This window comes from Mus musculus, chromosome 14, assembly GCF_000001635.26.
Source record: "Mus musculus strain C57BL/6J chromosome 14, GRCm38.p6 C57BL/6J".
Classification (NCBI taxonomy): Eukaryota; Metazoa; Chordata; class Mammalia; order Rodentia; family Muridae; genus Mus; species Mus musculus.
In genome coordinates, this window is record NC_000080.6 from 43037543 (window position 1) to 43181721 (window position 144179).

Sequence of the window (144179 nt, forward strand, 5' to 3'; positions counted from 1 at the left end):
GAATAATGGAGAGTTCATGAATGCAGCTCACTGTGGCCTCTCAGAACCTTTAGTGACTGAGTCGTCTCCTCCTTTCCTGTATGAATGCACTGACTGTGAAAAATTGATTTTTTACTCATTTTTAGCAAAGGCTAACTTCAAGACCTGTCCAAGTACCTCTCCTCCTGCTCCTATCCTACTTGGAAGGAAAGGAGCAGGGAGGCCATTGTTCAGAGCCAATGTTCTCTGAATTGTTAATTGACTCCCCAGCATCAGTTGGACTCAATATATTTTGTCCTATCTGTCTTCTAAGCTTTTTCAACATTTGATTTCTGTGCCTATACACGTTGTACTAAGTCTCACTTCATACTCCAATTCCTAGGGATTTCCACAGTCTTTCACTATCATAGAAGTTTGCAAAGAATTCATTCACTGGTTTTTAAGCTTTTCCCATGTTATTTTATTTCTGGATTATCAAATTGACTCCTTTTCTTTGTTTTCTGGAGATCATGTGTAGATTTTGAAATGATAATCCCACTCAATCTTATATAAAAGCACTAAGATTAGTGGTCCTGAAAATACTTAAGCAGTTACTCAACATCCTGTAGGAAGACAAAACACAAAATTAAGTACATATAATGGGGGACAATTTACTCCAAAAGAGAGAGCAGGGTTTGTAGAGAAGAGCAAATAGCCAATAAGGCTCAGAAACCAGTGGGGCTCTGCAGCCTGGAAATGGGACAACAATGTATGGTTCAGTGCCATTCCTGACAGACAAGGTCAGAATTCATCCTCATCGTTAGGGAATAAGCCACCTCTAGATGAAAATTAAAATTGTTTCCTTCAACTACCCTCCCCAGCACACAAAGAAACCTGTCTTAATTATACAAGGACACACAGGTTAGGAAGATTAGCCAAGATCTTCTCAAGTCTCATAATCTCTGTATAATTTAGAAGTTCGGTTTATTTATTACTTTAAAAATATTTTTAATTAATTATTTTCTTTATTTATATTTCAAATGTTTTCCCATTTCCTGGTTTCTCATATGAAAAACCCCTATCCCCTACCCACTCCCACTGCTCACTGACCAACCTACTCCAGCTACCTGGTCCTGACATTCCCCTACATTAGGACATTGAGCCTTCACAAGACTAAGGACATCTTCTCTCATTGATAACCAACAAAGCCATCCTCTGCTAAATATGCAGCTAGAGAAATGGTTCCCTCCATGTGTACTCTTGGGCTAGTGCTTTAGTCCCTAAGATCACTGGGGTACTGGTTGGTTCATATTGTTCCTCCTATGGGGCTGCAAAACCTTCCAGTACCTTGGGTCCTTTCTCTATCTCCTCCATTGTGGTCCCTGTGATCAGTCCAATGGTTGGTTGAGAGCATCCTCCTCAGTATTTGCAAGCACTGACAGAGCCTCTCAGGAGATAGCTATACCAGGCTCTGGTCAGCAAGCCCTTGTTGGCATCCACAATAGCACCTGGGTGTAGTGACACTATAGGGAATGATTAGTCAGATAGGACATCCTCTAAATGACCTTTCATTCAGTCTCTGCTCCATACTTTGTCTCTCTGTCTCCACCCATGGGTATTTTGTTCCCCCTTCTAAGAAGGACCAATGTATCCCCACTTTGGTTTTTCCTGGTTGTTTGTTAATCCATTGTTTTTAATAGCTGAACAGTACTCCATTGTGTAATTACATCACATTTTTTGCATCCATTCCTCGGTTGAGGGACATCTGGGTTCTTTCCAGCTACTGGCTATTATAATAAGGCTGCTATGAACATAGTGGAGCATGTGTCATGATTACATGTTGGAGCATCTTCTCAGTACATGCCCAGGAGTGGTATTGCTGGGTCGTCAAGTAGTACTATGTCCACTCTTCTGAGGAACCACCCAACTGATTTCCAGAGTGTTTTTCAATCATCAGTGGACTCAGTTCCCAAATAAAATGACATAGAGTAAAAGAGTGGAAAAGTAAACAGGACCCAGATACTACCTCAGAATTAAAATCTGGAAAACAATTTTCCAAACAAATGTTCCCAAGAAATAAGCTGAAGTAGGCATTCTAATATCAAATAAAATCGAATTTCAGCCTAAAGTTTTCAAAAAAAAATAAGGAAGGACACTTCATATTCATCAAAGGAAACATCTACCAAGATAAACTCTCAATTCTGAACATCTATGCTCCAATTGCAAAAGAAATCAAAGCCATAAAAGAAATTTTACTGAAGTTCAAAGCACATATTGTAACTCACACAATACTGGAGGGAGACTTCAGTAAGCCACTCTCATCAATGGTCAGATCATGGATAAAGAATCTAAACAGAGACACAGTGAAACTAACAGAAGTTATGATCAAAATCGATTTAACAGATATCTATAGAACATTTCATCCTAAATGCAAAGAATATACTGTCTTCTCAGCACCTCATGGCACCTTTTACAAAATTGACCATATAATCGTTCACAAAACAGGCCACAACAGATACAAACAATGAAGTAATCCCATGCAACCTGTCAGATCACCACAGACTAAGGCTGGTCTTCAATAGCAACAAAAACAACAGAAAGCCCACATACACATGGAAGCTGAACAATGCTCTCCTCAATTATGACTAGGCCAAGGAAGAATTAAAGAAAGAAATTAAAGACTTTTTAAAATTCAGTGAAAACAATGTTACAACACACCCAAACTTATGGGACACAAAGAAAACTATGTTAAATGGAAAACTCATAGCTCTGAGTACCTCCTAAAAGAAACTGGAGAGAGTATACACTAGCAGCTTGACAGAACATCTGAAAATTCTAGAAAAAAAAGAAGCAAATATACCCAAGAAGAGTAGATGGCAGGAAGTAATCAAACTCGGGGCTGAAATCAACCAAAGAAACAAAAAGAACTATACAATGAATCAACAAACCAGATGATTCTTTGAGAAAATCTACAAGATAGAAAATCCCTTAGCCAGACTAACCTAATGGCACAGAGACAGTATCCAAATTAACAAAATCAGAAATGAAAAGGGAGACATAATGACAGAAACCAAGCTAATAAAAAGAAAGAAAGAAAGAAAGAAAGAAAGAAAGAAAAGAAAGAAAGAAAGAAAGAAAGAAAGAAAGAAAGAAAGAAAGAAAGAAAGAAAGAAAGAAAGAAAGAGAGGGAGAGAGAAAGAAAGAAAGAACGAAAGAAAGAAGGAAAGACCCTCAAATCCTACTACAAAACTGTACACAAAACTGGAAAATCCGGATGCAATGGACAATTTTTTTGACAGATACCAGGTACCATAATTAAATCAGGATCAGATAAACCATGTGAACTGTCTCATAACCCCTAAAGAAATAGAAGCAATGGGTAAAATCTCCCAACCAACAAAAGCTCGGGACCAGATGGGTTTAGTGCAGAATTCTTTCAAACCTTCAAAGAAGACCTAATACCTATTCCCTTTAATCTATTCCACAAAATAGAAACAAAAGGAATAATACCCAATGTGCTCTATGGAGCCACAGTTACACTGATACCAAAGCCACACAAAGACCCAACGAGGAAAGAACTTCTGAATTTCACTTATGGATACCAGTGCAAAATTATGCAATTCACTTCTCATGATGAGTTGGTTACATGAGACCAAACAAGGTAACTAATGTCTCTGTGAGTGTTTTCCTTATTTGAAAGTGAGTAATGAGATCAATCATCTGAGGAGTAACCACTCCTGACTAACATGAATGATAGGACTGTACAGAGCATGGGCTTAACGTTCTAGGTACAGTGCAAATAACTGGGGGAGTTAACAACAAAAACCAAAGGAAATAATAGGAATACTAACAACATTTTTTAAAATACCTTCTGAGTGCGGGGATTAAAGGCATGTACCAACTCTGGCTAGATTTATATGTATTTATAATAAAAAAAAAACAACAAAATACCCTATTACAGTTCTAGCAGTTGCAGTAGAGGGAGCTGTGAGATTCTGTGTGTTGCTTCCTTTCCCCAGGTACATCAGGTCTTCAGTCCTGTACCAGCTGAGCTGGACCTAAGAGCAGCGTAGTTGACCTTCCTGCTGCCTGGCATGATTCTGCAACAATCCTTTTCTTGATAAAAAAGAACATGTATGGAGTAGGCCCCTTCTTGGTGGGTCCAAAATCCTTTAGGCCAGGAAACAACCAAGCCACCGTTAGTGAAAAATCAAAGGAAAAATCACATTGGCACAATATGGGACCCATTTTGGAAGACAACGCCCTCAAATTCTAAAGCGTCAACAATCCCCCCGCCCCCAATTTTGAGCTCTGCATATTGGTATTGTGTGGCTCCAGATGGTAGTCAAAGGCAGATGTCTTCCCGCAAAAGACATATATGGTTTTTCATCTTACATCTGTGAGGACAGGATGCATTATAGCACAGATTCAGCACACCCAGCTAAGAACGCAGAAGCCTCAGATGACAGAGCCAAAGGGACTCCATCCTGAACTTATGGACCCATTAAAATTGAGATTTAACCTGAACCCAGGCCATTCCATTCCCTGCCCTACCTCCTGAGTAGGGAGTAACTCCTGTTTGCTATGAGTAAAGTATTATGGTACAACCCCCAGCATCCTCATGCCTGAACTTGGGATTTCAGGAAGACAGATATTAGAGAAGTGATGGCTAGGAGGGTACAATGCAGTAATTTGTACAGTCCAGGTTGACCTTTGCTCACTGATGCCCACTTTAATTGTCTGGTTGTATTTGAGAAAGGGAGGGAGTGCAAGTTAATATTTTGAAGATAGGGCAGAAAGATTACCATTTTATATTTGTCCTGATGTTGAGCCCATATATTCCAAAGAAAGGGGAGTTTTCCTTGCAAAAGATGGGATTGTAAACAGGAGATTTTGTGAATCACATGGACATGTATGTGGGAACAATGCCCACTATCAAGATATGCACAGTAAGAAAATATTATTCAGGTTTTATACAATTAAAGGTATAGGAGAAAGATATTGACCTTTGTGAAACAGTGAAAACCTGGGGAAGTAGACTGTATGTCACATGAATTAACTCAGAGAGTATATTTATTAATGAGAAATATCTCTTACATTCACCATCTCTAGAGATTTGGATGCTAACAAAAATCTCTTATGCATGTCAGGGTCCTAATCAATGCTTCCCATCGAAAGCACTTGTCTTCTAATGAAGCAGATGAGAAATTTGGAAGGAGAGGTTGCTAAGGGTATTTTCCAAGTCACAGGAGAGGCTCCAGGAAATGCACAACAGAAACTGGTCAATTTGGGGAGAACTAGTTATCAAATAGGCCTTAGCCTTTCCCAGTGACATCATAAGAAATGCCTTCCTTGGACCATCTGTTGTATCTATGAGAGAACTAGAATCTTCTGTGACATAAACTGTGTTGTGGTTACAAAAGCTGCTTGTGGGATATTCCTTCAGTGCCTTTTTTATTCTCTATCAGGCATGTTTTCCCGGCTGCTCAGGTTATTTCACAGGAGAATGTCAATCAAGGAGAGACCAGACCAAGGCAGAAGGAATTTGGCATCCTTTCTTATGAAAAAGGAAGAATGAAATCATTCTGGGGAAGACACGGTGAGTCCTTGGCAGAGTTGGGGAAATTTCTGGAACAGGTAGGCTTGTGCTAGCCTTCCCTGAGTAGATCTTACAAGCTGGAGCCTTGGACTTTCTTAATGACAGACCAAGAGTCTAGAATTTCTGATAATTCATTTGACAGAGCCAGGAATTGACAAGCCTGCAGCTATTTTTCTGGGAGCTATTTAATTTCATTTAGTGTCAAAGACTGCCCTGAGAAGGCACTATGAGAATAACAATGTGTCCCTTATTGGTAGGGAGTTGAAGCACTTCATCTTCTAGATTATTGTAGGATACATGAGTCTCTGATGCAGAGAACAGAGGAGGATTCTAACCTGGTCATGTGTTGAGGTCTTAGACACTTTGAGTTTGAACACACATGATTAGGTATTGATGGTGCTAAGCACTATGAACTTCAGGTTTTCTTGGCATAACATATGACATGAGCTGGAAATGTTCCCCAAACCTTTATGTCTGAGGCAGCTTTTGGATTTCAGGGCAAGGGGGAATGCTATAAGGACTGTGGTGGTAGTTGGGACTAACAGTGGTGGTTGGGAAGAGGAATATAGCTTAGCAGACCAGCTCAAATATAGCCTTTCTGCTTTTTCAGTGATTAATCCTGTCTCTAGCTTTTCTCTTCCTCAACCTTTTCTTTGGGACTCAGAATGGTCTCCCCTGCCCTGGGCCATCAACTATGCAAATGCATTTGTGTTTATCTATCTTCAGTGTCTGCTGGGAGAACATCATCCCAAAGTTGCAACATCACTAATCATATGAAGAATATGAATAAACTAGACGATATGAAATTTTATATCAGGAAGATAAATGCTGAGCGGGAAGAACTTTTTCAAATCTTGGACATGGACATGAATACTGATATGAACTACAGGTAAAATTATGCCCAGTATCTTGTTGACTGTATTGTGCCCTCTCTGTTGACCCACATTTTCTACCATGAATGGAGTGTATCATCTCTCACATTCATTATAAGAAGTCTTGAGAGTTGTTTAATTGTTGGATGAGATAAGTACTGTGTGTTCTATGGTCATCCTCTTTTGTACTTGCCCTTGATGTGCTTGGAGTCTGATTGGTTCTGTCAACAGCTGGAAGGACCTGGTCACAATAGCTGCCTTACTGTGTAAGAATGCAATGTCTGCAGGCCATTACTGCTTTACTCTTGTTTTATTCATTGTACTCTGAGACTATGGAACCTACCTGGATTTATTTGGCATTTTAATTTTTTTTCTGTGTGTGGTTAGTTGTGTGTGTATTGTTCAGGATCTGGGGTTGTGGGTCCTTCGATGGGGTCTGAGGATTTGTGTGATGGACAGTTTGTAGGGCATGATAATGTTGAGCCCTTAGAGGCCCAAATTGATCATCAGGGTTCTTTATTCCCTGTGTTTAACTTGGTGTCACATAGGATTCTCCTGGAGTAGGAAGTGTTATAAAGCCTTTTCCTTTGTAAATACTAGTTATGCCCTCTGAGAATTCATGTAGCAATATGAACAAAGGATTATCCCTGCCTTAAAACTAAGAGGAAAAAAAAAAGCCTTAAAACTGAGGACCAAAGCCTGTGGGACAGTCTAGTAGAAACATTTCACAGAACTAGTGTATTCCTTTAGGCTCAACTAAGAGTTCTTGAGAGTCAACTATCTACATTTGGTCCCCTGGCTCTGCTGTCCTCTGCCCAAGATAATAAGTTTAATCAGTACCAATAGGACCCAGTTGGAAGGAGCAAGGATGTGGCATACAATTTCCTTGGGAATTCCAGATACAGCCTTTTTGCACATGATACTTGATTGCTTAGTTCAGAGGATGATTTACTCTTTGGGCCATGCTCTACCACAGGATGAACACTGAATTCACCATCATTAAATCACAACATGAGAAGACAATGTTGGATATGGAAAACATTACTCAGTCAATAAGTGATTCTATTGACAAGTACAAGGAATTCATAGAAGATAAGGATTCCTACAGGTGAGTCCCAGACACAGCTGAGACCCAGCACTAGGCTGGGAATGGTTGTGGCCTTCTAGGACTTTGTATAAAAGTAAGAGCTCTAGTTCTATACTCTCTGTTTCTTAATAGGAGCCCTCCCTTGAGACATGGGTCTTGGATTTGTACCTCTTGGACTAGGTTTTCCTAAGTGTGAATATTGTCCAAGACCCTCCAGTCTTTATTCTTCCAAATTCAGGATCTTCTGCATAGAAATCATTTCCACCATGCTGGGAAACTCAAGCAACCCTGAACTTCTAGGGTTATGACAACAGCAGATTACAAGATCTGGGATCCATGACAAAAAATGGAAAGAGTTTATACCTTTTGGGTCTTCTCTCCTCCCTAAGAGGGCATTGGCCTCTCCCTACTGATGGTTTTCTGGTACTACACACATATGAGCAACCATGAGGAAGTTTTCCTCTTCTGTGATGTATATGGAACACTCTTGGTGTAGGGTTATCAGAAATATTTTGAGTCTTGTTACATGTGGCTGGTCTCTGGATTTGACCTGCCTCTATTTGGTACTGATGGATATACAGTGGACTCTAGTCTCGGGCTGTCTGGGGATCAGAACCCTTGCAGTGATCATAATATTTGAAAGAGTGGCAGGCAAATCGAAGATAGCTGGGAATCAACATTTATGTTTTATTTGTTTGTGGTTCAGCATCAGGCACACCCACCTCCTGAAAGAATGCAATCAATTGAAGAAAAAAGTAAGGATGTTGCTGAATGAGAACAGAAAGCTGCTGGTAGAGCAGGCTGACCAGGAGGCATCCTTTGGTGAAGAAAAGAGTTCTGTGATGAGACCAGCAAGAACATACATCCCAAGTGCAAAGCAGCAGCAGGTAGGATGATGTGTATCAGAGGCAGATTTCCCTCATGGCTAACCATACATATAGACAATCCAATGTAACAGTCCACCAACTTATCCAGGCACTCACCTCTGTCTCCTCCAAGTGTTTATTTAGGTGATCATCTACAAGGCTTTCTTTGGTGGTAGCCTTTTTCAAGAAACTGCATGTTTAGCAAGCAAAATTTTCTGCCCTGCTATAATCTGCAGTTCACTAGGGGAGATTAGTTGATTACACATCACAACTCTACATGCTATTAAGTTTGAACGGTGCTGGGCTGGAGCCTTTCTTTAGAATAGTAGAGAGCTTTGAAGGAAGATGTAAAGACTTGTAGCCCATTTGCTTTATGGGGATCATGTGAGATTCCAGGTAGGAAGTAATTTGCAGGGATGATAGCTTAGTGGAATTGACAAATAAGTGGATTTCATTGTTGCCTTTTGGAAGTTTTTGTCCCCCACCCCCACCGTTTCCCCTGTAGATTTTGATTCACACTGACTGACTAGCAGCTTGCCAGTCCTATTTACTTTGAGTGCTGTTGGAGTTGGAGTTCCTGGGTCTTGTGGTCTGGAGCTGGCTGAATGAGCAGGGATGTAGGAAAGGCTTCTCACAATCTCAGGTTTGGTGTGAGAGTTTTGAGGCTTCATGAAAAAATTTCTCCATATATACCACTCATTCTGACCAAGAAGAATGTTCTCTAGAGGTTTCTATTTCTCTACTAAGAATACTAGAGTTGAATTTCTCAGTCGAAACATCTACACTGCATATTCTAAATTATTTGGTCTTCTAGCATGACAGATTCTTCATTGTTTTTTGCTCCTAGCCTTGCACAGACATGCTGTCCACCATGGGCATGTGGCCTCTATTTCAGGATCTATTCATACAGGAGAGTTTGAAGTTTCATCCCAACACTGGTGAGCTGCCCTTAAATGGTTATTCCTTCCTCTACCTCTACCCACTGAGGAACTTCTCAATTCTGCATTTCATCAATTAGGCATTTCATGCCTAGTCTGCCTGGTTATCCTACATGAGAGGTGACAGATCTGATCCAACCTTGACAATTCTATGGCCTTACCTTGAACCCACAAGAGCTCTGGATGGGTGCCAGGTAACCTAGGAAAATTAGCATTTCATCTTCAAGCACCTGAACCTATAGGGCTCCATAAACTTCTATCTTTGATTGTGGATGATCTTGTTCAATTAAAAAACCACACAATCTGGAAGGACAAAGAAGAAATATAGAGTAGGGACAAGAAAGAAGGTTCTTCCATTAAGAACATTTTTCTTTTTTTTTTAATTTTTTTATTTTAAATATTTTTTATTATTACGTATTTTCCTCAATTACATTTAGAATGCTATCCCAAAAGTCCCCCATACCCTCCCCCCCACTCCCCTACCCACCCATTCCTATTTTTTGGCCCTGGCATTCCCCTGTACTGGGGCATATAAAGTTTGCGTGTCCAATGGGCCTCTCTTTCCAGTGATGTCCGACTAGGCCATCTTTTGATACATATGCAGCTAGAGTCAAGAGCTCCGGGGTACTGGTTAGTTCATAACGTTGTTGCACCTACAGGGTTGCAGAGGACCCAGAGTGCATCTAACAATCCTATTAATGAGTCTCTGGTTGAATACCATGCCCTCTTCTGGCCTCTGGAGGAATTGCATGCATTTGGTGCACAGATGTGGTCCTGTGGGGATTTCTAGAGCCCCCTCTGGGCACCCCTAGGGTCCTGCCCTGCAAGCCTGGCTTGCTTGCTTTTTGCTGGTTTTGCTGGTACCAGGTGCGGGTTGTGGCAGGCAAAACATACATATAAATAATAATAATAATAATAATAATAATAATAATAATAATAATAAAAACAGTGCTCCAAATTCAAACAAATAAACAAAACCCAAAAAGGCTCCAAATGTGTAGTCACACTAATATTACCTAAAAAGAAAGCCATGTCCCAACATGTCTGGGAAATCTCAACATGGGTAGATGGAGGTACTTTTCTGGAAATTCAGTATTTCTGCTTTACAGTTATCACCAATGCTGTATATCAAGGAAATGAGAGGCAGATAGCTCTGGGTTTCCTGATTTCTTATGAACCCCAAATGAATATTCATTTCATAACAAGCTTTAGAGCAATACAGTTGTGACTCTCATAATTTGGTCAGCATGCCTATTACAGGAACACGTGCATGCCATATACCATATTTTAGGGGTACCTAAATCTATGACCTAAAGGATACAGTATATATCCATTTTCTATCATGAAGTGCTTATACACAGAGTAGGCCATGACATCCACGCCCCCCAAAATGTACCTTTGTGAAGCACTGGCTGTCTGGTAATTCTCGATTTAGACCATGATGCCTGGAGGTTACAGAAAACCATCTTGGCCTGTGAATTCTGGAGCTCCAGGAGTGTGACACCATACCCGGCTAAAAACGCTGGGCTTGAGACTGTAGGCTTTGAACTTGTTTTCTTTTTGTTTGTTTGTTTTTTAATTCATAAAAGTGCAGACTTTTCATTCAGTATGGGTTTAAAAAGAACCTCTCTGTACTCAGTTGGATCAGTATATGCAGTGTATATAGCTTCAGCAAAATATCAAAATAGTGACCAGAAAAAAGAAAGAGAAAATAAAAATCAAATCTGCACACTAATGTAACCAAAAACGCTAATCCCCTAAGCAATCAAAACCCAAAACAACAGGGGCAGTTTAGTGGCACTGAATTACAACATGTGGTCAACCGTGAAGACAAGGTAGAAAGGCAGTTTCAGATGTAATAGCCTATCAAGGCAAGCGTTGCCATGTTTCTTTGGGGGCTTTGTAAATTAAGTCTTTGTAAGACTAAGGATGACACATGTTACAGGATTTTGCTCAAAGTTTTTTAACTTTACTTAACAACCCTCCATTAAATATTCTTGGTGGCAGGTGAGGACAAGTTTTAATTTACAGTCTTAGACATTTTCTGCTCTATGCTGAGCAGCTCTGGATGTGCTTCTGCCTTCTCTGAAGCCCTGCCTGGTGCAACCTCAGCAAGAGGGGAAGCCCATACACCTCTGTGTGGAAATACACTGCCCCTGCATACCCGGAACATCATCTAATCTCTGCTCATGTCTTTCAACTCCTAAGAAGATGAATGTCTTCTTGATGTACAACAATAATTTTGTAGCATAAATATAATATAATATACCATAAACAATATAGTATAGAATACAAATTCTAGCAACCTAAGTGTTCTTGATGCTTTGTCCTGGAAGCACATAGCTCCCCTCCCCCTTTTTCTGACAAGTACTACACACAGCAGCACAGACCTGAGTATGGTACTGCTCCCTTCTCTCTGAAATGGCTGTTAAGCCTAATGAACTTAAAGCTTTGTTCATCCCCAAGTCTACACATTTTACATTACCTGCAAATAGTGATGTTTCTTAGCTTCTCAGCTTGGAGCATGATAGAAGCTCTTATTGTCCATAAACAATTGTTTCTTATAGTGACCTTGTCCAACCCTACAACTTGGAGAAATGAATGACTGCAGTTATACACTACAACCAGTAGAATTCTCTGGAAAGCTCTTTTGCAACATGATTTACAGTTACACCTTTTCAGATAATCCGTCTGAATCTCTAAAAGGTATTCTATTGCTGCTACTCTGAGGATGAAATTTCCAGGGTTTGGACATGCCTCAATTGCCTCTTGCCCCAGGCATGCTTCCCTCAGCCCCTAGTTCTCTGGCCTCACAAAAATCAATAGTCTATAATTAATTAAAAGACTCTTGGAGTCTCCTGACAAACACAGCCAAAGGATGTCTCCCATGCCTTATATTGGGACTTTTTATTCGATAGCCTATGGCTCTTGGGGAAGACTTTTTTCCCAGTAGCATCTCTGTCTCTGTCTCTCTCTCTCTTTCTCTCTCTCTCATCCTTCTCAAATGAAACCTCTCTCTGTTTTATCCATTTTCCTTTTCATATCACCTCATCACCTGTATCCTGCTAGCCTATTCTACTCCCACGGTCTCCATTTACATTTTTGTTTTCTATGGTTACTGCAGATTAATACCAATTGAATAGTAGTGAGCTTTTTTGCAGTATTCTACGCTCCAGAACACAGACAAAAGATAGAGAAACATGAGAATTAAATGATACTACACATCAAAGGGAAAGATATGTGCAGAATACTCTACCCAAGTACCAAAGAATAAACATTCTACTCAACAATCCAGGGACTCGTCTCTAAAATAGACAAGTTTGTGGGCTATAAAACAAATTTGAGCAAAACCGAAATAAGTCCATATACCCTATTGTAACACAGTACAGTAACATTTAAAACCAACAGCAAACAAATCTCTAATAGGTACAAAACTCATTGTGATCAAAGAACTCAGTGCTGGATAATGATATATAAAAGAAGAAATCAAAAAAGAAAAAAAAAGTAGAAAATTTCCAGGAAAGAACATAATAACAGTATCTCCAGCCCATGTCAAAATCTGTTCTACAAGGGAAATTAATATCTCTAAGTTCTTCCATTTTTATAATATTTCTTCAATTATATGTCTGGGATTTAAGGCCATAAAACTGTACCACCAAACTGCAGGGTGGGTCTTTTGTACCTGGTTTATCCTATTTGGAAATGTCCCCATACATATATGTGTAGGTTTTAACTCATTCAGATACTAGGTAGATCTTGTTTGTTTGTTTGTTTTTTGAGACAGGGTTTTTCTGTATAGCCCTGGCTGTCCTGGAACTCACTTTGTAGACCAGGCTGGCTTCAAACTCAGAGCTCTGCCTCCCGAGTGCTGGGATTAAAGGCATATGCCACCACGCCTGGCCCACTAGGAAGTTCTTAATCCAGTAAATTTGCGAAAGAAATTAACCATTAAATGTATATTTGGAACCTAAAATTTCAGAAAATGTGTCTGTGGCCATCATGGCTGGAGAGTATGGCATCAGGCAGTCAGGCAGTCAGTCGTTGTGCTGGAGCAGTAGCTGAGAGATTATAACTTCATCCTCAACCTGAGAATGAGAGGGACACTAGGAATGCCATGAGCCCAGTGAACACACACACGCACGCATGCACGCATGCACACACACACACACACACACACACACTAATGCCACATCTCTCAATCTTCCCCAGTTACACCACAGAAGAGCTGGTCCTGCCACTCATCTGCAGTGAGGTAGCCAGAATGCAGGGGAGATACCCTTTCTGCCCTTATCCTTTGCTACCTTAGGTAGACAAGAATAAAGCCCAGGGGACAAGAGAGAGTGACAGCTTACCCACCCCTCACAAACTGTAGCTGTTAGAGCAGTACACCCACCATATCACCTGGGCTGCACACTAGAGTTGAGCCAGGTTGCAGGAGCAACAGTGACCCAGCCCCAAGAACGTGAGTACAGCAGAGATGACTCTGCCACTTGTCAGCTGAGCTGTGGCATGGGCATGGGAGAGAGGTTGTTCCCAATTTCTCAACCCTGTGCCAGGTAGGGGAGCAGGACTTAGGGCCATACAAGTGTTACACCTGGCCCTGCTTCTCACCAGCTGAAACACTCAGGAGGGCAGGCCCTGCAAATTGCCTGGGTAGCACAGAAAGCTGGCCCTTGTCTAAGGATATTATATCACAGCAACAGGAAAAGAAATGAAGTCACCATAGTTTTGAACTCCTGAATTTCAGAATTGAGAATAAAAATCCTGTATTGATTAAGGCATCCACTTTGCGGTACTTTGTAATGATAACTCCAGAAAACCAACATGGGACTTTTCAAATGGCTATTCTTCAAACATTTGCTGAAGTTTATTTCAGGGGAAATGATGTCAGCCTCCACTCACATGGGATCTGTTTGTTTCCTGTAGAATGTACCAGACTTGCATTTTTGGTGTTTGTGCAAGGGCTTTTTAAAAACATGAACACCTCCTGAAGGGGCCTCAGATGCAAAATTTCTAATCTTGCCCTTTCCTCCCTGCCGCAGACCCTCTGGGCCCCTGTGTCTGTGTAGAACGGGTCTCTAGAGTAGGTGGGCAAAGCTTAGGATTAAATTGACAAACAGACACACACAGGAGAGGTGTTGAATCTGAATGTAATGTCAGGTCGAGCATTAGACTAGTTTATAATACAGCAAATTATCAGGAGCTACAAATCACAATAAGACAAGGTACACTGAAATTTACCAGATACAAGCAAAAAAGGAATTTGCAGGAACTGGATAAACGTTTACAATAGAGATCAACAGCCCTGCCTAGGATCAGCCTAATGCCAGGCAAGAATTTCACACTTTAGTGTTAATAGCACCAGGGGTTTTTAACTCTTGACAGGCCTCAAGATTATTGTAGTGTCACAGACCCCTAAATTCCTAGGCCTTGTAAAATCTTATCTTGTCTGGAAAATTCCCCATTTATCCGGATAGTATATCAACTTGCTCTTGGCATGGAATGTAGCCTGTAGTAAAGATTTCTATCTCAGTGAGATACCCAGGCTCTTTCTGCAGATCAACTGGGCTAATGGCCATTTTATTGTAATGATTAATTAGTTACTGAATAGGTTAAACTCCTGGCTGTATTCTGGAATCTTGGAACACTGGGAGAGGCTTTAGCTATGTCAGAATTCAATCTTAAATGGCACTTATAATAGGATAATGCTTAGAAGAGGGCACGTGGATCCATACACTAGACTAACGCGGGAGTGGAAAATTAATTTTATGGGTTAGGGGGATCGCTAGACTCCAGGAGGGAGTTTCCTTGAAACTCTTTTCCTCACGGCCAGCTTCCAAGCTTCCACTTGTCAAACTGACCTAACTGGAGAACATGGCTTTCGCCAGACTCCAGGAGGGAGCTTTCGTGAAACTCTTTTCCTAATGAGATAGCTTCCAAACTTTCGCCTGTCAAGCTGACTCCACCAGAGTACGTAGCAGCTCCCCAGACCAATTGTCTCAAAGTCCTGATGACTTCTTATTAGTTTGCTCCAAATCTCTCTTTCTTGGGATTACAGAATACTGCTCTAATGAGGGAGAAGGTAACATTGTGGCTTAGAGCAGTGCCTGAGTATTAGAATAGTCATTAGAGCTTCCTGGAAGACACCTGTGCCTGATCCCATCCCTGCTGTTTAGAGTCAAAGACTGTAGAGACTGTAGGGGTGAGCCTTTAGTAGAAAGACACCTCCAGAGGTCAGCATGCATCACCAGGGTTGACATTCACTGAAGCTCAAGGGCATTGCCCCTGGCTTTTCCCAGCAGGAATAATAGAGAAGAAACTGGAGATATTCCCATCACAAATTTGTTGTGGAAAGCCCTGGGGCTAATTATATAAGTTGTTAATTCTTTTCTCCTGTGAGTGGTTGTGAACAAGGAATGAGTCAGCACTCAGGTGATTTCCTGTAAACCTGATTCCTATTTTAATTTGTAGAGCTGATGATTGGGCAGGTAAAAGGGAGGGTGGAGCAGAAGGAGGGGGGAGGAGAAGGAGAAAATGGAAGACAGAGAGGACACAGAGGAGGAGGAAGAAGGAGAAAAGTGGAGCAGAAGCACATGGTCTGGAGAAACTGCAAGTTTGAAGGTGTCTCATAAGCTCTGAAAGATGGTATTGTAGCAGTAGATCTGCCCTTCTAGGTGCATTGCATGTAATCATATTGTATTGTTCCTTGCTGGGATATATTTGGGTTGGAGAGATTTACAGCAACACAGGTTTTATTCTAGTCTACTTTCCTTTGATTATTAACACAAAAAAAGAAACTTTCAACAAATCTCAGTAGGTCTTTCAAGTATGCAGAGACGACAGTACTATAGCTGTACAGAGTAGAAGAAAGTCACCATGATAGTGAGGAGTAGATGACATGCAATGAAAACAGTAGGGGCAGCCTAGGGGGTTACCCAGAACCAAAGCCTTTCACTAAGTACTGAATGCCTTATGCATTTATTTCTGTAAGTACTGAATGCCTTATGCATTTCTAACTTTTGGCTCTGCTTACAGATCATCGTTCTCTGAAGAATGGAAAGTCAGGGACAGGGCATGACATTCTTCAGTGGTTGTTAGATAAAAAATTTTTATAAAAATGTGTGTGTGTGTGTGTGTTTGATATATGTAGTAAACATGAACATTTTAACATGGAGGGATACACACATTTGTGCCATGTCTAGGTCAGATAAGAACATGAAGTGTCCTGTTCTATTATTTTCTGTCCTATTACTTGCAGAGAGTACTTACTGTCTGGGTCATCTTTCCAGGTCGTCCTTTATTTAAACGTATTTTTCTCTCCTCCATGTATCACCCCACTGTATATCCTCTTAGGATATAATTTGGCCAAAAGACATAAGCTATGGTTATGGTGTGGTAGTGCATAGGTTGTGTGGGGAGTAGAGCAAGGATGTATGATGTGTGGTGTGATTTCAGAGTTGATGAGATGGTTGTTGCCGAGATTTGTTTAGAAGGAAGGAGATGGATACTGTTAGGTAAGAGATTTCAAACTACAATATACTCTAGAAATATACTCTTGTACTTAACACTGTAGAGGGAAAGTTCACTCCCAAGAAACTTACTCAATATTTTATGGAGAACTTAAGTAAATAGTTCAAAGTCTCCAAATGAAAAGATGTGACAGGGTGGACAAATGAAAAGGCGGTGGTAGTTTCATTTCTCTTGCTGTGATGAAATATCCAAGACAAAAAGTGTCTTAGGGAATAAACAGTTCATTTAGCTTACAGTTTCATGGGACTGTCTATCATTGCAGGAAGTCATAACAGCTGGTGGTTCACATTATAGGTCTCATCACACTGACAGTCCAAAACAGAGAGAAATGAACACATATATGCTCACTAGCTCACTTGAGTGCTTGCTTGTGTTCAGCTCAGTTCTCCACAGGAAGACTGGGGTTGGCTAGTGTAGAGTAGTGAAGTGTAGTATAATGTAATGCTTAATGTTTACTGTGCCTGAGACCCTGGACTCCCTCTCTAGTAATGCCCACTTAGAAAAGCTGAAATCAGAAGAGCAGGTGACAGATCTTGGGACAGATGTTGAGAGGGAGACCGAAGGCAATGAGTTGCAAACTCAACTACCAATGGATTACCTCTTCTGTAGAAGTACTGTGGTGGGCAGCAATTGGCCAAATATCTCCAAGCAACTGCTAAAGAGAAATTGGTATGTTCTCCACACACACAACACACACACACACACACACACACACACACACACACACAGACACACACAGACACACTAATGTGACAGACGTCTGACCTGATGGATGTGCCAATTACCATCTTCAGCAATGTGATCTTACTATTGACTTCTGGAAAGTATCCAAGAGCAATCCCAATGGCCTTTAATGTTTCCTGAGTGGGTATTAGACTTCCATGATGAACAACCCAAAACAAAATAACCTAAAACTGCCCCTGGGTTTTTCATTTGATAGTTTATGGGATTTAGGGGAGGCATTGTCAGCATAAGAGATTAATTCAATTTAAAGTCCTTTATATGGATTTGTGTATTATAATGGTTCTACAATTGTTGGTTTCCATGTACCCTTTCAAAAGTCTTCAGTCAGTTATCCCACCCCCATACTACCTCCTTCTCTTAGTTTGGTTTTGCTTTTTTGCCCTGCAGTAAAGGTGTGGAAAAGCCACTGGGCAGACCAAATGCAGAGATGTTAGACTATATTTGCCATAAGCCCACTGTCTGGTATTGACCTGGATGGAAATGCAGCTACACTACTTAGAGGGTAGGAAAATGTAGCATTGGATGTGGGAGGTTGAAACTGGGCTTATATTTTTAAAAATTTAGTACATTTTTGTCTTGGCAAAAGCATGGCATCATATGGGCAGACATGGTGCTGGGAATTCTGTGTCTGGAACTCCTGGAAGCAAGAATACCTGTCCTGAGCTGGTGAAATTTTAAAGCTGTTTTTAATAACAGGAATTACAGAGGGCTACAGACAGAACAGACTGTTTGCTCTTCTGACTATCATGAGCCTAAGGGGCTGTCTGAGGCAGCCCTGTTCTTACACTTCACCATACTTATGGCCCTTTGGCTTGGGACAGTCTCAAATCCAAACAACTCAATCTTTCAAATCATAACACCCTGAACAAACTCCAAAGAAGAGAGACAAAGAGACAAAGAAGCATAGACAAAGTTGGAAAGAAAATGGTTGCAGGCAAGGAAGAAAATAAACTAGGATGCCAAGAAGATGCAAGAAGACCCCTGGTCCTCCACTGTGCAGTCACTATTCATGATGTGCAGAGAGGGAACACAAAGGCTTAGCCCGCCTTTTTCACTCTCAGCCAAATGGGTTTAACACAGCAGGCTCATTGCTAATTCCAGGTTTCACCTTCCTTTCTTTTATTAAAAATGATTTCATACAGATAAGCACTTTTCCCTCTACAAACCCTTCAAAATCTGACTTTACACCATGTTTGTCTCCATTTGTTCTAGTGAGCTAGGTGGAGAGGCATGATGACCAGCTGTTTCCCCAATGCAAAATGAACTGACAGAGTACTTTTCTCTTTTAAGTTGTCCTCTATTATATCATTTAAGGTGTTTGCTCACAGAGTGACTATGTGAATATATACAATTAAATACATACATATGTGTACAGAGACACATGAATACGTGCCTTCACATATACATACACACACATATAAAAGAAAAGAATACATGAATGAACAGTACTATATACTTGCACCTACAACAAGCAGCTACCATTACATAAATATGACACATAAACATGCTCACAAACACCTGGGCAAAAACACATACACACACAAAGATACACACACACACACACACACACACACACACCAATGAAAACACTGCTATATTACAGCACATTTCCTGACAACTGAGGAAGTATTAGGACCTGAGCTGTGTAATCGATTCTTAAATTAACCCAACTTGTGCTGCCTGGGCCTGTGCTGATTTCCTTTCAGGAACTTTTTCCATGCAGATATTTGCTGCTTCTACAAGTATGATATAAAACAGACAAATCGGTCCTCTGAACACACAAGTGGGTCCACACAAGATTCAAGGTTCTAAAAAAGAGAGTTCAAAAGAACATCCTCCAGCAAGCTCCAAGCTGAAATATATTCTGCTCTCTAAACCTAGCTTAGCTACTTCTCATAAGACTCTCTAGCACCAATAAAAACAGTTAGCCATAGATATTATCCAGTAGCTGCAATTCAACACATTACAGTTCATGCTATATAATGCCAGGGCCAGGAACCAGGAATGGGTAGGATGGTAAAAAGGGGAGTGGAAAGGGAATTGAGGGAGGTTTTTTTTGTTTTTGTTTTTGTTTTGTTTTTTTTGTTTGTTTGTTTTGTTTTTTTTTTTTTTTTTATGAGGGGAAACCTGGAAACGGGAAAATGGGAGTAAAGAAAATACCCAATTTAAAAACACAGTTTTGCATGTGCACGTGCGTGCACGCACACACACACATCACAAGTTAATAATGCCAGCGAAAAAGAGGTTCGTGACTTAACATGCCTTGATTTTTCTTAAATGCAGCACTCTGCAAAACAATGAGAGGGAATCTGTACAGAAGCAAAGTCATGTCTATGATAAACTCAGCAAAACAACATCAGCAAAGGGTTGCAGTGTAGGGTTCCATGAATCCACTCGGTGAAGACAGTAAGACACTCATTAGATTCCAGGGGTTTATCTTAGTGCAATGAAGGCAAAGGAGTCTAAGTTTTATTTTTAAAATGCTTACATGTTTAACTTTTTATTACTAAAGAGTTTAATTAGAAAACAATAAAACTGGAGACTATCCTTCTGTCCTAGGAGTGTATTGGGCCCAAGAAGCTCGGCTCTGAGATAGCTGCCATAGAGAAGATCAGAGGACCTGGTTCCTAGATAATTCCGGAAGTGACATCCTGAGTCACCTCTCCATACCATAGAGCTGGAAGGGTTTGCTGTCAGGGGTCCAGGAACTCCTCTGCCTAGAAAGGAAAGCTAGCAGTGACCAACTGGGAGGGGGACAAGAGCATGTGGCTGGATTGGAAGTGGCCACGAAGGTCACATCTGGCCTGGTGTCCTCACCTCCTGACACAGGGGTCTGAGTATCTCCTGTGATCCCTGCCAGCATCCACGAGGCAGGCAAGAGAAAGAGTGCTTTGCGAAGGCCCTGAAGCAGAAGACAGACACAGAAGTGGAGCTTTAGGAAGAAGCTTGATCCCAGGGCCACTGGAGTCTGAGGACCAGTGGATGGAGAGCCACGATAATCCAGGTAAGTTGGCTTCTGTGGTTCCTCAAACAACACCAATGCTTTCCCACCAGGCCAGGGAACCATCTTTTGTGACTCCGGGGTGCCTGGACTCCTGCCCCATGATCTCCAAGAGACCTACACTCCCACCTTAGAAGGATAGGCTGTTGTTTAGGTTGCTAAGTGTTCTTTCAATAGGAACATCAAGATCCTTGGAGCCCCATTTTGTCTCATTTCTTCAGCTAGCTGTTTTTGAGCACTCCTTTTGTTCCCCATATCATACTCGTATTCCAAGGGTACCATGCCTGCTTTGGGGTTTTTTTCTCACATGGGTGGGCCTCCAAACCCAGGGTCTGGAAGTTGTAATGAATGAGGGAAGGACTGGGAAGGGGAATCTGAGGTCACATGGTAAGATTTGGAAAAGGTGGGCTGGACTATCTATGTTTTCATTCACTTTTAAGTGTTGGCAACTTGGTTTCTCTTAGTTAAGAAAGGCATTAATTGTTGAAACACTCCACTATGGATAACATATAGCCCAGGTTTCTTGGGTAAAACCACCTCTGGTCTACCCCCTCCCTACTACCACTTTCGGAAGTTTCCATCAGGATGAGATAAAACTCATGAGAAGGCACAGTGAGTCAAGTTGTGTGTCTGGCACTTGAAGCAGACAGCATTGTCTTCCTCCTTGTTAATGAATTGGCAGTTACAAAAACAAACAAATAAAAAAACCCAAAACACTAAAATGTTTGTATAAAATTATAGAAAATAACACCATGATCTTCCTAGCTATGAGCAATTGAATCTCCTAACAATTAATTAAGACCAAACCCTACAAAGATCTCTGCCTGGGAGGTGACAGAAGATTCACAGATGCTGGTCAGAAGGCGTAAACAAAACAGGAAGTCTCAGGTTCAGTGACAGACCTGGTTTCCAGGGAATATGTTACAGAAAGGCTGAATAAAAAACAAACAAACAAAAAGATGCTGTCCCAATAAACAAACAAACAAACACATAAATAAATAAATAAATAAATAAATAAAAAATAAAACTGAACAAAACCTTACATAAATAACTGGACTTTCAACACACCCACCAATATACAGATTGGTACACACATGCTTATGCCACACACAAACACATTCTCTCTCTCTCTCTCTCTCTCTCTCTCTCTATATATATATATATATATATATATATATATGTATATATATATATATATATATATATACATACATACATACATACCTGTCGCTCTCTCTGTCCACAAATCATGAGTAGAAAACTATGAGGAGATAACAATGGATGGTAGAGAAACAGTTGAATGGGGACTATGGAAGGCTTATGTTTAATGTGAGACACTGGACTCTGCTATCCATCCCTTGGGCACTAACATTTCTTAGGGGGCACATTTCTTAGACTAGGTTGAGAGTGTTAGTGAAATTTCATTCTTGAAGCCTCACATCTCTCACACCAACACTCAGGCTGAGAGAAGCCTTTCTCACATCCCTGTTGATCCAGTCAGCTCCAGAATATAAGCTCTAGGAAAGAACTCTAGCAACACTGACAGAAAACAAGACTGACAAGTACCTGCTCAGGGTCTTTCAGTGTGAGCCAAGATGTAGGCAGAGTGATGAGACCATCTTGCAATGCAGGGAAAGGGGAGAGAAAGCATACAAGCCCCCCACCCAAGGCAGTGATTTCCACTCATATGGCAATTCCACTGGGATCTAATACTTGCAAATTTTGTCCTTCCTGTGATCTCACATGACCCCTAAGAAGCAAATGACTTCATCAATCAACATTCTGTGCTAATACAATGGAGGCAAGCACATGGAACTCATTTAGCATACTGGCATGTACTTGTATACTATGTGTTCAACCTATCTATCATAAGGAAATGCAGCTTTTAGTTGAGCAGGATTGTTTACTTCCCAAATATGTAGTTTCTTGAAGGAGGATAACTGCACATAAAGTCTTGGAAATGATCACAGAAATGAACAACTGGATGAGACATAGGAGAGAGCATGGATAAGGTATAGGATGGTTGCTTAGGCTTGACTGTGTTTAAGGTTAGACATGACTGCAACCTGCTCCTCATGATTTATGCATCCTACCAGCTGCTGCTTGGTACATAGGTCATTGGTCTTCAGGCTGCCTTCTTTACACAGCCTCTTTGATTCGTTGGAGCATTTTCTAATGCTATCTGCTCCTCTAGCAACTGTCTATTCTCCTTCCACAACATCCTGACTTTGTGCTGGAGAGGGTTATATTCACTCTGGAGGTGGCAGTGCCCGATGCCGAGTCACAAACAAACAAATGATTACACAAGTCAGCATCCATCTTCCTCCCACTCCTCCAAGGACCATCCCTGCCACAATGGGTCCTGGTGCCCAGACAGCCCCAGACAACTGTCCAGATTGGCCACGGAGCATCACATTGAGAGAGGTCAAATCTAGAGGACAGCCATATTTCAGAAGCCATGGTACATCTGTAAACTGTGACACTAACAGGGACTTAAGTATCTCTCAAGGGTACCTGGAACACATGTATGCTTATATGTCCATGTTATTTAAAAATCACCTGTAGGTAGAAGGCAGACCTTCTCTAGGAGAAGAGAAGAGACCCAACCAACATACAGTCTTTCTAGGTGTCCCATGGAAACCTTATCTATGTATCTACATTCAAATATACTTCGTTGGAAAGGACAATGATTTGAGTTGCTCACAGACTCTTCACACTTGGCCTAAATGACTTTAAGAGGTAAAAATCTTAGAGCCTTGCTTTGAAGGAGCCAGGCTTCTGGTTTAGAGGCAAACAGTATATGAACTGAGCCCCTACTTTGGTTCAAAGACAAGGATGGGCAGACATATCCTGTGTCTAGTGTTTGAATCACGACCCTGTTAGTCACTCACCAGTAGAATCGATTTTCTTTAGTCAACTCCTTGTACTTGTACAAGGCCTCACTGATGTCCTGGGGCATTCTCCTCAGGTAAGTCATCACCCGGTCATGTTGCATCTTGAGCATGAATGTCCTAATTTTGATTCTGTGGGAGGGCATGGCCCAAGGAACAAATAATCCCATGAACTAAGGATACAAGGATCATGTTAATTCAAGCTGAATCCTGGAATACCCCAACACATATATGCCACGACATTGCTCCATGTTACCAGTTCCACTTGGAGCTTATCAAACTTATTACTCTTTGCCTGGGGTCAGTAGAGGCAGGGAAGTAAAGGCAGGGATTTGACCTACTTTATCTCGCTGAAGGGGCAAGAAAAATAGACTAACTTTCCAAGAACTTTCCAGGAACCTGTGCCGTAGTCCTGGATCCACCTAAAACCTGTGATGACACATCTGTTTGTAGACAAGGAATTGTCAATCCTTGCTTCTGTTGCTACATAAACTCCCAAAGTACATAATCAGTATCTACAGAATACTACATTTCCAGTGTGCACCTAAGGTGAGCTCATAGCTCATATGCTGTGCTCCTCAAAGTGAGGCTCCCTCTGTCTTCACTATTTTTGGCTGGAAACTGTGTCAAGCAAAATCCCAGGCCCCAGCATACTATACAGACACTCCAGCTCTTAAGTGGAACACACACACACACACACACACACACACACACACACACACACACACTGACACCCCCTCATAATCAAACACAATCAGAATGCCAAATGAACACACATTATCTAATAGCATAGTGAATAAAATTTGATAAAAGCAGTGATGAACTATGGCCAATCCAGTTATACTGAGAGACAGTATGTGGGACCAGGCCCCTCCAGCTGTTGACAGGACCAGTTGAACCCAAATTACTTCCAGGTCAACTGCAAACATGATTGGCCATAAACACAGTGTACTTTGCATCTCCCCAAAACTTATACCTGTATAGGATTCTTACAATGCAGGAATAGGGCTCACACACTACAACCCTTATGCCCAGACAGTAATTCATACCATAGGCTCTGATTTACCTTTGGAGAAATCAAATTTCCTGAGTCCCATTTCAGGACTATCTGAACTTGAAGTTCTGTGTCGAAAATCCATTCAGCAAAATGAATTTGGATGTGTGGACAGCCTGGTGTTGTAGCCTCCTGTGATATGAGGGAATCTGAGGTTAACAGAGAGGGCCCAAGACAGTCAGCAAAGAACTGGGCATAATGACTCCCTGTTGTTCAAATCCTTGTTAGTGTAATTGGCTAGGATTCCCTGGAGTCCATCTCTCCCATTTTTGATCTTCTGGAGATCCCTTTTGAGCTTTTCCATCCTCTTCATTCTCTGCTCCTGCTTATTGGTGGTGGAGGCTTGGGGTGATGCCTTTCCAACAGACCATGTAGGTTGACCAACACTAGTATACTTGTTGACATAATAGGGTAGGGAATGGAGACAACATACTTTTCCTTTTCTTTGGGGCTCTTGTGAGATTATTCATTTCTTGCGTTTTCTTGGGTATAATTACACCCAATCTGTTGGAATTTTGCTTCTAGTATCCTCTGTAGTGCTGAATTAGTGGAAAGATATTGTTTGAATTTGTTTTTTGTCGCAGAATATCTTAGTTTCTCCAACTATGGTCGTAAGAATTTTCTGGATATAGTAGCCAAGGCTGGCTTTTGTGTTCTCTTAGAGTCTGAAAGACATTTGTCCAAGATCTTTTAGATATTACCATTTCTGGTGACATGTCAATGTAATTCTCATAGGTCTTTCTTTGTATGTTACTTGACTTTTTTTCCTTAGAGCTTGTAATATTTTCTTTCTTTATTGTGTACATTTATACTTTTGTTTAATATGTGATAGGATGATTTTCTGTATTGGTCCAAATGATTTGGTGTGTTGTAGGTTTCTTGTAAATTTAAGGCCATCTCTGTCTTTAGGTTAAGGACTTTTAAAAATCATATTGTTGAAGATGTTTTCTGGGTCTTTGAACTGTTATCCCTCACCCACTTTTTTTTTCCATTATTCTTAGTTTTGTTCTTTTTATTGTGTCCTGCATTAGCTAGATGTTTTGAGTTAGGAATTTTTTACTATGTATATTCTTTGAGTGACTTTTTAATATCATCTATTAATATCATCTATGGTATTTCCTTTGCCTGAGATTCTCTTTTCTATGTTCTGTTGGTGAGGCTTGCATCTGTAGACCCTGATGTTTTTTGTAAGTTGTCCTTCTCCAGGGTTGCCCCATTTGTGACTTTTATACCTTTATTTTTACTTTTTCTTTATTAATTTTCTTATGTATTTCCATCCCAAATGTTATCCTCCTTCTCAGTTCCCCCTCCAAAAACCTCATCCTCTCTACTTCTAGCTTTGCCTCTATGTATGAGGGTGCTCCTATACCCCCTCGTCCAAACACTCCTGCCTCAGTGCCCTAGCATTGCCCAACCCTGGATCATCATGCCTGTACAGGACCAAGGGCACTCCCTCCCATTGATGCCAGATAAGGCATTCCTCTACTACGTATCCAGCTGGAACTCTGGATATCCCCTCATGTACTATGTGCTTGGTGGTTTAGTGCATGTGAGTTTTGTGAGGCTCTGTTTGGTTGATTTTGTTGTTCTCCTTATGGGGTTGCAAGCCCCTTCTGTTCCTTCAGTCCTTGTCCTAACTTCAGAATCTAGGTCCACTTGCTCGTTCTCATGTTTGGCTGCATGCATAGCATTTCAAGAGACACCAATATCAACAGTTACATTTATGAAGTAGCATTGCAATAATTACATGAAATGAGGGCGGGAGTATCACCAAAACATGAAGAAGTACATAAAAGATTTGCTGCAGCATTAGGAAGGTTGAGAACCATTGCTATATACTGATGTACTGAGTCATCTCCTGATTACCCAAAATCCTACATAATCCTAACTTGATACAAATGTTATCTATCATTTTTACACTGTGATTAGGGAAAAGGAACAAAAATGTTCTTCCACCTGAGGGGAAAAAAGGAGAGGGGGGAGGGAGGGAGGGAGGGAGGGAGGTGGAGAGAGAGAGAGAGAGAGAGAGAGAGAGAGAGAGAGAGAGACAGAGAGAGAGACAGAGAGAGACAGAGACAGAGAGAGAGAGAGACAGAGAGAGGAACGAAGGAAGGAAGGAAGGAAGAGAGAGAGAGAGAGAGAGAGAGAGAGAGAGAGACAGACAGACAGACAGACAAACAAACAAACAAACCAGGCTCCTGACAGCATCAGCAATAGTGACTGGGTTTGGTGACTCCAGATGGAATGGATCCCAAGTTGGGGCAGTCTCTGGATGGCCTTTCCTTCAAGCTCTGCTCTTCTCTTTATCCCTGCATTTCCTTTTGAGAGAAGGAATTCTGGATTAATACTTTTGAGGTGGTTGGGTAGCCCCAACCTTAAAAGGTTGCCATGCTTATCCAATAAATATGGTCTGTATAGTTCCTACTTCCCCTTTGTTTGGTATTTAGGCTAATGTTCTCCCTGTTGGGTTCTGGGAATCTCTTGGGTCCCGGCATCTGAGACTTTATAGTGGCTACACACAGTTCCCCCTCCCCAATGGGTACAGACCTCCTTTCAAATGACTTTCCCTCTGTAGTTCTTCCCCATCTCCTCCCATATCTGAACCAGAACCCCCTTTACCTCCTACTCTTCTCTCCCTCCCAGATCCTTCTCTTCTCCTACTTCCAAACATTCTTTTCTTCCCCCTTCTGAGTAGAACTGTAGCATTTACACTTTTGTGTGATCTTCCTTCTTCTTCGGTTTCCCGTGGTCTGTTAGTTGTATTGTGGGCATTCCATGCATTTTTTGACCAATTTCCACTTATCAATAACTACATACCATGTGTATCCTTTTGTGACTAGGATACCACACTCAGGATGATATTTCAACTTCTAAACATTGGCCTTTGAATTTCATGAAGTAATGTTTTTAAAAGCTGAGTAGTACTTCTGTACACTGTACAATATTTTCTGTATCCATTCTTCTGTTGAGGAACATCTGGGTTGTTTTCAGAGTCTGGTCATTATAAATAAGGCTGCTATGAACATAGTGGTGCATGTGTCCTTTTAATATATTGGAGAATCTTTTGGGTATATATGTACCATGGTGGTATACCTGTATTTGAGGTAGAACCATTTCCAACTTACTCAGGAATTGCCAGATTGATCTCCAAAGTGGTTTTTCCAACTTGCAGTCCCTGCAGGAATGGAGGGATGTTCTTCTTTCTTCACATTCTTGCCAGAATCACCTGTCAGCTGAGTTTTGTTCTTGGCCCATCTGAGTGCTGTGAAGTGGAAACTTAGGGTCAATTTGATTTGCATTTCCCTGATGACTAAAGATGTTGAACATTTCTTAAGTACATCTCAGCCATTCAAGATTCCTCAGTTGAGAATTATCTGTTTAGTTCTGTACCCCATTCTTTACTAGGGTCATTAGGATCTCTGCAGTGTAACTTCTTGAGTTCTTTTTATATTTTGGATATTAGCCCTCTATCAGATGTAGGATTGGTACAGAAGTTTTCCCTATATATGTGTGCAATTTTGTCCTTTTGACAGCTTCCTTTGACTTACAAAGCTTTTCAATTTTATGGGGTCCCATTTGACACTGTTTTGGTCCTACAGCATGAGTCATTGGTGTCCTGTACAGGAACATTTCCCCTGTGACAATGTGTTTGAGGTTCTTTACTGCTCTCTCTTGTATTAGATTTAGTGTATCTTGTTTTACGTGGAGGTCCTTGAGTGACTTGGACTAGAGCTTTGTACAAGGAGATAAGAATACATCAATTTGCATTCTTCTATATGCAGACTGCCAGTTGAACAAGCACCAATTGTTGAAAATGCTGTCTTTTATCCACTGGATGGTTTTGGCTCCTTTGATAAAGATCAAGTGACCATATGAATGTAGGTTCATTTCTAGGGCTTCAATTCTATTCTGTTGGTCTACTTGTCTCTCTATACCAGAAACATGACATTTTTATCACTATTGCCCTGTGGTATATTTTGAGATCAGGGATGGTGATTTCCTGAGCCATTCTTTTATTGTTTGGAATAATTTTTGCTATACTGAGGTTTATGTTATTTCAGATAAATTTGAGAATTGCTTTTTCTATCTCTGTGAAGGAGTGAGTTGGAATTGTGATGGGGATTGCATTGAATCCCTAGATTGATTTTGGCATGATGGACCTTTTTTACTATATTAATCCTGCTCATCAATGACCATGGGAGATCTTTCCATCTTCTACGGTCTTCTTTGATTTCTTTGTTCAGAGACTTAATGTTCTTGTCATTCAGATCTTTCCCTTGCTTTGTTCGAGTCACACCAAGATATTGTTTGTGACTATTGTGAAGTATGTAGTTTTAAAAAATCTCTTCCTCAGTATAATTATCCTTTGAGTAGAGGAAAGTTCCTGGATTGTTTGAGTTAATTTTGTATCCATTGACTTTGCTGAAGTGGTTTATCAGCTGTAGGAGTTCTTTCCTGGCTTTTTTTTTTTTTTTTGAGCTCACTTATGTGTAATATTCCATACTCCTCAAATTGTAGTGTCTTGAATTCCTCCCTTCCAATTTGTATCACTTTGATCGGCATTTTTGCCTGATTTCTCTGGCTAAAATGTCAAAGACTATGTTGAATACATAGGGGAAGAGGGGGAAGTCTTTCCTTGTCTCTGATTTTAATGGGATGGCTTCAAATTTTTCTCCATATATTTTGATGTTGGCAACTGAGTTGCTCTATTTTGCTCATTTCTTAGTGAAACGTGACTTTCTGATTCCTCCACTACATTTATCTTGAAGTTATATTGTATTTTGTCAAACACTTTTTCAGCATCTTAAGAGATTATCCAATATATTTTAAGTTATTTTATATAGTGGATTACATTGATGGATGTCCATATATTGAATCATTCCTGCATCCGTGGGATGATACAGTATCTAATGAGATGATCAAATAATAATTTCTTAAATTAATTACATAGTATATTACTTTGATGAATTCCAAAACATTGAATCATTCTTACATCCTATACATGATGCATATTGGATCATGGTGAGTGATCATTTGCATGTGTTATTAGAAACAGTTTCCAAGACGTTATTGAGTATTTTTGCATCAATATTTGTTATGGTTTTTATATGCTCAACCCACTGAGTGGCAACATAAGAAGGAGTGGCCAAGTTAGAGTATATGGGACACTGTGTGTGTGGTCAAAACCCTCACCCTAGCTGCCTGGACATTAATGTTCTATTAGCAGACTTCACATGACCATGTAGGACTCTCAGCTTCTCCTCTACCATGCCTTTCTGGATGCGTCCATGTGGCCACCTTGTTGGTACTTGACTGATCCTCTTAACCTGTAAGGCATCCACATTGAATTCTAGGAGAAGCTGCAGTGCAGCCAGATTTGGAGGAGTCCCAAAACCCTCCTGGGACAACTAGTCATGGAGTTTGTTCAGCAGCCATCCATCTGCAGCAGTTAGGGTGTTCTTCAGAGTCACATCTCTTCTCTAAAGCTTTGAAGAACCACCTGTCTGAGGGCCAGAAGCTCTTGTGAGTATCTGCTGATGCAGAGTTAGAAACAGCTCTACTAAGTACTCAGCCTGATGCACAGAGTCCTAAGGGGAGACACAGCAAATACAGAGGTCTGAAGGAAAGGACAAAGTACCCAAAATCTGAGTATCCAAGGCTGTATCCTCAGATTAGAAAGACAACAGAAAAAATGGAGAGGGAACCCAGTAAGTGACAATGGGGAGAAGGGAGGCCAGGTGTTCCTGGTGGTCATGAACTCTGCACAGAGTTCACAGTAAATTTCAATGTGGATTATGAAAGTAGAAAATGTTCACTTTCTTTTATGACATTCACCTTGTTTGGGCAGATAATCCATGCAGGAAGGCTGAGAAAGGACTAAGAAAGAAAATTGATCTCAGAGAAACAGGAGGACTGGGGGTTCTCTAGTGTAGTATACTGTAGTGTGGTGTGGTGCAGTGTGTTGTGGTGAAGTACAGTGTATTCTCCTGTAGTGTTTGCTGCTTGGTATACATGAGGCCCTGGGCTTCCTCTTCAGTTTAGCCCACTTAGAGAAGCTGAAATTAGAATAACAGTTGCCAGATCTTAAGACAGATGTTGGGAGGGTGATGGGGGACAGGGAGTTGCAATCTCAGCTACCAAGGGATTACCACGTCTATAGAAATTTGGTGGGATGTAATGGGCCAAATATCTCCAAGTAACTGCAAAAGAGTGATAAATATGTTCTCAACACACAGAAAATAATGAGATAGATGCCTGAATTGATGCCTGTGCCAGATACCATCTTCTTCAGCCTGAAAAGAAGGAAGGAAATGGCAGTAGTCTTTAATGATTGGGGAGAGTGTTTGAGACTCAATGATGAGCAACCCAAAACAAGATAACCCAAACTTGGCCCTGGGCTTTTCATTGGGTAGTATATTGTTCTGAATTCCACAGGCCTATGTTTAGGAGTCTGGGGAAAGACACCCACAAAATCCTGGACATCCAGACAGTGCTGGGTTGCAGAGAGTTCACAGCAGGTTTGACACTGCTGGCCTGCAAGGATAACTGGGCAAGGGGTTCTCAGAATCTTGGACATGCAGGCACTGCTAGAAGTCTCAGAGGAGCTGAGCATGGAGGAGGCCAGCAGGCTGAGAACTAGCCTTGAAATCAGGGAATGGGGAATTCTGGATTATCTAAGAGGTGACTAGCCCAGGAGTATTGAGGGGCCTTCTGTTGGAGACTTAGATGGCAAGGCTCTGTAGGCAAAGGCTTTTTCTACATGTAACCCAGAGTTGGTTTGATGAGAGAGACAGTCCTTGGTTGTAAACTGTTTATTGGTTGTTTTTCATGGAAATGAAAGCATAACATGTCTTAAGGTTAGACTAGAAGTTAAGTAACTTCTGAGGAAGGAATGTCCAGGAAGGGAAGCTTATTGACTGAACCCTACCATCTTCTAGGTACCTCATTCGTAGGGAGAACCCTATTCTGTTCTAAATGACCACAGGCCATGTTCCTATGTAGAGATTTTGGTTCCATGAAAGAGGCCTGGTAGGAAGCAGGTGACACTTTTGCCATCTACTGTGGGTCTGGGACTTCCAACCCACTCAACTTTACCAAATTCTGGACATGGTAGTCTACTGTCCCAGGTGTTAGTCTGAGATTTATTGATGTGAGGAGACACCAGGACATATGTTTAGTATGCGGGTTTCAATGCCTACCCTCCACACTGACACACTGTTTCTAACAAGGCCACAACTCCTAAAAGTACCACTCCCATATTCAAGCCACCACACTCCTATGCAATCTCCCAAGACATTTACCTCACTCTGTCCTACTGTTTTCCTTTTTCTCCTTCACAAATTATGTGTTCTATTATTTTCTTGAAATATCCTCCTATAACCCAACACTAGTGCATTACCTTCTATGGATACTGCAGTTTAAATGCACATCTCTAGACATTCAATGTTACCATCCACATAAGACACATGATGTGGTATTTGTCTTTTTGGGTCTGGGTTATATCACTCAAAAATATTATTCATGTCTCCATCCATTAACCTGTAAATTTCATTTATGTTGTCATAGTTCATTACCATTGTGTATATGAACCATGTACTCATTATCCTTCATCAGTTATATTTATGTCTGGGTTGTTTTGATGTCCTGACTATTGTGAATAAAGCAGGAGGGAACATGAGCACACCCAGGTCTCTGTCTTAGGATAATGCCTTTGGCTATATGCCCTGGAATAGTGTCTGAGTCTGTGTTCTCTTGCTAGAAAGAGACATCAGGACCATGATGGACCTTTTAATGAGAGCATTTAAATGGGGGCCTGCCTACCATTTCAGAACTTTAGTACATTTTTGTCTTGACAGAATCATGCAGAGGCAGACATGGTGTTGGAGAAGTAGCTGAGAGTTCTAGATCTGGATCTGCAGGAAGCAGGGATGCTGGCCCTGAGCTGGGCTTTTGAAACTTTAAAGCCCACCCCCACAACAAGGCCATAGCTCTGAATACCATCAAATAGTGCTATACCCTGTTTACCAAGTATTCAAATATATTCTCATTTAAACCACCACAAATAGTACAGCTGGTTCTTATGGAAAATCTATCTCTAGCAATGTTTTCCAGAACATTTCTCCTGTTTTTCATAATGACTGTACATGTGAATATATACTCTCTTACCCCACAGTCATGCCAAGAGTTGTGGTCATTTAGTCTACTTGTAATAGCCATTCTGACTGCAGTAAGATACAAGGTTAAAACTATTTTAATTTGCATTTTTCTGATGAAGAAGTATATTAAACATTTAAATACATATCTATGATCCATTTCTTTCTCTTCTTTTGAAGATTCTGTTCAGTTTGACAGAACATAAGAAGGGAGTGTGTTTGAGACTGGGACTCTCTACTTATCCCTGCTGTCTCAGAATCTAGTACATAGACCAGGCTGTCCGGAGGCTCATGCAGTTCTTCTTGCCTCTGCCATCTGACTGCTGGGATTACAGGTGTGCTCTACCATGGACAGCCATAGAACATTTTGAAATGTTTAAATGTAAAATGTTTTAATGTTTAACAGGCAGCTTTTCTGGTGTTTAGTTTTTAACACCATCCGATTGTCTAGAAATGAACTCTCTGTCATATGTACACTTAGTGAAGATCCTCTCCCATCTCGCAGCTGATCTTTCCATTGATTACTTTTAATTACTCAATGTGAATATTTTTATTTCCTGGGATGTATTAGAGAAATACTGTTGTGTATCTTATTTGTTTGTCCGACGTGGTCATGCACAGGAGAGTACATCATACCTGTAGCTAAATTTATGACTATAGAGATAGAGCATGGATACTTTTTTCATCCTGACTTTGGGATCCACATAGTTTGACACATTATCCACATCAAAATCTCAATTTTCTGTGGAGCTCTGGCTGGCTGGGTACAACTTATGAAGCCTAAACAACATGATACTTGAATAGTTCCATTCTTGCCTGAAACTTCTAGTGTTACAGGACTATGTATGAACCACACATAAATGCAGATTGTCCTTATGATAGAAATAATTAGAGATGATGTTTTATCCATAACAATACACTAATTTTATTCAATAACAACTTAAAGTGGGGAGTCAGTTTATACAGTATATAGACTTAGCAAAAAAAGCAAATTAATTACAGTAACAAAAAGAAAGTGAATATATAATGAAACTTCAAATGAAAACACAGGAAAACCAAAGACACAAAGAAATCAAAACTCTAATCAAAACCAAACAGAATAATTAAGCTAAGCATCATTCTCTTGCTGCAGATGTTCAGCACAGACCTACAGCCTGTTGCTGGCCTTGGTGAAATAGTGCAAAGGCAGTCACTGATGGTAATAATCTTTTCAAGATGAATATAGGCATGCTTCATTGGGGTGGGTTTTTTGCTGATGTACTAGTCCTTCCAAGTCTGAGCATGAGAGATGTTACAGATGATACCTCAAAGTTTTTCAAATTCACTTGACTGATCACCATGATATAATTCTAGATGACCCAACAGGACCAGCCAAAATTGGCACTCTCAGAGCCCTCCTGGATGCCGAGCAGATCTTGATGTATCTTAGCACTTCTCAGAAGCCTTCCAAACATGCAGTATTGCTGGACCAGAGGCTACACAAAATAAAGGCCTCATTACCCATAGCAAACCAAAAAAGAAGAAAATGCAGCCCAAGATTGCCATGGTTACAAGGATTAGATGCAATGGTGGTTAATTTGCTTTGCACACCCAGTGCTCCTGGTGAACAGTGTGTCTGAGCAAGATTTTGACCTGGTCTCTGATCTGTTTGAGCTTCTGCAGAATATTTCAGACCTACGGGAGGAAGAGAAAAAAAGCCTGGTGAGATCTTGCCATGTCAGCGATCCAGCAAATACCAGCTTTACTCAGCAGGACAATCCAGTATCACTTTTCATCTGAGATCTTTCCTGTATCCCCATAGGAGAAAGGGCAGAGAGCACCTGGGCCTGGATGTTTTTCTCAACTGTAAAAAATTGCTTGACAATGGATTGTTAACTACACACTGTGCTGGAGTTATAGTAAAACACCACATTTCTCCAATAGTCTAAATACTTGATATTGAAAAATAAGTGTGTATCAGTGTCTGAATCTAACATTAAACAGAGGCCTTCTAGGGAGCCTAGCAAACTTTGAAGTGAAGGCTCTTATTATTTCTGGAGTGCTGAATCCTTCCTTGGCTCTCCTTGGGAACCCCTATATCTGGGAATCCCCAGAGAAACCATCTCACAGGAAATTCATGCACACTGAAAGGATACTGTAATCAGCAAGAGTGTGCTTCCTGCAAATCTTCCCAAGGGTAAGCATTGAACTGTAAAGAGGATACTCATGAAGGGAAAAAAAAAAAAACAAAAACAAAACCAAAAACCAATAGCCCTGCTATGCTTATGGCTCCTTAGGTACTGCAATCCTGTGCTAGTACCTCATCTTGGAGACAGTGAAAGGACGCTGCATCTTTTCAGCCAAGCCAAGCCATGACACACACAAACTCACACACACACACACACACACACACACACACACACAAACAAAATAAAATAAAATTTGAGTCTGCCCTTCTCTCCTTCTGAGGGGCAGGCCTAAGCCCCTCAGGATGAGTTGCCATAGAGCAGAACAGAGGACATGGTTCCTAGATATTTCAGGAAGTGGCATCCTGAGGCACCTCTCCATACCATAGAGCCTCAAGGGGTTGCCTTCAGGGGTCCAGGATCTCCTCTGCCTAGAGTGGCAAGCTAGAGGTGGCCGACTAGGATGGGGAGGAGAGGGCATGGCAGAAATCCAATTTCTTCAAAAGAGGGTAAGTCCACAGAAAGTCTTGGAAATTATCACAGAATTGTAAAACTGGATGAGAAATAGGAGAGAGCCTGGATAAGGTGCAGGATGGTTACATATGCTTGACTGTGTTTATGATCACACATTAGGGCATTCTGCCCCTGATGCTTCATTCATCCTACCTCCTGCTGCTTAGTATAGTGGTCTTTGATCTTCTGGCTGCCTTCATTACATAGTGTTTTTGTTTCTATGTTGCATTCTTCCAATGCAATCTGCTCCCTTAGCAGCTGTCTGTTCTCCTTCCTCAACATCCTGACTTTGTGCTGGATGAGGTTAGATTCAATCAGGAGGTGGCAATTCCTGAAGCTGAGCCACAAACAAAACATGGTGAATCCAGGAAGCATCCATCTTCCTCCCATTCCGCCAAGGACCATTCCTTCATCATTGGCCCTGATCCCCAGGCAGCCCCAAACAAGTATCCAGATTGGCCATAGAGGGAGATCAAATCCAGAGGACTGCCACTTTCCAGAAGACCCAAGGTAATTTTGAAAACCCTGACAGCAACAGGGACTCATGTATCTCTCAGAAAAGAACATGGGTTCTATATGTGCTTATAAGTCTGTGGTATAAAAAAACCCACCTGGGGCAAAATTCTCTAGGAGTGAAGAGACGCAAGCATCACAGAATCTTTCTATGTTTCTCCTGGAAACCCCATCTATAAATCTATGTTCAGAGCCCAAGAGGACCAAGGCTGATTGATATCTCCATCATGGTAGAAACCTTTTCGATCTTGAGGATACTTAGTTGGAAAGGACAGTGGCTTGAGGGGCTCCCAGTCTCTTCACACTTGGTCAAAATGATCCAAGATGTTAAAATCTTAGTGCCTTGTTTGAAGGAGTCAGGCTTCCTGTTTAGAGACTAACAGTATAGAACCTGAGTCCCCACTTTAGTTCAAATACAAGGATTGGCAGACATATCCTGTGCCTAGGTCTTGGGTCATGACCCTGTTAATCACTCACCAGTAGAACTGATTTTCTTTAGTCAACTGCTTGCACTTGGACAAGGCCTCACTGATGTCCTGGGGCATTCTCTTCAGGTCAGTCATCACCTGGTCATGTTGCATCTCAAGCATGAATGTCTCAAAGTTGATCCTGTGGGAAGGCATGGACAAGGAACAAATTGTCCCATGAACTAAGGATACAAGGATCATTTCAATTCAAGCTGAATCATGCACTACCCCACCCTATATATGCCACTTGACCTAGCTCCTGGTTACCGGTTCCACTTGGTGCTTATTAAACTTATTCCTCTTCAGCTTGGGCCAGTAAGCCCAGGGAAGTAAAGGCAGGGTGCTGATCTGCCTCAGCTCCCTGTAGGGGTTTTAAAGAATAGACTAGTTCTCCCAGAACTTTCCAGGAATCTGTGTCACAGAACTGGGTCCACGTTAAATCTGTACAATTCTCCTCCTGGTTTTAGACACGGAATTGACAATCCTTGTCTCTATTGCTACATCAATTCCTAAAGGACATAATCATATCTACAGGGAAAAGCCTCTATAACCTACCAGGAGATTCCAATGTGCATCCACAGTGAGCACAGAGGTTAAGTGCTGTGCTACTAAAAATGAACCTCCCTGGCTTCTTCACTATTATTGCCTGGAAATGGAGTCAGGCACAACATCAGGATATATCACATGATACAGACTCTCTAGATCTTAAGCTGCACACACAGGAACACACACACACAGGAACACACACATCCACAAATGCACACACAAGCTCACATGCACCCAGTATCTCTCTCATTCTCTATCTCTGTGTAGCTCTCTCTTTTACACACACACACAAACACACACAGAGACACAGACACAGACACACACACACACACACACACACACACACATACACACAGACACACACAGTCAATCAGAATGCTAAATAAATAAATTGATTTCGGTTTATCTGAGAGTATTATGAACAAAATTTGAGAAAAGCAATTATGAACTGCAGCCAATCCAGTCATACTGAAAGGCAGAATGTGTGACAGGCCCCTCCAGCTGTTGACAGGACCAATTGGACCCACATTACCACTTGGTCAATTATGGAAAGGATTGGCTATAAACAAACATTACCTAGCAACTCCCACCAACCAACACCTGTGTAAGCTTCTTAAATGGCAGGAGGGGAGCTCACACATTACTACCTTCATCCCCAGACTGTGGTTCATGCCACAGGCTCTGAATTACTTTTGGAGGAATCAAAAGTGCCTGTGACCCCATCTCACTCCTATCTGAACTTGAAGTTCTGCATCGAAATTGCAATCAGCAAAATTGATTTGCGTATGTAGACAGCCTGGAGTTGTAGCCACCTGTGGTATGAGGGAATCTGGGCTTAACAGGGATGGCCCAAGATAGTCAGCAAAGAACTGGGCATAATGACTACCTGTCATTTAAGTCCTTGTTAGTGTAGTTGGCCAGGATTCCCTGAAGTTCGTCTCTGGCATTTTTTATGTTCTGGAGCTCTCTTTTGAGCTTCTCCAACCTCTCGTGTCTCTTCTCCTGCTCATTGATGGTGGGGGCTTGGGGTGATGCCTCCCCAGCAGACCCTGTAGGTTAAAAAACACTAGTAACCTTGTAGAGATAATAGGGCAGGGAAAGGGAAACCATGCTTTGTCCCACACAGAAGCCTGAGGAAGAGGAAAATCTAGAGACACTGAGAATCCCTGATAGTGCATCATAGCTGTCTTCAAGCTGGGCTCCTCAGCTAGGTCCCTGTTCGCAACCACCATCGCTAAACATATGCCCGACTTCCTATTGTAATCGCCCTAGCCCTGAAATGCATAAGCTGGGCCAGGCAAGAATAAATGGAGGGCATTGTCAGCTCATATCTGACAACCAAAGCCGTACCTCTAAGCATACTAGCCAACACTTTTCTAGTCTTCTTCAAATGCATGATGAGAGCTCGTACACTGCTACAGGAACCCAGACTGTGTATCAGTCCACATCATGTGCGTTCAATACCAAACTGTCTGAGACCTTGATTCATAGGCAGGGGAATGACCCTCTCTGTTCTTGGCATCACATGCTCATGTAACCTAGAGGAAACTATATTAAGATGAAGGACATGGGGCTGGTGAGATGGCTCAGTGGATAAGAGCACCGACTGCTCTTCTGAGGGTCCGGAGTTCAAATCCCAGCAACCACATGGTGGCTCACAACCATCTGTAACAAGATCTGACTCCCTCCTCTGGAGTGTCTCAAGACAGCTACAGTGTACTTACATATAATAAATAAATAGATCTTTAAAGAAAAAAGATGAAGTACATGAACACTCTATCCTGAGAACAACACTTCTATTCTCACAGAGCTTGGTCTTTGCATAATTTGCCATTCAGGGGGAAATTAAGATCTCTCAGCAAAGCCCCTGCAGGCTTGTCAATACCAGGCTGTCTGTAAAACTAATCATCAGACACAGACACTCTTGACTCTGGTTCTACCATTGAGGAATCTGAAGGATCCAGATCACAATCCCTATTCCTGGAAGGACCAGCTGAAGCCCACATCCCCCAGGGAGCTCCCCAAACCTTGCCCAGGACTCACTGTGCCTTCTCCATGACCAGTTGTTTCTTGCCCTTTCCCACCATGATGGGCGGCCAGCCTCCTTCTGCCTTGGTCTGGTGTCTGTGTGTATTCTATTCTCTCTCTGAAATACCCTGAGGAGCATGGACAACATGCCTGCTTGGGAACCCATGAGGATCTGAAGGAATACCCCACAACCCGCTCTGGTTACCACAACACTGGCAACATCACAGAAGATTCTAGGGTTCTCTTGGATACAAGAGATTGTCCAGGGAAGTGACTACTGATGATGTCATCTGGAAGTTCCATGACCTACCGGCTTATCAGCTTGCCCCATCTTGACCAGTTTCTGAGGTGCCCTTTCTGGAGTTTCTCTTTTGCCTCTGGGGATACCTCTTGGCAACTTCTCCTTCCAAAGCTAGAGATTTCTCTCTGCTTCACTACAAGTCCAGTACTTTGAATGGGGTGAGTTTGTTAGTGCCATGGCATGGCTAGCTCATCTTCATTAGGATCCTTATATGAGGGAGATTCTTCTCCAATATAAATCTATTACTGGGGTCCATTCATGTAACAAACAGTCAATTTACCCAGGTGTCTCTGTTTCCCAGAGGACAGAAACCTACTCCTGCACCTTTACCTTTACACAAGTTGGAGTATATGTGTTAGTGTGCAACTGCCTTGAGAGGAGACATTGTTTCAATAAAGTGAGCAATGGGTTTTCATGAAATCTCTGATTTACAACCCCATTTCTTTGCAATGAAAACTCCCTTGTACTTGGCAATAGGAGAAGTCAGGGACAGGGGCAACATCAAATTGTAAAGTTTATGTCCCTTCTTCAAAAGCTAAAATCCCACATTTTCTCTATCTCCAAAACAACCAGACAAAATAGGCATCTGTGAACAAAGGCCAACAGGGACATTGGATTGCTTCTTCGTAGTCCCATTAGCTCTCACTTCTCCAGTTTCTACATTTTTGAGTTCCCAGTTCTAGGCCTGAGTCTGTTGGAGATTGGAATATGATCCTGTATTCATAAGATACCTAAGACTCAATTGGATGGATAGAGGATGAACAGGCCTCGGGTCCAGTGAAACCTCAATTTTAATGGATCCATAATTTCAGGAGACGCTCTGGCATTGACATCTGTTCCTTCTGCCTTCTTGACCTGGGTGTGCTTAATGCATGCTAAAACGCTACCTAAACTCTCCAGTAAAATAGTGGAAAAATCATGTAAAGCCTTTCCAAATTGATTGTGTTGTCTTTGTCTACCATCTTGAGCTATGCAATATCACTATGACAAAGGTCCAAGGTGTCTGGGGGGATGGTGGGGTAGTCAGAAGCCCACTCTGTCTCTCAAGTTGTCAGATGAATAACCTTTATGGAGAACTGGAGAAAACGGGTAATGAAAAAGTAATAGTTATATTTTGGGTAGCTGATTATCTCTGAGCCTGGAAAGCAATGCAGCAGGCATTCCAATCAAATAGTATAGGGATGAATCCCTCACTGTATTTGGGTACAATAGGCCCAAAGTAAGAATGAGGCCCATCCACCTTTTCCTGAACTCTACTGAGAGTTTTGTAGTGTTTCCATTCAAGAAAAATTCTTTACTTCCTGAGACCAGACTCTGAATTCTGCATGCACCATGAAGTTTCCCATCTATTCATAAATCATTCACTGTTTATTGACAAGGTTTGGCTATGAATTCTTTGCTATGGTTTGACACAATTCAAAGGGACTGGTAAAACTGTTGGTCCAGTACCTTCAAGAGCTTTTTAGCTACTCCTTGAGAAGTTTCCTCTTCTTTTTTTTATTTTATTTTATTAGATATTTTCTTCATTTACATTTAAAATGCTATCCCTAAAGTTCCCTATACCCTCCCACCCCCTGCCCTGCTCCCCTACCCACTCCCTCCCACTTCTTGGCCTAAAATCAGGGCAGCTGTTCTCAAGATAGGATATCGTTCCCAACCCCTGTGGCTAGTCAGGTACCTCAGCACATACTGCAGTCCTACTGGCTCTGGATGGCATAAGCTAGCCAGCCATGCTGTGCTTGGAGGGCAATGTCAGCTAGTATCTGATGTGATGCAAGGAGGTCCTGGATTCCCTAGTGCTTAGCACCACCAAGCTGTGATTGCCTGTGTCTAAGATGAAAGTAGTAAATGTCTGAGAACTTGAAATATGTCCAGGGGTATATTCTTTTCTTGATTTTTGCTATCAGACATCCATGGACCTTAAAGAAATACACCAAGGATGCAGTGTAGCAAAAGCCTACAGACATGGACTCCTCATAGAGGACCAATTGTGTGTGTGTGCCTGTGTGTGTCTCTCTCTGTGTGTGTATGTCTGTGTGTGTGTATGTACTTGTGTCCCCCATGGGTCTATACATCCTTGGAATCTGGAGTCTACAGTGGGGGCTGTTGCAAGGTGATGCTGTCTCCATGCACAGGGAACCCCACCTTAGTCAGCACTGCTCTTTGTCTATATGTTCACCTTGATGGAACATTGAAATCCCGTGAGGATTATATATAGCCATCCTGATATTGAGTCCCCTACCAACAAATACTGATTTTTTTTTTTTTTTTTTTTTTTTTTTTTTTGCTCTGGGTAGCTGTGTAGCAATAAGAACCTACAACTGAGAATCTGTGTTCTGAAGATATATTAAAAAAAAAAAGTGGTAATAGGGTTGAGGTGGGCCAGGACCTGTGCACAGACTTCCTGGGAACTTTTTAGAAGGGTAGTCTTTCCTTCCAGGCCCATAAGGGAGGTCTTGAAGCCCTTGATCCCTTATTTAGGAACCCCAACCTGTGTTGTCCTGGCATCAGGATACTCAGTTGAATAAGCACCAGAAGGTCTCAGTATATAGGAGGTAGACTGTGGCAGCCACTGCATGAGGGCAGTCCAGGACATAGCCTGAATTCACATGATCCTTGAGGCCTGTGTCATGGAGTAGCTTCAGTGACTAGAAGAATGGGTCAGATTTATTTCCTATACTCAAAGCAGGCAGAAAAGGATGAAAGTCCTCCATGTAATATCAAATATTTCCAGAAGAGGGTGCTAGATCCTCAGTACCCAAAGTATCCAGAAGATGGGATAAGACAGATTGCCATCCAGTACCAAAGTCATCCAGAGAGCATCTTAAGATCAAAGTCAGCTTGTGTTGTAGCCCTAGCAGCAAGGAGGAGGAATCTAACTCCTGATGCACTCTTCTGACAGTCAGAATGAAATTAAGGAGCTCTTGCCGAGCAGCTGCAGCCTTGACAATTCTTGCTCTCTGTCACACAAATGCTTCCCAGAAGCTCCAAGCTCCTGATTCCCATTACTGGAAGTCCAAGCCCACCTTCTCTAGGAAGCTCCCTCTTTCATGCCCAGGATTCACAGTGACTTCCCCTGGACCATTAATTCTTGCTCTTTAACACTAAGACCAAAGGCCATCTTGTGGCTGCCTCTTTCTGGTCTCTGTATGTTTATTGTTCTCTCCTCCCAGAGGCCTGGTCAGTTTTGTCAGCATGTCTAAGGGTGAACCACAAAGGTAGTTAATGAATGCTCCAATAGCAGTTGGAGTCACCACACATTAGTAACATCACAGAAAATACCAGGGCTCTCCAGGTTACAACACAACATCTAGGGAAGGGACTTCTGATGTCACACAAGTCAGCTCCTTCCTTCCTGCTCAGTACCTCACCCCTAATTTACCTGAAGTCAAAGTGCCTTTTCCAGAGTGTGGGATAGATTGCCTTTTGGTACTCAAAATATTAAAAGGTGGCTATCAATCACCTTCCAATGACAAACGTATCCAGAAGAGATCCTTTGGATCCCCATGCAAATACACATGAAATACCCAGACTCCAGAATAAGACACTAGGCAATACACAACACATCTAGATAAAGTGTGATAGATCCCCTTGCAGTACTGAAACTATCCAGAAGAGGTTAATACACGTCCAGCCAGTTTCTATGCTGTGACGACTAAACTGGACAGAATGGAAAATGTCACCACTAGTGGCCAAAGTATGGTTATGTTGGCCAGGTGTTCTGGAAGATTTTACATGAGAATTGCAGCCCAGCTTGTTATTGCAGGAAAACAAAAACTGGAGCAAGGATTTGGTTCATGTCCTGAATCTTATTTTACAGAAAAAGTTTAACAACACTAATACATATTAGCAATGACCAATAGCTATAAGGGAAGTCCTATTATACTCTAAGCATATGTCAGTGAAATATAATAGTGTGTTAGCTTTTTAAATATGGAAAAGGAAAAGCAGATGAAGGGGGAATTACATAGAATTGGAGAGATGAAAATAAGGCATCTATTTTGAGGCGTTTTCTAGAGAAGCCTGAAGTAGCTGAGATCTGGGAGTTCTCATACTACACTGATTAGTGCATCATACCTAATTGTGCCAGAGATTGGAGAGGGATTTTTACATAAATATTTTAACATAACTCTGTACATGCCCTACTGAATGTCACGCTCTATGTAATCTTTCGAGTCTGGTATCTTTTACTTAGCTTTCTTTTTTTAAATAATATTCATGTTAGTGAAATATCAAAACCCTGCAGACTACGTAGTATGAAATCTGCTGTGAAAAAGTAATCAACAGTCTTACCTAACCAAGAAGCCTGTGAACCCTCAGATTATATTCTGTACCTCTACTTCAAAATAGAACCATACTATAGTAGATGTAGATGGATTTCACACTTAGGTGTATGTAAATGGTAACATATTTATGTGTATTTATATGTATTAAACATAAATTTTATATATTTATAATCATCATATAATGAAATAAATATTTATGTAATATAATATAAATTATATAATTAAAATATATTTATAATATAATGTATAAGTAATATTTAAAATTATATATATATATACATATACACACATGTGTGTGTGTGTCTATGTGTGTGTGTGTGTGTGTCTGTGTGTGTGCACTTCAATGTTGTTACTCTATAACAGAGTACAGGTTCGATGCCACACAAAACAGTCTACTAAAAAGTGCAGTGCTAGGCATATGTTATCCTTCTTTTGAGTCAATATTTATATATTTACACATATTTTTCCATACCACCAGAATGGTTTATTGCTCTGGAGCTGGTTACCACATAAAACTTAATGGTAAATTCCTTTCACTGAAGACATTGTATGCTTGTGTCTTAGAACATGAAGAAATCAATTTCGTGCTAATCTGTAATCCCTTCCTGTTAGTATTCCTGTTATTAGAATATGGCTTACATGCTAACATGGGAGAAAATAATCAACATTCTTACCCAACTCTGAACCCTGAGATATACAATGATTGTCAGCCTGGCAAGACATGCTCCCAGGTGGAACAGTGGTATGATGGTGTGAGCACAACCAACCACTTTCTCACTGGATATAAAGTCTGACAAGACTCATGACTCGAACTATTTATTGAACCAAATACCCATGAATGCTCAGAGCACAGGACCTAAAGGAGTTCTTACTAGTAATATCCTGCTATATGGAAATGGCATAAAAGTGTCTCTTAGTTTTACCTTTAGATATAAAGAGGAGTACACCTTTCACATCATCAGAGAAAATTCCCTTTACAGTAGACAATGATTATTAGAAACCCATAGCACCAGTTTGTAATTGTACATGGAATAAGAGATAGTTGAGTGCTCAGAGCTCCATGACACGGCTATACATCAACCATAAATCCCAGGCCTAGGGAACACATCAGAAGAAAAAGAAGAAAATATCGTAAGAGCTACACATAGTGGGTAAGTATAATAAAACAGTTTTTACTGGCTATGACAGGGATGTTGCACACATGAAAGCACAGTAACTGTAACTGTATGCACAAGACATACACAAGATTTTTTCCAAGTAACACAGGCATTAATGAGAGAGGGACTCATGAAGTCCTATTCTTAAGTGAGGTGCTATTGGTTACTGACTGCTGCTGAGGAGAGGAGAGTCCGTTTTCTTCAGGGATGAATAAATAGGCTCTGTTTTATTTTTCAACAGCACATGAATTTGGTCAGAAAGAGTGGTGTGAGCAGATATGGATGATTGGTAGGGGAGTAAAGTGTCAATCTGATAGGCATATATGTGTGTGTAATATTTTCAAACAGTAAAATAAATAAATTAAAAATAAATATGTTCTCCCTATCAATAGAGACAGGTACAAACACAGAGTTTTATGACTGGGCTATGAAGGGTAAATGTTGGCATGCAACCACCCATCAGTATTTCTAAACAGTTTATCAGCTGATAATAACTATGATGGAAACAGCAGCTGACAGAATAGAATAGTAGCCAGATAAGTATCAGGGAATTGTCTTCAGCTTGTCATGTGGAATGTGAGGCTCCAGGTAGTATCAGAAGAAACAACTAACTTAACAGAATAGGTTGAGGTTTACTAATTGGGAAAAGTATATGGATTCAAGAAAGTGAACTTTTACAAAGAACACTTCAAAATGTAATCCTACACAGAATTGTGAAATGTTTCATTGACAACACCAGAGGCAGAAGAAGAGTCAGTGGATCAAGTTATCCCATAATGTAAGGCTTTTCAATATAACCACATGCTGTTTTATAATCACATGATTTACTTATTTGAATTATGGGAACCACTGCTCTTCCCGTTTATTAGACTGAGGTACTCGTGTAATATAGCATTTCTGGTTAATTAAGTTTTGGTTTAAAATGTCTTATTTGCATATTACACATACTAGTTTGTTTCATTTCACTGTATCTTTAAAAAAAACTTTTTTTTCGGTTTAATTTTTTTTTATTATGTATTTTCTTCAATTACATTTCCAATGCTATCCCAAAAGCCCCCCCCCCCCCACACACACACACACACACTCCCCTACCCACCCATTCCCATGTTTTGGCCCTGGCATTCCCCTGTACTGGGGCATATAACCTTTGCCTGACCAATGGGCCTCTCTTTCCAGTGATGGCTGACTAGGTCATCTTTTGATACATATGCAGCTAGAGTCAAGAGCTCTGGGGTACTGGTTAGTTCATAATGTTGTTCCTCCGATAGGGTTGCAGATCTCTTTAGCTCCTTGGATACTTTCTCTAGCTCCTCCATTGGGGGCCCTGTGATCCATCCAATAGTTGACTGTGAGCATCCACTTTTGTGTTTGCTAGGCCCCGGCCTAGTCTCACAAGGGACAGCTATATCACCGTCCTAGCAACAAAGGCTTGCTTGTGTATGCAATGGTGTCATCGCTTGGAGGCTAATTATGGGATGGATCCCTGGATATGGCAGTCTCTAGATGGACCATCCTTTTGTCTCAGCTCCAAACTTTGTCTCTGTAACTCCTTCCTTGGGTGATTGTTTCCAATTCTAAGAATGAGCAAAGTGTCCACACTTTGGTCTTCCTTCTTCTTCAGTTTCATATGTTTTACATATTGTACCTTATATCTCGCTATACTAAGTTTCTGGGTTAATATCCACTTATCAGTGAGTACATTTCATTTGAGTTCTTTTGTGATTGGGTTACCTCACTCAGAATGATGCCCTCCAGGTCCAACCACTTGCCTAGGAGACTTAGAAGCAATGAGCAAGTATAAAGAAACAAGATAGAAAGAGAAAATGAATGTGTGGATCCCTGCAAACTCTACTTTCATTAGGGAAGTGCTCTTGGTGAGGTAAGAAGAAAAGTAAGGTCAGTTCAAATTAGTCAGCAAGGCTGGTTCAAACTTCTGGAGCTTGATGCCTAGTGGATGAATTTTTACAAATCTGAACTCAGTAAAACTTTGGAAAATGTTTCCTGTTGACAGGTACTACAAGAAAACTTTAGGCATGACTAGGTCAGAACTCTTTACAGTATATGACTTCAACCAAGCACCCATGACCTTTTCACCCAGAATGAGTTGTCCTGACAGAGAAAAGGTATGTGAGTTCTAGTAAGGAAGTCAAACTTACATTGAAGAAAGGATACCCTTATCAAATGGTGCCTGGCCATGTGGGTCCTCATATGTGTGAACAGAAATCAGATTCCAAGATGTGACACTGGACTAAAGTCATATCACTATTAATTAAAGATCTTATCATAATAGGTAAAAATTCCTAAGAGAAGCCACACCAAGATGTAGGTAAGGACACAGGTTTCTGGGTAGAATTCTAGTAATACAGGGGTTCACAGTAAATGAGATGAACAGATGATTCCAAAAAGGAGTGAAATGGTGAATAAATAATGAACCATATCCAATATATTCAGGCATAAAAGGAATGAAAATTTAAGGAAAACCACACCAACGTGCAGTCTCATTCCAGACAGCATGTGCACAATTAAGGGAACAAACAACAAATGGTGTGGAGGATGTGAGGAAAGGAGCACTATTCACTAAGACTGGAAATTAGCAAAGCCGCTGGAGAAAACCTTGGTTTAGAGGATGCTCAAAGTCCTGAAATAAAACTGCCATACTATGCTGTACTACTCAGCTATTAAAAAGAATGAATTTATGAAATTCCTAGGCAATATCTAACATTATCTAACCCACATTCCCTTCCAAAGGTCTCATCTGTACTGTCATAGATTGTTTCCACTCTCTTGCTACCTCACAATGAGGCTCAAATGTCAAGAAGAGATTTTCTGGCTGGTGAGGGGAGACTTTGTTGAGACCATAACAGGTGACAGGAAAAGCCTGCCACTGTCCTGACAGCTCAGAAGAGAAAACCCTGAGAAAACCCTCCACCATGACAGATAGTAGCAGAGAGGGAAGTTCTGGGTGTAAAGGTCATGTAAGCATCTTAATCAAGTGCAGTTGTTCTTACTGAATAATGTAGAGTTCATGAATGCCAGCTCATTGTGGCCTCTCAGGACCTTTAGTGGCTGAGTCATCTCCTCCTTTCCTGTATGAATGCACCGACTGTGAAAATTTTATTTTTTACTCATTTTTAGCAAAGGCTAACTTCAAGACCTGCCCAAGTACCTCTCCTTTCTGCTCCTTTCTTACTGAGGCAATGTTCTTTAGATTATCCATTGACCTCACAGCATCAGTCTGGACTCAATATATTTTGTCCTGATCTGTCTTCTAAGCTGTTTCAGTATTTGATTTCTGTGCCAATAGACCTTGTACTTAGTCTCACTTCACACTCCAGTTCCTAGGAATTTCCCCAGTCTTTCAGTCATAGAAGTATGCAAAGAATTCATTCACTGTTTTTTGTGTTTTAACATTAGAACTTCATAAGTTTTAATTTTTATTCAAGGGAAAACAAAAAGTTACCCAATTTGATGTAAAATTCCTCCCACATGACACATATCCTTATGTAACACTAAACTCCCAGTTTAGAGATAAATTCATATTCTAAGAAATTCACAAAGATGATTTTGATTTGCAACTGTGGAATATGACTGACAGTATAAGTATAAAATCACTGGGTCCAGCCATGGTTCTTGAATGCTGTGTTTTCAGGTGAAGAACATTCAACAAAGGATTCAGACTTTGGTTCAGTTTGTAAACTTTGCACAAATTTTGTTATGATAGCCTGCTGCCCACAGAGGAAATTATCCATAAACAAAAACAACCTTATAATTTGTTATTATTGTTTTGTTTTGTTTTGTTTATGTTTTTGTTTTTTTCAGAGCCGAGGAAGGAACCCAGGGCCTTGCACTTGCTAGGCAACCACTCTACCACTGATCTAAATCCCCAACACCTAGTTTATTATTTTAATGCAAGCCATTGTAACTCTTCTTTGGGTCTGAATTTTTAATCATCTGGTACGTAATGTAAACCATAACCAGGGAAAGTACACAATGCTAAATTAACATAAAACATAAGTTGTAGCAGAAGATGAGAAAGGACACCAAGAGAGGTAAAATCTGGTACAGTCTGCTTCATTGTTTTGGGGGGTTGTTTTTGACAACGTCCAAGTGATTTTTAATCTAAACCATGAGATTTCTCATCTGCTTGGTAACAGTTGTTTTCTAACACTATAATTAAAAATACTACACAGTATAGAATAAACACTCTTGTGTTATAAACTATTTGCCACTTACTATTTTTTTGAATAAATTATTTACTTAAATGAATGCATGACACCAAGTGCTTGTTCCTGCAGCTATTTATTGACTATTATTTTTAGATAAGATAAGCATATTAATTACGAGCAAATAAATTGTTTTAAAGAGCATTGCTAAGTGTGAACAGTCATAAAATGGGGGAGGCTCTCACTTGTATCTTCGACTAAGAGCCTACTGATTGGTAGTGATGCTTTTATAAGTATAAAATCTAATAATTTGCTTTGTGTATGTGATATATATGAAACCATAAATAAAATTTGCTCAGAAACTGGGTTTTATTTTAGAAGATGCTCTCAAACACAAAATGTGTTTTCTAAGTTAAGTTTAAAGGCATATCATTACTCTGTTTTATTATTTAATAAATTACTACAATGCATCTGTAGTAACAAACTGTTTGCAGTTTTCTATAGCAACTTTTATTCCTTTAACCTTGCTTCATATTGCAACAGAATTAATTTTTTTTCAGGATATAATAATGTTTTATTTACAAAATTAGTACATTGCTATTAATAGAAAAAATGTAAACACATAGACGATTTCTTTGTGTCCTGTTGTCTTATTGCTCTTGCTTATAGTTCTGAAATTAGAGTGATATTTTTGTCCTTAAAATAAGAGATGGAGTAAGTGAAGCCTTTGTCTATTAAGTAACTGACTGGCAATCATATATCAGATTGCCATATATCAGATGGAAGCGATACAGAAGTTGAGACTAGTCTTTGATCCCAATAATAAGGATATGAACAGAAAAGTACTTGGATATTATTTCTATAGAACTATCATTCATTATTCAATCACCACAAAAATTTTAAAATTAAAAAGCATGGAGACTTAGAAAACCTATTTTAACATTACTTTTGTTAACATGAACAAAATACATTAATACATGAGTATTAATGTGTGTCAGGGTGGTATTCTTGAATGTGCATGTAATAATGAATGATCAAATCTAACCTCCCATCATAAAAACCAACCTTACCTCTAGTAATCAATTTTTATATTTGGGCCAACATTTGTTTCAACCTTCAGGTAACAGAGATAATGTGATTTTCATCATGCTGGTCTGTCTTACATCACAGATTCCATGCATTTCACTGTAAATGACAGGATTTCTACTTTTTCTACCTGCATAATACAGAATTAATTTTAAAAAGGAAAAAAAAAACCTATGGTGAAATTAGTAACATGGTCTAATATAAAAAAAAAATCTTACAAGCAATATTTCCAATTTAAGCAGAATTTTGTTGATTTTTTCTACAAAGTACAGAAATTGCCCCTCCTGTACTTTTTTCTCTCTCTTGCTTTAAGATGTTTAAAAGTTTTGAGATCTACACATATAGATTTGGGAAAACATCAAATTATTTTCAAAGACATCTATTTTCTTTTACTCCTTGTAGAAAGTCTTGAAGACCTTTCCTCCCCTTCACCAAAATTCTCATTCTCACCTAAAGTAGCTGCATCCATTTTTTTCTCAGGTTTAAAGAGACATTCTTACAAAGGTTCAAATTTCAAAGTCCCCTTTAAAGCACTTAAATTAAGCACTCTTCTTTATGTGTGCACATGTCTGTTATTTTCCAGTAATTTTTAATACTGAAATTGAATCTTTATAGCTCTCCAGAAATACCTTGGTGAGCCCTCAACAGTTTCTAACCACTTAATAATTGTGACCCCGGCCGGCCCCTTCAAATAGATCCTTAAGTGTGCTTGGCCATTCCCAAACCATAGCCTCTGTCCAAACAGAAAAGACAGGGCTTTGTGAGGCAGAAAGGAAGGGAGAGAAAACAAAACAACTGTAGCTCAAGCTGAAAGTGAAAAGCTCTTGGACAGATTAGTATTTTCTTTTCTGCACTGCATCCTGCCAACCCTCTTCCCCCACACCCCACTCCTGATAAGGTCCGGTTTTGGCGTGTAGGAAAATGTTGTTACCTACCACCCCATGGAAGCCCCATAAGTACTGTTGCTCTATTTTGCTTTCACCTGTCCTCATCAGACTGATATGCCCCCCTGTGTCACCCTGTCAACACCCCAACTCTGGGGGACCTTTGTTTTTGAAACCCTGCAGACCCCCGACACTGGATCCTACTGGATCCCTTTCATGCCACTTATTTTCAGTCGCGAGATTCCCCCACTAGAGTGTTTGCAGTGAGAACCTGAAATTTTCATTTAACTTTCCCCTGCCCTAGGTCCTCCCAGTTAGGAACCTATCACTGTGGAGAATAGCCAGGGCCAGGCCAGGCCTGGCCTTGCTCACTTGCTCCAAAAAGACTTTAATTTGCACACTTGCCTCAGGGTGGTTCTAGGGCCATGAGGCTCACAGGTCCAGCTGCCCCGCGGGTGGCGCCCTCCTCCATCCTTCCACCCTCTGCCCTCTGCTGCAGTGCCCACCCCCTGCTCAGAGAGTGCTGCAGCAGTAGTTAGTTACCTGCTCCAAGGGGCGAACATGTGCAGGGGCAGGCAGACACTCATGGACCGCAGGTAAGGGAGCACGGAATCGGGGACATCAGGACACCAGGGTCCTATGCCAGCTTGAGGCCCGGAGTAAGGGAGGGCAGCAGAGAACAACAATATAGGTATAAATATTGAGCCATGACATTGACCTACCCGGCGCCTCCCCCCCCCCCCCCCCCCCCGCACACTCTGGGCTGCTGGGCAAGCACCCTCTCTTCCTGCACTGCACTCATCCCCGAGGGGCCCCAGCAACCTTTTCCTCCCTAAGACTGCATGAGCCCTACTGGGGGGAAAAGTAACTTGATTTTTCTCCAAGAAACCTGGCCGGATTAGGAAGCCAAGGCGAGTAGAGGGGAGGAGGAGGGGAGCTGGTGGAACCCGAGTAGAGGGGAGGAGGAGGGGAGCTGGTGGAACCCGGTGGAAGTCTCCTGGGCAGTCTGATCACACTTTCTCCTTGTCCTCCAGTCTCCTCCTCCTAGGTGCAGAAATTGTGGGCAGACTTTGTAATCGCTGAGGAGGGGGAAGAGGAGGGATTGGCGCTCTCCTGCAGCACCAGCAAGGTGCAGCAACTTGGCTAGGTGGAGATTCACTGCAGCTGCGCCCGGTTCCACTGTGTCATGCCTGCAGCCTGCAGCCAGCATGGAGATGGACAGCTTAAGTCGCTCTGATCAGCAGTATGAGTGCCTGAAGGAGATCCACTAAGGCGCCTAAGGGAAGGTGTTCAAGGCCCGCGACTTGAAGAAAGGCTGCCTCTTCATGAATCTGAAGCACTTGTGAGTGCAGACCAGTGAGGAGGGCATGCAGCTCTCCACCATCCTCTAGGTGGCAGGGCTGAGGCACCAGGAGAATTCCAGCACCACAATGTGGTCAGGTGAGCTGGGAGCCCTGGCCATGGGGTCCAGGAAGGTGCTGGGCAAGGGGCTGCTGGTGGCCCAACTAAAGTTAAGAGTTGAGTTTCCCCAGATAAAGCCGGTGACCCTGCTAGACAGCACAGAAAAAGAGACCTACAGTGGCTTCCAGGCAGCCAAGCTATTCTGAAGAGCTTTTGCTCTGCCTGCCCCAAGGGGTCCAGGGGCATTGGGTGTCTTTTAGGGACAAAACAAGACAACCCCAGAAATGTCCCTCCAGCCCTTACTTAACTTTTCCCGTCCGTGGGGGGATTTTTGAGAGACAGAGTGAGATAGTTAACCAGCTTGCAGATAATTAGAAGGAAACTTTAAGGGTAGAGCACAATGTAAGTAAAGTTTAAGAAAATGCAGAAATGTGCAAGAATGTGTTTGCCAATCACACCCACAGTGGTGGCTTTTTTTTAAATATATATATAGTTGTAATATGGCTTCTGATGGTCTTAGAAGTTCAGAAGTTTAGACTCTGAAACCTAGTGTTAAACATTGTTTGAAAAATGTCTCTCAAGGCTGGGTACTGGGAACACTGAACCAGGAAGATCCAGAGTTCAAGACCCTCCTGAGCTACAAAAGACCCTGTCTGAGAAAAGAAAGGGAGGGGGAGTGGGTGGTAGGGTGGAGGGCAATTGCTTCTCAAAAGGTTTTCTGATTGTATCATTTAGTGTCTGTGGACTGGTATGAGCTGACTTAGAATGCCTCTCTCATTGGTTAGATGTGAGTCTGTGCTTTAGATTCTAAAGCCTCTGTTTTCCCTGGAAGAGTTGTGCGGGTGGGTGCGAGAGGCATTCCTAACCCACTCTCCTGTGATTGAAGAGAATGGTGTTTTCTTGAAGATGCTGGGATTTCCCCATTGTGCCTTTTCTCATTCTCTTTTTTAAACACATGCATAGCTGGAAGTTAAAAGGGAATGCACAGACTTTTCTACAAATTAGGTGATAAGTTAACATTCTCAGCTCTTCTTTTTAGAGGGATGATCTTGGCGTCTTCATCTTGTCTTCTCATTCCTGTAGGGATTCCTTACAACACATATGTGCCTACTGTATGCCCTGGTGCATCCCAGGATTGATGAGCCAATAGTGTCCTACACACAGATTTGCTCTAGTTTTACGTTTCATAATCTTGAATTCTGGAGCCTTTGTCAGAATAAGACTGTACAGCCAGAGAGTTCCCATTCCACAGGTCAGTTCTGTTTGTCATCCTTGTAGACTATGAATCTATCTCTGGAGAAAGTATTCCATGGCCACTGTGTGCTCCCTGAGATTCGTGTTTACTCCTTCAGGTTAGTCCAGCCTTGAGTAGACTTTGAAGCTACAGATAGAACCAGAGGCTGATGAACACCTCTTCCAAATGACTAACTTGTTCAGTCACTGGTTTTTAAGCTTTTCCCATATTATTTTATTTCAGGATTATCAAAATGACTCCTTTTCTTTGATTTCTGGAGATCATATACAGACTTTGAAATGATAATCCCACTCAATCTTATATAAAAGCACTAAGATTAGTGGTCCTGAAACTACTTAAGCAGTTACTCAACATCCTGTAGGAAGACAAAACACAAAATTAAGTACATATAATGGGGGACAATTTACTCCAAAAGAGAGAGCAGGGTTTGTAGAGAAGAGCAAACAGCCAATAAGGCTCAGAAACCAGTGGGGCTCTGCAGCCTGGAAATGGGACAACAATGTATGGTTCAGTGCCATTCCTGACAGACAAGGTCAGAATTCATCCTCATCCTTAGGGAATAAGCCACCTCCAGATGAAAATTAAAATTGTTTCCTTCAACTACCCTCCCAGCACACAAAGAAACCTGTCTTAATCACACAAGGACACACAGGTTAGGAAGATTAGCCAAGACCTTCTCAAGTCTCCTAATCTCTGGATAATTTAGAAGTTCAGTTTATTTATTATTTTAAAAATATTTTTAATTAATCATTTTCTTTATTTACATTTAAATGTTATTCCATTTCCTGGTTTCCTCTCTGAAAACCCCCAATCCCCTACCATCTCCCCCTGCTCACTAACCCACCTACTCCAGCTCCCTGGTCCTGGCATTCCTGAGCACTGGGGCATCGAGCCTTCACAGGACTAAGGGCCTCTCCTCCCATTGATGACCAACAAAGCCATCCTCTGCAAACTATGCAGCTAGAGAAATAGTTCCCTCCATATGTACTCTTGGGCAGTGCTTTAGTCCCTAAGATCACTGGGGTACTGGTTGGTTCATATTATTCCTCCTATGGGGCTCCAAACCCCTCAGTACCTTGGGTCCTTTCTCTATCTCCACTTCTGCAGTCCCTGTGATCAGTCCAATGGTTGGCTGAGAGCATCCTCCTCAGTATTTGACAGGCACTGACAGAGTCTCTCAGGAAATAGATATACCAGGCACTGGTGAGCAAGCTCTTGTTGGCATCCACAATAGCACCTGGGTGTAGTGACACTATAGAGAATGGTCAGACAGATGGGGCAGTCTCTCGATGACCTTTCATTCAGTCGCTGCTCCACACTTTGTCTCTCTGTCTCCACCCATGTGTATTTTGCACCCCCTTCTAAGAAGAACCAAAGCATCCACATTTTGGTCTTCCTTATTTTGAGCTTCATGTGGTCTGTTAATTGTATCTTGGGTATTCCAAGCTTCAGGGCTAGTATCCACTTATAAGTGAGTGCATACCATGTGTGTTCTTTTGTGATTGAGTTACCTCACTCAGGATGATATTTTCTAGTTCTATCCATTTGCCTAAGAATTTAATAAATTCATTGTTTTTAATAGCTGAATAGTACTCCATTGTGTAATTACATCACATTTTCTACATCCATTCCTCTGTTGAGGGACATCTGGGTTCTTTCCAGCTACTGGCTATTATAATAAGGCTGCTATGAAAATAGTGGAGCATGTGTCATTATTATATGTTGGAGCATCTTCTCGGTATATGCCCAGGAGTGTTATTGCTGGGTCCTCAGGTAGTACTATGTCCAGTTTTCTGAGGAACCACCAAACTGGTTTCCAGAGTGGTTTTCAATCATCAGTGGACTCATTTCCCAAATAACATGACATAGACTAAAAGACTCAAAAAGTAAACAGCACCCAGGGTTTTGCTGCATACAGGATATGCACCTCACTGACAAAGACAGATACTACCTTAGAATTAAAAGCTGAAAAACAATTTTCCAAACAAATGTTCCCAAGAAATGAGAAGTAGGAATTCTAATATGAAATAAAATCCACTTTCAGCCTAAAGTTTTCAAAAAAGATAAGGAAGGACACTTCATATTCATCAAAGGAAAAATCTACCGAAATAAATTGTCATATCTGAACATCTATGATCCAATTGCAAGGGCAACCAAATCCAGAAAAGAAGTTTTACTAAAGATCAAAGCACACATTGTAACTCACACAACACTGAAGGGAGACTTCAAGTACCCCACTCTCATCAATGGTCAGATCATGGATACAGGATCTAAACAGAGACACAATGAACCTAACAGAAGTTATAAACTAAATTGATTTAACAGATATCTATAGAACATTTCATCCTAAATCAAAAGACTATACCTTTTCTCAGCACCTCATGGCACCTTCTTCAAAATTGACCATATAATCACTCATAAAACAGGCCACAACAGATACAAAAAATTGAAATAATTTGATGCAACCTATCAGATCACCACAGACTAAGACTGGACTTCAATAAAAACAAAAACAACAGAAAGCCCACATACACATGGAAGCTAAACAATGCTTTCCTCAATTATAACTTGGCCAAGGAAGAAATGAAGAAATTAAAGACTTTTTAGAATTTAGTGAAAACAAAGTACAACACACCCAAACTTATGGGACACAATGAAAACCATGTTAAGTGGAAAACTCATAGCTCTGAGTACCTCCTAAAAGAAACTGGAGAGAGTATACACTAGCAGCTTGACAGAACATCTGAAAATTCTAGAGCAAACAGAAGCAAATATACCCAAGAGGAGTAGATGGCAGGAAATAATCAAACTCGGGGCTGAAATCAACCAACCAACCAAACAAAATAAACAAAAAACTATACAATGAATCAAAAAACAAGGAGCTGATTCTTTGACAAAATCAACAAGATAGAGAATCGCTTATCCAGACTAACCTGATGGCACAGAGACAGTATCTAAATTAACAAAATCAGAAATGGAAAAGGAGACATAATGACAGAAACCAAGGTAATCAAAAAATTCATCAAATCATACTACAAAGCTATAGTCTACAAAACTGGAAAATCTGTATGAAATGGACAATTATCTTAACAGATACCAGGTACCAAAATTAAATCAGGATCAGATAAACCATGTGAACTGTCCTATAACCCCTAAAGAAATAGAAGCAATGGGTAAAATCTCCCAACCAACAAAAGCTCGGGACCAGATGGGTTTAGTGCAGAATTCTTTCAAACCTTCAAAGAAGACCTAATACCTATTCCCTTCAAACCATTCCACAGAATAGAAACAAAAGGAATGATACCCAATGTGCTCTATAGAGCCACAGTTACACTGATACCAAAGCCACACAAAGACCCAACGAGGAAAGAACTTCTGAATTTCACTTATGGATACCAGTGCACAATTATGCATTTCATTTCTCAAAAACCAAATCCAAGAACAAATCATTAAGATCATTCATCTTTATCAAGTGGACTTCATCCCATGGATGCAGGGATGGTTCCATATAAGGAACCATATACATATCTGCATAATCCACTACCTGAAAAATCTCAAAGAAAAACACTACATGATCACTTCATTATATGCTGAGAAAGCATTTGACAAAATTCAACATCTATTTATGATAAAAGTCTAGGGAAGATCAGGAATTCATGGCCCATACCTAAACATAGTAAAATCAATATACAACAAACCTGTAGCCAACATCAAACTAAAGGGAGAGAAACTGGAAGCAATCTCACTAAAATGAGGGAGTAGACAAGGGTGCCTTCTAAGATCCTACCTATTCAATATTGTACTCAGAGTCCTAGCCAGAGCAATTAGACAACAGAAGGAGGACAAAGGGATACAGATTGGAAAGGAATAAGTAAAAATACCACTATTTGCAGATGATAGGATCATATACTGAACTGAACACAAAAGTTCCACCAGAGAATTCCTTCTTTTTTTTTTTTCGTTCTTCTATTTTAAAAAATTTTTCCTTTATATATTTTAAACTCCAGATTTTTTTGTTTGTTTGCTTTTTGCTTTTGTTTTGTTTTGTTTTGTTTGTTTTGTTTTGTTTTGTTTTGTTTCGAGATAGGGTTTCTCTGTGTAGCCCTTGCTGTCCTGGAACTCACTCCAGAGACCAGGCTGGCCTGGAACTCAGAAATCTATCTGCCTCTGCCTCCTGAGTGCTGGGTTTAAAGGTGTGTGTGTCACCACGCCAGGCTAAACTCCAGATTTTATTCCTCTCCTGGTCTACCCCCATACCATATCCCATACCACCACCCCTAACCCCCTGTGTCCACAGGATGTCCCCACCCCCACGCCCACCCCCACCAGACCTTTGAACTCTTTAGAGCCTCCATTCTCTTCAGGCTTATGTGAATTTTCTCTGACTGAATCCAGACCTGGCAGTCCTCTGCTGTATATATTTTGGGGGCCTCATAACAGCTGTTGTATGCAGCCTGGTTGGTATTGCAGTGTCTGAGAGATCTCCAGGGTCCAGGTTTACTGAGTGTTCTTGTCCTCCAACAGGTTCCCCCCCCCCTTCAGCTTTATCAAGCTTTCCAACAACAAGGGTTAGCAGCTTTCCATAATTCAACCACAGGGGTCAGCACACAACCAATGGTTAGAAGCACTGACCACCAGAGAACTGCTCAACCTGATATACAACTTCAGTACGGTGGCTGGATATTAATTATATCAAACAAATTAGTATCCTTATTTTACTCAAAAAATAAAGAGGCTGAGAAAGAAATTAGGGAAACCACATCCTTCTCAATAGTCACAAACAAAAGAAAATACCTTGAAGGAGACTCTAACCAGGCAAGTGAAATATCTGTATGACAAGAACTTCAAGTCTCTGAAGAAAGAAATCAAAGAACATCTCAGAAGACAGAGAGAACTTCCCTTCTCATGGATTGGCAGGATTAATATAGTAAAAATGGCCATCATGCATCTACAGATTCAACGCAATCCCCATCAAAATTCCAAATCAAGTGTTCTTATACTTAGAAAAGCAATTTGCAAATTCATTTAGAATAACAAAAAAAAATGTCATAGAATGGTGAACAAAAGAGTCACAGGAGGAAATGTGGAGACAAGCTGTGGAACTGAGACTGAAGCAAAGGCCATCCTGAGAATTCCCACCTGGGGATCCATCCCATATACAGACACCAAACTCAGACACTATCAAAGATGCCAAGAAGTGTTTGATGACAGGAGCCTGCTACAGCTGTCTCCTCAGAAGCTCTGCCTGAGACTGATGAATACAGAGACAGATGCTTGCAGCAACCCTTTGGAATGAGCATAGGGTCCACAATTGAGGAGTTAGAGAAAGGATTGAAGGAGCTAAATGGGTTTGCAACACTTGGAAGAACAACAAAGTCAATCAACCAGATACCGCAGAGCTCACAGGAACTAAACCACCAATCAAAGAGTACACATGGAGCAACCCACGGCTCTAGCTACATATGCAGCAGACAATAGACTTGTCAGACATTAATGGGAAGAAAGGACCTTGTTCCTTGGAGGGATCAATGTCCCAGTGTACAGTAATGCCAGGGCAAGGAGACAGCAGTATTTGTGTGAGTGGGGAACTCTCTCATAGATGCAGGTGGAGGGGGCATGAGATAAAAGGTTTTGAACCAGAAACCAGGAAACAGGATAAAATTTAAAGTGTAAGATTAAAATATTTTAAAATAGAAAAAAAAAAAAGAATTGAAGACCCAGAAATTTAACCACACATATGGACACATGATCTTTGACAAAAGCAAAAAATATACAATAGAAAAAAGAAAGCATCTTCAATAAATTGTGCTGACCCTACTGGCAGTAAGTAGGTATGTAGAAAAATGAAAGTAGATCCATATTTGTCACCAGGAATAAAACTCAAGTCCAAGTGGATCAAAGACTTAACATAAAACCAGATTCACTGAATCTAATTGAAGAGAAATTGAGAACAAGCTTCAGACTCACAGGAATAGGGGCAAATTTTCTAAATACGCTCCGACGGCTCAGGTTCTAACATCAAAAATTGATAAATGGGACCTCATGAAACTGAAAAACTTATGTAAGGCAAAGGGCATAGCCAGTAGGACAAATTGGTAACCAACATATTGGGAAAAAATTTTCACTAACCTTACATTCCAAAATATCTAAAGAACTCAAGTAGCTAAACACCAAAAAGAAAAGAACCCAGTCTGAAAATGTGATAAAGAACTATAGAAAAAATTCACAACAAGGAACCTTGAGTGGCTGAGAAGCACTTATAGAAATGTGGAAAGTCCTTAGTCTTCAGGGAAATGAAAACCAAAGCGACTGAGATTGGTATAAGGCCGTATAATGTCCAATAAAGAATGGCCAAGGTCAAAAACTGGTAAAAGCACATGCTGGTGAGAATGTGAGAAAAGAGAAACAAAACTTCATTTCTGGTGGGAGTGCAAAGAGCTATGACAACTATGGAAATCAATCTGGAGGTTCCTCAGAAAATTGGAAATAGATCTACCTGAAGGCCAAAGACTTACCTTCGTGGCCTATGGCTTCCTAATTTCATGTTTCACCCAAAGGCTTATTATTTAGATCTTCCTACTGGGCTTCGACTTTGATCTTGGTAAGCATTTGGTCTCTTTGATTCTCAAACTGTTCTCTGTCCTCACACAGTTTTGAGGTACTGCCAGCCCCAGGGACATTTTTTCCTTCAAATTTCTCCAAATCTGGGGACTTCTAATATTTGGGGAAACTGAGTGACAAAAGCAATGTATGTTGAGCACTTTAGTGTCCAGTGCGTATGAAACTATGTGTGTTTAGATATGGTAAACCTCTAGAACATACTTTATGAATGAAGCAGTATGCTCTTAGGTTCCCTGTTTGACCTCACTTAACTTTGCCAGCTTTGTGGGCTGCTGTACTGGTGCTTGGAGAACAATTGGAAACTCCTGGAATAGATGCCTCATGTCTCGTTGCCTTTGCCAGGCTTAGGACACTAGTGAGAGTGGGTTTGATGGGACATTAACAAAACCAGGGCTTCTTGTGAACCATCTGAATGCAGCACCATGTTCCAGGACAGCTCTGTATGAACTTCTCATATCCAGGAAATGGAACAAGAGGAAAGCCAAGCAGAAGGCATCCATTTCCAGCACCTCAACACCTTTTCACAGGACGGGGTAAGTTGACTTTGGTAGAAAAAAGAGATGTCCTGAGATAGTTGCCCCTCATCTGATCAGAGAATAAGAGTTCATGAATTTTTGGGAAACATTGTGATTGTGGGGTTGCAGTAAGCATCATGTAATGTGAATGAGCAAAATCTATACTAATACTAAAACAGAGTTAAAGTATTTTCAAAATGGGGCAAAATATATTGTTCTACTAACTCTAGTATGTATATACTGGCAAACACTTTAACATCTAGAATGGCTAGATGTTGTAAAATAGGGTGACTTTGTCATTGACACATACTGTGTACATAGCAAAGATGAATACAATGGAGGACTTGCATCCCAAAGATCCATTACTCCCCTCACATCAAACTGACTGTGCCACCTTTAATAGAAATCTGGAGGCTTCTTTTCATCCTGGTCTCAGAGCTCATCCATAATACAGTACCAAACATGCTCTCGCTATGTGTTCCTGTGTGGCTTTAGACTTCTGCCTCAGGGTTCAGAGGCACTGAAGGGCCAGCTTTGGCCTTCCAAGGCAGCCATTCTTTCAGCTATACCAGGCCCTCTGCCACCTAAATGGAGACTTCCACAAAGGCCTGTCATCTCAAAAACAAACTAAGTTAATCCAAAATATTGAGATACCACTCTAGAGTCATGGTGAGTTGGTTACATGAGACCATACAAGGTAACTAATGTCTCTGTGACTGTTTTCCTTCTTTGAAAGTGAGTAATGAGATCGATCATCTGAGGAGTAACCACTCCTGACTAACATGAATGATAGGATTGTACAGAGCATGGGCTTAACATTCTAGGTACAGTGCAAATAACTGGGGGAGTTAACAGGAAAAACCGAAGGAAACAATAGGAATACTAACAACATTTTTTAAAAAACCTTCTGAGTGCTGGAATTAAAGGCATGTACCCACTCTGGCTAGCTTTATATGTAATAAAAAACAAACAAACACTCCTATTACAGTTCTCGCAGTTGCCATAGAGGGAGCTGTGTGATACTGTGTGCTGCTTCCTTTCCCCAGATACCTCAGGTCTTCAGTCTTCTACCAGGTGAGCTGGACCTAAGAGCAGCCTAGTTGACCTTCCTACTGGCATGGCATGATTCTGCAACAATCCTTTTCTTGATGAAAAAGAGCACGTATGGAGTAGACCCCTTGTTGGTGCATCCGGAATCCTTTAGGCCAGGAAACAACCAAGCCACAGATAGTGAAAAACCAAAGGAAAAATCACATTGCCAAAATATGGGCTCCATATTGGAAGAAAAGGCCCTCAACTTCTAAGGTATCAACAATATCCACCCCCTCAATTGTGAGCTCTGCATGTTGGTATTGTGTGACTCCAGGTGGTAGTCAAAGGCAGATGTCTTCCAGCAAAAGACATACATGATTTTTCATCTTGCATCTCTGAGGGCAGGTTGCATTATAGCACACATTCAGCACACCCAGCATAAGAACACAGAAGCCTCAGATGACAGAGCCAAAGGGACTCCATCCTGAACTTATGGACCCATGAAAATTGAAGTTTAACCTGAACTCAGGCCATTCTACTCCTTGCCCTACCTCCTGAGATTTATGTTTGCTATGAGTAGAGTATTATGATACAACCCCAGCATCCTCATGCCTGCACTTGGGAATTCAGGAAGACTGATATTAGAGAACTGATGGCTATGAGGCTACAATGCAGTACAGTCCAGGTTGACCTTTTCTCATTGATGCCCACTTTAATTGTCTGGTTGTATTTAGAAAGGGAGGGTGTGCAAGTTAATAATTTGAAGATGGGACAGAAGGTTTACCACTTTATATTTGTCCTTCGCTGAGCCCCTATGTTTCAAAGAAAAGGGAGTTTTCCTTGCAAAAGATGGGATTGTAAACGGGAGATTTTGTGAAACACATGGATATGTCTATAGGAACAATGCCAACTATCAAGATATGCACAGTAAGAAAATATTATCCAGGTTTTATACAATTAAAGGTATAGGAGAAAGATATTGGCCTTTGTGAAACAGGGAAAACCTGGGGAAGTAGACCGTATGTCACATGAATTCACTCAGATAGTATATTTATTATTGAGAAATATCTCTTACATTCACCATCCCTAGAGATTTGGATGCTAACAAAAATCTCTTATGTATGTCAGGGTCCTAATCAATGCTTCCCATCGAAAGCACTTGTCTTCTAATGAAGCAGATGAGAAAGCTCTGAATTTAGAAAGAGATTTTTGCCATAGGGTATTTGCCAGGTTACAGGAGAGGCTCCAGGAAAGGCACAACAGAAACTGGTCAATTTGAGGAGAACTAGATATCAAATAGGCCTTAGCCTTTCCCAGTGACATCATCAGTAATGCCTTCCTTGGGCATTCTATTGTATCTAGGAGAGAACTAGAATCTTTTCTGACGTCACCTGTGTTGTGGTTACAAAAGCTGCTTGTGGGATATTCCTTCAGTGCCTTTTGCATTCTCAATCAGGCATGTTTTCCTGGCTGCGCAGGCTATTTCACAGGGAGAATGGCAATCAAGGAGAGACAAGACCAAGGCAGAAGGAATCTGCCATCCCTTCTTGTAAAAACAGAAGAATGAAATCATTCTGGGGAAGGCACAGTGAGTCCTGGGCAGAGTTGGGGAAATTTCTGGAACAGGTAGGCTTGAGCTGAGTCTTCCCTGAGTAGATATTAAGAGCTGGAGCCTTGGACTTTCTTAATGACAGACCAAGAGACTAGAATTTCTGACAATTCATTTGACAGAGGCAGGAATTGACAAGTCTGCAGTTCCTTTTGTAGTCGCTATTTAATTTCATTTAAAGTGTCAAAGAATGCCCTGGGAAGGGACTATGGGAATAACAATGTGTCCCTTATTGGTAGGGAGTTGAAGCACTTCATCTTCTAGATTATTGTAGGATACATGAGTCTCTGATGCAGAGAAAAGAGGAGGATTCTAACCTGGTCATGTGTTGAGGTCTCAGACACTTTGAGTTTGAACACACATGACTAGGTATTGATGGTGCTAAGCACTATGAACTTCAGGTTTTCTTGGCATAACATATGACATGAGCTGAAAATGTTCCCCAAATCTTCATATCTGAGGCAGGTTATGGATTTCAGGGCAAGAGGTAATGTAATAAAGAGTGTGTGTTAGTTGTGACCAACAGTGGTGGTTGGGAAGAGGAATATAGCTTAGCAGACCAGCTCAAATATAGCCTTTCTGCTTTTTCAGTGATTAATCCTGTCTCTAGCTTTTCTCTTCCTCAACCTTCTCTTTGGGACTCAGAATGGTCCCCCCTGCCCTGGGCCATCAACTATGCAAATGCATTTCTGTTTATCTATCTTCAGTGTCTGCTGGGAAAACATCATCCCAAAATTGCAACATCACTAATCATATGAAGAATATGAATAAACTAGATGATATGAAATTTTATATCAGGAAGATAAATGCTGAGAGGTTAGAACTTTTTCGAATCTTGGACATTGACATGAATACTGATTTGAACTACAGGTAAAATTATGCCCTGTATTCTGTTGACTGCATTGTGTCCTCTCTGTAAACCCACATTTTCTCTCATAATGGAGTGTGTCATCTCTCACATTCATTATAAGAAGTCTTGACAGTTGTTTAATTGTTGGATGAGATAAGTACTGTGTGTTCTATGGTCATCCTCTTTTGTATTTGCCCTTGTGGGGCTTGGAGTCTGATTGGTTCTGTCAACAGCTGGAAGGACCTGGTCACAACTGCTGCCTTACTGTGTAAAAGTGCAATGTCTGCAGGCCATTACTGCTTTACTCTTGTTTTATTCATTACTCTGAGACTATGGAATCTACCTGGATTCATTTGGCATTTTAATTGTGTGTGTGTGTGTGTGTGTGTGTGTGTGTGTGTGTGTGTGTGTGTGTGAAATTAGTTGTGTGTGTTTTGTTCAGGATCTGAGGTTCTGAGACCTTTGATGGGGTCTGAGGATTTGTTTGATACACAGTTTGTAGGGCATGATAGTGTTGAGTCCTTAGAGTCCCAAGTTAATCATCAGGGTACTTTGTTCCCTGTGTTTACCTTGGTATCACATAGGAATCTCCTGGGGTAGGAGGTGTTATAAAGCCTTTTTCTTTGTAAATACTAGTTATGTCCTCTGAGAATTCATGTAGCAATAGGATGGAAGGATTATCCCTTCCATAAAACGAAGAGAAGAAAAAAGCGTTTGTATTAGTCAGGGTTCTCTAGAGTCACAGAACTTATGGATAGTCTCTAGATAATAAAGGAATTTATTGATGACTTACAGTCGGCAGCTCAATTCCCAACAATCGTTCAGTCACAGCTGTGAATGGAAGTCCAAGGATCTAGCAGTTACTCAGTCTCACGCAGCAAGCAGGCGAAGGAGCAGGAGCAAGAGCAAGAGCTAGACTCCCTTCTTCCAATGTCCTTATATTGTCTCCAGCAAAAGGTGTAGCCCAGATTAAAGGTGTGTTCCACCACACCTTTAATCCCAGATGAAAGGCATAGCCCAGATTAAAGGTGTGTTCCTTAACTCGGAGATTCAATCTTCTGGAATCCATAGCCACTATGGCTCAAGATCTTCAAACCAAGATCCAGATAAGGATCTCCAAGCCTCCAGATAAGGGTCACTGGTGAGCCTTCCAATTCCGGATTGTAGTTCATTCCAAATATTGTCAAGTTGACAACCAGGAATAGCCACTACAATCCACCCCTTGTCAACTTGACACAAATAATATCTCATGTTCACATGAAACAATAACAAGGTTGTAAATACGCCTAACATGATATAACTATCCCTCGTACAATCGCAAACGCATTAGTAAATTTACAATGGGCATTCATATTACTTTATAATCCTCGTTTCTGCAACTGGTTACGTGGCCTTAATTGGTATTTATAACTACCTTCCTCTACTACCCATTCTGTATTTCCTTCACCTTCAGCCAGCACCTCAGCAGGTCTTGGCTCTTTTCCTGGAGGATTGACCCATACCTTCATTCCTGATGGGTCTGCGTCCTTTGTCATCCTGCTTGGATTAGGCTGTTGTAGTTTCCCATTGACTTTAATCACAGGACATGGTAGTACTAAGAGACGCCCTAAGGGATCTCCTGCACTCCAGACATAATCTTGCTTACCACCATTGTGAAGAGGTAATCCAATTTCCCCATGGTAATCTGGATCTATCACCCCTCCTAACACTGTTATTCCTTTTTTAGCCTGTTGGTTTAAGGGCATTAGAAGCCCAAAATGACCAGGGGGAAGTCTGAGCTTCCAGTTCAATGAAATGTTTGTTGTAGCTCCTGGTAGGAGCACTCCCCTCTCTGGAGCCAAAACTTCTAAGCCAGCAGAACCTAGAGTTATGGGGACAGGAAGCAAAAATTTTCCTAGAGGGTCACTAGGAGTGATAGTAAGTGGAACTATTCCGTTTTCCACCCCTTGATTCCTGGACCCATGAATCCTGGCTATGGGTGAAACTGTACCATATATCGAGCGCTGATTCAAAGCATATACTGCCTTCTGAAGAACTCTGCCCCAGCCTTCCAAGCTGTTACCACCTAATTGGCGCTGTAACTGCGTCTTCAAAAGGCCATTCCATCTTTCTATCAGCCCAGCTGCTTCAGGATGATGGGGAATGTGGTAAGACCAGTGAATTCCATGATCGTGAGCCCACTGTCGTACTTCTCTGGCTGTGAAATGAGTTCCTTGGTCAGAAGCAATACTGTGTGGAATACCATGACGATAGATGAGGCATTCTGTCAGTCCGTGAATGGTGGTTTTAGCAGAGGCATTACGTGCAGGAAAGGCAAATCCATAACCAGAATAAGTATCTACTCCAGTAAGAACAAAACGCTGTCCTTTCCACGAAGGAAGTGGTCCAATGTAGTCAACCTGCCACCAGGTTGCTGGCTGGTCACCTCGAGGAATGGTGCCATATCTGGGGCTCAGTGTTGGTTTCTGCTGTTGGCAGATCTGGCAATCAGCAGCAGCTGTAGCCAGGTCAGCCTTGGTGAGTGGAAGCCCATGTTGCTGAGCCCAAGCATAACCTCCATCTCGACCACCATGGCCACTTTGTTCATGTGCCCATTGAGCAATGACAGGGATGGCTGGGGAGAGAGGCTGATTGTCCACAGAACGGGTCATCTTATCCACTTGATTATTGAACTCCTCCTCAGCTGAAGTCACCTTTTGGTGAGCATTTACATGGGACACAAATATCTTCACATCCTTTGCCCATTTGGAGAGATCTATCCACATACTTCTTCCCCAGATGTCTTTCTCACCAATTTTCCAATTGTGATCTTTCCAAGTCCCTGACCATCCAGCCAATCCATTGGCTACAGCCCATGAGTCAGTGTATAATCGTACATCTGGCCATTTCTTCTTGCAAACAAACTGTAATACCATGTGTACTGCCCGAAGTTCTGCCCACTGTGAAGATTTCCCTTCACCTGTGTCTTTCAAGGTTGTCCCAGAAAGGGGTTGTAATGCTGCAGCTGTCCACTTCTGGGTGGTGCCTGCATAACGTGCAGAGCCATCAGTAAACCAGGCTCTAGTCTTCTCCTCTTCGGTCAGTTGATCATAGGGAACACCCCATGAGGCTATAGGTGCATGCTTGGCAGCAGATGGCATTGTAACAGGAGTAGAAACCATAGGCATTTGAGCAACTTCTTCATGTAACTTGCTTGTGCCTTCAGGACCTGCTCTGGCCCGATCACGTATATACCACTTCCATTTGATAATAGACTGCTGCTGTGCACGTCCCACTTTATGACTTGCAGGGTCTGATAGTACCCAGCTCATGATGGGTAGTTCAGGTCGCATAGTGACTTGGTGTCCTATTGTCAAACGTTCAGTTTCCACTAAGGCCCAATAGCAGGCCAAGAGCTGTTTTTCAAAGGGAGAATAGTTGTCTGCAGATGATGGTAGAGCTTTGCTCCAAAATCCCAAAGGCCTTTTCTGTGATTCACCTACAGGGGCCTGCCAGAGGCTCCAAACAGCATCTCTATCAGCCACAGACACCTCAAGTACCATCGGATCTGCTGGGTCATATGGTCCAAGTGGTAGAGCAGCCTGCACAGCAGCCTGGACCTGTTGAAGGGCCTTCTCCTGTTCCAGGCCCCACACAAAGCTAGCAGCTTTCCGAGTCACTTGGTAAATAGGCCTAAGTAACACACCCAAGTGAGGGATGTGTTGTCTCCAGAATCCAAATAGACCCACTAAACGTTGTGCTTCTTTCTTGGTTGTAGGAGGGGCCAGGTGCAATAACTTATCTTTCACCTTAGAAGGAATATCTCTGCATGCCCCACACCACTGGACTCCTAAGAATTTCACTGAGGTAGATGGTCCTTGAATTTTGGTTGGATTTATTTCCCATCCTCTGATACGCATATGTGTTACCAATGAGTCCAAAGTGGTTGCTACTTCCTGCTCACTTGGTCCAATCAGCATAATGTCATCAATATAGTGCACCAATGTGATATTTTGTGGAAGATCCAAACGATCAAGATCCCTTCTAACTAAATTATGACACAGGGCAGGAGAGTTAATATATCCTTGAGGCAAAACTGTGAAGGTATACTGTTGGCCTTGCCAACTGAAAGCAAATTGCTTCTGGTGGTCCTTATGGACAGGTACTGAGAAGAAGGCATTTGCCAGATCAATAGCCGCATACCAGGTGCCAGGAGATGTGTTAATTTGCTCAAGTAAGGAAACTACATCTGGTACAGCAGCTGCAATTGGAGTTACTACCTGATTTAGTTTTCGGTAATCAACTGTCATTCTCCATGATCCATCTGTTTTCTGCACTGGCCAGATAGGAGAGTTAAATGGAGATGTGGTGGGAACCACCACCCCTGCATCTTTCAAGTCCTTGATAGTGGCAGTAATTTCTGCAATTCCTCCAGGAATACGATACTGTTTTTGATTCACTATTTTCTTTGGCAGAGGCAACTCTAAAGGCTTCCATTTGGCCTTTCCAACCATAATAGCCCTCACTCTACAGTTCAGGGAACCAATATGAGAATTCTGCCAATTTCTGAGTATATCTATCCCAATTATACATTCTGGAACTGGGGAAATCACCACAGGATGTGTCCGGGGACCTACTGGACCTACTGTGAGTCGGACATCAGTCAAAACTCCATTAATCACCTGCCCTCCATAAGCCCCTACTTTAACTGGAGGGCCACAATGTTTCTTGGGATCCCCTGGGATCAGTGTCAACTCAGAACCAGTATCCAGCAGACCCCGAAAAGTCTGATTATTTCCTTTTCCCCAGTGTACAGTTACCCTTGTAAAAGGCCGTAGGTCCCTCTGGGGAAGAACTGGAGAAAGGGTAACAGCAAAACCTTTGAGTGTCTTATCAAGATCCTTCCTCAGCGGAACCTGGCCACCCCTTCATTCAAGGGGTTCTGGATCTGCAAACTGTCTCAAGTCTGGAAATTGATTCACTGGCCGAGATTGCTGTTTACCACGATCTAATGTAGCCTTTCTTTCATTTGGCTGTTTACCACGATCTAATGTAGCCTTTCTTTCATTTGTTTGAGAATTTTTCTGCTTATACAGATCAAACAAATATGCAGTAGGCTTCCTATGTATTTCATTCCTGGAAACACCATGATTGGTTAGCCAGTACCAAAGGTCCAACCGAGTCATGCCATTATAAATTTCACCTCTCCTGTGCTGACCATTACTGGGTATGTTATTATAAACATTCTTTTGTCTACGCTGTCCATTATAATAACTAGAATCACCTTGTCTCGGGCGATTCAATGCTGCCACCTGGCCCTTGTTACCTCGGAATCCAACTAAACCCAGTGAATTTAATTCATCTAATTGAGCAGAAGCATCTCCAATGCTAAGATCTGGCACAAGGAAAAGGGAAAGAACAAAACCCTTCAAATGTGCTGGTGCCCCTCTCACCAATTTGCGTCTTATAGAGCTGGTGAAAGGCATATCTTCTGGACCTTCCCATTGTGGACAATTATGCTTTACACAATATATCCACTCTAGCATTGCAATTTCCCTAAGTCTTAAAATCCCTTCATCAACACTAAGCCATGGAATATCAGGCATCTCCAAGTCATTTCCAGTAGGCCATCTTTTGATAAACACCTCAGCCAACCATTCAAACAAACTTTTGACACCTTTTTTAACTATGCGAGCTTCCGTATTAAACCTAGAATCTCTACTCAGAGGACCCATGTCAATAAACTCAGCCTGCTCTAGTTTTATGTTCCTTCCACCCTTATCCCACACCCTTAAAATCCATTCCCACACATATTCACCAGGTTTCTGCTTGAATGAATTAGCAAACTCATTAAGCTCCTTAGTAGTGTAGCGAATTTCCTCATGGACTACACTTTCTACCTCCCCTCTAGGAGCCTGTTTTGCTTTGAGTCTGGTTACAGGTCTAGAAGAAACTATTGGTGGGCCGTGAGCAGACTCTGCAAAATTAATTTCCTCATGTGGGGAAGGCATTATTTCAAGAGGTGGGGCTGAGGGTACTACTTCCTCAGGTGGGGCAAACCCTTGAGAATCTGAGGATTCAAAATTCTCAGCTTCAACATGGTCTTCCCACACATCCCCATCCCATGTTGTAGGATCCCATTCTTTGCCAATTAGAGCCCTTACTTTAACTGTCGACACACTCTGAGGCTGAGACTTGAATTTTCGCTGTAGTTCAGCCAACCTTACAATGAGAGTTTCTGTTTGATTTTCTGCAACTTGAGCTCTATTGCTACAAGAGAGAAGATTCTCCTCAAGGACACACTTAGCAACTTTTAGATCGTTTACTTGTGTCTGGAGCCTTTCGATTTTATCACACAACTCCTTCCTTTCATTCATCATTTTTTCCACAGATACTAAGAGCAGCCAGCCAGTAAAATCATTTTTCGATTTTTTCCCCATCTTGTAGAAAGCTTTGTGCACTGAATCACCTAATTCATTAAGAAAATCAAAGGCATTAGCTTCTTTAAGTTCGGAATATAGTTTCAACCATGGGTCTTCAAAATTCTCTGAGCTCCCAGGAGGGAGAGAATCTGGAGAGGTTTCAATAGTTGAAAGTGCTGGTGGATCAACAAGCCAATTCCAGAATTTTAAAAGATTCATCCTTGTACTTCTGTTACTCTAGAACCACTCCTGGTACCAACTTCTGTATTAGTCAGGGTTCTCTAGAGTCACAGAACTTATGGATAGTCTCTAGATAATAAAGGAATTTATTGATGACTTACAGTCGGCAGCTCAATTCCCAACAATCGTTCAGTCACAGCTGTGAATGGAAGTCCAAGGATCTAGCAGTTACTCAGTCTCACGCAGCAAGCAGGCGAAGGAGCAGGAGCAAGAGCAAGAGCTAGACTCCCTTCTTCCAATGTCCTTATATTGTCTCCAGCAAAAGGTGTAGCCCAGATTAAAGGTGTGTTCCACCACACCTTTAATACCAGATGAAAGGCATAGCCCAGATTAAAGGTGTGTTCCTTAACTCGGAGATTCAATCTTCTGGAATCCATAGCCACTATGGCTCAAGATCTTCAAACCAAGATCCAGATAAGGATCTCCAAGCCTCCAGATAAGGGTCACTGGTGAGCCTTCCAATTCCGGATTGTAGTTCATTCCAAATATTGTCAAGTTGACAACCAGGAATAGCCACTACAGCGTTATATCTAAGGACCAAAGGCTGGGGGACAGTCTGGTAGAAACATCTCACAGAACTAGTATATTCCTTCAGGCTCACATAAGAAGCTCTTGAATGTCAGCCATCTCCATTTGGTCCCCTGGATCTGCTGTCTTCTGCTCAAGATATTTAATCAGCACCAATAGGACCCACTTTAAAGGAGCAAGGATGTGGCATACAATTGGCTTGGGTAGTCCAGATACAGCCTATTTGCACATGATACTTGATTGCTTAGTTCAGAGGATGATTTACTCTTTGGACCATGCTCTACCACAGGATGAACATTGACTTCACCATCATTAAATCACAACATGAGAAGACAATGTTGGATATGGAGAAAATGACGCAGTCAATAAGTGATACCATTGAGAAGTACAAGGAATTCATAGAAGATAAGGATTCCTACAGGTGAGTCCCAGACACAGCTGAGACCCTGCACTAGGCAGGGAATGCTTGTGACCTTCTAAGACTTTGAACAAAAGTAAGAGCTCTAGTTCTATAATATCTGTTTCTTAATAGGAGCCCTCCCTTGAGGAAAGGGTCTTGGATTTGTACTTCTTGGACTCAGTTTTCCTAAGTGTGAAGATTGTCCAAGACCATCAGTTTTTATTCTTCCAAATTCAGGATCCTCTCTATGAAAACAATTTCCACCATGCTGGGGATCTCAAGCAATCTTGACCTCTAGGGTTCTGACAGCAGATTAAAAGATCTGGGATCCATGAAAAAATCAAAAGAGTTTATACCTTTTGGGTCTCCTCTCCTCCCTCAGAGGGGATTTGCACTCTTCCTACTGATGGTTTTCTGGTACCACAGACATATAAGCAACCATGAGGTACATTTCCTCCTCTGTGATGTACATGGGACACTCTTAGTGTCAGGGTTTTCAGAAGTCCTTTGATTCTTGTGACATGTGGCTGGTCCCTGGATTTGACCTGCCTCTATTTTGGACTGATGGGTATACTGTGGTTTCTAGTCTAGGGCTGTCTGGGGATCAGGGTTCTTGCAGGTATCATAGTTCTTGGAGGAGTGGCAGGCAAATGGAAGCTTGCTGGGAATCACCTTTTTTTGTTTGTTTGTTTGTTTGTGGTTCAGCTTCACGCACACCTACCTCCTGAAAGAATGCAATCAATTGAAGGAAAAAGTAAGGATGTTGCTGAATGAGAACAGAAAGCTGCTGGTAGAGCAGGCTGACCAGGAAACATCCTATGGTGAAGAAAAGAGGTTCTGTGATGAGACCAGCAAGAACATACATCCCAAGTGCTAAGCATTAGCAGGTAGGATGATGTGTATCAGAGGCAGATTGGCCTAATGGCTAACCATATATATAGACAATCCAATGTAACAGTCCACCAACTTATCCAGGTACTCACCTGTATCTCCTCCAAGTGTTTATTTAGGTTATCATCTACAGGGCTTTCTCTGGAGGTAGCCTTTTTCAAGAAACTATATGCTTATCAAGCAAATTTTTCTGCCCTGCTACAATCTGCAGTTCACTAGGGGAGATTAGTTGATTACATGTCACAACACTACATGATATAAAGTTTGAAGGGTGCTGTGCTGGAGCCCTTCTTTAGATCAGTGGAGAGCTTTGAAGGAAGAAGTAAAGTCCTGAAGCTCATTTGCTTTATGGGATCACGTAGGATTCCAGGTAGGACATCGATTGCAGGGATGATAGCTTAGTGTAACTGACAAATAAGTGGATTTCACTGTTGCCTTTTGGAAGTTTTTGTCCCCCACCCCAACCCTTTCCCCTGTATATCTTGATTCACACTGAGTGAGCCTGAGTAGCAGCTTGTCAGTCCTATTTTCTTTGAGTGCTGTTGGAGTTTTCATTCCTGGGCCTTGTGGTCTGGAGCTCACTGAATGAGCAGGGATGTAGGAAAGGCTTCTCACAATCTCAGTTGGTGTGAGAGTTTTGAGGATTCATGAAATAATTTCTCCATATATACCCCTCATTCTTACCAAGAAGAATGTTCTTTAGGGATTTCTATTTCTCTAGTGAGAATACTAGAGTTGAAATTCGCAGTTTAAACATCTGCTCTGCATAGTCTAAAATATTTGTTCCTCTAGCATGACAGATTCTTCATTGTTTTTTGCTCCCTTGTTTTAATGTGTGTGTGTGTGTTTGTGTATGTGTGTTTATGGGTGCTTATGCCAATTTGTACCTTTGTGTGTATTTTGTAAGGCCAGTTAAGGACATCTGATTTCGTGTAGTCATTCTTAACTTATTTCTTTGGGCCTAGGTCTCTCAAAAAACCTGATACTTCCTGTTGTTTGATGTCGCGTAGACTTTTCATTTCCTACCCACTACCAACGAATCATTAAACAATACTACTATTTTTAAAATAAGTATTAGATTTCTTAATTTTTCCTGCTTAGAGTTGTTGCCTGGGAGATTCTGGCTTGTCTTAGTGGCTTAACCATGAGCATACATAGAAGCCTACAGTTCATGACTCTGCTGACATTGTTTTGCTAAACATATTTTTGGACAAGTGTTTGTTTCAGGATAAATTCTCACTCAGAGTTGTGCAGAATGCTGCATTTCAGAAATGTCACAGCAGGTCATTTAACTAGATTTCTCCTGACTGATGTTGAGGATGATTTAATATCACATAATATGTAATGTGTTGAAAAGTTCCTGAGTAATGATCAAAAGTCACAGTCTTCGTCGGATGCTAAAAAGGACTCAGTGTAGGTTTAGTGAGGGGACTGTGATGAGTCAAAATGTGGCTTACTGGAGGCTATAGGTAGAAATCTCTTTCTTGGCAATTTAGTGCTCTGCTGTCAAGGGTATCTGTGTAGAACTTGTAATGTCCTTATAGGACCAGCAAGTATTTGCATAGAAAAAGTTCCTGAAGAGGAGATAAGTACAGGTCAGGGCTGCAAAGCCCCCTTGAGTATAAAAGCCTTGTATACATCGTAGGTCCTACTACATGCTCATACAACAAAAATATGCTAGATAAGAGCAAGAATTTCATTGATGTATGTGTTTTTGTGTCAGCCTTTGTGTGATATGTGGTGTGTGTGTGTGTGTGTGTGTGTGTGTGTGTGTGTGTACCAGCTGTGACTCAGTGTGTTTATTCTAATTTGTTTGTTTGTGTAATGCAAAATGCCCTTGTAAGTGTTTGTGGTATAGATGCTTGAATATACAACTGTGTTTGTGTGAGTATATGTGTTTGTGTGTCTGTTTGTGTAGACATGCAACTGTGTCCGTCTCTACCGACCAAGCATGATGAGTAAAGCCCCTGAGATTTCAGATTGCACCCATGAAAAAATCAAATACAGCAGTCCATTTAGTATGCAACTCTACCTAGCTCCCAAGGGGGGAAAAAAGGACACAAAAGCTCATGTAAAGTCAGACTTTCCACTGGCTAGGGGCCATATTACTGAACCACATTGAAATCTTTTGGAGAAAATCATCGGAATATGGTACATAGAGTTGAGGAGGAGGTTAGTATATAAAATCCTGTTATGTCCCTTTTCTGCTCTGGAAGAATTGTGAAGGCCCACTGTAATGTCAGGTGGCTCACTGTGTCTTCTCAGCATTCCAGATTCTTTCCACATTGCTGGCTACCATTGCCTTTCCAGCTTCCTCTACTCAGTAAAACTTTGCCTTATAATTTGGTTTGGATTCTAATCATTGAGAGATTGTGTTGCTTGTAGCTGTACCTGCATCCAGCAGAATTCCCATAGCTGGGGTGCAAAACAGGGCGTTTCAGGAGCCCCTCGAGGGTCATAATAATCTAAAGAACTGACACTATGTTATCTGTGTAGCATTCTGCAATTGCTGTTATTCAAAATCATTTTATCAGAGTTAGAATGAGCCTAAATGGGGGTTGGGAGAAATGAGGACCTTCAGACAAGTCTGGTAGTATAAAATCAGGTAGGTGTTTGAGAAGCAAGGTTCAGAAAGTAGAAAAGAAGTTCCCCTTGACCCAGAGATTCCAAAAAAAGGAGTAGATATACACAGAGTCTCTAGGGCACATGAGGTCTGTAATGGTCCTCAGAGTAGTCTAGAAGAAGATGATATCCTGATGTCCATCAGCTAAAGAGTGAAAATGTACTATGTGATGCAGCCCTTTCATGAACTATTGCTCAGTGTGAGATAATCCATGCAAGTAGTTGACCTTCAACTAGTTAGCCTCATATTACTCAAAATATCCCTGACACAGTTATATTATTTGAAGAACATTGTTCCATTGGATCCTATTTATAATGACTTCCTATTTTTCTGGGATCATACTTTTGGACACCAAGTAGGTCAGGCAATGATAAAGGGAACCTCTAATGGAAGGAACTGTTTACTTTGGGACAAGACTGAAACAGTGAAGGAGAGGCTAGTCCACCACCAACACGTGATCCTTTGCTGGCAGAGAAGCCTACTCTACACAGCCTTTGGAACTTCCTAAGACAGATTGAATAATGTACCAAGAACCCTGGTTCATGAGGGGAAAGCATATCACTGACTGAGCTGTCTATATGCTTTGCCCACTATGTACCTATCCCATTTAAGATTTGTTTTTTATGTCTACAAAATATCCTGGGAGATTTTTATAATAGCATTAACTGGGGAATCTAAACAGTTTGCTGAAGTATAAGGTGCTAGTGTTATGCGAATACAAATAATTTGTATATTTGACAGAGTGCTCTACAACAGGCTTAGATATACAGGTGTGTTGTTATATTCCTTCATGGCCATCACTTTTAAAATTCAGTTCCTAACCATGGAAATATTTTCAGTTAGCACATTCTTTCTGACTTTAGTACCCATGCAGTGCCTGTGGATTTCATGTGATATGTTTTCTCTGGTTATTTCCAGATATAGGAATTGATTTGTGGAACCCTGTCAGGATCCTGCACTACAGAAATAATCATAGCCTTCACTTCAATTCTAGGCAGGTTCCCCATAAGGCATCCACATGGTTTTCTAGGTTGTTCACATCTCCCTTGAACTAAGATTCAGACATTGCTACAATGTTATTATTCAATATATTATACCTGGACTATTGGCGTAATATAGTGTTTTTCTTTTAAACTCCAGTACGGTGTGTAGTTCACAGCTCAGTTTCTAGCCATTTTTAAAAGCTGAGAAATAATTACAAGCCCAAGTGCTCTATGACACTTGGGGATGCAGGTAATGACCTCAGCAGATGATAGGTCATAATAATAGATTGTCCAGCTGAATAGATCTAGTGTGGGACGTAGAGCTGAATTGAAAAACACTAACCGGACCTTTGTTCCTTCCTGCCCCAGGTGTGAAATACTCCAGCAGAAACCTGAACATGGAACAGACCAGCACAAGGTCTCCTTTGAAAATAAATTCTATAGGAGGATCTCTGCGTGTGCAAAGCAAATATTTCATCTCATCCCCAGTACTCATGGCTATCATCTGCTGCATTTTCTTCCTTTACTTTTGTTTCCTTGCAATGAATAGCCCTTAATCTCATCTGGGCTCTGGCTCAGCAAAAGTGAGCATGTAGAGGGATTCAGACATGTGCTGAGACACATCAAGAGCTGCTGGGAAAACAGGAAGATTCTAAGAGTGTAAATTTTTCTTGTCCTGATAGGTCATCAAGGAAAATTAGAAAATCATTCTACAAAATCACAAAGACTTTGAGCTAAATTCTGTAACATGTTTTCTGCTTAGTCTTGGGTGTCCATATTTTTCAAACCCATACTCCCAAAAAGGAGACCTACTTAAATTCCCTTTGTAAAGATTGTTACCAGAAGTAACTTATTTTCTACTGTGTTGCCAAGGACAGCCATGGGCTCTAAGTCTGTGCTGCTAAATGACAGCCAAAGAAGGCACTTTAGCACAATTCTTGCTTTTAGATTTTGGTTTGAGCTTTGATTACTTTTGTTCTTTGGTTTTCTTTAGTTTCATTAGAAGTTTTTTTGTTTGTTTGTTTGTTTGTTTGGTGTTGTTTGGCTTTGTAATTGATTTAATATTTTGATAAGACTATACACTGTACATATTGACTGCCCACTTTTAGCTACTATTGAGTAAATTGGATGTATTCTTGTGAATAAAACAGTGATCTCTAACTCTTCACTCTTAAGAAACTTCTTTATTCAGGTGTAGTATCACCCAATTGAAATCCCACACCTATCAGACACAGATGGATCTCTGTAAGGGGCTTGGGTTCCATAATGACTTCCAAGCCAGACTGAGCTACAAAAGTAATAGATTGTACATTCAGTGTGTCTAGTGTGTCCAACTCTGTGGATTCCAACTTCACCATGGAAAAATTATCCATGCTGTATACTTGCATGTCAAATATTTAGCTGCTGCTAAAATACTGTGAATGATAGTGTTGAACAAATTAATGGGAAATATATCAGTATTTCTGAAATGTCTTTCAGGAAATAAAAACATATTCTAAGGGAATATAAAAGCTGGTAGAAAACACAGACATGTATGCTTCTGCTTTCCTTCAAATGTTCTATCAGTGGTAAATAACTACTACAGATATTCAATTTTAGGACCGTTTGAGATAGGGATGTATTTTTTTTGTTGTTATTTTGTTGTTTTTCTTTATTATGAGAGTAAATTTTGTGCTTGACAATACATTTGGTTCCTTTTTGGGGTTTTAACACAAGCACAGTGTGTAGTTCAGTATTCAGTATCCAGATGTTTTTAAAAGCTGAGACAAAATCCAGGCCCATATGCTCAATGAGTTTTCTCCATCGTTTCCCCCCCACCCAGTGGTGATTCTGTTTGTTATTTGGATTTATTTTATATTTATGCATGATTTGCCTTCTGTAGGTCTGTGCAACACTTGCATGCCATTTCCCAAAGCCAGAAGAATTTATTGGGTTTCACCTGGAACTAAAATGACAGAGGACTGTTAGATGCCATGTGGGTCTTTGAGAAAAATATTCTCAAATGAAGAGCTATTTCTCCATCCCCTAATATGGACTTTTGTCCTTCTTTGTGTGCTACATTAGTGGAATGAATCATACCTATAGAAAGTGTTTCTTGAGGTATTTTTACTTTGTTGTAAAAAAGTAGAAGCACCCATTTCCTTTCAGAACCAAAGCAGTTTAGAATGTGATTTGAAGTTTCTCTTTGGATCAGAGAAGCAGGTTTTGGGAGCAGCAACACCAGGTAACAGGAACAAATCATAGTGCAGAGCTCATCACTGACACTACCACAGGAAAGTGGGCAATGCAGAGAATACTGGCATAAGACAATGGAGCTGGTACTAAGTTAAAATCCTACAATTGAAGTGGCTCTGAAAATGAGATAGAGCCTTCCCAGATGGTGGCTGAATGGACTCTTCCATTTCTTTACAAAAGGAAGCATAGTATCCATTTGAGTAGCTGGTGTCTACTGGAGATCCAACTCCTGCTTTGTAGGGTAGGGCTCTGCTGGGAAAGCCTCTACCAAAGCACTGAATGGGTCAGAGGTGCTTAACCCTTAACTCAGTACTTCTGCTAGCTTTCTGATTCTTTACATTGCACACAATAACCCTTGTAAGAGTCCCAGCGTTTTGACTTAGTTTGACTGGCATACGGTATGACTTATTCTATACTTTACTATTCAGGACTACTCTCAAATGTTGTGTGAAACTAATTTTAGAACATCAATAACTTTTACATTTCTCGGTTCCTGATGTTATCTCTCTTTCATTTTCTAATAATTTCTTCAAACTTTCCTTGAAAGTTATACATTAATCTGGAACTACTATTACACAATTATCATTACATTGTTTCCAAGATGAGAACACACAGCATACACCTGGAACATTTTAAACTGTGCTGTACTGAGCCCTTATATCTCAATTTTTCGTAGTTTTAGAATCATTATATCAAGAAACATCGAGGTTCACAGACTACACCTGAGCAGAAGAAGAAAGAAATAGGAAATTCAGATATAATAGAATAATTATACATATCAAGGCCAGCTGAAAAGCTGTCATGCACAATGTATTCTATGCAGTGATTGTACAGGGCTAAGATTAAGATAAAGGAGAATTACGTTTTAGTATGCAGAGCTTCCACAGGTTATTGAGATGTTTCAGCCTACATCAGGCAATCCCTAATTTCAAATGGCAGGAACCCAGGAGGAATGTGTCTCCTGCTTCTCAAGACCACAGACACCATCCTTTTTTACAAGGAGCTGCTGCAGGCTGCTGAGAGGTTTCCATTGTGACCTGTAGTGGGCAGTCCCTCTAATTGCATGCTCTCTCCATCACCCTTTAAATGTAAAAATGCAGATAACCACTGCCAAACATTAGGCTGTGGTCAGAGAGTCTTGTGGAAGTGTTGGTGGAAGTGTTGTAGTAGCCATCAGTGTTAGGAAGCCACAAGAGGACCCACAGTCAACTAATCTGGGTTCTTGGGGTTCACAGAGATGGAACAATGAGCCAACACCATGTAGGGGCTTGAACAATAAATGAAACAGATGTACATCTTGGTCTTCATGTGGGTGACTAACAATTGGAGTGGGTGCTGCCTCGGATTTAGACTCTGTTACTGAAAGAACATAGTGGGGAAACCCCCACTCAATTACTGTTTGGTGCGCACCCAAGAATCACGAACAGACGACTATCATGATGTAAATGCATGAGGTAGTTTAATGTCAGAGCTCCGGACCAACATGTATCTCCCGCAGGAGACAGAGGTGTCGACCACATCGTGGAGCCATAATGGTGGAGCTCCGGTTCGAAACGTATCTCACACAGGAGACAGTGGTTTCGACCCCGAGGCTTGGAAGCTAGGGACTTTTATAGAAAAGGGGTGGGGCTGGGGGAGGAATTGGCGCGGTTTTACATGATTCGTCCATTTAAACATCAACAGACTGTCCGAAGGGCGAGAGATAGGGAGGCACTAGGCCAGTCAGGACATGTAATGATGGGCCTGCCCGGGCATGACCTGGCCTGTTCTGCTATGTTCTCAGCCCCAGGTTTCAAAGCTCACAAACAACCCTTTGGGCTATTTGACATAAATTACATGAACCACAGGTCTCAAGTTTTATTTCTTTTCATTCCCCTCTTCTTCCTCTAAATAATTCTAATCTTAGAATTTTAGAAATCTATATCTCTATGTGGAGAACAGAAGTCAACAGAATAAGAAGGGATGGTAAACAGAACTAGGCAGGGACCCTTCTAGTGAGGCTTGAGGGTCTGGGCATGATGTAGGTGTACGTGGATCAGATCTCTGGCTGGAACTTTTGTGGTATCGGGCTCATTCGCTATAGCCAATTGTGACCAGCCTTCTTTCTGCACCACCTGTAAGCCTTTTAACTTAGCATATAGATCATTATTACAACATGTAGGTTTAAACACATTATTTAAGACAGTGATGAGGATGGGAGCCTCATAAAGAATCTTAAAAAGAGTACGGCTGAATCAAAAGGGAGTATTTCTAGTTCTAAATTGGGCATGGGGAAGGAGCACCAAGTCTGCACCAGTCTCTTTTAGAATTGTATTCATCTTTTCTACCTGTCCTGAGCTTTGGAGCCTGTATGCACAATGTAACTTCTAATTAATCTCTAATATCTTGGCCAGTCCCTGATTTACCTGGGCAACAAAGGCAGGTCCATTACCTCGGGAAGATTTCTTTTAGGATCTTCTTGGCTATCACATTGGTCATCTCAGTCCTGGTAGGAAAAGCTTTTATCCATCTTGAAACGGTGTCTATAAACACTAATAAGTACTTGTTGCCATATCTAGCTGGCTTAATTTCTGAAAATTTTACTTTGTCATAGCACACGCATTGTAGCTTTTGACTATTTCTTCTGCCAAGTCAGAGAGTCCTGTAACATAATAGTTAAAGGACCTAACCACACCTTTTAATTTCTTGGCCCCCAGGTGGGTCAAGTAATGTCCATAACTTGATAGTGTTCAGGCGTGTATCTAAAGCTGGTCTCTCTGACATTATAATAATCTTTAGGCTCCTTCACTTCCAGGATCATTGCTCTTTGGGCCACATGTTTGGTGGTTAGATTTGCCATCTGATTTCTTTTTTTTTTCATAGGTTTACTGTTTATTCAATGTTAAATGTTACAGAGTTCTTACACTGTCAGAACCATGCCTGAGAACCCAAAGAAAGAAATGGTGCAATGGACAGCCTCATCCACCCAGACAGTGTATTAAAACTTGATTCATATGCATTTTGATAATTTCGCAATCTTAAAAAATAACAAGACTTGGAATTTACATCTGCTGCAGTTCTTCAGCGTTCCAGTACAGTATGCCATTAAACAAACCTCATCATGTTTCTGTTCACGTCTTAAAACATAACCCCAAACAGAATTTGTGTTTGTGTGTCACGCTGGAGTAAAGCATACTTTAAGGGAAGTTTGTGGCTCAAGGTGTTAACGTTTCTGGTGCCCAAATGAAGTCTTCAGTTCAACTAAGAATCTCAAGCCTCTAATCACTCAACCTCCTCCTGGCTGGTTCAGATCATGCCAACATTATTGCTCTGAAGTGGCATACAGTCTGGTCAGGTGACACTGGCCTCCACCTCCTGCTTCCTACACTGCTGCCCTAAATCCACTAAACATGCTCCCAAGCTGGGAAAACATCCATTTCCTGTCCCACTCCTGTCAGTAGTGAGCAAGTCTGACCTGTGTTTGGCAAAGGGATTCGTTTACAGAGAGAAACCCAGGCACTAGTATTGTATCACATAGTCATATGCCAACACAGAGTATGTGTACTGAACCATCTGTAGTGACAAGGTAGGTAACTGACAGGCTATTTCATTAGGTAGAAAGAAATTTAGCAGTAACCTCTTCTAAGAGCCAAGTACTACTAGATAGTTAAATTGAAATTACAACAGAAATGCTACATTACTGACTATTCTCCTGCGTCTCCAAGTGATTACCAAACATACTCCCAAGGTGAATGTCAAGAGCTGGCTAAACAATGAATAGCCCATAACCTTCACATTTGGGGCACACACAAGGATTTATCAGACACCATGCTAGATTCATGCTCAACTTGGGTGTTTTGCTCCTGTTGCTTTGAACTGTTAAAAGCCAGCTCAGTGAAACCCTCTCCTCCTGAGCAGACGCCACACTCTGTCCACAGCAGTGAGCAGTGGCCACACTCTGTCCACAGCAGTGAGCAGTGGCCACACTCTGTCCACAGCAGTGAGCAGTGGCCACACTCTGTCCACAGCAGTGAGCAGACACCACACTCTGTCCACAGCAGTTCAATTAGACCTGATTAGGAGGCTTGAGCAGCACCTGGAGTGCAGCGGATCCGCTGTCCTTTATATGCATCAAAGGCTATCTGGTTCCACCTAAGGATTGGCAAATTCATAGGGCATTTTACAATTCCAATGCTTCTTTCAGACATATTTCAGACAATATGCCCTTAAAGAACTTACTCCGAGTCAAAGCAAGGCCTTAATGTGGAACCGAACAAGCACTATCTGAATGAAAAATTATTCAAAGAAATAAGACTACCCCCCCCACCCACTCCCCATTTGGTGGACCCGAGTTTGGTTGAACTAAATCCACAGTTAACGCATACAACTAAAAAATTATAAATCATAAGCCCCACACAGATGATCCAAACACATCATTTCTGACAGCGGCTTGTTCCAGGGAGTCTAACATAGCCACAGCCTACAGAGTATGCCTTAGGATGGGGCACAGAACAGGTTAATTAAGGTCACTTAACTCTTCATCTTTTACAGCGGATCAGAACCCAGATGGCTGACTTCTGAAGGCTTTCTGACAGGAATCCAGTAGAGTTGGTTTCAAGGTTCACACAGACACTAGTAGCTGTAGCCTTATGTAGAAGATGTGATCCACATGAAATCCACAACTAAGGGCAGCAAATCTGAGCTAGTCAACCTTGCGAAGGCTCAGCATCTGAACATAAAGATGTTTGAATGACCACTGGCTGCAGGTTTGGTTTTATACGCAGAGCAACTATGGAAACACTGTTGAATCTAATTCACAAATATTTAAGACAATGAAACACCCCTAAATCCAACACACATCAAGATCAGTCGTGACTCTTGAACTTCCATAGTGCAACAGGGACAGTCACTGGACTTGAGGTCTTCAGTCAGTCACTGTAGATCCAGAAATCAAAACGATGAATGGCTGTTCTTGGTGGTTAGCTGTGGTCTAGTTACCTTGGTAGGCTTAGCAAAGACCATTCCTTAGCTGTACTGTGTGTGGCTGTACTTCTGATTCTCAAGCATGGCATACTGGTGGTCTAGCTGAAGTTTAAGGGCCTGGTTTTTTGAAACCTCCTCCCTATCTCTATTTTTGTGTCTTACTACTTCAAAGCTCTTCTCCATTTCTTTATCCCTAAGGGAAAAGAAATGTAATCAGTAAATATTTCTTCTTCACTAGGGAATTTTGAAAGTACTCTTCCTCGAATTTAAAAATAAAAAAAAAAATAAAAGACCCTAAGAATAATCCTGGAGAGACAGGAAGAGAATACAAAAATCCTTATCAAACCATTTTAAGGCTTCAATTGAACAGAAAACATGTAATACTGTACTGAAGCTCCGAGGTCCCATCTTCTGCATATTTTGGGACCAACTTGAAAACAACCAGAAAGAAGCTGTATAATGACATTCCTTCTAAGACTCACTTCTAAGTTTTCGCAGTTAGTAGATAATACGTCTTTATGCATAAGGGCAACAATTTCCTCATTCAAGTAATGTTCTCATCATTCAACAATTTCTCCTCCCTTTTACTTTGGGGGAGTGGTCTGATTAGATCAGGTACAGAAAGATGTGTGTGGCAAGTCACTGCTCTCCCAGAGTCCCCCACATGTGAGGACAGAACGGAGAAGCAAGTCCAAGTAGAGGTCTAAATTCAAGCCAGCTGTGCTCTCAACGAGGTGAAAAGGCTGGGATTTACTTTAAAACCACCCAAAAATTTTTTCCATCTGATGCCATTTACATTTCTTCCCACTTTATTTTTGAAAATTCATGTCCCTAATAAGATGTAGATGTGCCATATGTGGTCATTTAACTTCAGGTAGTATTCATTGTAAGTACCTGTCCCGGCTCTCTACATGCTTGGCAGTGGACTGCAGGGATGGGAACTGCGTGTCACTGTATATTTCCGGTGGTCCTTGTGGCGTTTTCCTTGTTGTGGTTAGCCTTGCCCCAGGAGGCCTGTATACACCACTGGGCATTGCTGGCTCCGGGGTTTCTGTAACTGTTACTGGAGCAGGAGGCGCTTGTACCGGAGCGGTTTTATTCCAGGGACCTGAAGATTTTTCTGCTCCACTGCCACCTCCACCTTCTTCCCAATTATCTCCTGGATCTTCTCTCTTCTCATTATCATCATCTTCCTTTTCACTTATTTGCATTGCCTGAACTCTTAATCCGCTGTAATCAACCTCTCTTTGCTCAAATTCTTTCCACTCATTTTCATCCTTCGTTATGGCCTTGCCGGCGGGGCCCGCGCTCCCGCCGTCTCCGGACCTCGAGCTCCCGCCTTCTCCCGACCTAGCATCAGAGCCCGAGCTCCTGCCGTCGCCCGACCTGGAGCCGGATCCCAAGCTCCTGCCGTCGCCCAACCTGGCACCGGAGCACAGGCTCCCGCCATCGCCCGGCCTGGAGCCCGCCGCCGCGCTGCTCCTGCCCGCGCCGCTCGCCGCGTTGGCCGCGCTGCCATCTGATTTCTTTTAGCCAGAGCATCTTAGGTCCTTTTCAGCAGATGTCCACAGCCCTCTTTGTATTAAAGTCACAAGTTTAGCTTTTTGGGTCATTGTCCCTTCAGGGTGGCTGCTGGCCTAGATTACTTGCTTTCTGTCCACCACTGTACTGCTGTCCCCACCTTCTGCTTACCTTCAACCGCGAGGCTACTGCCATCGGTGTACCAGCTTGAACTCTCAGGCCAAGGCTGATCTGATCCTTCAGATCATTTTGAGTACCAGTTTCTTCTGCCAGAATGTCAGCACAGTGATGAGTAGGTGAAGTCTCAGGCAGTAGTGTAGTGAGATTGACGACAGCAGGTGGAGCGAAGGTCACTCGTTCAGTCAACAAAAAGCTCTGATGTGTCACAGGAGCATTGGTCGTCATCCATCAGTCAGGAGGCTTTTAGATAATGCTTTCAAGAGTGTGGGATGCCACTACAGTTATTTGCTGTCCCAGAGTGAGCTTATTAGCATCCTTGACAAGCAGACCTATGGCAGCAATAGCTTACAGGCAAGAAAACCACCCGCTGGCAACAGGATCTAACTTCTTGGATAGGTAAGCCGCTGGCCTTTTTCAAAGTCCCAAAGTCTGAGGAAGGATTCCTCTGGCGACCCGTGATCTCCCTTTCACATAAAGAGTGAAAGGCTTGGTTAGGTCAGGCAAAGGCTGGCCATCAGTAGGGCATTTTTTATTTTTTTAAAGGCTTTCTGGTGATTTGGGGTCCACACAAACACTTCCCCTTCCTTGGTTAGGGGGTACAATGGGCAGTTAAAGTCGTCAACCCAGGTATCTAGAGTCTGCAGAAGCCAGCGGTGTCCAAGAATTTTCTTACTTGCCTTTGTGTAGTTGGGGTGGGGATCTGAGTTACAGTCCTTTTTCTGGCTTTCTTTAGCCACTACTCCCCATCTCGAAGGGTGTATCCCAAATAAGTAACTTCAATCTGACACAGCTGAGCCTTTTTAGCTGAGGCTCAGTCTTCTGTTGCCCAGATTTCCTGTCTAGATCTTGTCTTTTTTTTTTCTCTCCTATCACTGCGGCCAAGATTCTAGTTAAATTTTTCTCTTGTCTATGATCCCTCTTGTCTTCTCTTTCTTTTACCTCTTGCCTCTCTCCCTCGCTCTCTCTCCTCTCGTAATACGCCTTCTCTGCCTCTTACTTACTGGTTCTACTCTAAATATTTCTCATTTGGGGTATCTCTCCCATCTCAGACCTCTCTAATCTCTTTTATCTCTACTTTTACTGTCATTTATCTCTCCTGAGTCTGCTGAAGCTTTGCTCTTCCTTACAGTCTAAGCTCACCTTTTTTAGACCTCTATACACATTGTCAGAGCCTGGTGATTAGACTCGTAGGTGCTCCTTACCTGGGACAGAAGTTTTAAGTGGGCAGATGTCTCCCTTGATGGTTAGCAGCTTAGGGCGGGGCCGCCCTAGAAGAGAAAACACGTGGGGCAGGGAAGGGAAGGCAGCTCTCACAGCTGGCTGCACAGGCCAACTCGGGGAGTGGGGGGAAGGCGGCGGAGGTGGCGACTCTAGTCAGCCCTAGGAAGCCAGGAGGGGCCCCGCGGGCCCTGTGGGCCTCACCCCTCTTTTTTTTTTTTTTTTTTTTTTTTGTCCGTCCCACAGGCGGTGAAATGTGTGGTGGTAGTGGGGCGGGCATCCTGGGGAAACTTTCTCACGTGGCACCTCACCTAGGCCAGCGCGTGTCTCTGCTGCTGAAGTCAGAAGTTTTCAGTCCAGCCCTGTAGCTTCCTGTGGCCAGGGATGTATGCTGAGTTGTTTTTCTTAGCTATCACTGACAAATTCTGTCTTAACATTAGTCCACGTCCACACACACAGTCTATCTCATGATGAAAACCATAAACAAAAACAAGACAGTCTTGCGCGCGCTCGACTGGCCAGGAAGAACGACGCTGCAACAGGATCCTTCTGCACACGTTTATTGGGAGAGCTTGATTGTAGAGGCGAAAAGACCCTGAGCCCAGAACTGGTGCTGCTTACATAGGCCTAGGAGAGGCGTGTCTCACATCTGATTGGTTAACTTGTCTTGGCAAAAGAACCTTCACTGCCTATGTATGTGTGGTGGCCAGCAGTAGCCAACTGCCACTCTGCAACTGCCACTCTGCAACGGCTTCCCACAAGACAGCAACACAAAAACAAGACAACAACAGAGAATAAAAGACACCAGTATCTAAGCACACTCGTTCCTCACTCTGCCAGATGTAAAACTAAGGCACCAGGTGGGACTCGAACCCACAATCTCGGAACCCTAAAACTAAGGCACGAGGTGGGACTTGAACCCACGATCTCGGAACCAGAAAACCAAGGCACGAGCTGGGACTTGAACTTCACCACGATCTCGGAACCGGAAAACCAAGGCACGAGGTGGAACTCAAACCCACGATCTCGCAACCCTAAAACCAAGGCACAAGGTGGGACTCGAACCCACGATCTCAGAACCATATAATTACATGTGTGTATCAGATGGAGAGTTCTCAGTGTAAGTGAGCAGTGGGAAACTTGAGCTGTTAAGACCTGGCACCCCCACCTACATGAAAGTCAGAGGACAACTGATGGAGTTTTTTCTTGCCTATGATGTGGGTCACAGGGAAGGAACTCAGGTCTCTATGCTTGGTCGAATTACCTTTTCCACTGAGCCATCTCATCAGCCAGTCACCACAGACACAGAATTTAATGATCTATGTATTCATATTTATATTCTAGGTTATACCCCAACTATGAAAACTTTCCCCTGAGAATATATCTACTCAATTAAGGGCAATAAATGGAGTCTGGGAGGAATCTATGAGGAGGGTGGCAGACTTTAAAAGCCTCCATGGAGCCTCAGTTTTTTTCTCCAACAAGTCTGGATGAGATGAGATGATTTTTCCTTCTCTTTGACCTCCAAGTCCTATGATTAAACCTAATAAATGTCCATGCTCCCTGAGTTACATTACAGGCCTGTAACTTAATTCATCTGCTACAACAGCTACAAGACAAGTGGCCATTTGAGACTCCATAATCAGTTTGGATGCTACAAGATTGGTCCTTGAGAGTGGCTGACAGAATGCTTTCAAGCCTAGGAATATCTTTCTGAAAGAGAAAAGGAAGTGTCTCAGTCCACACTGCTACTCGGGACAGTTTAGTCATGTAAAGACTGATATCAAGCTGTTATCTACCTGCACAAATAGCATCACTAGATATCAGGTTAAGCTACCCGACAGTGTTACACCTGGCTCTGCTCCTCACAAGCTGAAGCACTTAGGAGAGCAGGCCCTGCAAATTGCCTGGGCAGCAAAGAAAGCTAGCCCCTGTCTAAGGATATTATATCACAGCAACAGGAGAAGAAATTAAGTCACCATAGTTTTGAACTCCTGAATTTCAGAATAGAGGATAAAAATCCTGTATTGATTAAGGCATCCACTTTGTGGTACTTTGTAATGATAGCTCCAGAAAATCAACATGGGACTTATCAAATGGCTATTCTTCAAACATTTGCTGAAGTTTATTTCAGGGGAAACGATGTCAGCCTCCACTCACATGGGATCTGTTTGTTTCCTGTACAATGTACCAGACTTGCATTTTTGGTGTTTGTGCAAGGGCATTTTAAAAACATGAAAACCTCCAGAAGGGGCCTCAGATGCAAAATTTCTAATCTTGCCCTTTTCCTCCCCAGACCATCTGTCTCAAAGTCCTGATGGCCTCTTATTAGTTTGCACCAAATCTCTATTTCTTGGGATTAGAGAATCCTGCTCTAATGAGGGAGAAGGTAACATTGTGGCTTAGGGCAGTGCCTGAGTATTACAATAACCATTAGAGCTTCCTGGAAGACACCTATGCCTGATCCCATTCCTGCTGTTTAGAGTCAAAGACTGTAGAGTATAGGGGTGAGCCTTTAGTAGAAAGACACCTCCAGAGGTCAGCATGCATCACCAGGGTTGACATTCACTGAAGCTCAAGGGCATTGCCCCTGGTTTTTCCTACCAGGAATAATAGAGAGGAAACTGCAGATGATCCCATCACAGGGTTCCTGTGGAAGCCCTGGGGCTAATTCTGTAAGATGTTAATTCTGTTCTCCCAGGAGTGGTAGTGAAAGAGGAATGAGTCAGCACTCAGGTGATTTCCTGTAAACCTGATTCCCATTTTAATTTGTAAAATAAAGGAGAGCTGATGATTGGGCAGGTAAAAGGGAAGGTGGAGCAGAAGGGGAGGGGGGGAGGAGAAAATGGAAGAGGGAGAGGACACACAGGAGGAGGAAGAAGGAAAAAAGTGGAGCGGAAGCACATGGTCTGGCGAAAGTGCAAGTTCTAAGAGGTCTCATAAGCTCAGAAAGATGGTAATGTAGTGGTAGATCTGCCCAATATAGGTGCACTTCATGTGATCATATTGTAATGTTGCTTGCCGGCATATATTTGGGTTTGAGAGATTTACAGCAACACAGGTTTTATTCTAGTCTACTTTCCTTTGATTATTAACACAAAAAAAGGACAAAACTTTCAACAAATCTCAGTAGGTCTTCCAAGTATGAGGAGACAACAGGACTATAGCTATACAGAGTAGAAGAAAGTCACCATGACAGTGAGGAGCAGATGACATGCAATGAGAAATGGTAGGGGCATCATAGGGGGTTACCCAGGACCAAGCCTTTCACTAAGTACTGAATGCCTTATGCATTTCTTTCACTAAGTACTGAATGCTTTATGCATTTCTAAGCTTTGGCTCGGCTTACAGATCATCGTTCTCTGAAGAATGGAAAGTCGGGGACAGGGCATGACATTTTTCAGTGGTTGTTAGATAAAAAATTTTTTATAAAAATGTGTGTGTGTGTGTCTGATATATGTAGTACACATGAACATTTTAACATGGAGGGATAAACACATTGTTTGGGGTTGGCTAGTGTAGTGTAGTGAAGTGTAGTATAATGTAATGCTTAATGTTTAATGTTTCCTGAGTGAGTATTAGACTTCAATGATGAACAACCCAAAACAAAATAACCTAAAACTGCCCCTGGGTTTTTCATTTGATAGTTTATGGGATTTAGGGGAGGCATTGTCAGCATAAGAGATTAATTCTATTTAAACCTCGTTTATATGGATTTGTATATTATAATGGTTCTACAACTGTTGGTTTCCATGTATCCTTTCAAAAGTCTTCAGTCAGTTATCCCACCTCAATACTACCTCCTTCTCTTAGTTTGGTTTTGCTTTTTTGCCCTGCAGTAAAGGTGTGGAAAAGCCACTGGGCAGACCAAATGCAGAGACGTTAGACTATATTTGCCATAAGCCCACTGTCTGGTATTGACCTGAATGGAAATGCAGCTACACTACTTAGAGGGTTGGAAAATGTAGCATTGGATGTGGGAGGTTGAAACTGGGCTTATATTTTTAAAAATTTGGTACATTTTTGCCTTGGCAAAAGCACGGCATCATATGGGCAGACATGGTGCTGGGAGTTCTGTATCTGGAACTCCAGGAAGCAAGAATACCTGTCCTGAGCTGGTGAAACTTTAAAGCTGTTTTTAATGACAGGAATTACAGAGGGCTACAGACAGAACATAGTGTTTGCGCTTCTGACTATCATGAGCCTAAGGGGCTGTCTGAGGCAGCCCTGTTCTTACACTTCACCATACTTATGGCCCTTCGGCTTGGGACAGTCTCAACTCCAAACAACTCAGTCTTTCAAATCATAACACCCTGAACAAACTCCAAGGAAGGGAGACTGAGTGAAGCATAGAAAAAGTTGGAAAGAAAATGGTAGCAGGTGAGGATGAAAATAAACTAGGATGCCAAGAAGATGCAAGAAGCCCTCTGGTCCTCCACTGTGCAGTCACTATTCATGATGTGCAGAGAGGGAACACAAAGGCTTAGCCAGCCTTTTTCACTCTCAGCCAAATGGTTTTAACACAGCAGGCCCTTTGCTAATTCCAGGTTTCACCTTCCTTTCTTTTCTTTCTTTTTTTTTTTTTTTAGGTATTTTCCTCATTTACATTTTCAATGCTATCCCAAAGGTCCCCCATACCCACCCCCCCAATCCCCTCCCCACCCACTCCCCCTTTTTGGCCCTGGCGTTCCCCTGTACTGGGGCATATAAAGTTTGCAAGTCCAATGGGCCTCTCTTTGCAGTGATGGCCAACTAGGCCATCTTTTGATACATATGTAGCTAAAGACAAGAGCTCCCGGGTACTGGTTGGTTCATATTGTTGTTCCACCTATATGGTTGCAGTTCCCTATAGCTCCTTGGGTAATTTCTCTAGCTCCTCCATTAGGGGCCTTGTGACCCATCCAATAGCTGACTGTGATCATCCACTTCTGTGTTTGCTAGGCCCCGGCATAGTCTCACAAGAGACAGCTACATCTGGGTCCTTTCAGCAAAATCTTGCTAGTGTATGCAATGGTGTCAGCATTTGGAAGCTGATTATGGGATGGATCCCTGCATATGGCAGACACTAGATGGTCCATCCTTTCGTCACAGCTCCAAATTTTGTCTCTGTAACTCCTTCTATGGGTGTTTTGTTCCCATTTCTAAGAAAGGGTAAAGTGTCCACACTTTGGTCTTAGTTCTTCTTGAATTTCATGTGTTTGGGAAGTTGTATCTTATATCTTGGGTATCCTAAGTTTCTGGGCTAATATCCACTTATCACTGAGTACATATTGTGCGAGTTCCTTTGTGATTGGGTTACTTCACTCAGGATGATACCCTCCAGGTCCATCCATTTGCCTAGGAATTTCATAAATTCATTTTTTTTAATAGCTGAGTAGTATTCCATTGTGTAAATGTACCACATTTTCTGTATCCATTCCTCTGTTGAGGGGCATCTGGGTTCTTTCCAGCTTCTGGCTATTATAAACAAGGCTGCTATGAACATAGTGGAGCATGTGTTCTTCTTACCGGTTGGGACATCTTCTGGATATATGCCCAGGAGAGGTATTTCGGGATCCTCCGGTAGTACTATATCCAGTTTTCTGAGGAACCGCCAGACTGATTTCCAGAGTGGTTGTACAAGCCTGCACTCCCACCAACAATGGAGGAGTGTTCCCCTTTCTCCACATTATGGCCAACATCTGCTGTCACCTGAGTTTTTGATCTTAGCCATTCTGACTGGAGTGAAGTGGAATCTTTCTTGTCTTACAAATGATTTCAATACAGATAAGCACTTTTCCCTCTACAAACCCTTCGAAATCTGACTTTACACCATGTTTGTCTTCATTTGTTCTAGTGAGCTAGGTGGACAGGTATGATGAGGAGCTGTTTCCCCAATGCAAAATGAACTGACAGAGTACTTTTCTCTTTTAAGTTGTCATCTATTATATCATTTAAGGTGTTTGCTCACAGAGTGACTATGTGAATATATACAATCAAATACATACATATGTGTACAGAGACACATGAATACGTGCCTTCACATATACATACACACACACATAAAAGAAAAGAATACATGAATGAACAGTACTATATATTGCACCTACAACAAGCAGCTACCATTACATAAATATGACACATAAACATGCTCACAAACACCTGGGCAAAAACACATACAACGATATATATATACACACACATACACACACACACACACACAAACACACACACACACACACACACACACACACACACACACCAATGAAAACACTGCTATATTACAGCACATTTCCTGACAACTGAGGAAGTATTGAGACCTGAGCTGTGTAATCCATTCTTAAATTAACCCAACTTGTGCTGCCTGGGCCTGTGCTGATTTCCTTGTCAGGAACTTTTTCCATGCAGATATTTGCTGCTTCTACAAGTATGATATAAAACAGACAAATCGGTCCTCTGAACACACAAGTGGGTCCACACAAGATTCAAAGTTCTAAAAAAGAGAGTTCAGAAGAACGTCCTCCAGCAAGCTCCAAGATGAAATATATTCTGCTCTTTAAACCTAGCTTAGCTACTTCTCATAAGACTCTCTAGCACCAATAAAAACAGTTAGCCATAGATATTATCCAGTAGCTGCAATTCAACACATTACAGTTCATGCTATATAATACCAGGGCCAGGAACAGGAATGGGTAGGAAGGTAAAAAGGGAAGTGGAAAGGGAATTGGGGGAGGTTTTTTTTTTTTTTTTTTTTTTAATGAGGGGAAACCTGGAAACGGGAAAATGTGAGTAAAGAAAGTACCCAATTTAAAAACCAGTTGTGCATGTGCACGCACGCACACACACACACACACACACACACAAACACACTTGAATAATGCTAGCCAAAAAGAGGTTAGTGACTTAACATGCCTTGATTTTTCTTAAATGCAGCATTCTGCAAAACAATGAGAGGGAATCTGTACAGAAGCAAAGTCATGTCTATGATAGACTCAGCAAAACAACATCAGCAAAGGGTTGCAGTGTAGGATTCCATGAATCCACTCGGTGAAGACAGTAAGACACTCATTAGATTCCAGGGGTTTATCTTAGTGCAATGAAGGCAAAGGAGTCTAAGTTTTATTTTTAAAATGCTTACATGTTTAACTTTTTATTACTAAAGAGTTTAATTAGAAAACAATAAACTGGAGACTGTCCTTCTGTCCTAGGAGTGTATTGGGACCGAGAAGCTCTGCTCTGAGATAGCTGCCATAGAGAAGATCGGATGACCTGGTTCCTAGATAATTCCGGAAGTGACATCCTGAGCCACCTCTCCATACCATAGAGCTGAAAGGGGTTGCTGTCAGGGGTCCAGGAACTCCTCTGCCTAGAAGGAAAGCTAGCAGTGACCAACTGGGAGGGGGACAAGAGCATGTGGCTGGATTGGAAGTGGCCACGAAGGTCACATCTGGCCTGGTGTCCTCACCTCCTGACACAGGGGTCTGAGAATCTCCTGTGATCCCTGCCAGCATCCACGAGGCAGGCAAGAGAAAGAGTGCTTTGTGAAGGCACTGCAGCAGAAGACAGACACAGAAGTGGAACTTCACGAAGAAGCTTGATCCCAGGGCCCCTGGAGTTTGAGGACCAGTGGATGGAGTGCCACGATAATCCAGGTAAGTTGGCTTCTGTGGTTCCTCAAACAACACCAAAGCTTTCCCACCAGGCCAGGGAACCATCTTTTGTGACTCCTGGGTGCCTGGACTCCTGCCCTATGACCTCCAAGAGCCCTACACTCCCATCTTAGAAGGATAGGCTGTTGTTTTAGGTTCCTAAGTGTTCTTTCAATAGAAACATCGAGATCCTTGGAGCCCCATTGTGTCTCATTTCTTCAGCTAGCTGTTTTTGAGCACTCCTTTTGTTCCCCATATCATACTCATATTCCAAGGGTACCATGCCTGCTTTGGGGTTTTTTTCTCACATTGGTGGGCCTCCAAACCCAGGGTCTGGAAGTTGTAATGAATGAGGGAAGGACTGGGAAGGGGAATCTGAGGTCACATGGTCAGATTTGGAAAAGGTGGCTGGACTATCTATGTTTTCATTCACTTTTAAATGTTGGCAACTTGGTTTCTCTTGGTTAAGAAAGGCATTAATTGTTGAAACACTCCACTATGGAAAACATATAGCCCAGGTTTCTTGGGTAAGACCACCTCTGGTCTACCCCCTCCCTACTAACACTTTCTGAAGTTTCCATCATGATGAGATAAAACTCATGAGAAGGCACAGTGAGTCAAGTTGTGTGTCTGGCACCTGAAGCAGACAGCATTGTCTTCCTCCTTGTTAATGAATTGGCAGTTACAAAAACAAACAAATAAAAAAACCCAAAACACTAAAATGTTTGTATAAAATTATAGAAAATAACACCATGATCTTCCTAGCTATGAGCAATTGAATCTCCTAACAATTAATTGAGACCAAACCCTACAAAGATCTCTGCCTGGGAGGTGACAGTAGATTCACAGATGCTGGTCAGAAGGCTTAAACAAAACAGGAAGTCTCAGGTTCAGTGACAGACATGGTTTCCAGGGAATATGTTACAGAAAGGCTGAATAAAAAACAAACAAACAAAAAAAAGCTGTCCCAATAAACAAACAAACACACAAATAAATAAATAAAACAAAAAAATAAAACTGAACAAAACCTCACATAAATAACTGGACTTTCAACACACCCAACAATATACATATTGGTACACACATGCTTATGCCACACACAAACACATTCTCTCTCTCTCTCTCTCTCTCTCTCTATATATATATATATATATATATATATATACACCTGTCGCTCTCTCTGTCCAAAAATCATAAGTGAGTAGAAAAGTATGAGGAGATAACAATGGATGGTAGAAAAACAGTTGAATGGGGACTATGGAAGGCTTATGTTTAATGTGAAACACAGGACTCTGCTGTCCATCCCTTGGGCACTAACATTTCTCAGGGGGCACATTTCTTAGACTAGGTTGAGAGTGTTAGTGAAATTTCATTCTTGAAGCCTCACATCTCTCACACCAACACTCAGGCTGAGAGAAGCCTTTCTCACATCCCTGTTGATCAGTCAGCTCCAGAATATAATCTCTAGTAAAGAACTCTAGCAACACTGACAGAAAACAGGACTGACAAGTACCTGCTCACTGTCTTTCAGTGTGAGCCAAGATCTAGGCAGAGTGATGAGACCATCTTGCAATGCAGGGAAAGGGGAGAGAAAGCATACAAGCCCCCCACCCAAGGCAATGATTTCCACTCATATGGCAATTCCACTGGCATCTAATACATGCAAATTTTGTCCTGCCTGTGATCTCACATGAACCCTAAGAAGCAAATGACTTCATCAATCAACATTCTGTGCTACTACAATGAAGGCAAGCACATAGAACCCATTTACATACTGGCATGTACTTGTATACTATGTGTTCAACCTATCTATCATAAGGAAATGCAGCTTTTAGTTGAGCAGGATTGTTTACTTCCCAAATATGTAGTTTCTTGAAGGAGGATAACTGCACATAAAGTCTTGGAAATGATCACAGAAATGAACAACTGGATGAGACATAGGAGAGAACATGGATAAGGTACAGGATGGTTGCTTAGGCTTGACTGTGTTTAAGGTTAGACATGACTGCAACCTGCTCCTCATGATTTATGCATCCTACCTGCTGCTGCTTGGTACATAGGTCATTGGTTTTCAGGCTGCCTTCTTTACACAGCCTCTTTGATTCGTTGGAGCATTTTCTAGTGTAATCTGCTCCTCTAGCAACTGTCTGTTCTCCTTCCACAACATCCTGACTTTGTGCTGGAGATGGTTAGATTCACTCTGGAGGTGGCAGTGCCCGATGCCGAGTCACAAACAAACAAATGATTACACAAGTCAGCATCCATCTTCCTCCCTCTCCTCCAAGGACCATCCCTGCCACAATGTACCCTGGTGCCCAGGCAGCCCAGACAACTGTCCAGATTGGCCACGGATCATCATATTGAGAGAGGTCAAATCCAGAGGACAGCCATATTTCAGAAGCCGAGGTACATCTGTAAACTGTGATACTAACAGGGACTTAAGTATCTCTCAAGGGGACCTGGAACACATGTGTGCTTATATGTCCATGTTATTTAAAAATCACCTGTAGGTAGAAGGCAGACCTTCTCTAGGAGAAGAGAAGAGACCCAACCAACATACAGTCTTTCTAGGTGTCCCATGGAAACCTTATCTATGTATCTACATTCAAATATACTTTGTTGGAAAGGACAATGATTTGAGTTGCTCACAGACTCTTCACACTTGGCCAAAATGACTTTAAGTGGTAAAAATCCTAGAGCCTTGCTTTGAAGGAGCCAGGCTTCTGGTTTAGAGGCAAACAGTATATAAACTGAGCCCCTACTTTGGTTCAAAGACAAGGATGGGCAGACATATCCTGTGCCCTAGTGCTTGGATCACGACCCTGTTAGTCACTCACCAGTAGAATTGATTTTCTTTACTCAACTCCTTGTACTTGTACAAGGCCTCACTGATGTCCTGGGGAATTCTCTTCAGGTCAGTCATCACCTGGTCATCTTGCATCTTGAGCATGAATGTCCTAATTTTGATTCTGTGGGAGGGCATGGCCCAATGAACAAATAATCCCATGAACTAAGGATACAAGGATCATGTTAATTCAAGCTGAATCGTGGACTACCCCAACACATATATGCCACTACATTGCTCCATGTTACCAGTTCCACTTGGAGCTTATCAAACTTATTACTCTTTGCCTGGGGTCAGTAGAGGCAGGGAAGTAAAGGCAGGGATTTGACCTACTTTATCTCCCTGAAGGGGCAAGAAAAATAGACTAGCTCTCCAAGAACTTTCCAGGAACCTGTGCCATAGTCCTGGGTCCCCCTTAAACCTGTGATGACACATCTGTTTGTAGACAAGGAATTGTCAATCCTTGCTTCTGTTGCTACATAAACTCCCAAAGGACATAATCAGTATCTACAGGATAGTACATTTCCAGTGTGCACCTAAGGTGACCACAGAGCTCATATGCTGTGCTGCTCAAAGTGATGCTCCCTCGGTCTTCACTATTTTTGGCTGGAAACTGTGTCAAGCAAAATCTCATGCCCCAGAATACTATACAGACACTCTAGCTCTTAAGTGGAACACACACACACACACACACTGACCACCCCCCATAATCAAACACAATCAGAATGCCAAATGAACACATATTATCTGATAGTATAGTGAATAAAATTTGATAAAAGCAGTGATGAACTATGGCCAATCCAGTTATACTGAGAGACAGTATGTGGGACCAGGTCCCTCCAGCTGTTGACTGGACTAGTTGGACCCAAATTACCTCCATGTAAACTGCAATCATGATTGGCCATAAACAGAGAGGACCTTGAATCTCCCACAAACCAACACCTGCATAGGATTCTTACAATGCAGAATTAGGACTCACACAATACTACCCTTATCCCCAGACTAAGATTCATACCACAGGCTCTGATTTACTTTTGGAGGAGTCAAAAGTGCCTAAGACCCATATCATTCCTATCTGAACTTGAAGTTCTGTGTCGAAAATCCAATCAGCAAAATGAATTTGGATATGTGGACCGCCTGGTGGTGTAGCCTCCTGTGATATGAGGGAATCTGAGTTTAACAGAGAGGGCCCAAGACAGTCAGCAAAGAACTGGGCATAATGACTACCTGTTGTTCAAATCCTTGTTAGTGTAATTGGCTAGGATTCCCTGGAGTCCGTCTCTCTCATTTTTGATATTCTGGAGATCCCTTTTGAGCTTTTCCATCCTCTTCATTCTCTGCTCCTGCTTATTGGTGGTGGAGGCTTGGGGTGATGCCTTTCCAACAGACCATGTAGGTTGACAGACACTAGTAAACTCGTAGAGATAATAGGACAGGGAATGGAGACAACATGCTTTTCCCTTTCTTTGGGGTCTTGTGAGATTATTCATTTGTTGTGTTTTCTTGGGTATAATTACACACAATCTATTGGAATTTTGCTTCTAGTATCCTCTGTAGTGCTGAATTAGGGGAAAGGTATTGTTTGAATTTGTTTTTGTCGCAGAATATCTTAGTTTCTCCAACTATGGTCATAAAGAGTTTTCTGGGTATAGTAACCAAGGCTGGCTTTTGTGTTCTCTTAGAGTCTGAAAGACATTTGTCCAAGATCTTTTAGATATTACCATTTCTGGTAACATGTCAATGTAATTCTCATAGGTCTTTCTTTGTATGTTACTTGACTTTCTTTCCTTAGAGCTTGTAATATTTTCTTTCTTTATTCTGTACATTTATACTTTTGTTTAATATGTAATAGGATGATTTTCTGTATTGGTCCAAATGATTTGGTGTGTTGTAGGTTTCTTGTAAATTTAAGGCCATCTCTGTCTTTAGGTTAAGGACTTTTAAAAATCATATTGTTGAAGATGTTTTCTGGGTCTTTGAACTGTTATCCCTCACCCACTTCTTTTTCCATTATTCTTAGTTTTGTTCTTTTTATTGTGTCCTGCATTAGCTAGATGTTTTGAGTAAGGAATTTTTTACTCTGTATATTCTTTGAGTGACTTTTTAATATCATCTATGATTATCATCTATGGTATTTCCTTTGCCTGAGATTCTCTTTTCTATGTTCTGTTGGTGAGGCTTGCATCTGTAGACCCTGATGTTTTTTGTAAGTTGTCCTTCTCCAGGGTTGCCCCATTTGTGATTTTTATACCTTTATTTTTACTTTTTCTTTGTTGATTTTCTTATTTATTTCCATCCCAAATGTTATCCCCCTTCTCCGTTCCCCCTGCAAAAACCTCATCCCCTCTACTTCTAGCATTGCCTCTATGTATGAGGGTGCTCCTATACCCCCTCGTCCAAACACTTCTGCCTCAGTGCCCTAGCATTGCCCAACCCTGGATCATCATGCCTGTACAGGACCAAGGGCACTCCCTCCCATTGATGCCAGATAAGGCATTCCTCTACTACGTATCCAGCTGGAACTCTGGATATCCCCTCATGTACTATGTGCTTGGTGGTTTAGTGCATGTGAGTTTTGTGAGGCTCTGTTTGGTTGATTTTGTTGTTCTCCTTATGGGGTTGCAAGCCCCTTCTGTTCCTTCAGTCCTTGTCCTAACTTCAGAATCTAGGTCCACTTGCTCGTTCTCATGTTTGGCTGCATGCATAGCATTTCAAGAGACACCAATACCAAAAGTTACATTTATGAAGTAGCATTGCAATAATTACATGATATGGGGGCGGGAGTATCACCAAAACATGAAGAAGTACATAAAAGATTTGCTGCAGCAGTAGGAAGGTTGAGAACCATTGCTATATAGTGATATACTGAGTCATCTCCTGATTACCCAAAATCCTACATAATTCTAACTTGATACAAATGTTATCTATCATTTTTACACTGTGATTAGGGAAAAGGAACAAAAATGTTCTTCCACCTGAGGGGAAAAAAGGAGAGGGGGGAGGGAGGGAGTGAGTGAGGGGGAGAGAGAGAGAGAGACAGAGAGAGACAGAGAGACAGAGAGAGACAGAGGAAGGAAGGAAGGAAGGAAGGAAGGAAGAAAGAAAGAAAGAAAGAAAGAAAGAAAGAAAGAAAGAAAGAAAGAAAGAAAGAAAGAAAGAAAGAAAGAAAGAAAGAAAGAAAGAAACCAGGCTCCTGATAGCATCAGCAATAGTGACTGGGTTTGGTGACTCCAGATGGAATGGATCCCAAGTTGGGGCAGTCTCTGGATGGCCTTTCCTTCAAGCTCTGCTCCTCTCTTTATCCCTGCATTTCCTTTTGACAGAAGGAATTCTGGATTAATACTTTTGAGGTGGTTGGGTAGCCCCAACCTTAAAAGGTTGCCATGCTTATCCAATAAATATGGTCTGTATAGTTCCTTCTTCCCCTTTGTTTGGTATTTAGGCTAATGTCTTCCCTGTTGGGTTCTGGGAATCTCTTGGGTCCCTGGCATCTGAGACTTTATAGTGGCTACACACAGTTCCCCCTCTCCAATGGGTACAGACCTCCTTTCAAATGACTTTCCCTCTGTAGTTCTTCCCCATCTCCTCCCATATCTGAAACAGAACCCCCTTTACCTCCTACTCTTCTCTCCCTCCCAGATCCTTCTCTCCTCCTACTTCCAAACATTCTTTGCTTCCCCCTTCTGAGTAGAACTGTAGCATTCACACTTTGGTGTGATCTTCCTTCTTCTTCGGTTTCCCCTGGTCTGTTAGTTGTATTGTGGGCATTCCATGCATTTTTTTGACCAATTTCCACTTATCAATAACTACATACCATGTGTATCCTTTTGTGACTAGGATACCACACTCAGGATGATATTTCAACTTCCAAACATTGGCCTTTGAATTTCATGAAGTAATGTTTTTAAAAGCTGAGTAGTACTTCTGTACACTGAACAATATTTTCTGTATCCATTCTTCTGTTGAGGGACATCTGGGTTGTTTTCAGAGTCTGGTCATTATATATAAGGCTGCTATGAACATAGTAGTGCATGTGTCCTTTTAATATATTGGAGAATCTTGTGGGTTTATGTACCATGGTGGTATACCTGTATTTGAGGTAGAACCATTTCCAACTTTCTCAGGAATTGCCAGATTGATCTCCAAAGTGGTTTTTCCAACTTGCAGTCCCAGCAGGAATGGAGGAATGTTCTACTTTCTTCGCATTCTTGCCAGAATCACCTGTCAGCTGAGTTTTGTTCTTGGCCCATCTGAGTGCTGTGAAGTGGAAACTTAGGGTCATTTTGATTTGCATTTCCCTGATGACTAAAGATGTTGAACATTTCTTAAGTACATCTCAGCCATTCAAGATTCCTCAGTTGAGAATTTTCTGTTTAGCTCTGTACCCCATTCTTTAATAGGGTTATTAGGATCTCTGGAGTGTAAATTCTTGAGTTCTTTTTATATTTTGGATATTAGCCCTCTATCAGATGTAGAGTTGGTACAGAAGTTTTCCCTATATGTGTGTGCAATTTTGTCCTTTTGACAGCATCCTTTGACTTACAAAGCTTTTCAATTTTATGGGGTCCCATTTGACACTGTTTTTGGTCCTACAGCATGAGCCATTGGTGTCCTGTACAGGAACATTTCCCCTGTGACAATGTGTTTGAGGTTCTTTACTGCTCTCTCTTGTATTAGATTCAATGTATCTTGTTTTCCGTGGAGGTCCTTGAGTGATTTGGACTAGAGCTTTGTACAAGGAGATAAGAATACATCAATTTGCATTCTTCTATATGCAGACTGCCAGTTGAACAAGCACCAATTGTTGAAAATGCTGTCTTTTATCCACTGGATGGTTTTGGCTCCTTTGACAAAGATCAAGTGACCATATGAATGTAGGTTCATTTCTAGGTCTTCAATTCTATTCTGTTGGTCTACTTGTCTCTCTATACCAGAAACATGACATTTTTATCACTTGCCCTGTGGTATATTTTGAGATCAGGGATGGTGATTTCCTGAGCCATTCTTTTATTGTTAGGAATAGTTTTTGCTATACTGGGTTTATGTTATTTCAGATAAATTTGAGAATTGCTTTTTCTATCTCTGTGAAGGAATGAGTTGGAATTGTGATGGGGATTGCATTGAATCCGTAGATTGCTTCTGGCAAGATGGACCTTTTTTACTATATTAATCCTGCTCATCAATGACCATGGGAGATCTTTCCATCTTCTAAGGTCTTCTTTGTTTTCTTTGTTCAGAGACTTAATGTTCTTTTCATTCATTATTATCTTTCCCTTGCTTTGTTCGAGTCACACCAAGATATTGTTTGTGACTATTGTGAAGTATGTAGTTTTAAAAAAATCTCTTCCTCAGTATAATTATCCTTTGAGTAGAGGAAAGTTCCTGGATTGTTCGAGTTAATTTTGTATCCATTGACTTTGCTGAAGTGGTTTATCTGCTGTAGGAGTTCTCTCCTGGATTTTTTTGAGCTTACTTATGTGTAATATTCCATACTCCTCAAATTGTAGTGTCTTGAATTCCTCCCTTCCAATTTGTATCACTTTGATCGGCATTTTTCCCTGATTGCTCTGGCTAAAATGTCAAAGACTATGTTCAATACGTAGGGGAAGAGGGCAAAGTCTTTCCTTGTCTCTGATTTTAATGGGATGGCTTCAAATTTTTCTCCATATATTTTGATGTTGGCAACTGGGTTGCTCTATTTTGCTCATTTCTTTCTGAAACGTGACTTTCTGATTCCTCCAATGCATTTATCTTGAAGTTATATTGTATTTTGTCAAACACTTTTTCAGCATCTGATGAGATTATCCAATATATTTTAAGTTATTTTATATAGTGGATTACATTGATGGATGTCCATATATTGAATCATTCCTGCATCCCTGGGATGATAGAGTATCTAATGAGATGATCAAATAATAATTTCTTAAATTTATTACATAGTATATTACTTTGATGAATTCCAAAACATTGAATCATTCTTACATCCTATACATGATGCATATTGGGTCATGGTGAGTGATCATTTGCATGTGTTATTAGAAACCGTTTCCAAGACGTTATTGAGTATTTTTTGCATCAATATTTGTTATGGTTTTTATATGCTCAACCCACTGAGTGGCAACATAAGAAGGAGTGGCCAAGTTTGAGTATATGGGGCACTGTGTGTGTGGTCAAAACCCTCACCCTAGCTGCCTGGACATTAATGTTCTATTAGCAGCCTTCACATGAACATGTAGGACTCTCAGCTTCTCCTTACCATGCCTTTCTGGATGCGTCCATGTGGCCACCTTGTTGGTACTTGACTGATCCTCTTAACCTGTAAGGCGTCCACATTGAATTCTAGGAGAAGCTGCAGTGCAGCCAGATTTGGAGGAGTCCCAAAACCCTCCTGAGACAACTAGTCATGGAGTTTGTTCAGCAGCCATCCATCTGCAGCACTTAGGGTGTTCTTCAGAGTCACATCTCTTCTCTAAAGCTTTGAAGAACCACCTGTCTGAGGGCCAGAAGCTCTTGTGGGTATCTGCTGATGCAGAGTTAGAAACAGCTCTACTAAGTACTCAGCCTGATGCATGGAGTCCTAAGGGGAGACACAGCAAATACAGAGGTCTGAAGGAAAGGACAAAGTACCCAAAATCTGAGTATCCAAGGCTGTATCCTCAGATTAGAAAGAGAACAGAAAAAATGGAGAGAGAACCCAGTAAGTGACAATGGGGAGAAGGGAGGCCAGGTGTTCCTGGTGGTCATGAACTCTGCACAGAGTTCACAGTAAATTTCAATGTGGATTATGAAAGTAGAAAATGTTCACTTTCGTTTACTACATTCACCTTGTTTGGGCAGATAATCCATGCAGGAAGGCTGAGAAAGGGTTAAGAAAGAAAGTTGATCTCAGAGAAACAGGAGGACTGGGGGTTCTCTAGTATAGTATACTGTAGTGTGGTGTGGTGCAGTGTGTTGTGGTGAAGTACAGTGTATTCTCCTGTAGTGTTTGCTGCTTGGTATACATGAGGCCCTGGGCTCCCTCTTCAGTTTAGCCCACTTAGAGAAGCTGAAATTAGAATAACAGTTGCCAGATCTTAAGACAGATGTTGGGAGGGTGATGGGGGACAGGGAGTTGCAATCTTAGCTACCAAGGGATTACCACGTCTATAGAAATTTGGTGGGTTGTAATGGGCCAAATATCTCCAAGTAACTGCAAAAGAGTGATAAATATGTTCTCAACACACAGAAAATAATGAGATAGATGCCTGAATTGATGCCTGTGCCAGATACCATCTTCTTCAGCAATGTGTTTTTACCATTATCTTCCAGAAAAGAAGGAAGGAAATGGCAGTAGTCTTTAATGATTGGGGACAGTGTTTGAGACTCAATGATGAGCAACCCAAAACAAGATAATCCAATCTTGGCCCTGGGCTTTTCATTGGGTAGTATATTGTTCTGAATTCCACGGGCCTATGTTTAGGAGTCTGGGGACAGGGACCCACAAAATCCTGGACATCCAGACAGTGCTGGGTTGCAGAGAGTTCACAGCAGGTTTGACCCTGCTGGCCTGCAAGGATAACTGGGCAAGGGGTTCTCAGAATCTTGGACATGCAGGCACTGCTAGAAGTCTCAGAGGAGCTGAGCATGGAGGAGGCCAGCAGGCTAAGAACTAGCCCTGAAATCAGGGAATGGGGAATTCTGGATTAGCTCAGAGGTGACTAGCCCAGGAGTATTGAGGGGCCTTCTGATGGAGACTTAGATGGCAAGACTCTGTAGGCAAAGGCTTTTTCTCCATGTAACCCACAGTTGGTTTGATGAGAGAGACAGTCCTTGGTTGTAAACTGTTTATTGATTGTTTTTCATGGAAATGAAAGCATAACATGTCTTAAGGTTAGACTAGAAGTTAAGTAACTTCTGAGGAAGGAATGTCCAGGAAGGGAAGCTTATTGACTGAACCCTACCATCTTCTATTACCTCATTAGCAGGGAGAACCCTATTCTCTTCTAAATAACCACAGGCCATGTTCCTATATACAGATTTTGGTCCCATGAAAGAGGCCTGGTAGGAAGCAGGTAACACTTTTGCCATTTCTGTGGGTCTGGGACATCTAACCCACTCAACTTTACCAAATTCTGGACATGGTAGTCTACTGTCCCAGGTGTTAGTTTGAGATTTATTGATGTGAGGAGACACCAGGTCATATGTTTAGTATGCGGGTCTCAATGCCTACCCTCCACACTGACACACTGTTTCTAACAAGGCCACAACTCCTAAACGTACCACTCACATATTCAAGCCACCACACTCCTCTGCAATCTCCCAAGACATTTACCTCACTCTGTCCTACTGTTTTCCTTTTTCTCCTTCACAATTTATGTGTTCTATTATTTTCTTGAAATATCCTCCTATAACCCAACACTAGTGCATTACCTTCTATGGATACTGCAGTTTAAATGCACATCTCTAGACATTCAATGTTACCATCCACATAAGACACATGATGTGGTATTTGTCTTTTTGGGTCTGGGTTATATCACTCAAAAATATTATTCATGTGTCCATCCATTAACCTGTAAATTTCATTTATATTGTCATAGTTCTTTACCATTGTGTATATGAACCATGTACTCATTATCCTTTCATCAGTTATATTTATGTCTGGGTTGTTTTGATGTCCTGACTATTGTGAATAACGCAGGAGGGAACATGAGCACACCCAGGTCTCTGTCTTAGGATAATGCCTTTGGCTATATGCCCTGGAATAGTGTCTGAGTCTGTGTTGTCTTGCTAGAAAGAGACTTCAGGACCATGATGGACCTTTTAATGAGAGCATTTAAATGGGGGGCCTGCTTCCCATTTCAGAACTTTAGTACATTTTTGTCTTGACAGAATCATGCAGAGGCAGACATGGAATTGGAGAAGTAGCTGAGAGTTCTGGATCTGGATCTGCAGGAAGCAGGGATGCTGGCCCTGAGCTGGGCTTTTGAAACTTTAAAGCCCACCCCCACAACAAGGCCACAGCTCTGAATACCATCAAAGAGTGCTATACCCTGTTGACCAAGTATTCAAATCTATGAGCCTATAAGGGTTCTTCTCATTCAAACACCACAAACAGTACAGCTGGTTCTTATGGAAGATCTATCTCTAGCAATGTTTTCCAGAACATTTCTCCTGTTTTTCATAATGACTGTACATGTGAATATATACTCTCTTATCCCACACTCATGTCAAGAGTTGTGGTCATTTAGTCTACTTGTAATAGCCATTCTGGCTGCAGTAAGATACAAGGTTAAAACTATTTTAATTTGCATTTTTCTGATGAAGAAGGATATTAAACATTTAAATACATATCTATGATCCATTTCTTTCTCTTCTTTTGAAGATTCTGTTCAGTTTGACAGAACATAAGAAGGGAGTGTGTTTGAGACTGGGACTCTCTACTTATCCCTGGTATACCAGAATCTAGTACATAGACCATGCTGTCCGGAGGCTCATGCAGTTCTTCTTGCCTCTGCCATCTGACTGCTGGGATTACAGGTGTGCTCTACCATGGACAGCCATAGAACATTTTGAAATGTTTAAATTTAAAATGTTTTAATGTTTAACAGGCAGGTTTCCTGATGTTTAGTTTTTAACACCATCCGATTGTGTAGAAATGAACTCTCTGTCATATGTACACTTAGTGAAGTTCCTCTCCCATCTCGTAGCTGATCTTTCCAATGATTAAGAGTTTGTTTTGCTTTCTTATTCACTGTTTTATTGCTAGGACACACCTTGACCAGGATAACGTATAAAGAAAATATTCAATTGGGTTTGGCCAACAATATAAAAGGGTGATCCAGGATTGTCAAGGTGGGGAACATGGCAGGAGGCAGGCATGCATACAGGCATCATGGCACTAGAGGAGTAGATGAACTTACATCTGATACATATAGAGGCGGCAGAGGGAAGAAATAGATACAGACAAACAGACAGACAAAAAGACAGAAGCAGAGACAGAGAGAGTGTAGACTGAGATATAGAGAAAAAGAGAGAAACATTGTGAGATCAACAGAGACAAAGAGATAGTGACAAAGACAGGGACAAAGACAGAGGCAGGGACTGGCATGAGTTTTTGAAACCTCAATGCCAACCTCCAGTGCCAAAATTCCTCCAGCAAGGCCATATCTACTAATCCTTCCTAAAACATTTTTATGAGGTAGGTATCAAACATTCAATTATGAAATGACTTTTTTTTTTAATTAGGTATTTAGCTCATTTACATTTCCAATGCTATACCAAAAGTCCCCCTTACCCACCCACCCCCACTCCCCTACCCACCCACTCCCCCCCTTTGGCCCTGGCGTTCCCCTGTACCGGGGCACACAAAGTCTGCGTGTCCAATGGGCCTCTCTTTCCAGTGATGGCCGACTAGGCCATCTTTTGATACATATGCAGCTAGAGTCAAGAGCTCAGGGGTACTGGTTAGTTCATAATGTTGTTCCACCTATAGGGTTGAAGATCCCTTTAGCTCCTTGGGTACTTTCTCTAGCTCCTCCATTGGGAGCCCTGTGATCCATCCATTAGCTGACTGTGAGCATCCACTTCTGTGTTTGCTAGGCCCCGGCATAGTCTCACAAGAGACAGCTACATCTGGGTCCTTTCAGTAAAATCTTGCTAGTGTATGCAATGGTGTCAGCATTTGGAAGCTGATTATGGGGTGGATCCCTGGATATGGCAGTCTCTACATGGTCCATCCTTTCATCTCAGCTCCATACTTTGTTTCTGTAACTCCTTCCATGGGTGTTTTGTTCCCACTTCTAAGGAGGGGCATAGTGTCCACACTTCAGTCTTCATTTTTCTTGAGTTTCATGTGTTTAGGAAATTGTATCTTATATCGTGGGTATCCTAGGTTTTGGGCTAGTATCCACTTTTGAAGGTCATTTTTATCCAAATTACTTTATAATTCAGAATATTTTAATTACTCAATGTGAATATTTTTATTTCCTGGGATGTATTAGTGAAATACTGTTGTGTATCTTATTTGTTTGTCCGATGTGGTCATGCACAGGAGAGTACATCATAACTGTAGCTAAATTTATGACTATAGAGATAGAGCATGGATACTTTTTTCATCCTGACTTTGGGATCCACATAGTTTGACACATTATCTCAATTTTCTGTGGAGCTCTGGCTGGCTGGGTACTACTTATGAAGCCTAAACAACATGATACTTGAAGAGTCCCATTCTTGCCTGAAACTTCTAGTGTTACAGGACTATGTATGAACCACACATAAATGCAGATTGTCCTTATGATAGAAATAATTAGAGATGATGTTTTATCCATAACAATACACTAATTTTATTCAATAACAACTTAAAGTGGGGAGTTAGTTTATACAGTATATAGACTTAGCAAAAAAAAAAAGCAAATTAATTACAGTAACAAAAAGAGAGTGAATATATAATGAAACTTCAAATGAAAACACAGGAAAACCAAAGACACAAAGAAATCAAAACTCTAACCAAAACCAAACAAAATAATTAAGCTAAGCATCATTCTCTTGCTGCAGATGTTCAGCAAAGACCTACAGCCTGTTGCTGGCCTTGGTGAAATAGTGCAAAGGCAGTCACTGATGTTAATAATCTGTTCAGGAAGAATATAGGCATGCCTCATTGGGGTAGGTGTTCTGCTGATGGACTAGTCCTTCCAAGGCTAACATGAGAGATGTTACAGATGATACCTCAAAGTTTTTCAAATTCACTTGACTGATCACCATGATATAATTCTAGATGACCCAACAGGACCAGCCAAAATTGGCATTCTCAGAGCCCTCCTGGATGCCGAGCAGATCTTGATGTATCTCAGCACTTCTCTGAAGCCTTCCAAACAGGCAGTCTTGCTGGACCAGAGGCTAGACAAAATAAAGGCCTCATTACTCATAGCAAACCAAAAAAAGAAGAAAATGCAGCCCAAGAATGCCATGGTTACAAGGATTAGATGCAATGGTGGTTAATTTGCTTTGCACACCCAGTGCTCATGGTGAACAGTTGTGTCTGAGCAAGATCTTGACCTGGTCTCTGATCTGTTTGAGCTTCTGCAGAATATTTCAGACCTACGGGAGGAAGAGAAAAAAAGCCTGGTGAGATCTTTCCATGTCCGCGATCCATCAAATACCAGCTTTATTCAGCAGGACAATCCAGTATCACTTTTCATCTGAGATCTTTCCTGTATCCCCATAGGAGAAGGGGAAGAGAGCACCTGGGCCTGGATGTTATTCTCAACTGTCAAAAATTGCTTGACAATGGATTGTGAACTACACACTGTGCTGGAGTTAAAGTAAAACACCAAATTTCTCCAATAGTCTAAATACTTGATATTGAAAAATAAGTGTGTATCAGTGTCTGAATCTAACATTAAACAGAGGCCTTCTAGGGAGCATAGCAAACTTTGAAGTGAAGGCTCTTATTATTTCTGGAGTGCTGAATCCTTCCTTGGCTCTCCTTGGGTACCCCTCTATCTGGGAATCACAGGAAATTCATGCACACTGAAAGTATACTGTAATCAGCAAGAGTGTGCTTCATGCAAATCTTCCCAAGGGTAAGCATTGAACTCTAAAGGGGATACTCATGAAGGAAACAAAAACAAAAACAAAAACAAAATCCAATAGCCCTGCTATGCTTATGGCTCCTTAGGTACTTCCATCCTGTGCTAGTACCTCATCTTGGAGACAGTGAAAGGACGCTGCATCTTTTCAGCCAAGCCATGACACACATACACACACACACACACACACACACACACACACACACACACACACACATACAAAATAAAATTGGAGCCTGCCCTTCTGTCCTAGGAGAGGGCAGGCCCAAGCCCCTCAGGATGAGTTGCCATAGAGCAGAACAGAGGACCTGGTTCCTAGATAATTCAGGAAGTGGCATCCTGAGGCACCTCTCCATACCATAGAGCCTCAAGGGGTTGCCTTCAGGGGTCCAGCATCTCCTCTGCCTAGAGTGGCAAGCTAGAGGTGGCCGACTAGGATGGGGAGGAGAGGGCATGGCAGAAATCCAATTTCTTCAAAAGAGGGTAAGTCCACAGAAAGTCTTGGAAATTATCACAGAAGTGTAAAACTGGATGAGAAATAGGAGAGAGCCTGGATAAGGTGCAGGATGGTTACATAGGCTTAACTGTGTTTATGATCACACATTAGGGAATTCTGCCCCTGATGCTTCATTCATCCTACCTGCTGCTGCTTAGTATAGTGGTCTTTGATCTTCTGGCTGCCTTGCTTACATAGTATTTTTGTTTCTATGTTGCATTCTTCCAATGCAATCTGCTCCCTTAGCAGCTGTCTGTTCTCCTTCCTCAACATCCTGACTTTGTGCTGGATGAGGTTAGATTCAATCAGGAGGTGGCAGTTCCTGAAGCTGAGCCACAAACAAAACATGGTGAAACCAGGAAGCATCCACCTTCCTCCCATTCCTCCAAAGACCATTCCTTCATCATTAGCCCTGATCACCAGGCAGCCCCAAACAAGTATCCAGATTGGCCATAGAGGGAGATCAAATCCAGAGGACTGCCACTTTCCAGAAGACCCAAGGTACTTTTGAAATCCCTGACACCAACAGGGACTCATGTATCTCTCAGAAAAGAACATGGGGTCTATATGTGCTTATAAGTCTGTGGTATAAAAAAACCCACCTGGGGCAAAATTCTCTAGGAGTGAAGAGACGCAAGCATCACAGAATCTTTCTATGTCTCTCCTGGAAACCCCATCTATAAATCTATGTTCAGAGCCCAAGAGGACCAAGGCTTATTGATATCTCCATCATGGTGGACACCTTTTCGATCTTGAGGATACTTAGTTGGAAAGGACAGTGGCTTGAGGGGCTCCCAGTCTCTTCACACTTGGTCAAAATTATCCAAGATGTTAAAATTTTAGTGCCTTGTTTGAAGGATGCAGGCTTATTGATTAGAGACTAACAGTATAGAACCTGAGTCGTCACTTTAGTTCAAGGACAAGGATTGGCAGACATGTCCTGTGCCTATGTCTTGGGTCATGACCCTGTTAGTCACTCACCAGTAGAACTGATTTTCTTTAGTCAACTGCTTGCACTTGGACAAGGCCTCACTGATGTCCTGGGGCATTCTCTTCAGGTCAGTCATCACCTGGTCATGTTGCATCTCAAGCATGAATGTCTCAAAGTTGATCCTGTGGGAGGGCATGGACAAGGAACAAAATGTCCCATGAACTAAGAATACAAGGATCATTTCAATTCAAGCTGAATCATGCACTACCCCACCCCATATATGCCACTTGACCTAGCTCCTTGTTACCGGTTCCACTTGGTGCTTATTAAACTTATTACTCTTCAGCTTGGGCCAGTAAGCCCAGGGAAGTAAAGGCAGGGTGCTGATCTGCCTCAGCTCCCTGTAGGGGTTTGAAAGAATAGACTAGTTCTCCCAGAACTTTCCAGGAATCTGTGTCACAGGCCTGGGTCCACGTTAAATCTGTATGATTCTCCTCCTGGTTTTAGACACGGAATTGACAATCCTTGGCTCTATTGCTACATCAATTCCCAAAGGACATAATCATATCTACAGGGAAAAGCCTCTATAACCTACCAGGAGATTCCAATGTGCATCCACAGTGAGCACAGAGGTTAAGTGCTGTGCTACTAAAAATGAACCTCCCTGGCTTCTTCACTATTATTGCCTGGAAATGGAGTCAGGCACAACCTCAGGATATATCACATGATACAGACTCTCTAGATCTTAAGCTGCACACACAGGAACACACACACACAGGAACACACACATCCACAAATGCACACACAAGCTCACTTCCACCCAGTATCTCTCTCATTCTCTGTCTCTTTCTAGCTCTGTCTTTTACACACACACACAAACACACACAGAGACACAGATACACACACACACACACAGTCAATCAGAATGCCAAATAAATAAGTTGATTTCGGTTTATCTGAGATTATAATGAACAAAATTTGAGAAAAGCCATTATGAACTGCAGCCAATCCAGTCATACTGAGAGGCAGTATGTGGGACAGGCCCCTCCAGCTGTTGACAGGACCAATTGGACCCAAATTACCACTTGGTCAATTATGGAAAGGATTGGCTATAAACAAACATTACCTAGCAACTCCCACCAACCAAAACCTGTGTAAGCTTCTTAAATGGCAGGAGGGGAGCTCACGCATTACTACCTTCATCCCCAGACTGTGATTCATGCCACAGGCTCTGAATTACTTTTGGAGGAATCAAAAGTGCCTGTGACCCCCATCTCACTCCTATCTGAACTTGAAGTTCTGCATCGAAAATCCAATCAGCAAAATTGATTTGGGTATGCAGACAGGCTGGAGTTGTAGCCACCTGCGGTATGAGGGAATCTGGGCTTAACAGGGATGGCCCAAGATAGTCAGCAAAGAACTGGGCATAATGACTACCTGTCATTTAAATCCTTGTTAGTGTAGTTGGCCAGGATTCCCTGAAGTTCGTCTCTGGCATTTTTTACGTTCTGGAGCTCTCTTTTGAGCTCCTCCAACCTCTCGTGTCTCTTCTCCTGATCATTGATGGTGGGGGCTTGGGGTGATGCCGCCCCAGCAGACCCTGTAGGTAGAAAAACACTAGTAACCTTGTAGAGATAATAGGGCAGGGAAAGGGAAACCATGCTTTGTCCCACACAGAAGCCTGAGGAAGAGGAAAATCTAGAGACACTGAGAATCCCTGATAGTGCATCATAGCTGTCTTGAAGCTGGGCTCCTCAGCTAGGTCCCTGTTCACAACCACCATCACTAAACATATGCCTGACTTCCTATTGTAATCGCCCTAGCCCTGAAATGCATAAGCTGGGCCAGGCAAGAATAAATGGAGGGCATTGTTAGCTCATATCTGACAACCAAAGCCGTACCTCTCAGCATACTAGCCAACGCTTTTCTCGTCTTCTTCAAATGCATGATGAGAGCTCGTACACTGCTACAGGAAACCAGACTGTGAATCAGTCCACATCATGTGAGTTCAATACCAAACTGTCTGAGACCTTGATTCATAGGCAGGGGAATAGCCCTCTCTGTTCTTGGCATCACATGCTCATGTATCTTAGAGGAAACTATATTAAGATGAAGTACATGGGCTCTTCTGAAGGTCCGGAGTTCAAATCTCAGCAACCACATGGTGGCTCACAACCATCTGTAACAAGATCTGACTCCCTCTTCTGGAGTGTCTGAAGACAGCTACAGTGTACTTACATATAATAAATAAGTAGATCTTTAAAAAAAAAAAGATGAAGTACATGAACACTCTATCCTGAGAACAACACTTTTCTATTCTCACAGAGCTTGGTCTTTGCATAATTTGCCATTCAGTGGGAAATTAAGATCTCTCAGCAAAGCCCCTGCAGGCTTGTCAATACCAGGCTGTCTGTAAAACTAATCATCAGACACTCTTGACTCTGGTTCTACCATTGAGGAATCTGAAGGATCCAGATCACAATCCCTATTCCTGGAAGGACCAGCTGAAGCCCACATCCTCCAGGTAGCTCCCCAAACCTTGCCCAGGACTCACTGTGCCTTCTCCATGACCAGTTGTTTCTTGCCCTTTCCCACCATGATGGGCGGCCGGCCTCCTTCTGCCTTGGTCTGGTGTCTGTGTGTATTCTATTCTCTCTCTGAAATATCCTGAGGAGCATGGACAACATGCCTGCTATGGAACCCATGAGGATCTGAAGGAATACCCCACAAGCTGCCCTGGTTACCACAAACTGGCGACATCACAGAAGATTCTAGGGTTCTCTTGGATACAAGAGATTGTCCAGGGAAGTGACTACTGATGATGTCACCTGGAACTTCCATGGCCTACCGGATTACCAGCTTGCCCCATCTTGACCAGTTTCTGAGATTCCCTTTCCTGGAGTCTCTCTTTTGCCCCTGGGGATACCTCTTGGCAACTTCTCCTTCCAAAGCTAGAGATTTCTCTCTGGTTCACTACAAGTCCAGTGCTTTGAATGGGGAGAGTTTGTTAGTGCCATGGCATGGCTAGCTCATCTTCATTAGGATCCTTATAGGAGGGAGATTCTTCTCCAATATAAATCTACTACTGGAGTCCATTCATGTAACAAACAGTCGATTTACCCAGGTGTCTCTGTTTCCCAGAGGACAGAAACCTACTCCTGCACCTTCACCTTTACACAAGTTGGAGTATATGTGTTAGTGTGCAACTGCCTTGAGAGGAGACATTGTTTCATTAAAGTGAGCATAGGGTTTTCATGAAATCTCTGATTTACAACCCCATTTTTTTTTTTTGCAATGAAAACTCCCTTGTACTTGGCAAGAGAAGAAGTCAGGGACAGGGGCAACATCAAATTGTAAAGTTTATATCCCTTCTTAAAAAGCTAAAATCCCACATTCTCTCTATCTCCAAAACAACCAGACAAAATAGGCATCTGTGAACAAAGGCCAACAGGGACATTGGATTGCTTCTTGGCAGTCCCATTAGCTCTCACTTCTCCAGTTTCTACATTTTTGAGTTCCTTTTCTAGGCCTGAGTCTGTTGGAGATTGGAATATGATCCTGTATTCATAAGATACCTAAGAGTCAATTGGATGGATAGGAGATGAAAAGGCCTCAGGTCCAGTGAAACCTCAATTTTAATGGATCCATAATTTCAGGAGGGGCTCTCTTTGGCATTGACATTTGTTCCTTCTGCCTTCTTGACCTCCGTGTGCTGAATGCATGCTAAAATGCTACCTAAACTCTCCAGTAAAATAGTGGAAAAATCATGTAAAGCCTTTCCAAATTGATTGTGTTGTCTTTGTCTACCATCTTGAGCTATGCAATATCACTATGACATTGGTCCAAGGTGTCTGGGGGGATGGTGGGGTAGTCAGAAGCCCACTCTGTCTCTCAGGTAGTCAGATGAATAACCTTTATGGAGAACTGGAGAAAATAGGTAATGAAAAAGTAATAGTTATAGTTTGGGTAGCTGATTATCTCTGAGCCTGGAGAGCAATGCAGCAGGCATTCCAATCAAATAGTATAGGCATGAATCCCTCCCTGTATTTGGGTACAATAGGCCCAAAGTAAGAATGAGGCCCATCCACCTTTTCCTGAACTCTACTGAGAGTTTTGTAGTGTTTCCATTCAAGAAAAATTCTTTACTTCCTGAGACCAGAACTCTGAATTCTGCATGCACCATGAAGTTTCCCATCTATTCATAAATCATTCACTGTTTATTGACAAGCTTTGGCTATGAATTCTTTCCTATGGTTTGACACAATTCAAAGGGACTGGTAAAACTTTTGGTCCTGTACCTTCTAGAGCTTTTTAGCTACTCCTTGAGAAGTTTCCTCTTCTTTATTTTATTTTATTTTATTTTATTAGATATTTTCTTCATTTACATTTAAAATGCTATCCCTAAAGTTCCCTATAACCTCCCACCCTCCGCCCTGCTCCCCTACCCACTCCCTCCCACTTCTTGGCCTTAAATCAGGGCAGCTGTTCTCAAGATAGGATATCGTTCCCAACTCCTGTGGCTAGTCAGGTACCTCAGCACATACTGCAATCCCACTGGCTCTGGATGGCATAAGCTAGCCAGCCATGCTGTGCTTGGAGGGCAATGTCAGCTAGTATCTGATGTGATGCAAGTAAGTCCTGGATTCCCTAGTGCTTAGCACCACCAAGCTGTGATTGCCTGTGTCTAAGATGAAAGTAGTAAATGTCTCAGAACTTGAAATATGTCCAGGGGTATATTCTTTTCTTGATTTTTGCTCAGACATCCATGGACCTTAAAGAAATACACCAAGGATGCAGTGTAGCAAAAGCCTACAGACATGGACTCCTCATAGAGGACCAATTGTGTGTGTGTGCCTGTGTGTGTGTCTCTGTGTGTGTGTGTGTGTCTGTGTGTGTGTATGTACTTGTGTCCCCCATGGGTCTATGCATCCTTGGAATCTGGAGTCTACAGTGGGGCCTGTTGCAAGGTGATGCTGTCTCCATGCACAGGGAACCCCACCTTAGTCAGCACTGCTCTTTGTCTATATGTTCACCTTGGTGGCACATTGAAATCCCGTGAGGATTATATAGAGCCATCCTGATATTGAGTCCCCTCCCAGCAAATACTGATTTTTTTTTTTTGCTCTGGTTAGCTGTGTAGCAATAAGAACCTACAACTGAGAATCTGTGTTCTGAAGATACATTAAAAAAAAAAGTGGTAACAGGGTTGATATGGGCCAGGACCTGTGCACAGACTTCCTGAAACTTTTTAGAAGGGTAGTCTTTCCTTCCAGGCCCATGAGGGAGGTCTTGAAGCCCTTGATCCCTTACTAAGGAACCCCAACCTGTGTTGTCCTGGCATCAGGATACTTAGTTTAATAAGCACCAGAAGGTCTCAGTATACAGGAGGCAGACTGTGGCAGCCAGTGCATGAGGGTAGTCCAGGACATAGCCTGAATTCACATGATCCTTGGGGCCTGTGTCATGGAGTAGCTTCAGTGACTAGAAGAATGGGTTAGATTTATTTCCTATACTCAAAGCAGGCAGAAAAGGATGAAAGTCCTCCATGTAATATCAAATTTATCCAGAAGAGGGTGCTAGATCCTCAGTACCCATAGTATCCAGAAGATGGGATAAGACAGATTGCCATCCAGTAACAAAGTCATCCAGAGAGCGTCTTAAGATCAAAGTCAGCTTGTGGTGTAGCCCTAGGAGCAAGGAGGAGGAATCTGCCTCCTGATGCCCTCTTCTGACAGTCAGAATGAAATTAAGGAGCTCTTGCAGAGCAGCTGCAGCCTTGACAATTCCTGCTCTCTGTCACACAAATGCTTCCCAGAAGCTCCAAGCTCCTGATTCCCATTACTGGAAGTCCAAGCTCAAGCCCATCTTCTCTAGGAAGCTCACTCTTTCATGCCCAGGATTCACAGTGACTTCCCCTGGACCATTAATTCTTGCTCTTTAACACTAAGACCAAAGGCCATCTTGTGGCTGCCTCTTTCTGGTCTCTGTATGTTCATTGTTCTCTCCTCCAAGAGGCCTGCTCAGTTTTGTCAGCATGTCTAAGGGTGAACCACAAAGGTAGTTAATGAATGCTCCAAGAGCAGTTGGAGTCACCACATTAGTAACATCACAGAAAATGCCAGGGCTCTCCAGGTTACAATACAACATCTAGGGAAGGGACTTCTGATGTCTCACAGGACAGCTCTTACCTTCCTGCTCAGTACCTCACCCAAATTTACCTGAAGTCAAAGTGCCTTTTCCAGAGAGTGGGATAGGTTGCCTTTTGGTACTCAAAATATTAAAAGGTGGCTACCAATCACCTTCCAATGACAAACGTGTCCAGAAGAGATCCTTTGGATCCCCATGCAAATACACATGAAATACCCAGACTCCAGAATAAGACACTAGGCAATACACAACACATCTAGATAAAGTGTGATAGATCCCCTTGCAGTACTGAAACTATCCAGAAGAGGTTAATACACGTCCAGCCAGTTTCTATGCTGTGACGACTGACCTGGACAGAATGGAAAATGTCACCACTAATGACCAAAATATGGTTATGTTGGCCAGGTTTCTGGAAGATTTTATGTGAGAATTGCAGCCCAGCTTGTTATTGCAGGAAAACAAAAACTGGACCAAGGATTTGGTTCATGTCCTGAATCTTATTCTACAGAAAAAATTTAACAACACCAATACATATTAGCAATGACCAATAGCTATAAGGGAAGTAGTATTATACTATAAGCAAAAATCAGTGAAATATAATAGTGTGTTAGCTTTTTAAATGTGGAAAAGAAAATGCAGACGAAGGGGGAATTATGTAGAATTGGAGAGATGAAAATAAGGCATTTATTTTGAGGCGTTTTCTAGAGATGCCTGAAGTAGCTGAGATCTGGGAGTTCTCATACTGTACTGATTAGTGAATCATATCTAATTGTGTCAGAGTATGGAGAGGGCTTTTACATAAATATTTTAACATAACTATGTGCATGCCCTACTGAATGTCATGCTCTATGTAATCTTTAGAGTCTGGTATCTTTTACTTAGCTTTCTTTTTTATATAATATTCATGTTATTGAAATATCAAAACCCTGCAGACTACATACTCTGAAATCTGCTGGGGAAAAAAGTGATCAACAGTCTTACCTAACCAAGAAGCCTGTGAACCCTCAGATTATATTCTGTACCTCTACTTCAAAATAGAACCATACTATAGTAGATGGCTTCACACTCAGGTGTATGGAAATGGTAACATATTTATGTATATTTGTATGTATTAAACATATATTTTATATATTTATAATCATCACATAATGAAATAAATATTTATGTAATATAATATAAATTATATGCTTAAAATATATTTATAATATGATTTATAAATAATATTTAATATTTATTATACATATATATACACACACACACATGTGTGTGTGTCTATGTATGTGTGTGTGTGTCTGTGTGTGTGTACGTCAATGTTGTTACTCTATAACAGAGTGCAGGTTCTATGCCACACAAAACAGTCTACTAAAAAGTGCAGTGCTAGGCATATGTTATCCTTCTTTTGAATCAATATTTATATATTTATCCATATTTTTTCCATACCACCAGAATAGTTTATTGCTGTGGAGCTGGTTACCACATAAATCTTAATGGTAAATTCCTTTCACTCAAGACATTGTATGCTTGTGTCTTAGGACATGGACAAATCAATTTTGTGCTAATCTGTAATCCCTTCCTGTTAGTATTCATGTTATTAGAATATGGCTTACATGCTAACATGGGAGAAAGTCATCAACATTCTTACCCAACTCTGAACCCTGAGATATACAATGATTGTCAGCCTGGCAAGACATGCTCCCAGGTGAGACAGTGGTATGATGGTGTGAGCACAACCTACCACTTTCTCACTGGATATAAATTCTGACAAGACTCATGACTGGCACTATTGATTAAACCAAATACCCATGAATGCTCAGAGCACAGGACCTAAAGGAGTTCTTACTAGTAATATCCTGCTATATGGAAATGGCATAAAACCACCCATCAGTATTTCTATACAGTTTACCAGCTGATATTAACTATGATGCAAACAGCAGCTGACAGAATAGAATAGTAGCCAGACAAGTATCAGGGAATTGTCTTCAGCTTGTCATGTGGAATGTGAGGCTCCAGATAGTATCAGAAGAAACAACTAACTTAACAGAATAAGTTGAGGTTGACTAATTGGAAAAAGTATATGGATTCAAGAAAGTGAACATTTATAAAGAACACTTTAAAATGTAATCCTACACAGAATTCTGAAATATTTCATTGACAACACCAGAGGCAGAAGAAGAGTCAGTGGATCAAGTTATCCCATAATGTAAGGCTTTTCAATATAACCACATGCTGTTTTAAAATCACATGATTTACTTATTGGAATTATGGGAACCACTGCTCTTCCCGTTTATTAGACTGAGGTACTCGTGTAATATAGCATTTCTGGTTAATTAAGTTTTGGTTTAAAATGTCTTATTTGCATATTACACATACTAGTTTGTTTCATTTCACTGTATCTTTAAAAAAAACTTTTAGCATCATTCCTATTATTATTATTATTATTACTTTAAGAATTGTCATTTGTGTAAACAGCTTGCTAATTTCTGGTTTATTGTATTCATAGTCTAATTTATATACCTTAGAGCTTTAATGATCAATGAGAAGGCTATAGAAGGAACTGAGGGTGTGAAGAAGATGCAGGACATGTACAGAGCTGAGATCCTGTAGTCTAGACATTCCTAAGCACTGCAGATGTGGGCGCACACATGCATCTTTGCACTCAAATGACATATACTGTTATTAAAATTAGAATTACCTTTAATCTTGTTTTTTCCTTAGAGAAATGAGGTAGGTTTTCTTCCTTGGGGAAACAATATTTCCATGTTTTAAGCACTTCACTTTTACTTTGAAATCTTTTACAATGATGTCCTTAAGATGCACCAACTGTGATTCACTAGGCTCATGCTGAATCTCCTTCGAAGCCTTGGCAGCAGGTTGATCTAAGAGTAGGGACCTGCTGTCATATTTCTGTTTAGTTTTGCGGTTTAGACAGTTGCTGAAGATGTGCAGGTAGAATGTTTTATGTTTGAGGGGGCTTGTTGTCAAAATAACTCTGTGTTTATGTATTACAGTGTATGAATGAAGAAACAGGAGCAACCACTTTCTATTTTTCAGTTAAATATCTATGTATGTGCTTGGCTCCTCACGCTGTTAAAATCATTTATAAAAACATGAACCAGTACACTTAATTTACTACTGATTACTGTACTGACTACAATAAACACAGCTTACTTGTTAAATCTTACAAAATGAATTACATGACATTTAATATCGCAATGGATGCTTCATGTAAAAAATATTGCCTTACCCTGTCTAAAAATCTTCAGATTTAAGAACATGTTAAAGCCCATTTATCAGTAAATAGCTAGTTGGAAAGCTTACCTTCATAAAAGGCACCTCTGCAAACACCGTCCTTGGTTACCATTGCTACCATTCTGCTCTTTCAGGTCATTTAAAGGTCCATACGTTTTCATATCTCCGGAGCTCAAAAATCTTCATTTTGCTGTCAGGCTAAGAAAGTGACCTCCCACTCACATTATTAGAACCCCTGCTGCCAGGGGCAACAGGTACATAGGTGCATGCTCTCCAATTCAAATCCAACTCTGCAGAGAAATCAGCTTAAATGCCCTGTGGTTGAGAAATGTCAGTTGTTAGGAATATTTAGGCAAGTGTCAGCCAGTGTTCTGTTAAGAGGACAAAAGTCACTCAGAAATATAAATTCACACCTAAATGGCCTCCTGACCATAGCTTTATTGATTGTTATCCCATCAGTTTCCCAGCTCCCCTCCCTAACCAAATTGAGTATAGATTTTAAATACCCACGTGCTTCAATTACTTCTGTTACCTTTCTTCTCTGTAAAAGGTAATGGGACTCTTCAGATTACAGAACAATTACTCACTATAAAAAGAATCAAAATATCCCCTTTCTAGTTTTGAGTTTATTTTTGGACCTTCTAATCCTTCTTGAATGAGGCATGCTGGCAAGTACTAATTTTGGGTAGTATTTATGGAGATTCTTTGCAATGTCCCTTTGCATTACACCAGTTCAAGTCCTTCCCATACCATTTAATACTCACAAACCTCAAATACACACAGAATGATAAGCCATGATGATGTCTTCCAAGCAATACAAGCCCAAAACAAAACAGATACAAAATCATATTTTGCCACAGATCTTTCAAGGAGAGCAAATGTTTGTATGAGTCAGAAATGGAAGAAACACTATCAGATTCCACAAAATCACTGTTGCTTCCCCCCTCATATAAACTAGATAACAGTACAACACCATCAACGCAGTTCACAACAACTGCAATACCTGAATATTCCTGAAAGTTATATAAGCTTAACAAGCATTGAAAATTGAATTCCAGAACAAATTTAAAAGCATGGTGTTGTGCTGGGCATGGTGGTGCATGCCTGTAATCTCAGCACTCAGGAGGCAGATGCAAGGGGATTTCTGCATTCAGTTCAAGGTAATCCTGGTCTACAAAGTGAGCTCCAGGACAGCCAGAGTTATACAGAGAAACCCTGTCTCAAAAAAACAAAGAAAGAAAGAAACACCTGGTGTAGTAGCATAAGAATACTTTAATCTCTGCACTTGAATGGCAGCACTTGCAGGCAGATATCTGTGAGATTGAGGCCAATATGGTCCCATGAGTCCCAAAACAGGCAGGGCTTGATAGAGAGACCCTATCTCAAAGAATGAATAAATTTAAAAATAAAATTCTATACACACAATGAAAATGTGATATAGTTATGCAAGGATAACACAAAGGATGTAAATCAAATAAATGTAACTCAGCACAAAAATAGTCTCAAAAATTAATAGTTGAATTGTCATTTCAGTACCTGCAGAAAATGCATTGGACATGTCCATCATCACCTCATGATAAAATTCCTGAAGAAACTAGGAATAAGAGAAACATGCCTCACCTGAATAAATCTTCTATTCAACAAACATAGTCAACATTATAGTAATGGGAGAGAGAAAAAGTCTGTATAAAATAAGAAACAGGACCAGGGTATACATTCTCTCTATTTTATTCAACATAATACCTGAGACTTTGAAGCAGTGAGCAAGTATAAAGAAACAAGATGGAAAGAGAAAATGAATGTGTGGATCCCTGCAAACTCTACTTTCATTAGGGAAGTGCTCTTGGTGAGGTAAGAAGAAAAGTAAGGTCAGTTCAAATTAGTCAGCAAGGCTGGTTCAAACTTCTGGAGCTTGAAGCCTAGTGGATGAATTTTTACAAATCTGAACTCAGTAAAACTTTGGAAAATGTTTCCTGTTGACAGGTACTACAAGAAAACTTTAGTTATGACTAGGTCAGAAGTCCTCTTTACAGTATGTGACTTCAACCAAGCACCCATGACCTTTTCACCCAGAATGAGTTGTCCTGACAGAGAAAAGGCATGTGAGTTCTAGTAAGGAAGTCAAACTTACATTGAAGACTAGATACCCTTATCAAATGGTGCCTGGCCATGTGGGTCCTCATATATGTGAACAGAAATCAGATTCCAAGATGTGACACTGGACTAAAGTCATATCACTATTAATTAAAGATCTTATTATAATAGGTAGAAATTCCTAAGAGAAGCCACACCAAGATGTAGGTAAGGACACAGGTTTCTGGGTAGAATTCTAGTAATACAGGTATTCACAGTAAATGAGATGAACAGATGATTCCAAAAAGGAGTGAAATGGTGAATAAATAATGAACCACATTAAATATTTTCAGGCATAAAAGGAATGAAAATTTAAAAGGAATGAAAATTTAAAGAAAACCACACCAACATGCAATCTCATTCCAGACAGCATGTGCACAATTAAGGGAACAAACAACAAATGGTGTGGAGGATGTGAGGAAAGGAGCACTATTCACTAAGACTGGAAACTAGCAAAGCCCCTGAAGAAAACGTTGTTTTAGAGGATGCTCAAAGTCCTGAAATAGAACTGCATTCTCTGCTGTAATCCTACATTTAAGCATTTAGCTGGAAGATTGATGTCAGTAGAGGTGCCTGCATACAAGGATGTGCACTGCAGCACTGTACACAAAAGCCACATTATAGAATCTGCCTGGAAACACATTACTAGACCAAAACATTGGGAAATGGGAAATGTTATTCAGAATGCACTTATGTCATCTGCTGAAGAATGGAGGGAATGGAAGACAGTGAAAGAGATGAAATGAACTAAAATCAAAAGGACAAATGCCACACATTTTCTCTAATCACGCTGAATCTAAACTTAAATTAAGATGATATCAAAGGTTTACTGGGAATATTCTGAGAAATGGTCAGTATAAAGGATGCAGCATGACAGGAGATGATGAACAGAGAGAATTCTATGAAATGCATTGTTTGCATTTGGGACAATGTTGCAATGTGCACATAATAGATGCTATAACAGCCTATGTAATAATACATGGCAGTACATAATATTATACAAAAGCTTGAGGCCTGAGTTCAGAGTCCTATCACCCCTATCTAAAGCTTCTCATGGAGTCATGCACCTGTAATAACAGCAGTGGGGGGACACCTAGGCAAATCCCTGAGTACACTGGGGAGTGTAGCCAATTGCTGAGGTCCCTGATCAGTGAGAGATCTATTCTTCAAAATTACAATGTTACTGTGTTTGAGGCAGATTCCCAGTAGTGACCTCTGACCTCAACTTGTATGCACAACCCCACACCCCTTAAAAGAACATTGTCATGAAGCATTACTGACTAATGAATTGATGTCATCCCTTGTAAACTTAGTATGCTTCCTTATGTCTTCGGCTTCCACTCTGTTCAAACAACTTTCTGACAGTTCATTGCTTGGTGTCTTCTCTCCAAAAGTTGGTTTCTGCAGAGTAAATTGAATTATTTCTATTTTTTTAATCATCTTTTTACACTCAAGATTTTATCCTCCTCCCGGTCTACTATCTGACTCTTCCCCACCCCATACCTCCATCCAGACCCCGTCTCCACCTGGATGTTCCCACACCATCCACAACTGTCACCACACTAGCCCTACCCTCCCTTGGGCCTCCAGTCTTTTAAGGGTTAGGTGGATCTTCTCTGACTGAACTTAGACCTGGTAGTCCTTTGCTGTATATGTGTTTGGGGCCTCATAAACGCTGATGAATGCTGCCTGGTTGGTGGTTCAGGGTCTGAGAGGTCTGTGGGATCCAGGTTAATTGTGTCTGCTGGTCCTGCCACAGGGTCACCCTGCCCCTCAGCATATGTGTTCTTTTGGGTCCGAGTTACCTCATGGTCCGAGTAGTTCGACCCATGTACATGCAAATCTCAGGATGTCCTTTTGCTTCTTAGCTTAGTAGTATTCCATTGGGTAAATGAACCATTATTTTCTATATCCATTCTTCTGTTCTGGGTCATCTGGGGTTTTCTCCAGCATCAGGGTATCACAAACAAGGCTTCTATGAACATAGTGGAATATGTAGCCCCTTGGTATGGTGGGGCATCTTTTGGGTTTATACCCAAGAGTGGTAAACCTGGATCTTCAGGCAGATATATTTTCAATTTTCTGAGGAACCTCCAAATTGATTTCCTGAGTGGTTTTTACAAGTTTCCAACCCCCCCAGCAATGGAGGAATGTCCCCTTTTCTCCACATCCTTGCCAACATGTACTGTCAGTTTAGGTTTAGATCTTAGCATGTCAGATGGATGTAACCTGGAATCTCAGGGTCATTTTGATTTGCACTTCTCTGATCACTAAGGACTTTGAATGATTTCTATAGTAATGCTTTTTCATTTTGTTCACCCTTGTCAGGATTTTCTTTTTTCTTCTTTCAAAATTATTATGGATTTAAAAGAAAAGCAGGAAAAAATATAAAAGTAAACATATGTGTGTACATGCTTCACTCACTTTCTCCAGAGGTCAACTGCTTACAGTCATAGCAATGTGGTCCACACCAGAAAGTACAGACTGGCATGACACTTTTAGTCAACCTCTTCTCACCCCACTCAATGGTCCACTCACCATCTCTTTTGTCCTGAGTCTGCATCTAAGCCCTTCCTATGTCATGTTGATTTCTCCTGTTTTCCTCCCATCTGTGAATGCTTTAGACTCCTTCATAATTCTGGCCTTAACTTTTGAAGAAGATTGAGAAAGTAATAAATAACTTCAACCACAAATTAGACAGAAGTGGAGAGGATAGCAAGAAAAGTAATTTTTTTCAATAATTTTTAAGCCTGGAGACATAAATATTACTATGAAAATGAAAGCCAAGTAGTGATCCAAAGAGAAAAATCTTATGAGTCAATTTGTTCCATATATATAATTCTACCAATTGGAAATCTTAGGCATAGTTTTATTATGAGATGCATGCCAATGTGAGCCATACTGTTTGAAGCAGTCTCAAAAACTTTAACAAATTTAAATAGAGACAGAAATAATGAAATAAACAGAGATATAAAAAGAGACAAGAGCAAATGAAGAAGAGAATTAATAAACGTGGATGAAAGGAAGGAAGGATGTAAGGAAGGTAGGTAGGAAAGAAGGAAGAAAGTATGGCAGGAGAGAGGGAACATGGGAGTGATAGAGGAAAGGAAGAAAGAACTCAGAAAAGAAGGAAGCACAAGATAATCTCTTTTAACTCTGGAGAGCCCAAATAACTTAAATTCTAATCTCCCTATGTAGATTAAATGAACAATGGCTCCAGTCACTGTTACAATGAACTTCCACTATACTTTAAGGTATATATGATTTCTTAAAATCAGGCAGTAGGCATTTGTGGTGCATGATTTTACCTGAATCTCCGAAGGACAGCCTGGTGTATGGAGTGAGGTAGAGACCAGCTAGGAATAAACACAGAAACACTGTATCAAAAACACCAGGAGAGAGAGACAGAGACAGAGACAAAGACAGAAACAGAGACAGACACAGAGACAGAGAATGAGAGTGAGACAGAGACAGAGAGACAGAGATCGACAGAGAAAGAGAAACAAAGAGACAGAGGCACACAGAAACATAATTAAGGGACACAGAGAGAGACAGAAAGAGAGACATAATCTCACTCTGGTCTAGACTATTCCCATGAGGAGAACACAGGAGGTATTCATCTACCTTGCATTACTAATAAGGTCATAAATTATTTGAACATAAACTGAGTCATGGACTGAGTTGGGAAAGGTACAGCAGATCTCTGCCTTGCACACAGAAGCTTCAGTCTTGACAATATCTCTGTGAAAAAAACCCAAAACGTTGTTCTCATCAAACTCAGAAGAAACTTTTGATACAAGATGGCACCCATTTATGGGTTTCTAAAAAGGAAATCTAGTTTAGTTCCTTAACTTGATAAGAGGCCTCAACCAGAAACACACACCACACTCTGTTCCTTAGTCAGGAATCAGGAGCAGTTTCTTTAGAGAGGGGACTTTGACAGAAGATTTCCATCATTGGTTCCATTTAACCATTTAGGTCCAAGAAAAAGAAAGCAACATTCTTTTTCTTGGTGGGAAAAATTAAATCATTGTTACACAATGATATCATTATTTACATACTAACTTAAGAGAAGGTAAAGGTAAACTATTTTAGACTTGAAGCACTTACTAATTTTAGAAATGAAGAAGTGGTTCTTAATTATTGATACTCAAATATTTAGGGTGGCTATTGGGATCCAAAGTCAACCTTGACCATGTTAGTGGATTGTGTACAAGACCAGCATGGTCTACTTAAGACTATCTAAAATCAGCAGCCTGTCTCCCACACATCATATTGCAAATACATAAGCCACATGCTATCATGCTCTCTGGTTAGGAAACTATCCTAGGGAACCATTTGTTTAGAAGGCTTTTGTAAAAGGTAAGAATTACTCTGATGACATTATCTAACCCACATTGCCTTCCAAAGGCCTCATCTGTAATGGTGTAGATTGTTTCCATTCTCTTGCTACCTCACAATGAGGCTCAAATGTCAAGAAGAGATTTTCTGGCTGGTGAGGGGAGACTTTGTTGAGACCATAACAGGTGACAGGAAAAGCCTGCCAGTGTCCTGACAGCTCAGAAGAGACAACCCTGAGAAGATCCTCCACCATGACAGATAGTAGCAGAGAGGGAAGTGCTGGGTGTAAAGGTCATGTAAGCATCTTAATCAAGTCCAGTTGTTCTTACTAAATAATGGAGAGTTCATGAATGCCAGCTCAGTGTGGCCTCTCAGGACCTTTAGTGACTGAGTCATCTCCTCCTTTCCTGTATGAATGCACCGACTGTGAAAATTTTATTTTTTAGTCATTTTTAGCAAAGGCTAACTTCAAGACCTGCCCAAGTACCTCTCCTCCCTGCTCCTTTCTTACTGAGGCAATGTTCTGTGGATTATTCATTGACTTCCAGCATCAGTCTGGACTCAATATATTTTGTCCTGATCTGTCTTCTAAGCTGTTTCAATATTTGATTTCTGTGCCAATAGACCTTGTACTTAGTCTCACTTCACACTCCAGTTCCTAGGAATTTCCCCAGTCTTTCACAGTCATAGAAGTATGCAAAGAATTCATTCACTGTTTTTTTGTTTTTTAACATTAGAACTTCATAAGTTTCAATTTTTATTCAAGGGAAAACAAAAAGTTACACAATTTGACGTAAAATTCCTCCCACATGACACATATCCTTTATGTAACACTAAACTCCCAGTTTAGAGATAAAGTCATATTCTAAGAAATTCACAAAGATGATTTTGATTTTCAAATGTGGAATATGACTGACAGTATAAGTATAAAATCACTGGGTCCAGCCATGAGTCTTGAATGCTGTGTTTTCAGGTGAAGAAAATTCAACAAAAGATTCAGACTTTGGTTCAGTTTGTAAACTTTGCACAAATTTTGTTATAATAGCCTGCTGCCAACAGAGGAAATTATCCATAAACAAAAACAACCTTATAATTTATTATTATTGTTTTGTTTTGTTTATGTTTTTGTTTTTTCCAGAGCTGAGGAAGGAACCCAGGGCCTTGCACTTGCTAGGCAAGCACTCTACCACTGATCTAAATCCCCAACCCCTAGTTTATTATTTTAATGCAAGCCATTGTAACTCTTCTTTGGGTCTGAATTTTTAATCATCTGGTATGTAATGTGAACCATAACCAGGGAAAGTACACAATACTAAATTAACATAAAACATAAGCTGTAGCAGAAGATGAGAAAGGACACCAAGAGAGGTCAAATCTGGTACAGTCTGCTTCATTGTTTTGGGGGTTGTTTTTGACATTGTCCAAGTGATTTTTAATCTAAACCATGATATATCTCATCTGCTTGGTAACAGTTGTTTTCTAACACTATAATTAAAAATACTACACAGTATAGAATAAACACTCTTGTGTTATAAACTATTTGCCACTTACTATTTTTTGAATAAATTATTTAATTAAATGAATGCATGACACCAAGTGCTTGTTCCTGCAGCTATTTATTGACTATTATTTTTAGATAAGATAAGCATATTAATTACGAGCAAATAAATTGTTTTAAAGAGCATTGCTAAGTGTGAACAGTCATAAAATGGGGGAGGCTCTCACTTGTATCTTCGACTAAGAGCCTACTGATTGGTAGTGATGCTTTTATAAGTATAAAATCTAATAATTTGCTTTGTGTATGTGATATATATGAAACCATAAATAAAATTTGCTCAGAAACTGGGTTTTATTTTAGAAGATGCTCTCAAACACAAAATGTGTTTTCTAAGTTAAGTTTAAAGGCATATCATTACTCTGTTTTATTATTTAATAAATTACTACAATGCATCTGTAGTAACAAACTGTTTGCAGTTTTCTATAGCAACTTTTATTCCTTTAACCTTGCTTCATATTGCAACAGAATTAATTTTTTTTCAGGATATAATAATGTTTTATTTACAAAATTAGTACATTGCTATTAATAGAAAAAATGTAAACACATAGACGATTTCTTTGTGTCCTGTTGTCTTATTGCTCTTGCTTATAGTTCTGAAATTAGAGTGATATTTTTGTCCTTAAAATAAGAGATGGAGTAAGTGAAGCCTTTGTCTATTAAGTAACTGACTGGCAATCATATATCAGATTAATAATGTCTATGGAAGCGATACAGAAGTTGAGACTAGTCCTTGATCCCAATAATAAGGATATGAACAGAAAAGTACTTGGATATTATTTCTATAGAACTATCACTCATTATTCAATCACCACAAAAATTTTAAAATTAAAAAGCATGGAGACTTAGAAAACCTATTTTAACATTACTTTTGTTAACATGAACAAAATACATTAATACATGAGTATTAATGTGTGTCAGGGTGGTATTCTTGAATGTGCACGTAATAATGAATGATCAAATCTAACCTCCCATCATAAAAACCAACCTTACCTCTAGTAATCAATTTTTATATTTGGGCCAACATTTGTTTCAACCTTCAGGTAACAGAGATAATGTGATTTTCATCATGCTGGTCTGTCTTACATCACAGATTCCATGCATTTCACTGTAAATGACAGGATTTCTACTTTTTCTACCTGCATAATACAGAATTAATTTTAAAAAGGAAAAAAAAAACCTATGGTGAAATTAGTAACATGGTCTAATATAAAAAAAAACTCTTACAAGCAATATTTCCAATTTAAGCAGAATTTTGTTGATTTTTTTCTACAAAGTACCGAAATTGCCCCTCCTGTACTTTTTTCTCTCTCTTGCTTTAAGATGTTTAAAAGTTTTGAGATCTACACATATAGATTTGGGAAAACATCAAATTATTTTCAAAGACATCTATTTTCTTTTACTCCTTGCAGCAAGTCTTGAAGACCTTTCCTCCCCTTCACCAAAATTCTCATTCTCACCTAAAGTAGCTGCATCCATTTTTTTCTCAGGTTTAAAGAGACATTCTTACAAAGGTTCAAATTTCAAAGTCCCCTTTAAAGCACTTAAATTAAGCACTCTTCTTTATGTGTGCACGTGTCTGTTATTTCCAGTAATTTTTAATACTGAAATTGAATCTTTATAGCTCTCCAGAAATACCTTGGTGAGCCCTCAACAGTTTCTAACCACCTAATAATTGTGACCCCGGCCGGCCCCTTCAAATAGATCCTTAAGTGTGCTTGGCCATTCCCAAACCATAGCCTCTGTCCAAACAGAAAAGACAGGGCTTTGTGAGGCAGAAAGGAAGGGAGAGAAAACAAAACAACTGTAGCTCAAGCTGAAAGTGAAAAGCGCTTGGACAGATTAGTATTTTCTTTTCTGCACTGCATCCTGCCAACCCTCTTCCCCCACACCCCACTCCTGATAAGGTCCGGTTTTGGCCTGTAGGAAAATGTTGTTACCTACCACCCCATGGAAGCCCCATAAGTACTGTTGCTCTATTTTGCTTTCACCTGTCCTCATCAGACTGATATGCCCCCCTGTGTCACCCTGTCAACACCCCAACTCTGGGGGACCTTTGTTTTTGAAACCCTGCAGACCCCCGACACTGGATCCTACTGGATCCCTTTCATGCCACTTATTTTCAGTCGCGAGATTCCCCCACTAGAGTGTTTGCAGTGAGAACCTGAAATTTTCATTTAACTTTCCCCTGCCCTAGGTCCTCCCAGTTAGGAACCTATCACTGTGGAGAATAGCCAGGGCCAGGCCAGGCCTGGCCTTGCTCACTTGCTCCAAAAAGACTTTAATTTGCACACTTGCCTCAGGGTGGTTCTAGGGCCATGAGGCTCACAGGTCCAGCTGCCCCGCGGGTGGCGCCCTCCTCCATCCTTCCACCCTCTGCCCTCTGCTGCAGTGCCCACCCCCTGCTCAGAGAGTGCTGCAGCAGTAGTTAGTTACCTGCTCCAAGGGGCGAACATGTGCAGGGGCAGGCAGACACTCATGGACCGCAGGTAAGGGAGCACGGAATCGGGGACATCAGGACACCAGGGTCCTATGCCAGCTTGAGGCCCGGAGTAAGGGAGGGCAGCAGAGAACAACAATATAGGTATAAATATTGAGCCATGACATTGACCTACCCGGCGCCTCCCCCCCCCCCCCCCCCCCCGCACACTCTGGGCTGCTGGGCAAGCACCCTCTCTTCCTGCACTGCACTCATCCCCGAGGGGCCCCAGCAACCTTTTCCTCCCTAAGACTGCATGAGCCCTACTGGGGGGAAAAGTAACTTGATTTTTCTCCAAGAAACCTGGCCGGATTAGGAAGCCAAGGCGAGTAGAGGGGAGGAGGAGGGGAGCTGGTGGAACCCGAGTAGAGGGGAGGAGGAGGGGAGCTGGTGGAACCCGGTGGAAGTCTCCTGGGCAGTCTGATCACACTTTCTCCTTGTCCTCCAGTCTCCTCCTCCTAGGTGCAGAAATTGTGGGCAGACTTTGTAATCGCTGAGGAGGGGGAAGAGGAGGGATTGGCGCTCTCCTGCAGCACCAGCAAGGTGCAGCAACTTGGCTAGGTGGAGATTCACTGCAGCTGCGCCCGGTTCCACTGTGTCATGCCTGCAGCCTGCAGCCAGCATGGAGATGGACAGCTTAAGTCGCTCTGATCAGCAGTATGAGTGCCTGAAGGAGATCCACTAAGGCGCCTAAGGGAAGGTGTTCAAGGCCCGCGACTTGAAGAAAGGCTGCCTCTTCATGAATCTGAAGCACTTGTGAGTGCAGACCAGTGAGGAGGGCATGCAGCTCTCCACCATCCTCTAGGTGGCAGGGCTGAGGCACCAGGAGAATTCCAGCACCACAATGTGGTCAGGTGAGCTGGGAGCCCTGGCCATGGGGTCCAGGAAGGTGCTGGGCAAGGGGCTGCTGGTGGCCCAACTAAAGTTAAGAGTTGAGTTTCCTCAGATAAAACCGGTGACCCTGCTAGACAGCACAGAAAAAGAGACCTACAGTGGCTTCCAGGCAGCCAAGCTATTCTGAAGAGCTTTTGCTCTGCCTGCCCCAAGGGGTCCAGGGGCATTGGGTGTCTTTTAGGGACAAAACAAGACAACCCCAGAAATGTCCCTCCAGCCCTTACTTAACTTTTCCTGTCCGTGGGGGGATTTTTGAGAGACAGAGTGAGATAGTTAACCAGCTTGCAGATAATTAGAAGGAAACTTTAAGGGTAGAGCACAATGTAAGTAAAGTTTAAGAAAATGCAGAAATGTGCAAGAATGTGTTTGCCAATCACACCCACAGTGGTGGCTTTTTTTTAAATATATATATAGTTGTAATATGGCTTCTGATGGTCTTAGAAGTTCAGAAGTTTAGACTCTGAAACCTAGTGTTAAACATTGTTTGAAAAATGTCTCTCAAGGCTGGGTACTGGGAACACTGAACCAGGAAGATCCAGAGTTCAAGACCCTCCTGAGCTACAAAAGACCCTGTCTGAGAAAAGAAAGGGAGGGGGAGTGGGTGGTAGGGTGGAGGGCAATTGCTTCTCAAAAGGTTTTCTGATTGTATCATTTAGTGTCTGTGGACTGGTATGAGCTGACTTAGAATGCCTCTCTCATTGGTTAGATGTGAGTCTGTGCTTTAGATTCTAAAGCCTCTGTTTTCCCTGGAAGAGTTGTGCGGGTGGGTGCGAGAGGCATTCCTAACCCACTCTCCTGTGATTGAAGAGAATGGTGTTTTCTTGAAGATGCTGGGATTTCCCCATTGTGCCTTTTCTCATTCTCTTTTTTAAACACATGCATAGCTGGAAGTTAAAAGGGAATGCACAGACTTTTCTACAAATTAGGTGATAAGTTAACATTCTCAGCTCTTCTTTTTAGAGGGATGATCTTGGCGTCTTCATCTTGTCTTCTCATTCCTGTAGGGATTCCTTACAACACATATGTGCCTACTGTATGCCCTGGTGCATCCCAGGATTGATGAGCCAATATTGTCCTACACACAGATTTGCTCTAGTTTTACGTTTCATAATCTTGAATTCTGGAGCCTTTGTCAGAATAAGACTGTACAGCCAGAGTGTTCCCATTCCACAGGTCAGTTCTGTTTGTCATCCTTGTAGACTATGAATCTATCTCTGGAGAAAGTATTCCATGGCCACTGTGTGCTCCCTGAGATTCGTGTTTACTCCTTCAGGTTAGTCCAGCCTTGAGTAGACTTTGAAGCTACAGATAGAACCAGAGGCTGATGAACACCTTTTCCAAATGACTAACTTGTCCAGTCACTGGTTTTTAAGCTTTCCCATGTTATTTTATTTCAGGATTATCAAATTGACTCCTTTTCTTTGATTTCTGGAGATCATATACAGACTTTGAAATGATAATCCCACTCAATCTTATATAAAAGCACTAAGATTAGTTGTCCTGAAACTACTTAAGCAGTTACTCAACATCCTGTAGGAAGACAAAACACAAAATTAAGTAGATATAATGGGGGACAATTTACTCCAAAAGAGAGAGCAGGGTTTGTAGAGAAGAGCAAACAGCCAGTAAGGCTCAGAAACCAGTGGGGCTCTGCAGCCTGGAAATGGGACAACAATGTATGGTTCGGTGCCATTCCTGACAGACAAGGTCAGAATTCATCCTCATCCTTAGGGAATAAGCCACCTCCAGATGAAAATTAAAATTGTTTCCTTCAACTACCCTCCCAGCACACAAAGAAACCTGTCTTAATTACACAAGGACACATAGGTTAGGAAGATTAGCCAAGACCTTCTCAAGTCTCCTAATCTCTGGATAATTTAGAAGTTCAGTTTATTTATTATTTTTAAAATATTTTTTATTTAAATATTTTCTTTATTTACATTTAAATGTTATTCCATTTCCTGGTTTCCTCTCTGAAAACCCCCAATCCCCTACCATCTCCCCCTGCTCACTAACCCACCTACTCCAGCTCCCTGGTCCTGGCATTCCTGAGCACGGGGGCATCGAGCCTTCACAGGACTAAGGGCCTCTCCTCCCATTGATGACCAACAAAGCCATCCTCTGCAAACTATGCAGCTAGAGAAATGGTTCTCTCCATATGTACTCTTGGGCTAGTGCTTTAGTCCCTAAGATCACTGGGGTACTGGTTGGTTCATATTGTTCCTCCTATGGGGCTCCAAACCCCTCAGTACCTTGGGTCCTTTCTCTATCTCCACTTCTGCAGTCCCTGTGATCAGTCCAATGGTTGGCTGAGAGCATCCTCCTCAGTATTTGACAGGCACTGACAGAGTCTCTCAGGAAATAGATATACCAGGCACTGGTGAGCAAGCTCTTGTTGGCATCCACAATAGCACCTGGGTGTAGTGACACTATAGAGAATGGTCAGACAGATGGGGCAGTCTCTCGATGACCTTTCATTCAGTCGCTGCTCCACACTTTGTCTCTCTGTCTCCACCCATGTGTATTTTGCACCCCCTTCTAAGAAGAACCAAAGTATCCACATTTTGGTCTTCCTTATTTTGAGCTTCATGTGGTCTGTTAATTGTATCTTGGGTATTCCAAGCTTCAGGGCTAGTATCCACTTATAAGTGAGTGCATACCATGTGTGTTCTTTTGTGATTGAGTTACCTCACTCAGGATGATATTTTCTAGTTCTATCCATTTGCCTAAGAATTTAATAAATTCATTGTTTTTAATAGCTGAATAGTACTCCATTGTGTAATTACATCACATTTTCTACATCCATTCCTCTGTTGAGGGACATCTGGGTTCTTTCCAGCTACTGGCTATTATAATAAGGCTGCTATGAAAATAGTGGAGCATGTGTCATTATTATATGTTGGAGCATCTTCTCGGTATATGCCCAGGAGTGTTATTGCTGGGTCCTCAGGTAGTACTATGTCCAGTTTTCTGAGGAACCACCAAACTGGTTTCCAGAGTGGTTTTCAATCATCAGTGGACTCATTTCCCAAATAACATGACATAGACTAAAAGACTCAAAAAGTAAACAGCACCCAGGGTTTTGCTGCATACAGGATATGCACCTCACTGACAAAGACAGATACTACCTTAGAATTAAAAGCTGAAAAACAATTTTCCAAACAAATGTTCCCAAGAAATGAGAAGTAGGCATTCTAATATGAAATAAAATCCACTTTCAGCCTAAAGTTTTCAAAAAAGATAAGGAAGGACACTTCATATTCATCAAAGGAAAAATCTACCGAAATAAATTGTCATATCTGAACATCTATGATCCAATTGCAAGGGCAACCAAATCCAGAAAAGAAGTTTTACTAAAGATCAAAGCACACATTGTAACTCACACAACACTGAAGGGAGACTTCAAGTACCCCACTCTCATCAATGGTCAGATCATGGATACAGGATCTAAACAGAGACACAATGAACCTAACAGAAGTTATAAACTAAATTGATTTAACAGATATCTATAGAACATTTCATCCTAAATCAAAAGACTATACCTTTTCTCAGCACCTCATGGCACCTTCTTCAAAATTGACCATATAATCACTCATAAAACAGGCCACAACAGATACAAAAAATTTAAATAATTTGATGCAACCTATCAGATCACCACAGACTAAGACTGGACTTCAATAAAAACAAAAACAACAGAAAGCCCACATACACATGGAAGCTAAACAATGCTTTCCTCAATTATAACTTGGCCAAGGAAGAAATGAAGAAAGAAATTAAAGACTTTTTAGAATTTAGTGAAAACAAAGTACAACACACCCAAACTTATGGGACACAATGAAAACCATGTTAAGTGGAAAACTCATAGCTCTGAGTACCTCCTAAAAGAAACTGGAGAGAGTATACACTAGCAGCTTGACAGAACATCTGAAAATTCTAGAGCAAACAGAAGCAAATATACCCAAGAGGAGTAGATGGCAGGAAATAATCAAACTCGGGGCTGAAATCAACCAACCAACCAAACAAAATAAACAAAAAACTATACAATGAATCAAAAAACAAGGAGCTGATTCTTTGACAAAATCAACAAGATAGAGAATCGCTTATCCAGACTAACCTGATGGCACAGAGACAGTATCTAAATTAACAAAATCAGAAATGGAAAAGGAGACATAATGACAGAAACCAAGGTAATCAAAAAATTCATCAAATCATACTACAAAGCTATAGTCTACAAAACTGGAAAATCTGTATGAAATGGACAATTATCTTAACAGATACCAGGTACCAAAATTAAATCAGGATCAGATAAACCATGTGAACTGTCCTATAACCCCTAAAGAAATAGAAGCAATGGGTAAAATCTCCCAACCAACAAAAGCTCGGGACCAGATGGGTTTAGTGCAGAATTCTTTCAAACCTTCAAAGAAGACCTAATACCTATTCCCTTCAAACCATTCCACAGAATAGAAACAAAAGGAATGATACCCAATGTGCTCTATAGAGCCACAGTTACACTGATACCAAAGCCACACAAAGACCCAACGAGGAAAGAACTTCTGAATTTCACTTATGGATACCAGTGCAAAATTATGCATTTCATTTCTCAAAAACCAAATCCAAGAACAAATCATTAAGATCATTCATCTTTATCAAGTGGACTTCATCCCATGGATGCAGGGATGGTTCCATATACAGAACCATATACATATCTGCATAATCCACTACCTGAAAAATCTCAAAGAAAAACACTACATGATCACTTCATTATATGCTGAGAAAGCATTTGACAAAATTCAACATCTATTTATGATAAAAGTCTAGGGAAGATCAGGAATTCATGGCCCATACCTAAACATAGTAAAATCAATATACAACAAACCTGTAGCCAACATCAAACTAAAGGGAGAGAAACTGGAAGCAATCTCACTAAAATGAGGGAGTAGACAAGGGTGCCTTCTAAGACCCTACCTATTCAATATTGTACTCAGAGTCCTAGCCAGAGCAATTAGACAACAGAAGGAGGACAAAGGGATACAGATTGGAAAGGAATAAGTAAAAATACCACTATTTGCAGATGATAGGATCATATACTGAACTGAACACAAAAGTTCCACCAGAGAATTCCTTCTTTTTTTTTTTTTTCGTTCTTCTATTTTAAAAAATTTTTCCTTTATATATTTTAAACTCCAGATTTTTTTGTTTGTTTGCTTTTTGCTTTTGTTTTGTTTTGTTTTGTTTGTTTTGTTTTGTTTTGTTTTGTTTCGAGATAGGGTTTCTCTGTGTAGCCCTGGCTGTCCTGGAACTCACTCCAGAGACCAGGCTGGCCTGGAACTCAGAAATCTATCTGCCTCTGCCTCCTGAGTGCTGGGTTTAAAGGTGTGTGTGTCACCACGCCAGGCTAAACTCCAGATTTTATTCCTCTCCTGGTCTACCCCCATACCATATCCCATACCACCACCCCTAACCCCCTGTGTCCACAGGATGTCCCCACCCCCACGCCCACCCCCACCAGACCTTTGAACTCTCTAGAGCCTCCATTCTCTTCAGGCTTATGTGAATTTTCTCTGACTGAATCCAGACCTGGCAGTCCTCTGCTGTATATATTTTGGGGGCCTCATAACAGCTGTTGTATGCAGCCTGGTTGGTATTGCAGTGTCTGAGAGATCTCCAGGGTCCAGGTTTACTGAGTGTTCTTGTCCTCCAACAGGTTCCCCCCCCCCTTCAGCTTTATCAAGCTTTCCAACAACAGGGGTTAGCAGCTTTCCATAATTCAACCACAGGGGTCAGCACACAACCAATGGTTAGAAGCACTGACCACCAGAGAACTGCTCAACCTGATATACAACTTCAGTACGGTGGCTGGATATTAATTATATCAAACAAATTAGTATCCTTATTTTACTCAAAAAATAAAGAGGCTGAGAAAGAAATTAGGGAAACCACATCCTTCTCAATAGTCACAAACAAAAGAAAATACCTTGAAGGAGACTCTAACCAGGCAAGTGAAATATCTGTATGACAAGAACTTCAAGTCTCTGAAGAAAGAAATCAAAGAACATCTCAGAAGACAGAGAGAACTTCCCTTCTCATGGATTGGCAGGATTAATATAGTAAAAATGGCCATCATGCATCTACAGATTCAACGCAATCCCCATCAAAATTCCAAATCAAGTGTTCTTATACTTAGAAAAGCAATTTGCAAATTCATTTAGAATAACAAAAAAAATGTCATAGAATGGTGAACAAAAGAGTCACAGGAGGAAATGTGGAGACAAGCTGTGGAACTGAGACTGAAGCAAAGGCCATCCTGAGAATTCCCACCTGGGGATCCATCCCATATACAGACACCAAACTCAGACACTATCAAAGATGCCAAGAAGTGTTTGATGACAGGAGCCTGCTACAGCTGTCTCCTCAGAAGCTCTGCCTGAGACTGATGAATACAAAGACAGATGCTTGCAGCAACCCTTTGGAATGAGCATAGGGTCCACAATTGAGGAGTTAGAGAAAGGATTGAAGGAGCTAAATGGGTTTGCAACACTTGGAACAACAACAAAGTCAATCAACCAGATACCGCAGAGCTCACAGGAACTAAACCACCAATCAAAGAGTACACATGGAGCAACCCACGGCTCTAGCTACATATGCAGCAGACAATAGACTTGTCAGACATTAATGGGAAGAAAGGACCTTGTTCCTTGGAGGGATCAATGTCCCAGTGTACAGTAATGCCAGGGCAAGGAGACAGCAGTATTTGTGTGAGTGGGGAACTCTCTCATCATAGATGCAGGTGGAGGGGGCATGAGATAAAAGGTTTTGAACCAGAAACCAGGAAACAGGATAAAATTTAAAGTGTAAGATTAAAATATTTTAAAATAGAAAAAAAAAAAAAGAATTGAAGACCCAGAAATTTAACCACACATATGGACACATGATCTTTGACAAAAGCAAAAAATATACAATAGAAAAAAGAAAGCATCTTCAATAAATTGTGCTGACCCTACTGGCAGTAAGTAGGTATGTAGAAAAATGAAAGTAGATCCATATTTGTCACCAGGAATAAAACTCAAGTCCAAGTGGATCAAAGACTTAACATAAAACCAGATTCACTGAATCTAATTGAAGAGAAATTGAGAACGAGCTTCAGACTCACAGGAATAGGGGCAAATTTTCTAAATACGCTCCGACGGCTCAGGTTCTAACATCAAAAATTGATAAATGGGACCTCATGAAACTGAAAAACTTATGTAAGGCAAAGGGCATAGCCAGTAGGACAAATTGGTAACCAACATATTGGGAAAAAATTTTCACTAACCTTACATTCCAAAATATCTAAAGAACTCAAGTAGCTAAACACCAAAAAGAAAAGAACCCAGTCTGAAAATGTGATAAAGAACTATAGAAAAAATTCACAACAAGGAACCTTGAGTGGCTGAGAAGCACTTATAGAAATGTGGAAAGTCCTTAGTCTTCAGGGAAATGAAAACCAAAGCGACTGAGATTGGTATAAGGCCGTATAATGTCCAATAAAGAATGGCCAAGGTCAAAAACTGGTAAAAGCACATGCTGGTGAGAATGTGAGAAAAGAGAAACAAAACTTCATTTCTGGTGGGAGTGCAAAGAGCTATGACAACTATGGAAATCAATCTGGAGGTTCCTCAGAAAATTGGAAATAGATCTACCTGAAGGCCAAAGACTTACCTTCGTGGCCTATGGCTTCCTAATTTCATGTTTCACCCAAAGGCTTATTATTTAGATCTTCCTACTGGGCTTCGACTTTGATCTTGGTAAGCATTTGGTCTCTTTGATTCTCAAACTGTTCTCTGTCCTCACACAGTTTTGAGGTACTGCCAGCCCCAGGGACATTTTTTCCTTCAAATTTCTCCAAATCTGGGGACTTCTAATATTTGGGGAAACTGAGTGACAAAAGCAATGTATGTTGAGCACTTTAGTGTCCAGTGCGTATGAAACTATGTGTGTTTAGATATGGTAAACCTCTAGAACATACTTTATGAATGAAGCAGTATGCTCTTAGGTTCCCTGTTTGACCTCACTTAACTTTGCCAGCTTTGTGGGCTGCTGTACTGCTGCTCAGAGAACAATTGGAAACTCCTGGAATAGATGCCTCATGTCTCATTGCCTTTGCCAGGCTTAGGACACTAGTGGGAGTGGGTTTGATGGGACATTAACAAAACCACGGCTTCTTATGAACCATCTGAATGCAGCACCATGTTCCAGGACAGTTCTGTATGAACTTCTCATATCCAGGAAATGGAGCAAGAGGAAAGCCAAGCAGAAGGCATCCATTTCCAGCACCTCAACACCTTTTCACAGGACGGGGTAAGTTGACTTTGGTAGAAAAAAGAGATGTCCTGAGATAGTTGCCCCTCATCTGATCAGAGAATAAGAGTTCATGAATTTTTGGGAAACATTGTGATTGTGGGGTTGCAGTAAGCATCATGTAATGTGAATGAGCAAAATCTATACTAATACTAAAACAGAGTTAAAGTATTTTCAAAATGGGGCAAAATATATTGTTCTACTAACTCTAGTATGTATATACTGGCAAACACTTTAACATCTAGAATGGCTAGATGTTGTAAAATAGGGTGACTTTGTCATTGACACATACTGTGTACATAGCAAAGATGAATACAATGGAGGACTTGCATCCCAAAGATCCATTACTCCCCTCACATCAAACTGACTGTGCCACCTTTAATAGAAATCTGGAGGCTTCTTTTCATCCTGGTCTCAGAGCTCATCCATAATACAGTACCAAACATGCTCTCGCTATGTGTTCCTGTGTGGCTTTAGACTTCTGCCTCAGGGTTCAGAGGCACTGAGGGGCCAGCTTTGGCCTTCCAAGGCAGCCATTCTTTCAGCTATACCAGGCCCTCTGCCACCTAAATGGAGACTTCCACAAAGGCCTGTCATCTCAAAAACAAACTAAGTTAATCCAAAATATTGAGATACCACTCTAGAGTCATGGTGAGTTGGTTACATGAGACCATACAAGGTAACTAATGTCTCTGTGACTGTTTTCCTTCTTTGAAAGTGAGTAATGAGATCGATCATCTGAGGAGTAACCACTCCTGACTAACATGAATGATAGGATTGTACAGAGCATGGGCTTAACATTCTAGGTACAGTGCAAATAACTGGGGGAGTTAACAGGAAAAACCAAAGGAAACAATAGGAATACTAACAACATTTTTTAAAAAACCTTCTGAGTGCTGGAATTAAAGGCATGTACCCACTCTGGCTAGCTTTATATGTAATAAAAAACAAACAAACACTCCTATTACAGTTCTTGCAGTTGCCATAGAGGGAGCTGTGTGATACTGTGTGCTGCTTCCTTTCCCCAGATACCTCAGGTCTTCAGTCTTCTACCAGGTGAGCTGGACCTAAGAGCAGCCTAGTTGACCTTCCTACTGGCATGGCATGATTCTGCAACAATCCTTTTCTTGATGAAAAAGAGCATGTATGGAGTAGACCCCTTGTTGGTGCATCCAGAATCCTTCAGGCCAGGAAACAACCAAGCCACAGATAGTGAAAAACCAAAGGAAAAATCACATTGCCAAAATATGGGCTCCATATTGGAAGAAAAGGCCCTCAACTTCTAAGGTATCAACAATATCCACCCCCTCAATTGTGAGATCTGCATGTTGGTATTGTGTGGCTCCAGGTGGTAGTCAAAGGCAGATAGATGTCTTCCAGTAAAAGACATACATGATTTTTCATCTTGCATCTGTGAGGACAGGATGCATTATAGCACACATTCAGCACACCCAGCATAAGAACACAGAAGCCTCAGATGACAGAGCCAAAGGGACTCCATCCTGAACTTATGGACCCATTAAAATTGAAGTTTAACCTGAACTCAGGCCATTCCACTCCTTGCCCTACCTCCTGAGATTTATGTTTGCTATGAGTATAGTATTATGATACAACCCCAGCATCCTCATGCCTGCACTTGGGAACTCAGGAAGACTGATATTAGAGTACTGATGGCTATGAGGCTACAATGCAGTACAGTCCAGGTTGACCTTTTCTCAATGATGCCCACTTTAATTGTCTGGTTGTCTTTTAGAAAGGGAGGGTGTGCAAGTCAATAATTTGAAGATGGGACAGAAGCTTTACAACTTTATATTTGTCCTGTCAATGAGCTTGTATGTTCCAAAGAAAAGGGAGTTTTTCCTTGCAAAAGATGGGATTATAAATGGGAGATTTTGTGAAACACATGGATATGTATATAGGAAGAATGCCAACTATCAAGATATGCACAGTAAGAAAATATTATCCAGGTTTTATACAATTAAAGGTATAGGAGAAAGATATTGACCTTTGTGAAACAGGGAAAACCTGGGGAAGTAGACCGTATGTCACATGAATTCACTCAGATAGTATATTTATTATTGAGAAATATCTCTTACATTCACCATCTCTAGAGATTTGGATGCTAACAAAAATCTCTTATGCATGTCAGGGTCCTAATCAATGCTTCCCATCGAAAGCACTTGTCTTCTAATGAAGCAGATGAGAAAGCTCTGAATTTAGAAAGAGATTTTTGCCATAGGGTATTTGCCAGGTTACAGGAGAGGCTCCAGGAAAGGCACAACAGAAACTGGTCAATTTGAGGAGAACTAGATATCAAATAGGCCTTAGCCTTTCCCAGTGACATCATCAGTAATGCCTTCCTTGGACATTCTATTGTATCTAGGAGAGAACTAGAATCTTTTCTGACGTCACCTGTGTTGTGGTTACAAAAGCTGCTTGTGGGATATTCCTTCAGTGCCTTTTGCGTTCTCAATCAGGCATGTTTTCCTGGCTGCGCAGGCTATTTCACAGGGAGAATGGCGATCAAGGAGAGACAAGACCAAGGGAGAAGGAATCTGCCATCCCTTCTTGTAAAAACAGAAGAATGAAATCATTCTGGGGAAGGCACAGTGAGTCCTGGGCAGAGTTGGAGAATTTTCTGGAACAGGTAGGCTTGAGCTGAGCCTTCCCTGAGTAGATATTAAGAGCTGGAGCCTTGGACTTTCTTAATGACAGACCAAGAGTCTAGAATTTCTGACAATTCATTTGACAGAGCCAGGAATTGACAAGCCTGCAGCTGCTTTTCTAGGAGCTATTTAATTTCATTTAGAGTGTCAAAGACTGCCCTGAAAAGGCACTATGAGAATAAGTATGTGTCCCTTATTGGTAGGGAGTTGAAGCCCTTCATCTTCTAGATTATTGTAGGATACATGCGTCTCTGATGCAGAGAACAGAGGAGGATTCTAACCTGGTCATGTGTTGAGGTCTCAGACACTTTGAGTTTGAACACACATGACTAGGTATTGATGGTGCTAAGCACTATGAACTTCAGGTTTTCTTGGCATAACATATGACATGAGCTGAAAATGTTCCCCAAATCTTTATATCTGAGGCAGGTTATGGATATCAGGGCAAGGGGTAATGTAATAAAGAGTGTGTGTTAGTTGTGACCAACAGTGGTGGTTGGGAAGTAGAATATAACTTAGCAGACCAGCTCAAATATAGCCTTTCTGCTTTTTCATTGCTTAATCCTTTCTCTAGCTTTTCTCTTCCTCAACCCTCTGTTTGGGACTCAGAATGGTCTCCCCTGCCCTGGGCCATCAACTATGCAAATGCATTTGTGTTTGTCTATCTTTAGTGTCTGCTGGGAAAACATCATCCCAAAATTGCAACATCACTAATCATATGAAGAATATGAATAAACTAGACGATATGAAATTTTATATCAGAAAGATAAATGCTGAGAGGTTAGAACTTTTTCGAATCTTGGACATTGACATGAATACTGATTTGAACTACAGGTAAAATTATGCCCAGTATCCTGTTGATGGTATAGTGTCCTCTCTGTAAACCCACATTTTCTCTCATAATGGAGTGTGTCATCTCTCACATTCATTATAAGAAGTCTTAGAAGTTGTTTAATTGTTGGATGGGCTAAGTACTGTGTGTTCTATGGTCATCCTCTTTTGTATTTGCCCTTGTGGGTCTTGGAGTCAGATTGGTTCTGTCAACAGCTGGAAGGACCTGGTCACAACTGCTGCCTCACTGTGTAAAAGTGCAATGTCTGCAGACCATTACTGCTTTACTCTAATCTTGTTCATTTTACCCTGAGACTATGGAACCTACCTGGATTTATTTGGCGTTTTCATTTTGTGTGTGTGTGTGTGTGTGTGTGTGTGTGTGTGTGTGTGTGTGTGTGTGAAATTAGTTGTGTGTAATTTGTTCAGGATCTCAGGTTCTGAGACTTTTGCTGGGGTCTGAGGATTTGTGTGATACACAGTTTGTAGGGCATGATAGTGTTGAGTCCTTGGAGGCCCAAGTTAATCATCAGGGTACTTTGTTCCCTCTGTTTACCTTGGTATCACATAGGAATCTCCTGGGGTAGGAGGTGTTATAAAGTCTTTTACTTTGTAAATACTAGTTATGTCCTCTGAGAATTCATATAGCAATAGGATCCAAGGATTATTCCTGCCTTAAAACTAAGAGGAGAAAAAAGCCTTATATCTAAGGACGAAAGCCTGTGGGACAGTCTAGTAGAAACATCTCACAGAACTAGCATATTCCTTGAGGCTCATGTAAGAAGCTCTTGAAGGTCACCCATCTCCATTT

At 41.3% G+C, this 144179-nt stretch overlaps 2 protein-coding genes, 2 long non-coding RNA genes and 3 pseudogenes across 13 annotated transcripts in view; 4 read left to right on the forward strand and 3 right to left on the reverse strand.

The window, feature by feature from the left end:
• Nucleotides 1-5402: 5402 nt before the first annotated feature.
• Gm6536 (predicted gene 6536) lies at nt 5403-9590 on the forward strand (annotated as a pseudogene). Its single transcript, NR_169164.1, has 5 exons — nt 5403-5557; nt 6284-6446; nt 7406-7537; nt 8223-8403; nt 9230-9590. The product of NR_169164.1 is annotated as a predicted gene 6536 (transcript).
• A 10669-nt stretch (nt 9591-20259) lies between these two features.
• Gm8104 (predicted gene 8104) lies at nt 20260-77154 on the forward strand. 4 transcript variants are annotated; one of them, XM_011245273.3, is made up of 7 exons: nt 52007-52242; nt 60511-60612; nt 61641-61899; nt 63105-63214; nt 63943-64105; nt 71544-71675; nt 76521-77151. In XM_011245273.3, the coding sequence occupies exons 4-7, from the start codon at nt 63190-63192 to the stop codon at nt 76699-76701; spliced, it is 501 nt and encodes a 166-aa protein (XP_011243575.1). In that variant the 5' UTR covers nt 52007-52242; nt 60511-60612; nt 61641-61899; nt 63105-63189; the 3' UTR covers nt 76702-77151. The 4 variants fall into 4 exon arrangements, 3 of the variants coding, with proteins under 3 accessions (XP_011243575.1, XP_011243571.1, XP_011243570.1); XR_003951233.1 differs by lacking the exons at nt 63943-64105; nt 71544-71675; nt 76521-77151 and adding an exon at nt 20260-20598 and having other exon boundaries at nt 51837-52242; nt 63105-63355; XM_011245269.1 differs by lacking the exons at nt 52007-52242; nt 60511-60612; nt 61641-61899 and adding an exon at nt 72360-72541 and having other exon boundaries at nt 62778-63214; nt 76521-76603.
• On the reverse strand, nt 33576-51860 carry Gm8094 (predicted gene 8094). 4 transcript variants are annotated; one of them, XM_017316264.1, is made up of 5 exons: nt 39076-39091; nt 37784-37946; nt 36362-36493; nt 35525-35708; nt 33576-34367 (listed from the first exon to the last, which is right to left on the reverse strand). In XM_017316264.1, exons 1-5 carry the CDS (start codon nt 39089-39091, stop codon nt 34362-34364), a joined length of 501 nt encoding a protein of 166 aa, XP_017171753.1. In that variant the 3' UTR covers nt 33576-34361. The 4 variants fall into 4 exon arrangements, 1 of the variants encoding a protein (XP_017171753.1); XR_003951234.1 differs by lacking the exons at nt 33576-34367; nt 35525-35708; nt 39076-39091 and adding an exon at nt 51346-51531 and having other exon boundaries at nt 36343-36493; XR_001781244.2 differs by lacking the exons at nt 33576-34367; nt 35525-35708; nt 36362-36493; nt 39076-39091 and adding exons at nt 51346-51448; nt 51692-51860 and having other exon boundaries at nt 37864-37946.
• Nucleotides 77155-83375: 6221 nt separating the features above from the next.
• Nucleotides 83376-88469, reverse strand: Cdv3-ps (annotated as a pseudogene).
• Nucleotides 88470-93454: 4985 nt separating this feature from the next.
• On the forward strand, nt 93455-132821 carry LOC115488378. 2 transcript variants are annotated; one of them, XR_003951236.1, is made up of 3 exons: nt 93455-93898; nt 131086-131491; nt 132536-132821. It is a non-coding gene; the product is annotated as an uncharacterized LOC115488378 (long non-coding RNA). The 2 variants fall into 2 exon arrangements; XR_003951235.1 differs by lacking the exon at nt 93455-93898 and adding an exon at nt 130116-130647.
• Nucleotides 110784-131109, reverse strand: Gm3141. The gene is made up of 8 exons (XR_874547.2): nt 130941-131109; nt 130595-130697; nt 129152-129297; nt 125571-125618; nt 123544-123663; nt 120199-120444; nt 112171-112333; nt 110784-110915 (listed from the first exon to the last, which is right to left on the reverse strand). It is a non-coding gene; the product is annotated as a predicted gene 3141 (long non-coding RNA).
• A 9433-nt stretch (nt 132822-142254) lies between the features above and the next one.
• Nucleotides 142255-144179, forward strand: part of Gm7233 (predicted gene 7233) — a 7856-nt pseudogene continuing 5931 nt past the window's right edge. The window contains exons 1-2 of the transcript NR_169173.1: nt 142255-142518; nt 143209-143371. The product of NR_169173.1 is annotated as a predicted gene 7233 (transcript). The remainder of the gene's footprint in view (nt 142519-143208; nt 143372-144179) is intronic.

Coding starts and splice junctions, on each gene's coding strand:
- Gm8104 (XM_011245268.1), top strand. CDS start 63,085: ATGTTTTCCTGGCTGCGCAGGCTATTTCACAGGGAGAATGGCAATCAA. Junction 63,215..63,942: donor ATCATTCTGGGGAAGGCACA/GTGAGTCCTGGG, acceptor ATCTATCTTCAG/TGTCTGCTGGGAAAACATCA. Junction 71,676..76,520: donor GAAGATAAGGATTCCTACAG/GTGAGTCCCAGA, acceptor TTCCTGCCCCAG/GTGTGAAATACTCCAGCAGA.
- Gm8094 (XM_017316264.1), bottom strand. Junction 36,494..37,783: donor AACAAGGACTTAAATGACAG/GTAGTCATTATG, acceptor GCCTTCCCACAG/GATCAACTTTGAGACATTCA. Junction 35,709..36,361: donor AAAGAAAATCAGTTCTACTG/GTGAGTGATTAA, acceptor TTTGTGGCTCAG/CTTCAGGAATTGCCACCTCC.